We start from the raw sequence: 144,179 nt of genomic DNA on the forward strand, positions 1-144,179 counted from the left end.
TAGTGCATGATCTAATGTAATTCCTAACATCCTATTGAAGATTCGTCCAATAGAAATACTTCTGCAATATTTCCACCATTTTCTTAACCCCGAAATGCTCCACAGCTCGACTGTAGTGTGCTTCCCAAATCATCTTGGCACGCTCGCTTGAAGGAACACAAAGGTGACCCAGGTGGCATAACAAGGCATCCCGGAGGTGAAAATATGGAACGTGATGATCCTCCAAGAGTGTCTAGTATGTGTCGCTGAATTTTGGGTCGCTTTTGTAGAGAAGTGGCCAATCAAAAGTTTCAAGCCCACAAGAGTTGAGCATGGTGGTTAACGCCATGATTAGTGGTCGACTGAGGAAATCTACAACATTATTGGTGCTGCCCTTCTTATACTTGAGCTTCAAATGGAACTGTTGCAGGTATGTGGATGACTTCTGATGGTGATCATTCTGCAACTTCCCCTAGGTCTGTATGAACTATAGGGCTCAGTGGTATGTGTGGATGACTGTTTCCTTCCCCAAAATGTAATGCTTCCATTGTCCACAGGCCTGCACAATGGAATACATCTCTTTGTCATAAGTGGGATACTTTCAGACTGTGTCTGAAAGTGTCTCGCTATGATATGCCACTGGATGCCCGTGTTGATTAAGGATTTCCCCAATAGCATAGTCAGAGGCATTTGTCTCAACCTCAAATGGTTGTTGCAAGTCTGGTAATGTGAGAACTGGTGCCGTGCATAGGCGATTTTTCAACTCCGTGAATGACTTCTGTTGAGATTCAGACCAAAAGAATTTTTCTTTTGCCCCTCCCTTAGTGACTTGACTCAAGGACCAAGTGATATGAGAAAATCCCAACACGAACTTGCGGTAGAAGTTGGCAAGACTTAGAAAGCTGTGGAGCTCTATCAGAGTGGTTGGAGATGGCCAATCTCGAATGACTTGGATCTTGGGTGGATCTACATGCACCCCCTATTCATCAATAACGTATCCCAGATACTAAACCTAGGTCATGCCAAAAGTGCATTTCTCCAAATTAGCACATAAATTGTGTTGCCGCAATGTTTGGAGAACCTGTCAGATATGGTGGAGGTGCTATTCCCAACTCTAGCTGAAGATTAGGATGTCATCCAAGTATACCACTACAAATGAGTTGGCGAATGGCCACAAGATGTCATCCATTAGCCTCATGAAGGTTGCAAGAGAATTCGTCAATCCAAAAGGCATAAGCAACCATTCGAAAAGGCCCTCCTTGGCTTTGAAGGCAGTCTTCCACACATCAGAGGGTTCAATTGGTACCTGGTGATATCCTGACTTCAAATTGATCTTGCTAAAATATTTTCCCCCCTTCAGTTGGTCCAGGAGTTCATCAATCCGTGGGATCAGGTACCTATTATGGACAATGATCTTGTTTAGCACCCAATAGTCAATATAGAGTCTCCAAGTCCCATCCTTCTTCTGTACCAATATGATCGGGCTCCCACAGGGTGATGAACTTGGACATATGTGACCTTTCTGCAGCAGCTCCTAAATCTGCCTCTTGATTTCATTGTTCTTGAGAAGGCAACATCGATAGATTGGTCCATTGGGCGGCGGTGCACCTGGGGTCACATCGATGGAGTGCTTGACCTGATAGTGTAGAGGAACCCCTACAGGGGAGGTGAAGATGTCCTCGTACTCCTCCACGACCTTGTCCATATGTAGTTGTCATGCAGAGGGGCCCTATTTGGAGGTCGTGTCCATCGTCTTCTTCTTTCCTTGAGGTTGTATCATCAGGAAAACAAGTTTCCCGGTTTTGGACATGAGCTTACTACATTGTTTTGTAGTAACCAAAGAGATGGTGGTATGTGGTGCTACCTCCGGTATCCTGTACAACTTATTTCCCAAAGTAACAATAATATCATGGGGCCTTGATTCATACATGGCATGTCGCTTCCACAAGTATGGTTGTCCTAATAATACATCACAAACTTCAAGGGGAGAAATGTCACACAATACCTCATCTGTGAAGGGCTTGATGTTGTATGGAAGGCGACACTGTGGGCTCACGCGAAGATCACGTCCTTGGTGAAGCCACCCTATGGTGTACGGTTTTAGATGTGTTGTGGTCAGTAATCCCAGCCGCTTCACGACCTCTGTCGAAATGAGGTTCTTTTGGCTCCCACTGTCAACAACGAACTGTAGCGGGAAGCCCTTTACCCACATTTGGGAGTGGAAGAGACGCTCCTACTCCTCTATATATTTAGGCTCCTCCTTCTGTATTTTCGTGGTAGAAATGGTGGCGTTGGGCTCCACATTGATAATTTGCTTCCCTTTGTCATTCCCCTTATCGAGTTTTGACTCAGATTCGGAACATGCAACTAATTTTGAAACCTTTAGCTCGGCCACCAGTGACTGCTTGGGCCGACACTCACTTGTGTTGTGAGTGAGCTCTTATGGAACTCACACCACTTTCCCATGTCCTTTTTCGGCTTCATAGTTCTATTCTTTGCTTGCAACTTTGGCGGGTTGTCTTGGGCTGCCCCGCTTTGGCTTTGCCCTTTGTTCTGTGGTTTGGGGGCACCTTTCCCTTGCTTCAGATTCACAGATCCAAAGTCTCACCTCTTCTGTTTAAAATTTTTCTCGACGTTGACAGCATATCGGTATGTCGTGCCGAGCAAGGGGATGTTCAGGAATTCTATTTCTTCTTGGATGTACTTGTGAATGCAGCCACGGTATTTGAGTACCAAATGCTACTCCAAATCCTTGATACCCAGCTTTGTGTGAAGGGTATGGAAAATATTGGTAAAATCCAACACGTCTTGGTCCCTCCCCTGTCGCAGCGTGGTCCACTTTATGTATTGATCCTCATGGCTTCCGATAGGGTAGTACTGCTCCTTGATGGCATCTCAGAATGAATCCCAAGTGGGTGCGGCTGAAAATAGTGAGCCTGTACATTCATCCTGTTGCTCGCAGTAGGTTTCCCACCAGTCCTTGACGTGGGGAGCTGCTTTTTTTTTTGTAAGGTTAGGCATTCTTCATTCCAGATGACAAAACAAAATTATAGCATATTAAAGTTTAGGCGGCGGGTCTACCCGTAGGAAACCAGACTGCCACCTTTCGGCCTTGAAACCTGACCAAAATTTGAAAACGTTTTGTTCCTTTTTCCTGTCATAACCAGGTTTTTGCCTATTACTGACTAAGCTAATGACAAGAGCATGACTTAGCAACCAGACACAGTTCTGTTTTATCAACATCTAAAACAAAAAAGAAAAGACTCAATTCAGCTAGTCCTCGTCCGACGAGTTGACCGGGGCAGGCGTTGAGGCACTGGTGCCAAGCTTCAGCTGCTTCTGATCCATGGCCCATTTTAGGTCCAGCAACATTTGTTCCTTGTTCTTCAGCAGCAAATAGTTCCTTTCTGCCTGGACTTGGACAATCGCGATCTCGTTCAGGAGAGTGTTCTTGATGTTATCCGCTTCTTTCGTCAACTGGCTTTTGAGTTGCTCCTAAGCCTGTTTGCGTTCCTTGTCCTCCTCTTCACGGACGGCCTGATTTACGTCCATAGCCCGGCCAACCACATGTTTCATAATCCAGTACTACTGAAGCGTTTTATTGAACAGGGAATTTCTTCCTCTTGTGGTGCCTGGTTCCGGGATCAGATCCTCCCAGTCTTCACGGGCAATTTCTTTGTTAGCACTGATATCTCTCAGCTCTCACTCCCACCCATTGATTTGGGTGCGGATCTCCAGAGGGATCCCGGCCATGTACGCATTTATCGTGTGCATGGTCTTTTCAAAGTCTGGCTTCCTGCCCCTTTTGCTCGGTTGGCTACTGGTGCCCTCGTCCTGATTCTTTGCTGGTTTAGCCTTCCTCGGTGCCATCTTGCCACGGGCCTGGGACTTTGAAATTGTATGAGCTTGTCTACCTATCACAACAGAAAACCACAAGTCAGTGCTATTGAGGTGAGACTCTGTCATAATCCACTCGCTGGCCAGCCCGACTTCAGCATGGCTGGTGCTCTGCACCCTTAAAACAACTCTTCTAGTGAAGCGACTTAAGGCCCTCCTCCCATTCTCTTTAGCCCAAGGAAAGCCATGAATCACAGCAAATCGAGTCATCTGGTGAGGATAGCTTCCGTGATGAGAGCCATGGGAGAAATCCAGGGAACAGATAAGGCCAGGGCTGCGGTGCCAATCTTGGGGCACGACGAGACCCAACAAATCCCCCCTCGCCTCCCTTCTCTCTGAATATGGGCCATAACTATCTCCATGCATGGCCTCCCCTGCTCTAGAGAGGAAGAGGAGATTCGACCGAGTGTCGGGAAGGCCACTATCAGTTCTCCTACTGATAGTCTGTTCACTGGGACGGATCATTTCTGTTCGAACAATGGTAATGTAATTGCTAGCTAACATAACGCCTGGATGACAGGGATGATAGAAAACATACCACCTTTTCTTTTCGGAGCCGGGGAAGGGGCCAGGTCGCACTGTCACCTTTCCGCTTTTTTTCATGGTTCTTACTTAACTGAATGAACATTCCTTCTGCCCCCTCAGGCATATGTTTGTTATCAACCTGTTGTCCTGCCAACCGGGCCTCCACTTGGCCATTTAATTTTCTGATTAACAGCCCTGGATCCCTACCTCGGGATGGGGCGTGACTTGACTGCCCTGCTTTATTCGTCATTACTCCAATATGCTCCCGGCTGCTCCTGCCATAACTGTTCTGTACTCCTTGTGCCACCTGTCATCCTGCCTCTGTCATTTATCCCGACTTCCCAAGCTAACTCCAGATCCTTCCTTGGTGGTGTATCGTGGCTCGCTTCTCCTCCGTTTCCGCGACCTGTCCTACCTTGCCCCGTCATCTATCTGATTCTATCATTCTGATGACTACTGTCCTTTCCCACGGATGTGCTGTCCATTCCCATCCACTATGATCTTTCCCCACAGCTGCTGCGTGCCTCCTGATCCTGGCCATTCACCTCGGGCTTGCCTTTACCACCTTTCTCGACGTCTAGCAATTGTTGGAGGCGGGCTCGCTCCTCCGAGAGCAGTTGAGATAGCCATTCACTATCGATCTCTTTACCTCGATTCTGACTGCCCCAGTTCGCGAGCCAGTCCACCGGTTTGTTTCCGGAACGTCTAATGTGAGACAAAATTAGGTAATCGATTCTAGGCAGGAGCTTTCCAATTTCTCCCACAAGCCATGCCGTTCTCTAACTCTTACTGATTTTGTCTGCTGGTTGTCGCTGTTGTAGCTTCCTGACCATGTCAACCACCAACTTCGAGTCCCCCTCAATTTGGAGTCTCTTGAAATTAGCCTGTAGGGCAATTTCCAGGCCCCATTTCAAGGCATGCAGTTTGGCATCGTTATTTGAGGCTTCCCCGTAGTCCATCACGAAGGTTCGCAGAGTGTTGCCCCCAGCGTCTCTGAAAATGCCCCCGATGCCAGCCTCTCCCAGGTTATGTTTTGCGGCACCATCGAAATTAAGCTTAATGAATCCCTGCGGGGGGTGGCGATACTGGTTGTTTTCAGCCACTTCCCTGGGCTGGTCTGATCTTTTGACACCCCCATTTAGCATACTCTGGTTTACCTCTAGTCTTTTAAGGATTGCCTCCTCCATTTGTGACGCCTGCCAGTTTTCGTCCTTCCAGCTTTCCATTAGGATTGTTTCCCGTATGTTCTTGGTGGTTTGTTCCCATATGGCTGCTGGGGATCTGGATTTCGTTTTGAATATTGCCCCATTCCATGTTTTCCAGATGTTCCAGAGTAGGAATCCAGCAGAAAGGAGCCAAGCACGATTGACCACCAAATTTTGGCAAGGTTTTCTCAGCCAGTTGGTTGTGGTGTTTACAATGTTCCTATAATTTCTGTGGTGGCGCTCAAACAATCTGAAATGACTTTCCCATAGGGAATTGCTAACGGGGCATCAGTTCATCAGATGTTCCATAGTCTCTTCGTGGGAATTGCAGAGTGCGCAACGGGATGGACGTTGGCACCCTTTCCTCTGCATCTGGTCCCAAGTAAGCGCTCTGCCATGGAGTAAAGTCCAAACAAAGAATGAAACTTTTGGCCAGTGTTTGATTTTTCAAAGATTTTTCTATTGTTTGGTTTCCGACTGGTGATTTTGATTTAAGTTTTGGTAGTAGGCTTCTGTTTGTTATGTACCTAGGGGGGATAATATGGGGTACCAAGGGAGGTACCCAAGGTAATAATGTAATAATGGGATGGGCCATAGTAATAAATAAGGTGGTTAACCCATGTCATGTAAGGGACCACAAGTAGTTAATAATAATGTAAGGGGCCCATGGTATTAGTTGATGGTATGAGGAAACCATGGTAATGATACATGGTATTGTATGTATGAGGCCTATATAAGGGCTAGAGACTCCACATGGAGGATATGAAGAGAAGTATTCTTGTATGAACAGGCATATGGCTTGTGGAGTGCTCTCCTTCCTTACGGAGTGAATGTATGGTGTTGCCCTACCTTAAGGGTTTGATCAATAAAGAATCATTGCATATCATTTCTGGGTTTCTTTGCATTATCTTATATTTTCGTATCTGATCTATAGTATATCTAGGTTAGATCTACAACAATTGGTATCGGAGCTACAACAAGTGGTATCAGAGCACTTTCTTGGGCAAACCGTGGAGAATTTTTTTTCATTTTTGCAGGGTTTCTGGGGCGGCGAATTTGCAGATCAGATCTGTACGTTTTGGTGCCAGATCTACAGAATAGAATTGCAGATCTGTATTCCTTGTGAAAAAATACCCAAATTCAAAAAAAAATCAATTGAATCGGAGTCCGGATGAAGGAGATATCGCTGATCTAAAAATCAGTGGGGTTGCAGAGAATTTTTAGGGCCAGCGAATTTGCGGCGCAGATCTGGACATCCTGGTGCCAGATCTGTAAGATCTAATTGTAGATCTGGAATCCTTGTGACAAAACACCTGATTTCAAAAAAAAATCAGGCGAATCGGAGTCCGGCTGAGGAAGATATCGCTGATTTAAAATCAGCTCTTTTTTCAGAAATTTTGGGTGACGGCGGGAAAGTTGCAGCACAGATCTGGAATTCTAGTGCCTGGATCAAAATTTCTATCACATGGGCAGATGCAGAAGGGTTGTTCCATTTCTAAAAATAGGTTATAATAGAGATTCTGAGAAATATTGACGAAACTATGACCATTTCAAATTTTCGCCAAATTTTGTGATGGCAGGCCGAGATCTGAATTTGAATGACTTATATCCATTTGATGGCTCTCATCCAGCCAAATGGCTAGCACAAATGGAGAAATGTTTTAGATTGAATTACATCATGGATGATGAGACTCAGCTGAATTTGGGAACAATGTACTTGGACAATGAAAGATTGCAATGGTGGCAAGGGCATCAACGTCGCTATCGTTGGCCCTTGACTTGGGACAAATTCACTAAAGCTCTTATGGACCGCTTTGATCGAAAAGCTAATCTTGTGGATAAGCTCACACAGACAGACACACAGCCTAGCAAAGATTTTATTTTTACAGGAAAGAAGGAAACCAAGGAACCTAAAGGGTTATTTTCTGCTGGTATCTCCTTATTGCAGGTTCATGGATTGATTCAGAAGGAGAAAATCATTGTGTCTATAAATCCGAGTTGCAAGAAAAATCTCATAAATGTCAATTTGGCAAAAAAAATTGCAAGTCCCAGCAAAACAAATTGCACATACACAGGATGATGATAAGGATGTTCAAATCTATAAGGATTTGAAGCTTTCTATGGATAAGTATGTGTTTCATGGTGATTTTTATGCTTCAGAGATGGATAATATCGATGTTGTTTTGGGATATCCTTGGATGGAATCTGTGGGTACTATCAATATTAATGTGCAGAAGAAATTCTTGAAGCTATGGTATAAAAAGAAGAAAATTACATTACAGGATATTTCCATCCATAAACAGGTAGAGTCCACGGAGGTTGACGCACAAGATGTTACAGGGATTGACATATCAGATGATGAGCAGTTGATGGTCGACAATCAAACACAAACAGAGGCTGAAGCAGAAAAGGTTACAGGTGTTGATACATCTGAGGACGATTCAGTGGTTGAAGTCATATTGAAAAAGAAGACACCACAAGAGGCACCACAGCAAGGTGAAGTAAAGAAAAAGTCATCGTGGGTTAAAACTTCAACATATCATCACCCACATCACCCAGCAAGACAACAATCAAGATGGCAACCAATTAGCCACATGGACAACAAACCCCGCAGGACAGATCGAGAGGAACAAAGATCCACCTACTACACTTCCACATAGAAGAGCTACCGCAGTCAACTTCCATCTCAAGCGAGCGAGGCACCAGCGAAATCGAGGGTTCACCTTTCTCTTGGATGGCTAGATGCACGTGCATGGTATCAGTGGACTACTCTCTTCAGTAGATCTTATTATTTATGTTCTTCCCATGTTTCGGGGACGAAACATGTTTAGGGGGGTGGAATGTTATGTACCTAGGGGGATAATATGGGATACCAAGGGAGGTACCCAAGGTAATAATGTAATAATGGGATGGGCCATAGTAATAAATAAGGTGGTTAACCCATGTCATGTAAGGGATCACAAGTAGTTAATAATAATGTAAGGGGCCCATGGTATTAGTTGATGGTATGAGGAAACCATGGTAATGATACATGGTATTGTATGTATGAGGCCTATATAAAGGCTAGAGACTCCACATGGAGGATATGAAGAGAAGTATTCTTGTATGAACAGGCATATGGCTTGTGGAGTGCTCTCCTTCCTTAAGGAGTGAATGTATGGTGTTGCCCTACCTTAAGGGTTTGATCAATAAAGAATCATTGCATATCATTTCTGGGTTTCTTTGCATTATCTTATATTTTCGTATCTGATCTATAGTATATCTGGGTTAGATCTACAACAATTGGTATCAGAGCTACAATTGTTGTAGCTCCGATACCAATTGTTGTAGATCTAACCCGGAATATAAGAGAAATAACAAATATACCCAATAATAACAAGATCAAAATATAGATAAATGCTTTTTTATTAATCTCAAGACCCTTAAGGTAGGGAAACACCATACATTCACTCCTTAAGGAAGGAGAACACTCCACAAGCCATATGCCTATTCATACAATAATACTTCACTTCATATCCTCCATGTGGAGTCTCTAGCCTTTATATAGGCCTCATACATACAATACCATGTACCATTACCATGGTTTCCTCATACCATCAACTAATACCATGGGCCCCTTACATTATTATTAACTGCTTGTGGTCCCTTACATGACATGGGTTAACCACCTTATTTATTACTATGGCCCATCCCATTATTACATTATTACCTTGGGTACCTCCCTTGGTACCCCATATTATCCCCCCTAGGTAGATAACACTGTTATTGAGTAATTACCTTGAATTCGTTTACCCCATCTAAGGATGTCATATCCTATTTTCCTTGCTACCTTACGAGATGCCATATCTGTGTGATACTCGCTCCATCTGTCAGTTTCTGGGGCCCCTTCCCAATCCTCTTTCTGTTTCCAATTGCGCCAATATCCTTCTTCGTCTGATTTCCAGAAATTGCCGACGGTTGTTGCCTCAGCCTGGGACGTGAAAGCGTGGATGACGTGGAGGTTGTCCTTTTGGATGAGTCTTTTGTGTTGCTGCCATGATTCCTCCCAGAACCTGGCCTTGTCCCCACCATGAATTTCCCAAAAGTTGTGATTTCTTATCAGGTCTTTGTTGCCCCTCGCCAGGTTCCAGATTGCAGAACCTCTAATCTCTGTCTCACTTCTCAGTCTTCCTTCAGGTTCCCCTGCCGCATCGTATTTTCTTTTCCATATCACCTTCCACAGGTCAGGGCCTCCCTGAGTCCACCTCCACCAGAGCTTTGCACCCATGACTTGGTTGAGGACGAAGGGGTCTCGAAGCCCTAAACTACCATCTTTGGGGAGCCGACTTAGCCACTCCCAAGAAATTAAGGCCCACTTTCTGGACTTGCTGGTGCCCTGCCATAGGAATTTCTTGAACATAGCGACCATCTTTTGGCTTGCTGTCTTTGGGATAGCTTGGCATGAGATCTGGTAAATTGGCATAGCCTGCAGAATAGCTTTCAAGAGGATTAGCTGGCTTGGGGCATTCAATGAGTGAAAGGTCCAGTTTTCCATCTTATTTCGGATTTTTTTGATTAGAAGTTCCGAGTTGGCCATCCTGTATTGATGCTCATGCAACATAATGCCCAGGTATTTAGACGGGAAGGTTCCGATGTTGAAGCCCAGAGTGCGTGCTAAGAATCTTTGGCTTGCCTACGGGGTGTTGAAGAAAAACATTTCTGATTTGTCCTTATTAATCTCCATCCCAGAAGCTTTGCTGAAATCAGATAGAGTTTTGATGACACCTTGGGCCTCTCTCAGCGTGGCTTGACCATAAAGCATCACATCGTCTACGAATTGCTGGTGCGAAACCGGTGTATCATTCCCGCAGATTCGAAGGCCCTTTAGCTGATCCCTAGAGACTTGAGCCTTAACCAACCGACCCAGGCCTTCCGCAGCTAGTATGAAGAGAAAAGGAGACAGGGGGTCTCCCTGCCTGAGCCCGCGGGAGGGAGTGAAGGCCTCGAAGGGGGTACCATTTAACAGAATTGACATCACGGGAGTGCCAACCATGGATAAGATCCAGTTTATCCATCTTTGGTCAAATCCATAGGCTTTTAGAATGCCTTCCAGATATCCCCAGCTAAGGCGATCAAACGCCTTAGCCAAATCAAGTTTAATAAGCATACCTGGGGTGCGGGAGTTTTTCAAGGAGTGAATCACTTCCTGGGCCATGATGATGCCATCTGTGATCTGTCGCCCTTTGACAAAGCCTGTTTGCTCCGGGGCAATGAGATCCGGTAGGATCGGCTTTAGCCTGTTAACCATGATTGTTGCTAAAATTTTATAAACAACATTGCAAAGGGAGATGGGTCTGAAGCCCTGCGGTTCCTCCGAGCAGCCATTCTTCGGGATTAGAGCCAGGAATGTGGCATTCAGGCCCTGGTGCATGCACTTTGAACACCTGGATTCCTCCACTATGTCTAGCAGGTCATTCCCCATAAAACTCGAGGCCACCTAGTAAAACTCAATGGTGAAGCCATCAGGACCCAGGGCCTTATTTTTCGGCATTTTGTTAACTACCTCTTCAATTTATTCCTTGGTGATTACCCTGAGTAGAGCCAAATTTTGCTCTCTAGAGACTTTCTTAGGGATATGTTGGAAAACCTTGTCTATGTCCTCAGATCTGTTGACATTTGGTTTAGTGAGAATGCCTTTGAAGTGATCCACCAAGAGTTGCTCTATTTCTGTCTGTTGCATCACTCTGTTTCCCTGACTGTCTTTCAAGGAGAAGATTCTGTTGTGCTGGCAATGACTCAGCATTGCTTTATGGAAGAATTTGGAGTTTTTTCCCCCTCCTTTAGCCATTGGACCTGAGATTTCTGCTTCCACATAATTTCCTCCTGCTTTCGCCTTTCTTCCATTTGAGTGATTACCCTGCCTTCCTCTTTAGCCAGCTCTTCATTTTGACCTTCCGAGATGATTTGTTGCTGTATTCTTTCCAATCTGGACTGGAGTTTTCCTTGCTCCTACTGAATGTTGCCAAATTCTTCCCTATTCCACTTCTTGATTTTGCTCTTGATTTCTCTGAGTCTGAGCTGAAAAGAGTGCATTTTGTTGCGGCCTTCCTTTCCACTCTTGCTATCCTACCACTATCTCCTTACTTTGTCTATGAAATCAGGGGCTCTAAGCCAGAAGGACTCGAACCGGAAGGGCCTCTTTTTATTTGGATTGTTCAAGGCTATTTCAAGCTTTATTGGCCAATGGTCAGACCCTATTGAGGGTAGGATAGAGGCTTCGTAGAAGATGTCCAGCCCAATTATGTGTTCTGAGATTAAAAATCTGTCCAATCTTGAAGCAATTTGTTTGGTCCCACCTCTTCTATTATTCCAGGTGAATTTCCCATTTATAGTTGGGATGTCAACCACCCTTAGTTATGTTTGAACATCTTTGAATCTTTCCATCTCCGGGTCTTCTCTGTTTATGCCACCTTTTTTCTCTTCTCTAGAAGTGATTAAGTTAAAGTCGCCAGCCAGGATCCATCTCTGCTCCTGGTGCATATTCCTGAGCTTTGCCAACTGGTTGAGAAACAGGCCTCTGTTAGCACGAGTATGGGGCCCGTAGACAGCTGAGCTTTCCACCCATTCGCTTTGCACTAGGAGCCTGAATCTGCCTGTCAGGATTCTTGGCATTCCTATCCACCAGTCGGTTAGGACTTCTGCTAGATTCCAAATAATTGCTATCCCTCCTGCACGCCCTTTGGCATCTATAGTTATGTGTTCATATCTCGGTTTTATTTTGTTGAGAATTTCCTCCATCTTTTGGCCTGAGATTTTAGTTTCTTGGATAAGCATAATTTGGGGTTTGTCCTTCTTCAGTCTTGCCGCCAGATGTCTCTGTTTTCCTTTGTTGTTTAAGCCTCTAATATTCCATGATGTCAAGATCATTGGGAAACTTCGGATAGGTTTTGGAATACCGCTAATAGCGGGACTACTCTTCCTATGTTGACTAGCATTTCTCCCATGAGTTGGATAGAGTCCTTAAGGTTTTTTCGTCCTCTTTTTTTTCCCCCTTTTCCTTGTCCTTGCTGATCAGGTCTGCTTTCCTGTTGGGTCTCTTGGGGTTCTTCGGGGGAGGCTTTGCCTTTTCCAAGTTTTTCTTTGTATTGCTGGAAGGTTTCTGCGTACAACCTCTTTTGTTCTTCCGGGATAAACCTCTCATCCAGGTTCTTCCATTCGTTCAGTAGTTTTCTCAAGACTACTTCCTCTTGGCTTAGTTCTTCTCTGCTATTCTCTTGGTCTGTATCCATCTGTTCGGCTTGTTCTTCTTGTTCTTTACCTTTCTCTGTTGGCTCGCTTGGGGCTTTCCTTTTTGAGTGGTTTCTTTCACTGCTCTCACTACTATCCAACCCCTTATCCTCTTGATTTTCCATGGGTTGGTCTTCCTCTTCATCCTCTACCTGCAGAACTGCAAAGCTGTTTGGTTTCTCTGGGGCTGGTTGTTTTTCCTTCCTTCCTTTCGGGGGGGTTTCCTTGTTTACTCTCCTTTTGTTTTTCACCTCTTGGTATTCCTCCTGATCTGTTGGCTCTCTCTTTTTTTTGCAGGGAGCTTCTACTTTCTTCTTCCTCCCGTGTTATCGGGCATTCCTTTGCCAGATGTCCATGGACATGGCACCTACGGCACCTAAACGGGATGTGTTCGTAGTCTATGTTCTGCTGCCAAACATCTTCATGATATTCAAGTTCTATGGTGTCTGGGATAGGGTTTTCTAGGTTCATATAAACACAGATCCTTGTGTACGAGGTGTATCTTCCTTTTTTCGTGGTTTCTGCTATTTTCACAAAACTTCCTATTGAGTTTCCTATCCCCTCCAAGATTTCCGGGTCCCAGAAATCTATGGGGAGCCCGAATAAGCGAACCCAGACAGGTGCAGCTAGAAAGGTTTCTTTATCAGGGTTGTAACATTCTTCCCAGAAACGCATGAACAAACCAGCATTGTAATAAAAATATGGGCCATTTTCAAAGACCTTTTCCTTATCTTGTAGGTTAAAGAAGATTACCATGAAGAAGCCTTTCGCTCCCAGCTTGAGCTCGATGTGGCCTTGGGGCTACCATTTTTGTTGGATCCACTTGGTAAGATCTCTTTCCGATGGCCAGACTCCTACGAACTTGTAGATAAGGGCATGATCCCTCATGTAGCTTCTGTACTTTTCCAGTTTATTCGTTGGAATCACGAATCTGGGTCTCTCCGCTGCACATGGTAGGCACTTTCCTCTGCGGCCTATTTTCTAGGAAGTTCCTAGCACTGGTCCTGCACTCTTCCATTCCTCTGTCTCCTGGCTACTATGTCCCTCTCCTGCCACTGTATCTCGGTAGGAGGGGATATCTCCCCTCCTAACATCTTCTGTCATACCGTTGTTGCCCGGTTCTCTGCCGATTTCTGCTAGTCCGGGTTGCTGTTGGCCTTCTGGCCCTACCTTTGTGCCGCCCCAAGGGTTTCATCACCTTGCTGCCATTAGGTTTTTTGTTGCAGAGCTCTCAAATTTGATGTGGGGAGATGCTTTGAGAAGAGAAAAAATAATCTTTTCCCGACTGGAAAAATCATGAATAGAAAAATAACCCTCTAGCATATTTAAACATTTATCGACGACATCTGCGTCTATCTAACCCTTGAATATGGGGATTTCAAAATTAACTTTAACTTAAATGGTGTGGCGTTTCCCGAGTAGCTGTTGGAAGCTGATGTGTCGCCCCTAGGTAGCCGCTAAAGGATCTAGGAAAAGCTATCCATCATCGTGTTCCTTTGTCGCTCGGCTTCTTCGAGCAAGATTTTGATAGGATCTCCTGCTCCCTTGTCTTTCTTTTCATTCGCCATGGGAGGCCGCCAGGATTTGCGAGGCTGGTCTTGCAAAGTTTCGACCAGTTCAAGCCCTAACTCCTTATATCCCGACCTCGTCGGGGACATGCAAAGAAAAACAAAGAAAAAGCAGACTACTCTGATACCACTGATCTAGATTTAAACAGGAACGCAAAAAATTACAGTGGTAACCATAAACACAGAGATGCAGCAGAAATAATACTTCATTTCATTAATGTAAAATACTGAAATATGCTTACAAACAACAATGGAAATAAACCAGCTAGGGCAATGGTAGCTTATCTCTGAGAAGAGATGTGGCGGCTACATGCCTCTGAACTATGTTACAATGAGGTTCGAAGGCCTATTTATTGTTGAGAAACAATGGAAAACCCTAAACATCCAAAAACCTAACCCTAGAAGATGAAACGCCAAACTGTGGGTCCCGTTTGGGTAAATTGGTGCATCAACTTCCCCGGGTCGTAACTTTGGCATATGATCTCCGTTTGATGCGCACAATATCTCATTAGAAAGATCTATCTGAGAACTACAACTTTGGGAGAGAAACGTTGATCCATGGACCCATTTTGCTCCCATTTTTCCCAAAAAAACATCGTTTAGGGCCTCAAAACAGATCCGAAAGTTCAAGACCCGAAAAATTGCTAAAAATAGTAAACTTTGCTACAATTAAGGAAACTGAAAAGTTGAAAGAAACAATGGTGGGGGTCCAAGTGGACTTTCCAAATGGTCACCAATATCCACTTGGATCATAGAGGTTGGAAACAGAAGTGCGGGAGCTGCAGCAGCGCTACGACGAAGTTAAAGCGACGACGCACACTATCGCCATCACGCAGAAGCTTGAAAAGCTACAGGAGGCCAAGGCTTTGAAATAGCAAGTAGATGTAGCTCAGAACAAGGAAGAAGTGCTAAAGGCTCAATTAAAGCCTTGGTTGGATGAGGCCTATTTGATCACGGTCACTTTTGAAGGCAAACTGGCTAGTCTGCAGGAGACTCAATAGAAGATTCAGTCAGACGGCGCAAGCCAACAATGGAGTAGTTGGTCGAGGAGATGAAGCAGGTGGCAGCATAGTGTACCATCGAAGTTGCAATAGTCCAAGTTAAGCTAGGAGGTCTTCGTGACAAGATCTCCACACCAGCCAAGTGACTCAACGGCGAGTCACCATGTTTGTGTTGGGGACCTATTGGGAACGGGTCCCCTAGGGTCATTTTTGGGACTAAAATCCTAAGTTTGGGGCAGAAAGCCCGAATTTTGTATAAAGGAATGTAAAGTCTCCACATTTTGTGGCCGCGAAGCGTGAAGATATCAAGAGTCAAAAAGGGTTTCCACCCTTAGTTTAGATACCTTTTTTTGGCTTTAGAGATCTACCCTTGGTCCACGGACCATGGGATTGTATAAAAAGGTAGTCTTAGAAGAGTCTAAGGATAAAAGTAGAGTTCTAAGTAAGTTTTATTTCTTGATGAGTCTGTGAAGAGCTAAGAGCGAGAGTCTTAGCGTAGGAAGAGGCTTTCCAGCTGAGTGCGCAAAGACCTAGGGTATAAGTCCACCATAGAGTGCGCAGACCCCTGTAACTGTGTGCGTGGGGTGGATAGAGTCTGTATTGGAAATCTGAATCATCAATAAAGAGAAGTATTATCTCTATGGATTGCATGCGATTATGTTATGTTAAGTTCTAGATTTATGTTATAAAGCTAATTTGATGCGTGAATATATATATGTTTCTATATGTTATATGAACGCAAATAAGGATATATGTTTACACGAAGATAATATTAATTGCATGGTAGAATTGGCAAACACTTGAGATAATTCAGGAAATTATACGATAACGGTGTAACAAGGGCGTGTAAGTGCCTGAGTCGCTGGTTAGGGTTGCACAAAGGATGATCGTATACCTTTGCAGAGGTTCTAAGAGACAAAAGATAAAGTACATTGATAAGCCCTAAAGGCTTATCGATTTGCGCAAAGGAATGGTTTAAGTTATAAAACCGACATCACAACCATCTCAGGGTGTAGAAACTTGGTTCCTGCATCCCCCAATACTCCTTCGAGTGAGACTTTGGTCCACACTTTGCGCACTGATGCCGAAAGGGTCAGTAGTGTAGGGATTTGCTTGGCTAACTAACGTTGAACTTGGGTCAAGGCCCATAAAGCCAATAGGAACCTACACCGAAAAGCTAAAATTAAATATTGAAATTTCTAGCACAAAATTTCAAATACCCAAAGATAATGATATTATACCCTTCTTCACTTGATTAATAAAGATCAATGAACCAAAAAATATATTCATGGAATAGATCAAAGGACAATAAAATATAGTTAATGAACACCAGAACATGCTAATGCCAAAATCTAACCTAGATAGAGACAATGACAAGAATTGTCATGTTTTTTCATGGTACTTTCATAATGGCTTAGAAAGACCTCACTGTTAAAGGAGATGAACCTAAAGTAGTTCCAATTAAAACCATAAAAGTGTCTTATAAATCTTATTATTCAATATGGAATTTAGGAAGAATTCTAGAAATCGTATTCGAGCCTGAACAAGTAAAGATAGAAAGCCAAGAAAGAACCTAACCTAGCTTCTGTTTGGGTTCATTGAGTACCATAAAAATGACTCAGAAACAACGATCTCAAGTTTGAATTTGAAGACACACCTTTATGAGTGCTAAAGAGCTTGTGTATGGACGGTATCAAGGGAAATCAAAGTAGCATTGTTGAAGAGGAATGCTCAAGCTCTAAATGGAATTCCTGCATTAAATTTTAGGTCATAATTTTTGTCAATTTTGTCAACATATATACTAGCAATTGGCTTGAGCTTGTGTATGTATTGGTCATATCAGTGATAGTAGAAATTGATATCAATTTGCAATAGAAATCTAGAAGATGAGACATGAATTGTGATTACGCAAACAAATTGAATTGTTCTCAAGGTCCTGGTTGGGTTAAAAAAAAATTATATGTAGTAGATTATTTCTCCCAAAGAACTTGAAATATTGATGAAATTGAGCTTCTGTTGTGGCTAGGGTTTCATATAAGAAGCTCTACCACATGGAATTATCACATCCAATATATGCGCAAAGGACAAGTCCAATTACCAAATGGAAATGCAAACCCAAGGACAAATTTAAAAGTAAATGTTGTGAGAGTTTTCAATTATGGAACATATGCTAATTTCTCGCAGTTTTGCTAGGAGATATGTACATCAATGAACACAAAAGGATCCTATGTTTCAAGTAGGAAATATCAAGGTTGGAGATGAATCCATAGAATGTAGTTCACATTTTGTTCTTTAATTTCCACAGGGGTTCCCATTGGAGGTCAACATGACCATAGCTCATTCAATGAGGATGATAGCAACAAATGGTGCAACTAGTGTACACTCTAGATTGAAAATTGTTTTGTTGAAGACAAAAGCCCTGACTATAAGGAAATACTATTAAAATATGGAATGATCGTTATGTTATTTTAATGATTTTGTCCAAGTCATGCAACAGGGATGACTATTAAAACCTTAAAAGTAGGGGACCCAAAATTTTAAAGGCATAGGATGAATATTTTGGGTATTAATTTTGGGTGTTGTTGTAGCAGCTATAATAGAGAAGTTTCAACATCTTCGTGTGCTTGTTGTTGGGCATGATTGATGACCACCTCCTCCACATTAGTTGTGCGTACACTACCTTTGAATGTTGCATAAAGGGATCACAAAATAGGGTTTCACAAAAAATTTACTAGAGGGAGGGGATTTTGTTGGTGTACATGCACCTAGTTAGCCTTAATTAGCTTCAGTTCAACTCTAGTTATTGCATGTGATGTGCACTTGGCTTTAGTTAGTTAACTTGAGTGCTTACATGTGGTGTGCACTTGGCTTTAGTTAGTTAACTCGAGTGCTTACATGTGGTGTGCACTTGGCTTTAGTTAGTTAACTCTAGTGCTTACATGTGGTGCATGTGCACATTAACAGAAAATAAAGCACCCTTAGCTTCAGTTAGCTTTAATTATCCATATTTATTGCATCTAAAACTAAGCTTAACTTAGTTTCCTTATGTATTGATTCTCAAATCAATATTATGTTTATCAAATTCATTCTCGATTCTAATTTTGTTTTTCAATTTCTTGCAAGTTTGTGCAATTATTCTTCAGCTAGATCCGTATTTGTGCTCTAATAATTTTACATGGTATCAAACCTACAGGGGCTTGGAGAAGGTGCATGAAGGATATTTTATAGGTTTGCAAATCAAAAAATTGGAAATTGTTCAAATATTTGATTTATAGATCAAAATATTGGAGAACTACTAAAATATTTGCTACAACTACAAGGTGAAAGAATGAAATTCTCATCTTCAGCTATTCTTACTTTGTATAACTACTTCCAAATGAAGCCATATATTTTTATTCACTTCAGAGGAAAAGACTTGTATCCGATAGTTATGAATATAGAAGCTGAACTAAATTCTGCCATTGAAAAATCCAAATACTTCAACAAGATGGACGAGCCTTTTGGTATTCTATTGTTGTCCATATATCTAGCATTGTGTTTCCATGTGGACACATGAAACACTCTGAATGAGGTTTGGACAATCTTGGAGAACTTATTTGGAAAGCAGGATGAGATGTAGGCTCATATTCTTAAAAATGAGCTAAATTCCTTAGATCCAAATAGCATTGAGAACATTCAAGATTTCTTTATGAAATTCAAATTAGTGCTTCTAAAATTACATGATTGCGGGATCGATAAATCCAAACAAGAAGGTCAATTGATCCTTTCTATTTTTTCTAAATTAGGCCCTAAATATGTTGTTTTCATTTTTACATTTCATATAGTTAGAATTGCAACTGGATATGAATGGAAATTTCCCAAACATGATACATTTATTGACTCTCTCATTAATGAACAGGATAATATCATCAAAATGGGTTCATTAAATCTCCAAATTCACATGAACTTGCTATGCATGAGAAATGAAAGTCCAACTTGAAAACAAATCAACAATCCAAAGGAAAGGAAAGGCAAGAGATCCAGATCCAAGAAAGGGAGGAAATCCAAAACCTTCAAATGATTCTTCCAGCTCTGAGGGAAGGAAGGGAAAGAAAGGAAACTCCAAGTGTCCTTATTGTAATAGAGGTTATCATCCTGAATCCTCTTGCATTAAGAAGACTATTGATATGATGGAAAAGACTCTTCAGAAAAATATTCTTTGTCTTCACATTCCAAAAAGTTCCAAGAAGAAGACAAAGGAGAAAACATCAGAAACAAGGGGTAATGGTCATGATTTGATTGCCCTTCATTCTACACTGCAAGAATGGATCATTGATTCAAGAGCTTCACATCGTATGGCTTCTTCAAAGGAATCAGTTTCTTCTCTACATGCGTACTCGGGGCCTCCTATTCTCATAGGGGGAAAACTGCAGTTGAAGCAATTGGACAAGGAAGAGTGCAATTCGAACATGGAAGTTTTGAGAATGTCTTGCATGTTCCAAGGATTTCTGTGAATCTTCTTTCAATGTATCAGATGAAACACAAAGGCACCAAAAGGAAAGTGGAATTTACCCCTGATTCCGTGATCATTTATGATATGCAAACCAAATTGAAGATTTCATCTAGAAAGGTAAATGATCAATATCATTTGTATACATTTTCTGATTTTGTTCCTCAATCAGATTCTATTTTGCTGCTTACACATGAAAATGAAGAAAGTAGGATTTGGTACAAGAGATTTGGGGACTTTAATTTCAAATATATGCAGCAAATTAGTAAGCAAGGGATGGTTAACAGATTGCTGACCATTAAATTTTCAAATGGTGTTTGTAATGGATGTGCTCTTGGAAAGCATGCACATGACAAGTTCGAGAAGTGGCATGCATGGAGAGCCTCTTAACCTTTGGAGCTTGTACATATTGATATTGTTAGGTCCCTATAAGACTAGTGTATTCCCCCATTATTATTTTCGTTGTATCCCTTATTGTTATTGTTGTGCCCATGTTGTCCCCATATTGTTATTATTGTTCCCATGTTGTCCCCATATTGTTATTATTATGCCCCATAAAATCCCACTATTGTTATTGTTGTGCCCTTACATTATTATTGTTATGTCGGCTCTAATTATATTGTGACCTCTTAGATTCCTATATATAGAAAGGAGGCTTTTTCTTTTGAATCATCCAAGAATTGTTCATTTATGTAATGTAAAGGAGGTTTCCCCCTCGAAGAGGTTAATTTGGAAGTCATTGATCTATCTCTTCTATTTTGTGAGTTGGTTGCATAACAAATCTCATGGGTCCATTTACAGCACTTTCAATGAGAAAAGAAAGATTTGTTATCATTTATAGATGATTACACGAGAGTCACTTGGGTTTACTTCTTGAAAATCAAGTTTGAAGTTTTTCAACATCTAAAGATTTTCAAAGCACATGCAAAAAATAAGTCTCGAAAGCACATCAATATACTTCGCACGGATAATGGGAAGGAATATGTCAAAAAATATATCCAAAATATTTGTAATGAAGCAAGCATGTAGTTCCTTACTCTCCGCGGCAAAATGGGTTGGCAGAAAGGAAGCATAAATATTTCAAAGATATGACCAATTACATGTTGCATGTAATATCTCTTTCATCAAAATTGTGGGTTGAAGATGTCAATTGCGCCTCGTACATCCAAAATAGATCTCCTCATAAATATGTTACTGGAAAAACATCTTCTGAGGCTTGGACTAGCATGCAACCTAAAGTAAGTCATTTCCTCATTTTTCAGATCTCGAGCATGGGACCACATTCCTACAGAGAAGAGAAAGGCTTTGGAGCCTCAAATTAAGGCATGCATTTTTGTTGGATATTATGATGAAGTTAAAGGGTATAGATTGCTTGATATCAACATTGAAGTTTTGTTTATCGAAAGGAGTGTAAAGTTTGAAGAAGATGCTTTGCATGCACCACCAGATGAACTTGTTACAAAGTTTCCCTCACCATTAATTGATTAGAATGAATACGATACTTTAGATCGGAATTTTGATCTAGATAAGCCTTTTCCTGTGACTGTTATGCCCCTATACTACTAGTGTAACCCCTTATTGTTATTAGTATAACCCACTTATTATATTGATGTACCCATGTAGTGCCCATATTGTTACTATTGTGCCCCATAGAAGCCCACTATTGTTATTATTGTGCCCTTACATTATTATTGTTATGTCGGCTCTGATTATGTTATGACCCCTTAGGCTCCTATATATAGAAAGGAGGTCTTTTCATTTGTATCATCCAAGAATTGTTCATTTATGTAATGTAAAGGAGGTTTCCCCCTCGAAGAGAGTGAATTCTAAGGCGTTGATCTATCTTTTCTATCTTTTCTTGAGCTGGTTTCATAACATTTGGTATCAGAGCTTTGGATTCTAGGGTTTCGCTGTTCCAAACAGGTCATCGTGGAATTTTCGCTATAACTTTTTTTTGTGACGTTTCAGAAGTCGCAAAAAAAACCCATTTGAGAAGAAATCGCGCTGAACCTTGGGTCCAAATTTCAGAGCTTTTCACGCGATATTTTCGGAGATATGATCTGAGGAAGTTGGTCTTTTTGCAGACTCCTGAATTACATTCAAAACAGGTGACCTGGGTAAAATCGTTATAACTTTCTCTCTGGGGATCGGATTGAAATTTCGTAAGAAGGTACAGAAAGAGGACAGACTGTAGTTTCTTGTATGCATTTTTCAGATCCAAAGGTCGAAACAGTGACACGTGGCACTTCATACAATTTCGCTCTTCTGGAAAGGTCTATAATTAGGTCATCTTGGGAGATTGTGCATAACTCTTTCTTAGAGAATCCAATTTGGATCAGACTAGTGGCATTGGAAAGAGGACACGGAGGGCTACTATAGGTCACAATTTTAGAACTTAAAGATCCAAAAGTACAGATTTACAGTCATTTCAAGGTCGAGCGCCTAAAATCAAGAAAAAGCAAGATGGGGAAGTTTGATGGCAAGGATCCGGTAAATTGGATACTTCAGATGGAGCAACATTTTTATTTACATGGTGTACAACTGTTACAAAAGGTATGTATTGCATCTTCATATTTAGAACCAGATCAATTTTTATGGTACGAAGGGCTTTGTTCTCATAAACAACTTGTTACATGGTCAATTTTCACGGAGGAAATGATAGCACATTATGAGGATACAAAGAGCAACACCTTCTTTAGAGCAACACCACAACAATTGGAAAGAGTAAAAGGGCTTTGTGACATAGTGGAAAGAAAAATTATGGAAACCAGGAAGCATACCCCTCACAACTATAAAGATGGAAGTGTTGTTTCTCCTAGCCTTCCACAACCTACAAGGGTTACACCACAACAATTGGAAGAAAAAAGAGAAAAAGGGCTTTGTTACAATTGTGATAGCAAATGCTCTATAGGTCATAAGTGTGCTGAGAAGGAATTATTTTACATAGAATATGAAGAGGAGGAAGAAAAGGATCAAGAAACATCAAAAGAAGAAGATATATGCCAGGACCCCACCCCAGAGAAAGAAGAAATGAATTAGACCATATCTTGTAAAGCATTGGCAAGAATTACCACTCCTCAAACTCTCAAGATAGAAGGACATATCAAGAAGAAAAAGGTGCAAGAAGTGAAATATCACATCGAGAAAGAAGAAATGAATCCAACCATATCTTGTAATTCATTGTTCGAAATTACCACTCCTCAAACTATCAAGATAGAAGGATGTATCAAGAAGAAAAATGTTCAAGAAGTGAAAGATCACATCGAGCATCAAGAAATGAATCCGACCATATCTTGTAAAGGATTGGAAGAAATTACCACTCCTCAAACTCTAGAGATAGAAGGACATATCAAGAAGAAAAAGGTTCAAGCAGTGAAAGATCACATCAAGCATCAACAACAAGTTCTCCAACTTTTAAATGATAACTCCACTTCGGTGCAAAATCAAACAAAACAACAGGTAGATCAACATCGTAGTGAAAAATGTTTTGATGTAGGTGATTGGGTATTTTTACTGCTACATCTCAAGCAAGCTATTTATGAGAAGGAAATGTTGGCAATACTACATGCACTTAAAAAAGGGTGACCTTACCGAATGGGAAGACTCTTCAAGGATGAGGATGTGGAAGCATTGTTTTGTGCTATTTATATTATCCAACTAGATTGGATAAACGAAGCAAGGGATGAATGGAAGAAGGATGAAGAAGTATGGCCACTTATTCAAAAGTTGCAAAAGATCCCAATTCAAACAATATTGCCAGAAATTGAAGAGGAAGGAAAAATCATATTGGAACCTGGAGCAGTCACAAAAACAAGAACCCGACAGCTACGAAATAGATCAATTTAAGAGTATCTCATCAAGTGGAAGAACTTCCCCACTGAATATTCCACATGGGAGGACAAGAATTTTATACAGAAGCATCAAGAACTACTCAAGCGTTGAAGACAATGCTTTTTGAAGGAGAGGGGCATGTTATGCCCCTATACTACTAGTGTAACCCCTTATTGTTATTAGTATAACCCACTTATTATATTGATGTACCCATGTAGTGCCCATATTGTTACTATTGTGCCCCATAGAAGCCCACTATTGTTATTATTGTGCCGGCCTTACATTATTATTGTTATGTCGGCTCTGATTATGTTATGACCCCTTAGGCTCCTATATATAGAAAGGAGGTCTTTTCATTTGTATCATCCAAGAATTGTTCATTTATTTAATGTAAAGGAGGTTGCCCCCACGAAGAGGCTGAATTCTAAGGCATTGATCTATCTTTTCTATCTTTTCTTGAGCTGGTTTCATAACAGTGACACCTGTTGGACCACTAGTTGTTGAACATCGAGATCATACTTCCTCATGTAGTTTGGAATATTCTCAACCACTTTCATCACAAAAACGAATCAGCATGACTGATCTCCTAGATGATCCTTCCACTATACCTCAGTCTGGGGAAGATCCACAAGAACTATTAGTTATGCATCCATGCATGCCCATGCGTTCTTATATGATGAATGCATCTGATCCACAGACTTATGAAGAAGCAGTTGGACATCCTGAATGGGAAGCAACTATGGATGAGTAATACAACTATCTCATTGAGAACCAGACTTGGGATATGGTTCCACTACCTTCCAATCGTAAACTTGTGAGGCGCAAGTGGGTTTACTGGACTAAGAAAGCAACAAATAGCCAAGTTAGTCAATATAAGGCATGGTTGGTGGTGAAAGGTTTTCAACAGGTACATGGTATTGACTATGATGAGACTTTTGCTCCAGTGGAAAAATTGGATTCCATTCGGCTAGCTCTCTCCATTTCAGCAGCAAGAGGATGGGAGGTGCATCATATGGATGTGAATAATTCCTTTCTTCACGGTGACCTCGAGGAGGAAACTTACATGGAGCAACCACAGGGATACGTGCAAAATTAATCTTTGGTATTCAAACTAAAGAAGTCTCTCTATGGCCTCAAGCAAGCACCTAGAGCATGGTATGCAAATATGGATTCCTATTTGTTATCTCAAAATTTTGTGCACTGCAAATGTGATTCCAATGTTTATTTTTTGAATAGAATTGACTCCTTGTTGATCATAGTACTCTCTGTAGATGATATTTTAATAACATGTAGTTCAACTTCTGCCATTGCTGATATTAAAACTGCATTGCATAAGTGGTTTTCTATGATAGACATGGGCTTGATAAATTTCTTCCTTGGACTAGAGATCAATCAGAGTGGTTCTGGGATTACCATTTATCAACCAAATTATGTTAGAGATATTTTGGAATGATTTCACATGAGTGACTACAAGCCAACAATCACACCTTTCTTATCAGGGATAAAGCTTGTGAATGGAAAGGACACACCATTGGTTGATTGTACATTGTACCGTCATCTTATGGGAATTATTATTTATCTCACTCACTCTCATCCTGATCTCTCATATGCCGTAGGATAAGTTTCTAGATAGATGCAGGAGCCACATGAGTTACACTAGAAAGCTGCAAAGAACATCCTTCGATATGTTCAGGGGAAAATCACCTATGGGATTCATTATGAATTTTTTTTTCTTTGGATCTCATTGGGTTCATAGATTTAGATTAGGCTAGCGACAACATTGATCACAATTCTAGCTCTGGTTATGTACTTAGTTTGGCATCTGGCCCAATTTGTTGGTGAAGCAAGAAGCAGGTTACCATTCCTTTATCATCAGCAAAGGCTAAGTACATAGGAGGAGTCAATGCCACTATTCAGGCCATTTGGCTACAACATTTCCTATCTGAGTTTGGTATCAGTTTCCATCATCCAACTATCATCGCATGTGATAATCAAAGTATGCTAAAGTTTTGCAGATATCTAGTGCAGCGACAATGGACCAAACATATCGAGATACACATGCACTTCATTAGAGAACTAATTCATGATGGGATCATCAATATTTAGTATTGTCCCAGTTCCTAGCAGACTGTCAATATCTTCACCAAGACTTTCACTGAGAAGAAGTTTCACTTTATACGAGAGCGTCTCAAGGTGAAGGACATGAATGCCTAGCAATTATCTTTTCTCTACTTTTTTCATTATATTTTGAGGGGGGCTTTTCTTCCCACTGGGTTTTCCCTCTTTCCTCTTTTCATGCATTATATATGGGTACCTAAAATGGCCTTGTTGTCGAGACTCATTCATTTTGTATCACACTCACATATGTTTTTCTTAAGGGGGGGTGTTTGTGTACATGCACCTAGAACCTTAATTATCTTCAGTTCAACTCTATTTATTGCATGTGATGTGCACTTGGCTTTAGTTAGTTAACTCGAGTGCGTACATGTGGTGTGAACTTGGCTTTAGTTAGTTAACTCGAGTGCTTACATGTGGTGTGCACTTGGCTTTAGTTAGTTAACTTTAGTGCCTGCATGTAGTGCATGTGCACATTAACAAAACATAAACCACCCTTAGCTGCGGTTAGCTTTAATTATCCATAGTTATTTCATGTAAAACTAAGCTTAACTTAGTTGCTCTATGTATTGATTCTCAAACCAATATTTTGTAATCAAATTCATTCTCGATTCCAATTTTCTTTTTCAATTTCTTGAAATTTTGTGCAATTATTCTTCAAGTAGATCTATATTTGTGCTCTAATAATTTTATAGAATGAAGACATAGATTAACTAGTTTGGACCATAAGAGGGAAAGCAACTGGAAATCGTCAAACGACTAGTGTGGGGCAGGCTAATTATCATCCAAAGGGGGGAGAGGTTCGCTATAGGTCAGGTGCAATGGAAAGATGTTAGAGTTAACCCACCTACCAGGAAATCATAGACACACTTGCACAAAACCACCCAAAAAATAGAGACCATCCATTTTATTGAATTACAAATTAACAATACAAATGGAGGAAGCAAGATTTACCCTTGGTAGGGTGTTTGTTGAAGAATCAGATCTCGATAGATGAAAGGTTGGAGGAAATGCCAATGACCCAACTGTTGAGCCTCAAACCTGCACCTTCCTATACACCCTCTCAGCCTTCTTTTTCCACTTCATCCACCAAGCTGTTAAATCATTGCATTATAGTCTAAAAAGAGCTTCTGACATGGTTTTCTAACTATGCTTATGACTGTTGTTTGGTTTAGATTTTTGTTCAGGAAGCTGCGGAAACTTGTCATTTTCCACAGCCAGCACAGGTTTCCGCAACCATTTTATTAAAGGCTATGCTACAGGTGTCCTATGAAGAAACAAGCCACATGGGCAAGCTACAGGTGACGGGTACATGGAACATGTCCCTTCAGATCAGCCAAATCATCCATAAAAGGTCACGATCAACAAGGGTCAAAGGCAAAGCCAACCAAGGAATTTAGTGGTGGCACGTCTCTGTTTTGAGCACATGAACATTTACGTGGCACAGTCCTCAGCTCACGGAGATATCGGCACACCTGGAGATCAACCCCGTAACCTAAATCCAACAGCTACCACTCCGAAGATTTAATGGACATGATGACCGTTACGCTAGATCTCGGGCTGAGGAGATCTACGTGTCTCTGGCAACACAGTTAACAGCATAGGATTTAGTTAGTTAGTTACAACACTTTTTCATTATAAATAACGTGTTGATAAACGCTGTGTAGAAGCTTTTGGAGATGTAATTTTTGAACTGTTGTTATTATCACCCCACTGCACTCTGTTTTACATATTTTGCTGTTGCTTTAATACATGAGAAGACTACTTTCCTGAGCTTGTTTTTGTGACTGTTCGTTTACTGGCTGAGGTGGCAGAGGGCCCTTGTGCACTAAAGCCCTGTATAGTTTTCATTTGATTTTATTATGTTTCTGCTATCATAATCATTAGCTTGTATATAACATGTTGTTTTGATGTTTTTAATTCACTGCTGTTTACATTTTCATTTATGTTTTCTTATAGCTGTCAGCTGATCAATGCTTTTCTACAGGTTTTCTTAGGCACCCCGGGCAAATTTTCATCTTTTTGATAATTACTGACATATGAGATCATCTTGTCCTTCCTGCTAATTTTCATTTTCTGAAGATTAATTCTAACACTGTCATTTTTCAAATTGTGTTTTGCTTATTTATTTTTCTGCTACTTAGACATCATACTACTCATTTGTTTATGGTCTCTTTCTATAGTCAAGTGACTCTATTAGTAAGAAATCAGAATATTACTTATTTTAGTGTGATTTAGTTATCATATTGCTTAACTTATTCATGATTGCTTCCCATAAGGTAGATTGAGCTGAAGGGTAAAGGATCAGAAGAGTTGAAGTAGTGTGATTAGTTTCCTTTATGCAATTTAATTTAGATATCATATTGCTTAACTTGTTCATGATTGCTTCCCATAAGGTAGATTGAGCTGAAGGGTAAAGGATCAGAAGAGTTGAAGTAGTGTGATTAGTTTCCTTTATGCAATTTAATTTCCTGCAATTTAGATATCATATTGCTTAACTTGTTCATGATTGCTTCCCATAAGGTAGATTGAGCTGAAGGGTAAAGGATCAGAAAAGTTGAAGTAGTGTGAATTAGTTGATTTTGCTTTCAGTTTTTGAGTTGCTTTAAGTTCAGTTTTTACTTTCTTTTTCATACAGCAGCAAAGATACTGGGCCATTGTCATTAGTTCATTGTTTGATACATTTACTTCCTCTTAAGAATTCATTTCATTACAGTTATTTTAAAGATTTCTTTTTTAACACTTTTAAGTTTGGAAAATCACTGTAGAAATCACCATTACCATCCATACTTAACTTTCATTTTCGCCATCACACATTAGGGAAAGATAAATCCAAAAACAAACTAAAAAAACTCAAAAACGACAAAAGACTAAGGAAATGGTTATCTTGTACATATAGTACACTTCACTTCGTTAGTTTACGAATCCCGGATTGACATTTTAATCAGCAATTTAGAACACACTAAATTGACCAAACATTTTGGCGTCGTTGTCGGGGAAGTGAAATTAGGTAGCCAATTTCTTTAAAAAAAAACAAGAAAATTTCAAGGAAGGAAAATTGATAACCTCTCAAAGTATGCTCTCCTCTTGCACTTAGTGTGATCTGGAGGATCAGAAAAGAGAAAGTTATTGGTTTAATAGTTTCTTGAGTATGCTCTCTTCTTGCACCTAGAGTGACCTGGAAGATCAGAAAGAGAATTATTAGCTCGACTTGAAGAAAAATAAAAAATGGCATGCATAGAGCAAGAGATTCTAGGGGAAGGTTTTTAGCTAGAGCCAAGAGTTCGATTTTTACAACTCCTTCTACCTCAAGGAATAGAAAAGAGACACCTCCATCATCTCCAACTTACACTCCTAGCCCTAGGATTCCTGGCATTCAAGAGACAGTAGTTGAGTTAGGAGACTCTTCCTCACCATCCATCGAATCTGAATTAGGAAAAGATCCTTTCTTTTCTTCTACAGGGAGACACATTGTAATTGAAGAAGTAGAATCATCTGAGGAAGAAGAGGGAGAAATTCCTCCTCGTTTGCCATTAGTAGAGGAACCAGAGGACTCTGAAATCTCTGAGAAAACTACCATGACAGAAGAGGGAGTTAACGGATTTGGTAGAGGTAGAGGTAGGGGAGGGGGAGGAGGAAATAATGGAGGAGGTAGAGGTAACAATGGGGGAAATAGGGATGGAGATAACTCATTTGGATTTCCTATAGTCGATGAGGATTCTCGAGAAACAATGAAAAATATTTCACCATCTGTGCTCCCAAACTTTCATGGGTTAAAAAATGAAGATCCTGAAACATTTCTATTTGGGTTTGAGGTCATGTGTCGAACCTATGATTATCTGGAAGACTCTCAAAAACTCAAACTGTTTCCTTCAACATTGAAAGGAGTTGCTTTTAAATGGTTCATGGGATTACTCACTCAATCCATTAGGAATTGGAATGATATGAAACAAACATTTCTGGATAGATACATGGATTATTGTATGCCTACCAACCACAAGGATGAAGTATTTAAAATGGTACAAAGAGAAGATGAAAACTTGGAGGATTTACTTGAAAGATTCCAATACAATCTGAAAAGAGCAAAAATGAGTAACTTAGATGAGGAGACCTTGAAAGCCCTTCTATTAAAAGCCATTAGAGATGAATGGATAGATATTTTGAAGATGATGGGAAAAGGAGACATATCTCAACTTCCACTTCATGACATAGCAGAACTGTGTGTCCATATCTCAAGAGGAAAATCTAAAACTGGAAAAGGGCCTAGAGATCCTTCTCTCATCAGAGCAAACAAATCTACAACTGGATCAGTAAGTAGGGCTGATATTGGCAATATGCTTGATGAATTCAAAACTGATATCTTAGGGAGTCTTAGTGAACAACTAGACACTCTTAAGATCCACAATAAGCAGAAAGCAGAAGCTAAAGCTTTAACCATCTTCTGCCCAAAATGTAGGAAAAAACATGCTCTCAGAGAATGTCCCTTGGATGCAAAAGTTGTAGAAACATGTGCGATTTGTTCAGAGAATCATGAGACCAAGGATTGTCCTTCAATTCCTGGGCTCAAAGCTGTCTTTCAAGAAGATCCAAATACAATTGAGTCTCTCTGTTTTGTTTCAAGGAGACCTTGGCAGGGGCAACAAAATCAAGGGTTTAACAACTCTATGAACTTTCAACCCCCACCAAATTGGAATCCTTGGCAACAACCTTGGTTCCAACCTCAAAATCCTTTTCAATAATTGGTACAAGGTATGCAAAATCCTTATGGGAGATTTTCTCAATTTTATCAGTATCCTCCATCTTTTCAAAACCAACAAGCTCCACAACTTCCAAATCAAAACCCACAACTATCATTGCCATTTCAACAACAACAACCCTCTCAACAAAACCCAAATTCTCAACTCTTGCTTCCATTCCAACAGAAGTCAAATCAACTTCCTTCTCAGCCATTGCCAAACCCCAATAATAAAAACCCTCAAAATGCTTACATGGTAGAAGGTCAACAATTTCCTGCCTATATGATTGTTCCTCTCAATGATGTACAACTCAGATCTGGTAGAGTTCTAGATAAACATTCTATAGATGCCCAAAATCAAAGCATTTCTGAGGAAGAATCTCTTGAAGCCAATAAGGGTTCTGAAGCATTTCTTCAAAACCCAAACACTCAGAAAGAAAAAGAAAAAGAGCTAACCCCCACAACTCCTATAGTTGAACAACCTGCATCTTAAACCACACCTCCTTTTCCTGAAAGATTACAAATTGACAAAGGGGTGGAAAAACAAATCTTGTTGCCTAAATATGATTTTCTAGATGAATTGAAGAATGTCTGTATCAAGATTCCCTTGTTACAAGCCATTAGAGAGATTCCTATTCTAGAAAAAACAATAAAGGAGTTGAGTCTTAAAAGACCAGGAAGGAAACCTAGAGATGCAAGAACAATCAACCTGGTAGGGAAAATTGCAGACATCATGATGGGAAAAATTACTATGCAGAAGTATGTAGATCCCAGTAGTCCAATTGTCAAAACACATATCAATGAGGTTGAAATTCCAAATACTTTGATTGATTTAGAGGCTGCTATCAACATTATGAGTAGACAGACTATGGAATAGCTGAAACTTCCTAATCTTCTATTTACACCTACTTTACTGCAACTTGCAGATCAATCAATTATTAAACCAGATGGTGTATTAGAAGACATTTCAGTCTCCTTAGACTCTTGGGAATATCCAGTAGATTTTATGATTTTAACCCCCAAGAGTAATTTAGGAGGACACCCTCTCATCTTAGGAAGACCTTGGCTAGCCACAACCGATACTTTCATCAGTTGTAGGTCTGGGGATATGTATATTTCTGATGGTAATTCGACAAAGAAATTCAATATGTATCCTCCAGCAAAAACAATTACAGAAATAGGAGATAATGAGTGGATTGATGATGAAGATACTATACAACCTGTCTTTACCATTTCTGAAGTTAGTGAAGATAGTCAAATTCTGAACACATTAGAAAACTTTGAAACATCTTCAGAATATGACCACACACAATTTCAGTTAGATTCTGACATTGAGTATCTATCATCTAGACAAATGTCTCTTTTCTCTATGGAAGAATTTGGTAGTTCCGCCATTGAGATCTTTCTAGGAAAAACATTTAATATCAACAAAAATTTGGAAAGATCACAACAGGAAGAACTAACCAAAATCTTGCAAAAACATTCTACTGCATTTGCATGGGAGTATACTGATATGAAAGCTATTGACCCTAAGACTTGCATTCATCACATCTACATTGAGGAAAACAGTAGACCAATCAGACAACCTCAGAGAAGGATGAATCCAAACCTTAGGGAGATAGTGAAAGAAGAGCTCCAAAAGTTACTTAATGTAAACTTCATTTATCCAATTTCAGATAGCCGATGGGTTTCTCCTTTGGTTATAGTACCTAAAAAGAATGGTAAATGGAGGGTATGAATTGATTACAGAGAATTGAACAAAGAAACTTTGAAGGATCACTTTCCTTTACCCTTTATCGATCAGGTATTAGATACTTTAGCAGGCAAAAAGTATTTTTCATTTTTGGATGGTTTTAGTGGCTATAATCAGATTCAGGTAGCACCTGAAGATCAAGACAAGACCACATTTACCTGTCCATGGGGAACTTTTGCTTACCGAGTACTTCCTTTTGGATTATGTAATGCACCTGCAACATTTCAAAGGGTAGTACTAGGAATCTTTTCCGATCTAATCCATGATTGTGTAGAGGTTTATATGGATGATTTTACAGTTTATGGTAATTCGTTTGAAGAAGCATTAGAGAATTTGGAAAAAGTCCTTATAAGATGTAAAGAAACAAACCTATCATTAAGTCATGAAAAATGCTTTATGATGTTTACTGAAGGGATTGTTTTAGGACATCATATTTCAGGAGATGGGATTAAAGTTGATAGATCCAAAGTTGAAGTCATCTCCAAGTTGCCTATTCCAAATTGCCAAAAAGATGTTAGAAGTTTTCTTGGATTTACTGGATACTATAGAAGATTTATTGAAAACTTCACCAAAATAACATCTCCACTCTTCAAATTACTTACAAAATATTGTGAATTCAAATGGGATCCTGATTGTCAATCTACATTTGAAACTTTGAAAACAAGAATATCTGAAGCACCCATTTTGAGAGGGCCGAATTGGAAACTTCCTTTCCATATTTCCACATATGCTTCAGATACAACTCTAGGAGCTGTGTTGAGACAAAAGGATTTAGTTCCTTATGCCATTTACTAAACCAGTAAAAATTTGACTCCCACTGAGTTAAACTATACTGTGACTGAGAAAGAGTTCTTAGCTGTTGTTCATGCAATCAATAAGTTTAGACACTATATAAATGGCTATGAAACTTTTGTCCATACTGATCATTCTGCAATTAGATATCTCATGAATAAACCTGTTACTAACGGCAGAGTTACAAGATGGCTCTTACTTTTACAAGAATTCAATATTACTGTGTTGGATAGACCAGGGAAACAAAATACAGTAGCTGATTTCTTGTCTAGAATCCAAAATACTAACGAAGATTCTCCTGTAGAGGATAAGTTTCCAGATGAATATTTGTTTGCAGTAACTACTAAGACTCCTTGGTATGCAGATATTGCTAATTATTTGGTTACAGGGAAGCTACCTCCACATCTATTTCCTGGTGAAAAAAGAAAAATTATTCAGGAGAGTTCAAGTAATATATGGATTTCTAATGAATTGTTTAAAACAGGGCTAGATTGTGTGATCAGAATATGTGTTCGGGAAGATGAAATGCCTGACATCCTCAAGGCGTGTCATGATGAACCATGCGGTGGACACTTTGCTGACAAAAGGACAACCTATAAAATCCTTTATTTAGGATATTATTGGCCTTCCCTTTTCAAAGATGCAAAACAATATGTCAGAAGTTGTGACAGCTGCCAAAGAGTTGGGAGACCGAATCTTTCAAATGAAATTCCATTACAACCACAGGTACTCATCGAACCCTTTGAAAAATGGGCTTTAGATTTCATTGGACCCATTAATCCACGATCTAGACAAAAGAAGTATATATTGGTATGCACTGATTATGTCACTAAATGGGTAGAAGCCAAAGCATTGCCTTCTGCCACTGAAAATTCAGTTGTTCAATTTCTTTTTGAGGATATTTTTACTCGTTTTGGTGTCCCAAGAGAAATTGTGACAGATCAGGGAAGTCAATTTACATATATCTTGATGGAGAAGCTGATGGAAGAATACAAAATCAAGCACAGAAAATCTACTCCTTACCATCCGCAAGCAAATGGCCAAGTGGAGTCTACAAGCAAAGTTCTTGAAAGCATCATCACCAAAATTGTTCATCTACACAGAAAAGATTGGGCAGAAAGGCTTCCTGAAGCCTTATGGGCCTACAGAACTACATGGAGGAACACAACAGGACATTCTCCCTATGAACTTGTTTATGGGAAAGAAGTCCTGCTCCCCATTGAGTTTCAAGTCAAGACTTTCAAGATGGCAGTCCAGTTGGGGATGAATCTATCAGAAGCCCAAAAGCACAGAATGGAGCAGCTGAATGAGCTAGATGAGATCAGACAAGATGAAATTTTAAGGACTAATCTAATTCAACATCAAAGAGCTAAGTGGCATGACAGATACATCAAAGACAGAAAGTTTCAAGAGGGAGATTGGGCGTTACTGTTTGATTCCATGTTTAAAGACTTCAAAGGAAAATTTCAGACTCATTGGCTTGGGACATATGAGATTGACAAAGTCTTTAACAATGGAGCAGTAAGAATCAAGACCATTAATGAATTTCGAACTCCTCTCATTGTGAATGGCCATCGATTGAAAATTTATCATAAGCCACTCTCAAAAGAGGAATTTGTCAAAATCTTCCAAGAGAATTCTGCAACAAGGCTAGTGGAGAAGAATCCTTCTTCCCCATCAGCCTAGCCTTTGTTTCTTTCAGTGAAAAAAAAAATTAAAAAAAAAAAAAAAAAAAAAAAACAAATTGTATAAGCCTGAAAACCAATCATAGATTGGCAGTCTTATACAAAAAAATATGGAGTGAAAATCAAGGACACTTGACACTCTATATTTTCTAACAAAAAAAAAAAATCCCCTCTCCTTCTCTTTCCATCTTCACTTCATCTCATTTGCCATTTCACTTCACCTCCATCCCATTCTCATTTCCATTTCACTTCACTCCACTTCATTTTCATTTCATTCCACTCATTCCATTTCATTTCATCAATAAAAAGTCCCTTTCAGGACTATTTTCATTCAGTTAGTTCTTCTCTAACTATCTTTGTTTAGTTAAGTGGGTGCTATCTCAGTTTCCGCAGCTGGAAACCGTTTCCGCAGCCAGAAGCAGTTTCCGCAGCCAGAAACGATTTCCGCAGCCAGCATCACTCTGTTTTCAAATTTACAGTCAACTGTTAGTTCAATAATCATGAAATGCAGGTGTAATTGAGCTAAAGACATGGGGCATCTCCAAGACATCAAGGAAGAGAAATTGGTTAGAAGCCTTGAGCAAAAAATGACGAAGTTTCCAAAGGTATGATCAATTTTTTTTATCAAATAACAATTCAAGTCATAATTACGCATAGTTATCAAACCATAACAAGTTCTACTATGTGCAATGATTTGATACGATGGCTCCATTACCACTCCTATTCCACGATATCACTCCACACACCTTGCATTCATTTCTCCAATGGTCTCATGATTATTTCGAGTTTAAACTCAAGACTGACTGCACTTTCATTTATTACCCGTACTCTTGAGACGTGACCTATTTTGTTACAGTTCTTCTTAGCCGTATTTTCCGCAGCCGTCCATTGAGACATTTAAAAATTTCATACACAGTCATCTGATTCAAAAGAATCCCGACGTTACTCCATTCGTTTACCACTCCATTAATACCATACTCCTTGCATGCACCCGCATTTTATTTTATGAACTTGTTTACTGCTGCTCACCCTCTGTTCCTCCGGTAATTTAGGTACTTCCATTCCCTGTTCTCCATTTTCGATTGCAGCCACTACAGTTATCCTAAAACCCGATTGCAGCCACTACAGTCTATCCTAAACCCTGTAATCGAGCCATTTCTTTCTCTGAACCCTCACATGCAAAAGAGCTCTCAGTTGAAATTTAAAACAGAGGATGGGAAAATTACTAAGAGCAGAGCCAGAAGGACCAAAATACTTGGAAGGTTATCCTCAAACTAAGGAATTGCTGAAGAAAGCCAGATGGTTACGATTTATCCAAAAGTTTAAAGGCCATAACAAGGAGGTGACCAAAGCTTTTGCACGGTCTTTTGATGGAAAAACAGTGGAGATTGGAGACTTGAAGTTCACAGTGACTGAGGCCACAGTAGCAGCTGCCACAGGCCTACCTCAAGAAGGTGAAAGGTGATTTAAAAATAGAAGTGTGGACGATCAAATATGGAGAATCATGCTACAAAACCAAGGTATGGATACCACCGTATTTACAAGAGGCATCCCTGTTCATGCACTAAAAGAGGAATGGTCTAGTCTACTGTTAGTTATCCAGAAATTTATCACGTGTGAAGGTCGTTTTGGTTCTATGTATATGTATCATGCTAGACTGATGATGAATTTCTTAGAGGGTCACACTTTTAATTTGCCTCATTTTCTGCTATGAGTTTGAAAAAGATGAGTATTACAGTTCAAAAACACATAGGCAAGATTGAACCTCATCTCTACCATCATGGACTCATAAAAATTCTTATTGAGGACCAGTTGAAGAAAACTAAAGATACTTGGGAGCAATTCTTGACAAGAAACTACTTCCAAGAGCCATCTGAGGCCTCTGGAAGTAGTCCACCAAAGATTCCAAGGAAAAGTAGGAGGAAAGAAAAGAACATTACAGTCCAAGACTCCCCTACTATAGAAAATCAAGAAACTGTCCAAAAAGAAGAATAAGATAGAGCTAAAAATAAGAAACAGAAGAAAGAAAAAGGAAAAAGAACCATCCAAGAAGTCTATCCATCCCCTGAGCAATCCATAGAGGAGGATTATCAACCACTGTCAGAAAGATTAGTACATCTTCAGGCTGCTGCTATAGCAAGGAAAAAACAAAAAGGAAAACAGAGTACACAAGAAAAGAGTACTAATCCATACTTAAGGAGGAGCACTAGGCTAAAAGGAAAGGTGAGTAGAACCCAAGAAAAACAGCCTCACTTTATTGATTTAGGTGAAGAGACACTTGAGAAATCTCCAGCTCAGCCAAGCATTGAACCAAGTCCTCCACATGATGAAAGCCCTTTTTGGCCGGAAAGAGAGAGCAGTCCTCCTCCTCCACCAGATTTTGAGCTTAGTCCGAGAAAGACACCTGAGGTAGATCCTAATCAACAAGAGGTATATAACTACCTAGAATCCTTATAACAATCAGCTGCAGGACCGAGTACCACTCTGCCACTAGATGCACAAGTTCAGTCCTTGAAACAGGAGGTATTTGAATTAGAAGTCCTAAATAGACATATCAAACGGGAAAATGAAGCACTCAAAGAGCAGAGCAAGGTAGATAAGATTTTCCATGATAACACTATGCTCCATTTAGGAATGTGGCAAAATAAAAACAGGAAACTGAAGAAAAAGTGCAAAAAGTTAAGCAGAGCATTGATTAATCTCAAGTTCAAATTTCTAGTCAGGAAACCCAGGTTGATGTTAGCATCATAGAAGAAGAAAAGAGGGCTAGATGTCCTAGCAGAAGCCTCAGAAAATATGGATTAGAGGGAAATAACTAAATTTTGGTTGCATGGGGACATGCAACACCTTCACAGTGGGGGTATGTTGAGCCTCAAACATGCACCTTCCTATACACCCTCTCAGCCTTCTTTTTCCACTTACTTCATCCACCAAGCTGTTAAATCATTGCATTATAGTCTAAAAAGAGCTTCTGACATGGTTTTCTAACTATGCTTATGACTGTTGTTTGGTTTAGATTTTTTTTCAGGTAGCTGCGGAAACTTGTCATTTTCCGTAGCCAGCACAGGTTTCCGTAGCCAGCACAGGTTTCCGCAGCCAGCACAGGTTTCCGCAACCATTTTATTAAAGGCTATGCTACAGGTGTCCTATGAAGAAACGAGCCACATGGGCAAGCTACAGGTGATGGGTACATGGAACGTGTCCCTTCAGATCAGCCAAATCATCCATAAAAGGTCACGGTCAACAAGGGTCAAAGGCAAAGCCAACCAAGGAATTTAGTGGTGGCACGTCTCTGTTTTGAGCACGTGAGCGTTTACGTGGCACAGTCCTCAGCTCACGGATATATCGGCACACCTAGAGATCAACCCCGTAACCTGAATCCAACAGCTACCACTCCGAAGATTTAATGGACATGATGACCGTTACGCTAGATCTCGAGCTGCGGAGATCTACGTGTCTCTGGCAATGCAGTTAACAGCATAGGATTTAGTTAGTTAGTTACAACACTTTTTCATTATAAATAACGCGTTGATAAACGTTGTGTAGAAGCTTTTGGAGATGTAATTTTTGAACTGTTGTTATTATCACCCCACTGCACTCTGTTTTGCATATTTTGCTGCTGCTTTAATACATGAGAAGACTACTTTCCTGAGCTCGTTTTTGTGACTGTTCGTTGACTGGCTGAGGTGGCAGAGGGCCCTTGCGCACAAAAGCCCTGTATAGTTTTCATTTGATTTTATTATGTTTCTGCTTTCATAATCATTAGCTTGTATATAACATGTTGTTTTGATGTTTTTAATTCACTGTTGTTTACATTTTCATTTATGTTTTCTTATAGTTGTCAGCTGATCAATGCTTTTCTACAGGTTTTCTTAGGCAGCCCGGGCAAATTTTCATCTTTTTGATAACTACTGACATATGAGATCATTTTGTCCTTCCTTCTAATTTTCATTTTCTGAAGATTAATTCTAGCACTGTCATTTTTCAAATTGTGTTTTGCTTATTTGTTTTTCTGCTACTTAGACATCATACTACTCATTTGTTTATGGTTTCTTTCTATAGTCAAGTGACTCTATTAGTAAGAAATCAGAATATTACTTATTGTAGTGTGATTTAGTTATCATATTGTTTAACTTATTCATGATTGCTTCCCATAAGGTAGATTGATCTGAAGGGTAAAGGATCAGAAGAGTTGTAGTGTGATTAGTTTCCTTTATGCAATTTAATTTAGATATCATATTGCTTAACTTGTTCATGATTGCTTCCCATAAGGTAGATTGAGCTGAAGGGTAAAGGATCAGAAGAGTTGAAGTAGTGTGATTAGTTTCCTTTATGCAATTTAATTTCCTGCAATTTAGATATCAAATTGCTTAACTTGTTCATGATTGCTTCCCATAAGGTAGATTGAGCTGAAGGGTAAAGGATCAGAAAAGTTGAAGTAGTGTGAATTAGTTGATTTTTCTTTCAGTTTTTGAGTTGCTTTAAGTTTAGTTTTTACTTTCTTTTTCATACAGCAGCAAGGATACTGAGCCATTGTCATTAGTTCATTGTTTGATACATTTACTTCCTCTTAAGAATTGATTTCATTACAGTTATTCTAAAGCTTTCTTTTTGAACACTTTTAAGTTTGGAAAATCACTGTAGAAATCACCATTACCATCCATACTTAACTTTCATTTTCGCCATCACAAATTAGGGAAAGATAAATCCAAAAACAAACTAAAAAAACTCAAAAACGACAAAAGACTAAGGAAATGGTTATCTTGTACCTATAGTACACTTCACTTCGTTAGTTTACGAATCCCGGATTGACATTTTAATAAGCAATTTAGAACACACTAAATTGACTAGTTTGGAGCATAAGAGGGAAAGCAACTGGAAATCGTCAAACGACTAGTGTGGGTCAGGCTAATTATCATCCAAGGGGGAAGAGGTTCGCTACAGGTCAGGTGCAATGGAAAGATGTTAGATTTAACCCACCTACCAGGAAATCATAGACACACTTGCACAAAACCACCCAAAAAACAAAGACCATCCATTTTATTGAATTACAAATTAACAATACAAATGGAGGAAGCAAGATTTACCCTTGGTAGGGTGTTTTTTGAAGAATCAGATCTCGATAGATGAAAGGTTGGAGGAAATGCCAATGACCCAACATCTCAAAGAGTACTCCATTGCCAACAACCAAATTTTGTAGTGTAACCACCCTCCCAATATTTTCCCAAGCACCTTGTCCTCCATAACACCGAAGTTAGGCTTGCACCCATGCAGACAGAGGATACCACACATCTGAAGACAATTTTCACCAGAATCATACTAGGAAGGTGTTAGCCCTGAGATGCAGTGCTGACTTTTGGAAGGTCAAAGAGGGGCTCGGTCTGATATGATGTTCTCAAAGGGGCCCCACTTGGGTCATTTTTCCCTTTTCTCCACTTACTCGTTCAATTGCTAACCTTCGCGTTTCCTTCATTCACCCTCTAACCCCAACAAAATACTCCCTTTTGGCCTTAGCCCCAAGCACAAATCCAACTACCCATAAAACCCGACCATATGCCCTTGCACGCTCATAAAACACCTCACCGCATCCATGTTGTTGATCTTCTCCCACCAATCCAACGATCCATATTGCTCTCGATAAAGGCAACCTGCTCAATCGGCCTCCACCATCAGATCACCTCTACCAAATCTGACGGTCCTCGCTCATATCGCATGGAAAACTAGCATGGCTGGTACCCGCGTGATATGGGCGGTTTCTCTCTCTCCTCCGCTGCTACATGTCAACGGCTGAATGGAATCGTGTGACTTCAGACAATTACCACTTACCACCCGATGTCCGCGTGATAAAAAAACCATTACCACCCAGAGTAAACCACCCCACCCGTTACCGTCTGTGTAGCTCCACCACCCGATAATCATCTGATATACCTGCTTGAAGATCTGATGGCCCAGACATATCTTACTCCCACCACGATCTTTAGCCTCTGCAAATTGATCTCGGCACACATCTCCTTGATCTGACAGCCACCATCCACGACCATCCTCATCGTTCATCTGCCCATGCACTCCATCCCCACGTCCAGTCTGACCCCAACAACTAAATTAAACAGAGAGCATGGCCAAATGAAGAAAAGGACACGGGACGACTCAGAAACCAAATTTATCAGTCATGGAGCCCTTCTACCACGATTAGTCCAACCACCTATAGGATAGTACAGTACCAGAACTGATGGAGTTTCGTAACAGAGAAAGTAACCTCATCTAGAGACACTATCAGACAGTTAATGGTAGTTGGTAGTCAATTAAGACCCCTCCATCCCTAAACGGCTGAGAACCATTGTAATAATAGAATATAAATAGCCAGAAGAAAGATGTAACCAGGGTTGGCATTTGATGTAAGGTTCAACTTCTGGAGACTATAGACACTCTGTAACTTGCAGCGTCTCATCTTCATTTTCAGCAATGCAAGCTTCTTTTGTTGTTACATGCTCACTATCCATTTCTTCTTTGTTCTAAGCTTGTGCCTGTGGCACTGTATTCGTGATTGCTTCCATACTTAATACTAGATATCTGTCATCTTATCTCTGTATTGAAATATTGAATGTATCAGTGAGTAGGCCACTAAGGTGCCTTCTGTGTCTGATGCAAAACAATTGTCATATTGTCTTTGCATTAATAGATTAGATCTACAAGTTTCTTTACTGGTTGCAGCCAGCCATCACATGGTTGTGTGTATCTGCTGGTGTGGTCAGTATTCCCCACATTCACCTAATTCCTAAACTATTGAGCATTGGTGGTCTAAAGCCTTATAGTCTAAGGGTGTTCATGCATGTCTGGAGTGAAAACAGAGTAGAAGTGGTTATCTAGCTTTAACCAAACCATCATCCCTTCCAATAAACTTCTACAAAAATAATTTAATTTATATGTTACCAAGCATCTCCGAACTACAACCTAGGAGAGTTTCCTGGAGCCCTAACATTATTAGCTCAGTTTCTGAGGAGAGGAGATTGAAGCTCAGCTTCCCTGGGAGAACGACACAGATCCAGTTTTGATGATAGACAAAGTCTAGACACATTTTTTGTTGTAATCATCTATCTGGAGACTCTACTGGAGGCCGAACTTCTTGGTGACTCCACATCACAGTTCTAGCTCAGTTTGTAAGGCATACTCAGAGAAATTCTCAGAAATCACCAGCTGACCCAGTACCTGACCCTGAGAAGATTATCAAGGAAAGAAAGACATGACAAAAGGAGCATCAAGATTAGGTAAACCTAAACATTATTATGCATGTCTACTACAAAGGCTTGTAACAGAGTACATACATGTTGAGAATATAGCCTCTAGTACTAGCAGTGAAGAGAAACTTTCATAGAATCATAAAGCTCCCTATTCTTTAGGTCCTCCTTTGGATCTCAACCCAAAGGAAACCTCCCGTCCTGTCCCTCACATTCCTTTAATCTTGTCAGTCGTTTCTCAACTCCCTACCTTTCAGACTGCCAGCACTCTGTCATCTACCCCAGTCATGGCAGGCCCACAAGCACCCACCAAAATGGAAATAATCATAGCCACTAGGTATGGGCCCTTAGTCTTGCCTATTCCTTTGAATGCCATGCCTGTAGGAGAATATCAGAAGTACATGCCTAAGTTCACTGGGACTGAAGGAGTTACAGCAGAGGAACATCTTGAGTCTTTTTGTAGCTATCCTGATAATCTAGACATTAGTGAAGATGATGTGTGGATGAGGGTATTTGTCCAAAGCCTAGATGGAGAGGCTAGAAAGTGGTTGAAAGAATTAACCCCTTAGGTCTATAACAGACATTGAGGCCTTAGATGATGTGTTCCTAACGCATTGGGGGGATAAGAAACATCTGCTCTATTATCATACTGAGTTTGGCAACCTAAATAGGGAAAATGGGGAGTCATTGTCCGATTTCAATAAAAGGTTCAACCGCATGTATAGCAAGACACCGGCTGAAGTGAAACCTACTCACACCTCTTCCAAGCTCAATTATGCCAATGTCTTTGATTTTGACTTCTACCTGCTATTGAGAGAAAGATGATGTGCTTCTCTGGCTGAGATGCAAGATGCAGCCTTGGAGGTAGAATCTAATATCATGGCTGTAGAAAAACTCAAAGGGCATGTTGACTGAAAAAGACAGAGGGGTGAATCTTCCTCATCTTCAGACCCCAAGATAGACAAAATGACCAAGATGATAGAGTCACTAGCCTCTGAAATCTCCAAATTAAAAGTTGGGAAGCATTCAGGGAAAGGAAAGGCTCCTAACACATCGGCTCCTAGAAACCTGAATCCATATAGGAGAGAAAATGAACAATTGCAGATCATGCAAAGGGTCAAAGAGGCCAGTGAAGAACAGAAACTGAAGACTCCTTTCTAGAATGTAGTCATGGAAGAGGAGCAGTATGATGAAGAGGATGAGATCCACTGCATGGAAGACAAAGGTAGTGCTGCCTTTTTAACATTAGCTGCCTATGAGGAGTCATTACTCCAGGACCAGACCCGCCAAGAGTGGGAAAGAGAAGTTGTTCTGCAAACTGAAGATCAACAGAGATATAACCTGAGGTCAAGGATGAGTAATGTCAAAGAAAGCCGTGTCCAAAGAGTTGTTGTCCCTGCCGAACAGAAAGCTAACAAGCAAAAAGCGACTAGCAGCTGATCCCAACATCCTCAAAGCACCAGCTTAAGAGGTAAGAGGCCCTAACAAGTCCCCTTCCCCTTTCAGTTTTGAATAAGAAGTCAAGAAGTTGAAAATATTTGTACCACTGATAGAAATAGTAAAGAGTGAGGCCTTTAAGAAGCCCATCCTTGATGCCCTCAAGCTCAAAGCCACACAAGTATCAAATGACTGTGTCAATTTGCAAGATGACAAACCTGCAGTTGTGCTTAGCCCAATGACTGAACCTGCTAATGAAAATTCCCCTTCATTTTATGTCTCCTTGACCATTCGTGACAAAATCCTTCACAACTGTCTGCTGGACACGGGTGCTAGTGATAATCCAATGCCCAAGGCTGTCATGGATGAGTTAGGCCTTGATATCACCAGACCTTATCATGACTTGTTCTCTTTTGATTCCAGAAAAGTGAAATGTCTAGGGTTGATCAAAGACTTGGCCATCACCTTATCTCAGCTGCCCATGAAGAGCATGATGGTGGATATTGTAGTAGCAGATGTGTTCCCAAAGTTTGGCATGCTTCCTTCTAGAGAATGGATGAAGAGGTTGGGTGGAACATTGCAAAATTACCTGTCCTATGCCACTGCCCAGTTTTTGGGGGAGAAAGTAGAAGGTTGTATAGGGAAGCTCAGCTGGCATATATCAATAGTGATGAAAAGAATCCCACTAATCATCCCATTTATGCTGTGGACACTGATTTTGGAACATGTATTCTATAAATTGAAGAATCCCAGTTGGCCTCGGTGTAGCTCAAGAAACCAGTATGCCAGGTCATGAGGAAAGAAGGGCCACAAATTTGGGATATGTTCTTTGATGGAGCTTGCTCTAGGGAAGCTGCAGGAGCAGGTGTGGTGCTGGTATCCCCAACACAGGAATGCATACATCTGCCTTTCAAGCTGACTTTTCAAGTCACCAACAATATAGCAGAGTATGAGGCTCTGATATTGGGCATAAACACTGCCAAAGATATGGGAATTAGAGACATAAAGGTGTTTGGAGATGTTGATCTCATCATTCAGCAAGTGAACAAAACATTCCAAGCAAGGCACCCAAGGCTAAAAGCGTACAGAGACAAGGTATGGAGGCTCAAAGATTCTTTCAATAGCTTTTGTATCTCATGTATTCCTAGAGTAAAAAATCAGCTTGTCGATTCACTTGTTGTGTCTGCTAGCATGTTCGTCCCTCCCATGCCCCCTAGATTGGCTTATGAGGTTTAGGTAAAATATAGACCATCTCTACCTAATAATGTCAAATACTGGAAAGTTTTTTAGGATGACGATGAAGTCAATAGGTTTCTGCAAGTCATTGATGAATTCTCTAAAATGAAAATTGATCAAGAGAATGAAGTCGTGGAGGAATGTCCTCAGTCCCAGCTGAGAAACAAAATTGGTCAGGACAGCATTGTGCAATTACCCAATAACTATATACCTAAAGGGTTGGTGCCTTTAGAGAAGTTGTTTGACCATAATGATGTGCCTTACTAGACTACCCAAAAAGAAAATGAGTCTGCAGTCCATAGACATAACATAGGGAGCCCAGATCATCCAAAGTTTGTAAACCTATCCACCCATTTGTCTGCTGCCCAAAGTTCTGAATACTGCACCTTAATGAAGCAATTTGTTGATGTCTTCGCCTGGGAGTACAGTGACCTCAAGACTTATGACAAAAGCATCATTCAACATAAGATCCCACTAGAGAAAGACACCATTCCTTTCAAACAAAAACTGAGACCCATAAGCCCTCTGCTTCTCCCTTTGATTGAAAAGGAAATTAAGAAATTGTTGGCTGCCAAGATCATAGTTCCCCTGAGGTATTCAAAGTGGGTAGCCAACCTGGTAGTTGTGAGGAAGAAGAGTGGGGAAATCAGGCTATGTGTTGATTTCAGAAACTTGAACAAATGCTCTAAAAAGGACAACTATCCCCTGCCCAAAATGGAACATTTGTTGCAGAAGGTTTCAGGGGCTAAAGTTATGTCTTTCCTGGATGGATTTTCAGGGTACAATCAAGTGGTTGTACATCCGGAGGACCAAGAAAAGACTGCCTTCACCACTCCTTGGGGCACTTTTATGTACTCCAAGATGCCCTTTGGACTGATGAAGGCTGGGGCCACCTTTCAGAGGGCCAAGGATATAGCTTTTGTAGGAGAGAAGGAAAACTTTGTCCTTATCTACCTGGATGATATAACAGTTTGCTCCAGTAGCCATCAGGATCATTTGCAGCATTTGAAGAAGGTGTTTCTGAAGTGCAGAAAGTTTGGGATTTCAGTAAATCCTAAGAAGTCATAGTTTGCTCTGGCAGAAGGGAAACTTTTAGGACATATTGTTTCTACTACAAGTGTCAAGATCGACCTAGAAAGAGTTAAAGCAATACAGGCATTGTCTGTCCCAAGGTCAAAAAAAGACATTCAATCCTTTTTAGGCAAGATCAACTTTTGAGGAGGTTTATCCCAAATTTTGCAGAACTAGTAAAACATATCACCTCCATGCTGAAAAAGGGATCTGAGATTAAATGGACTGATGCAGCAAGAAAATATTTTGAAGCCATCAAAATAGCTATTATGGAAGCTCCCACTCTAACCAGCCCAGACTATAACAAGGAGTTCCATATCTTCTCTTTTTCCTCCTATGACACCCTTGCAATAGTCTTGTTGTAGAAGGATGATGAAGGAACAGAGCACCCAGTGGCCTTTTTCAGCAAAAATTTAAGGGCCGCTGAAGTAAGATATGACATTGTTGAAAAACAGGCTTATGCTCTTGTTAAGTCTTTAAAGGCATTCTGAATCTACATTCTGCACTCCAAGGTGATTGCCTATGTACCCTCTACCTTTGTAAAGGATGTCCTAACATAGCCAGATGTTGATGGAAGAATGGCTAAATGGATTGCAAAGCTCATTGAGTTCAACATATAATTGAAGCCCACCAAGCTTGTCAAAGGTCAGGGCCTTGCTCAGCTGATGGTTGAGGAAAATTGCAGTTTGCTGGGCATAAATTGCATAGGTGTAGATTCAGAGGTTGAACAAGCAGAGGAGGCAACAGTGGAACAAGGGTAGAACCAATCTTTAGCCAAGAATTTGGCTTATTGTGATTGGTATTCTAGTATAGCTCACTTCCTATTGAAGCTAGAAGTTCCTCCAACCCTTAGTTCAATCCAAGCCAGGAACATTAAGCTCAAAGCAGCTAATTTTTGCATCAATGAGAACCTACTTTATTGGAGGGATCCAGCTGGATCCTCTTAAGATGTCTAGACAAGGAGAAATCTGTGGAAGTCATGCACCAGTTCCATTCTAGCATCTATAGAGGGCATCATTATTGGAAGACCACAGCCCACAAGATCCTAAGAGATGGGTATTATTGGCCCACTTTATTCTCTGATGTGTTTTCATTTGTCAAATCTTGTGATGAGTGCCAGAGATTTGCAGGTAGACAATAGCTGAAATCTTTGCCCCTGAAGCCAATACATACTAGTGGCCCATTCTAGCAATGGGGTTTGGATTTCATAGGGAAGATTAATCCACATTCCAGTGGCTAGCATAGATGGATTTTAGTAGCCACTGATTATTTTACCAAATGGATTGAATCCATCCCCACTAAGAAAGCTGATCACTAGGTTGTCATCAAATTCTTGACAGAAAACATTTTCACCAAGTATGGCTGCCCGAACAAATTGGTTACAAATAATGCAGCAACTTTCAGGGCAAAAGAGTTGGTGGACATGTGTGATTCAATGGGCATTAAACTAATGCATTCCACCTCATATTATCCTCAAGGAAATGGCCTAGCAGAATCATCCAATAAGAGCCTAGTAAGGATAATCAAAAAGCTACTGGAAGACAATAAAAGGAGCTGGGATTCCAAACTGAAGTTTGCATTATGGGCTGATAGGGTTACCACAAAGAATTCCACAGGGAATTCTCCATTCAAGTTGGTATATGGCACTGAGGCTGTATTCCCAATCCAATTGACCCTCCCTATGGCCAAATTCTTGCAAGAAGAGCAGAATGAGGAAAATGACATGGCAAGGAGGATTAGTGACTTGGTTGAAGTTCATCAGATCAAAGATCAATTGATTGAAAGGTCTGCAATACATCAAAGGAAAATCAAGGAAGCTTTTGACAAAAAAGCAAAGATGGACAATTTTTAGGTTGGTGACTGGGTTCTCAAATGGGATGCACTGAAGGAAAAGCAAGGCAATCATGGTAAATTTGATGCTCTCTGGATAGGACCTTTTGTCATTTCTCAGGTCCAAGGGAACTATACTGTTTTGCTAAAAGGCTTGGAAGAAGAAGCAGTTTTTGATGGCCCAATCAATGGGTGGTTTTTGAAAGTTTATTTTGTTTAAGGCTTTTAGGCCTCAGCATTGTAAATATGTTCTTTTTACAGTTTTTAGTGTAGGCTTATATAGACTCCATGCCCAATGGAATACTAGGCAATGTTTATGATCTTGTTTTCATATAGAAGGCAATGGTCTATGGTTCTTGAAACCTCACAGGGAGGATTTCATCCCCAGAAGGAGCCAGTGTTAGCCCTGAGATGCAGTGCTGACTTTTGGAAGGTCAAAGAGGAGCTCAGTCTAATCTGTTGTTCTCAAAGGGGCCCCACCTGAGTCATTTTTCCCTTTTCTCCACTTACCCGTTCAATTACTAACCTTCCCATTTCCTTCGTTCACCCTCTAACCCCGACAAAATACGCTCTTTTGGCCTTAGCCCCAAGCGTGTAGAAATTTTGAATAATATGACACTTATTCATAGAGATTATCCCGATTATACACTATTGCGGAATACATGCACAATACATAACCTCCTCTATGTTGATCATCAATTTAGCAGCATTAAAAACAATGAAACATCAATCGCATGCGCACATTAACACAGTATGTAACCCGGGGAAAGCATACAGCTGAAAACCCCACACTATCTATATATTATAATGATTGAGAACATGTAACAATACATAGTACAATACTCCTCACAAGTACTCAGTACTATCTCCACCTGTTACAGACAAAACTAGCTCAGATCCGAACAAGTCACGGGTTCAAATCTCCTCCGCTGCTTTGCCTGCCTCTATTGCACAATACCAAGTGAAAATCACGTGAGCATAGGGTATTTCACTGGGCATATACTGCGCAATCCTCATGGGCATACTCAATCCATTGATTGTGCAAGATCTCATGCACAACTATAGTCACAACTAATAGCAATCTCAACCTCTAACACCTGTCTCCACTGAACTGTACATGCACTAAGTTAACTGATGTATTCTTCAGTTGCATTATGAGTTAATAATTAGTGAATTAATTTAATCAATTAATTCACATCACTCATCACTAGTCTATTTGCAGTTAGACAAATTACAACTAGTTTAACCAAGTCAAACTGAACACAACTCCATCAACTTCACATCCAACTCCACAAACTCAACCACATGAGTTCTAACTGAAGTCCTACATGCAATAGCTCAACTAACCCAAAAGAAAAGCATATTTCCTTCTGACAGCTGCATGTGCCACATCTGTAGCTCAAACTGAAGTGCTCCAAGAGGATAAGATAATGTTTATAGTCTAAATATTATTATGAGACAATAATATTTGACTTTTCTATTTTTATCCTGGCAGTCTAAAAATAGACTCTGATCACTCCGCTGTGAACCAAAAATATAAGTCTATCTATTTTTCCCAACATGACCAATCATCCATAAACAGCATCCTGCAACTCATAGACCATGATCCATATGTCTAAAAATAGACTTTGCGCCAAAAATAGCCTGTGGGCCCACTTAGTGAAGGCGACTTCTTCTCACTAAGCTCCATCATCTTGTTGCATTTTCAACAAAGCGCAAAGCCAAAGTACCCATAAAACCTGACCATATGCCCTTGCGTGCTTAAAAACACCTCACCACATCCACGTCATTGATCTTCTCCCGCCAATCCAACAGCCCATATTTCTCTTGATAAAGGCAACTTGCCCGATTGGCCTCCACCGTCAGATCACCTCCACCAGATCTAACGGTCCTCACTCATATCGCATGGAAAACTAGCACGGCTGGTACTCGCGCGATATGGGTGGTTTCTCTCTCTCCTCTGCCACTACGTGTCAACGGCTGAATGGAATCACGTGACTTCGGACAATTACTACTTACCGCCCGATGTCCGCGTAATAAAAAAACCATTACCGCCCAGAGTAAACCACCCCGCTCATTACCATCTACGTAGCTCCACCACCTGATAACCGTCTAAAATACCTGCTTGAGGATCTGACGGCCTCGACATATCCTGCTCCCACCATGATCGTTAGGCTCTGCAAATTGATCTCCACACAAATCTCCTTGATCCAACGACCACCATCCACGACCATCCTCGTCGTTCATCTGCCCATGCACTCCATCCCCACGTCCAGTCTGACCCCAACAACCGAATTAAACAGAGAGCATGGCCAAATGAAGAAAAGGACACAGCACGACTCAGCAACCAAATTTATCAGTCATGGAGCCCCTCTGCCACGATCAGTCCAACCGCCTGTAGGATAGTACAGTACCAAAACTGATGGAGTTTCGTAACGGAGAAAGTAACCTCGTCCAGAGATGCTATCAGATACTTAATGGTATTTGGTAGTCAATTAAGACCCCTCCATCCCTAAACGGCTGAGAACCATTGTAATAATAGAATATAAATAGCCAGAATAAAGATGTAACTAGGGTTGGAATTTGATGTAAGGTTCAACTTCTGGAGACTATAGACACTTTGTAACTTGCAGCGTCTCATATTCATTTTCAGCAATGCAAGCTTCTTTTGTTGTTACATGCTCATTGTCCATTTCTTCTCTGTTCTAAGCTTGTGCCTGTAGCGTTGTATTCATGATTGCTTCCATGTTTAATACTAGATAACTGTCATCTTATCTCTGTATTGAAATATTGAATGTATAAGTGAGTAGGCCACTCAGGTTCCTTCTGTCATCTTGTCTTTGCATTGATAGATTAGATCTACAAGTTTCTTTACTGGTTGCAGCCAGCCATCACATGGTTGTGTGTATCTGCTGATGTGGTCAGTATTCTTCACATTCACCTAATTCCTAAATTATTGAGCATTGGTGGTCTAAAGCCTTGTAGTCTCAGAGTGTTCATGCATGTCTGGAATGAAACAGAGTAGAACTGGTTATCTGGCTTGAACCAAACCATCATCCCTTCCAATAAACTTCTGTAAAAATAATTTAATTTATGTGTTACCAGGCATCTTCGAGATACAAACTAGGAGAGTTTCCTGGAGCCCTAACAGAAGGGACGTGAAAGAATTCGCCAAAATTATCTCCAAACAGAATCGACATGGCTCCGCCTCACTCGCAATTTCCTAGAGCGATCCCCGTGTGATGGGGAAACATGCTTTTTCCTTATGCTTTGGCATTGAGACTAGGTAAGAGAGCTCGAACGAAGAAATAGAAGGCCGCAAGGAATTTTTAACTTTATGATAGGGATTCTCATGATTGTACATGCAAGAGGCTAGCAACACCACCCATCGACGGAGTGGCGGGCTCATCCCCCAACCCTTTGACCTTCACCAATTTTCACCCCATTAGGGAATAAATACTTATAAATTTTATATCAATACTTTATTATTATTTATAAAATTAAACATAATGTTATAACTTTTTTTTTAATGAAAATAGTAGAAAAACGTAGTGGTTCCTCTCATTGTCTTTGTACATAATGTTATACGTAATTTTATTGCTTTTTTAATTTTATAAAATAATCGTTACTTTCTTATTAAATATTTTAATAAATTAATCACTTATAAATAGATATGAATTTTGAATTACCAATAAATATTATTTATAAACTTAAATTTAACGTTATTGAAAAAAGCATGATGGTCATTTAAGTATTTCAACACGGATTATATAAATTTAGATAATAATTTGACAATCAATTAGTAAGAATTTTGACTTTAAAAAGTTACTTATTTAAAAAAAAATCTTAAATACTTACCATTTTAAAAAAATTCCTAAAAGAATTATGCATTTAATAAATAATAATTTGACATTCAATTAGTAGGGATGGCAAGAGTGGGAGAGGTTCTATGTAACTCGGATGGAAAATGGGTAGCAAGATATTCAGGGGATTAGGGCATACGACTAATAACGAAGCATAGATGCATGGTTTATTGCAAGGATTGACCCTGACTAAGGAAATGCATGTGAAAAATACCAACATTCGAAGGGATTCGCTCATAATAATTCCATATTTACATCAACGAACTTGTTTAGAGGATAAATAGCTCAAGCTCTTCCTGTAGTGAATAATAAGATTACTGGAAAGTAACCCACAAAAATCTTTCTTCCATGATCTAAGAAACTAGAATACTAAAGTTGATCATCATGCTAATAAAGAATGCCAACTCAAGGCGGGCCAATTAGAGGTTAATGTAGAATAGGAGTGGAGAAATTTGCCTTAACCCCTCATTCCAACCTTAAAAGAAAAGCTCCATGGACTTGGCACCATATCGAATCCATTTTCACCATTAGATCAAAGTTTATGTAAGGAATCATTTAAAAAGTCTAGGAAGAGGATAGATTGTCAGTATGGCTCCTAGAGAAAAATTGAAGCATGCATGGCCAACTAAGTTAATTTCCTCACATGAAAATATTTAAATGTGGTGGCAGCGGCCTGATCTCAGTGCAGGACCTCCATCTCAATTGTAATTGATATCAGGGAAATTACATTTATGAATCATTGTGATGACATTACGAGCGAAGCATGTAGGAGGATTGTTCAAATGTATAATTCAATGGAGCACCAGAGATACAAAGCTCGAAGAATCTCCCAATTTGAAAAATTTTGGACTCAAAAAAGTCGGTGGCTAAGGAGATTTGTGAGGCCATGCAATTATCTTGTGGAGATTACTCTGGCTCTTATAGGGTGCTATTTAAATCTAGACCTTTACAACGTGGAAATGTATCCTAGTACAAGAAAGGCTGGCTAGCTAATTGTGTCTGGTGATACCAGTCCTTGGCATAGTGGGATTATTAGCTAAAACATCTACTTCTCATGGTTGTGGTTGAATAAGAAGGTTACAATTTAGTGCACTCAAGAATATAAATTGTATGGTCTCCCCTTCCCTGGAATGATAGGAAAGCTCATTCATCAGTAGGTTAGTGTCCCTCCCTTGCCTAGTAATATCCTTCATACTTTGCACTCTTAAATCTAGCAAGAGCATCAATCATCTCGTGTAGCAACAATTAGTATTTCTAGTTGGAACCTTAGGGCCCTTCCTTTTCATTCGAAGATTCTCATATTGGAAAATTTAGTTTTAGAAATTCCCCACAACTAGTACTAGATTTGAGGCTCCCTGAATGAGTATATCACTAGTCAGGTGCTTGGTTTACTCTATTTGTTAAGTTGTTAGTCAACCCACAAGGTCCTCCATGACCCAGTGTACAACCTCTCTAAGGGCTAAAGGCGACAGATCGTACTCACACAGGGTCATCAACTAAGATTTGTTTCAATTCAAGTGTCTAAAGACCCCAGTATAAAACAAGGCAACCACACTACAAAGAAAAGGTGGATTATTCAATGGATACAAAGAAATCATTGGCAAATCATACTCAATAGGGAAAAAATGTGGGTAAGAAAGAGCAAAGAAATTGGATATATTAGTAGGAAAGCATGTAGCAATTGCAAAGAGTTGATGGAAGCTTTACAAAGTGGCATTCTTGAGGCACACACGAAACAACAAGAGAAAATGAGGATCATTATTAACTTCATGGAGGAGATTCAAAATTTGAAGGGTAGATTGACCCATCAATTAGATGAGATTGATGCATTACTATTGGAAATATTGAGAGGGGGTTGAATAAATGTTTCTTTCAATTATTATATTATGTTAGTTAATATTTTTACGACAACTTAAACCAAAACACAAGAAATACAACAACAAAAAATTTTTATTAATGAATATAGTGAGGACTCCAATCTTCTTTTACAAAAACTCAAGCTCCAAGTTGTACAACAAAATCTATGACTACTTCAAGGCTCCAACATTGATCAAATACAAGAACCAAATTGGTAAAAATGAGGACTCAAATCCTCTCAACAAATCTAAGCACCAACTTGGTCAAAATGAGGACTCCAATCCTCTCAACAAACCCAAGCCCCAACTTAGTAAAAATGAGGACTCCAATCCTTGAGGGCTCCAACCTTTGTAAATAAACTTCAAAAACTTCTGTAAGATTTCTCCAAAATAAGTTTCAAACATACTTCAAAAGAGGTCTTCAAAACTTTCTCCAAGGATGCTCCAAGTCTGTTACAACAAGGTTTATGTTGGCTTATTGGGTCCTGACCCAGGTTCGAAGGTGATTTAGCCAAACAAATCCTAATACTACTGGCCCTTTCGACAACAGTCCGTGGAGAATCGACTGAGGTCTCACCCAAAGTAGTATGGGAGGGTGCTAGAACCAAGTTTCCGCACCCTAGAGATGTTTGATGGGTTCAAGTAATCTGTGGTTCGACCCTACGTGCACGTCGCTATGTGCACTTACCCGTTCCTCACAGCTTGAGACATTGCCTTTGCGCAACGCTACTCGGGGGCGGAACAATGTTATTACCCTAGTCCTTACTAGTAATCTAATATTAGTTGATTAACTTAGCTTATCCGTATGCATTCAGTTGTACTTAACAATATTCGCAATTCATACAAGTGCGTGTAGTAAAGAAATAGTATATCCGCCAATGATGTCAAACATGTAATAACTCAGAACAAATACACAGAATTGGTAACAAATCCTTTCTTTATTAATCTCTTCTCGGGTTACAGACTCAACTCTCCTCTGCACAGTCAGCTGCAAGGGTCTGCACACTCAGCTGCGGACTCTACTAGGCCTCTGTGCACTTAACTGCAGAGCCTTTTCCTACTCTACGACCCAAGACACACTTCGACACTTTCTCTTTGCTTCTACTTTGCTATCTCATACTTCAATCTAACTAACTATCTTTTACACTTAAAGCTTCACTCTATTTATACAATCCCATAGTCCGCGGACCATGGGTAGGCCAACATTACATTCAAAACTAAGGCGGACAACCTTATGACTCTAACATACATTTCACGCCCGCAATTCGCGGAGCTTTACAAAAATATCAACTCAAAACTTGGGCTTTGAGCCCCAAAACATGTCGTGGGGGGATTCCATGCCCAATAGGCCCCCAACGCAAACATCGTGACTCACCCTCGAGTCACTCTGTCGGTGCGGCGATCTTGGCGCGGAGTCCCTCCAACTCTTCTCAAACGATACTGACGTCTGCAACGCACTGAGCTGCTACTTGTTGAACCTACTACATCCATTCTTCTAAGACCTCTGTGTCTGCATTGTTTCCCTACATCTATTGCGTATGTTTATAGTCCCATGCCTTTATCCGGCTCCTCGGAGCACAAAGTCTGTGCTTCAGCCGGCTTGTCAGATAGTCGGCCCACCTGTGTAGGGCTTCAAATGGCTGCCATTTACTTTGCCTGGGAAGGGTTATCCATTTAGTTTGACTAGCTAGACCGTGCCTCTGTTTGATGTCGTCGGCAAGTATCCAGCATCAAGCATAAGCTTGCTACATGGTGCTTAACTAATTTGAAGATAGTCCAATCATCCAGATAGACCTCCAAGAATTTGTTGATGTATTCTTTGAACGCGGAAACAACGATGCACGAAAAGATGGCTGGTGCGTTCTTCAATCCAAACAGCATAACAGCATATTGAAAGTAGCCCCATTCCTTTGCGAAGGTTGTTTTGCTCCTGTCTTCCGGCGCGATCTTGATCTAGTGGTACCCCGAGAACCCATCTGTGAACGAGTATGCTTCTTGTCCGCCAACATTTTCCAATACTTCATCTGTGAACGATGTAAGGAATGGGTCGTATACACAGGTTTCGTTCAACTTCCTGAGGTCCACGCATATTCTTATTTCACCCTTCTACTTTTTCTCCTGCACTACCATAGGACTCACCCAATCGGATTCTTCCACTAGCTCAATAATTCCAGCTGCGAGCATTTTGTCTAATTCTACATGAACCTTTTCCTTATATTTTGGATTCAAGTGGTAAGGCCTCTGCTTAACTGGCTTCACGTTGCGTTTTATGGTGATATTCATCATCCCTAAGTCACCGACGATCCCTTTTAAATCCGTAATTTTGGTCGGGAATAATTCTTGGTATTCACGGAGTAACTCAACGACCTTATCCACTGTGGCATCATCCCAATAATCTCCGAGCATGGCATACTTTGGTTCCGCATCTGTCCCAACGTTTACCTGTTTCGTTTTTAGCTTTGCAGTGATGTCGGGATCCTCAATCAATGGTCCTTGAACCTCGCAACATCCTTTCGTTTATGGAATGTTAATATTTCATGGATCCTCGTCATCCTCCTCAGTATTTACATTGTAACATTCCAACACGTAGCTCAGCTGTGTCGCCCATTCTGGCTGAAGCACTTCCATTGGCTCTTGGGGTATTTTGAAGATAGCTACTTTTACTGCTTGTAGCGCATCATCAACTGTATCCCACTAACGATATTCAAACGTGAAAGTTAATAGAAATCCCTCGCGCAAGATATCCCATTCGCTTGTACCATGGAGGAGCTCTGTCTCAGTATACCAATTCATAGGTATGACATCTAGGTATCATAGGACAAATGCACCCATTTAGGCTGTGGCTCTTCCTCGTAGACCTTGGTCCATTTCACGAGGTGTGCATGTGGATCATCATGGCCGTCATATTTGTCTGTTAACCGCATCTACATTTTCCCAAATCATAGGCGCATCATCTTTCTGCATTCACGCCAGTCCTCAAAACTTCTTTGATTCGTACCCCACCATCTTGCGGGCGTAACGCGCAGTTCCCATTTCAAAGCATCAAAATGCTATTGTTTTGGCACTTCTCATTCAAATTTGTTCAGGAATTCATCCACCGTTGTCAACCCATCATACATAGGCAGATCCCTTACCTCTATTGTTACACAACGCAGTGATCTTACCATCATGTTGCAATTGAGCATGGTTACCTCGTGTAACCAGTTCTATCATCGTTCTATGTCCTCATTCGAATCTGATGTGCAGGAGATTTCGCACTGCCACGAAATCCTACCATCAGCTATAGGATTTACCCAATCCTGTTCCTGAGTGGTTATCTTGTAGATACATTCTAGCTCGTCATTGCTCTCATCGTCGTGCACTGGCTCTATGTAGCACAATGCTTCTGTAGGGTCTAAAGGTACCACTATGCACAGTGACTTTTTCTCAAAAATCATTTTGTTCTTCTTTAGATTTATCACTCCATTCATATCAGTGGCCCAATCAATTCCCAGTAACACAGGATAGGGATTGTTGTCATCGACAATCTCTGTCACTTTGAAATCTGCAAGCACTCGCACCCTCGATGTCTACTGTTATTCCCTGCAATCTTCCCATCGATAGGATCTTTTGTTGGTTCGCCATTTTCAATTGAATAGGAGACCATTGCAATGCGGGCCTGCCCATATGCTCCCATGTCTGTTTTGGCAGTACATTCGCATTCGATCCTAGATCTAGAATTACTTGGTCCATTTCATACTCCCCGATTTGTGAAGTCAATCTCATTTCCCTTCCTGTTCGCGATGTGTGCTTCCCGACCTTCTAGACTACGCACAATTCTCCTGACCCAGCACACCTAGTGATGAGTTCCAGCAGTTCCTTCACATCCTTGCTGTCGTTCAGCAACTTCATGCATGTCTCCAGAAAGGTAGTGAGCATTGAAGGATCCATCTCCAGTTCTAGTTGATCCTTACTACCTAAAGTGGAGGCCTTCGTGAAGCTCTTCTTAGCTTCCATGAATGTCTCCTTTGCATGCTCCAAATCGAACTCTGGTTCCTTTGTAGGAGCCTTGCGAACCCAAGCACTTTCTTCGGGTTGCTTGCCCTTGTCATCTCCTATCGTGATATCACTTCGGACCATGATGTTTACATTCGGGTCCTCTTCGCATGGCTCAGACCTCATCATTTGCAAATTCTGAGTCGGGGGAGGCTGGAGTATCCCTTTATCGTGCAGCCTCACTATTAGTGTAGGGCATTCCTCCGTCTCATGATCAAACTGAGTACAATATAAAGATTATGCTCTCATTGGATTTGTACAATCGCAGGCTTAATGCCCTAGCCCTCCGCAATTGTAACAAATCAGTTGTCCGTGACCCCTTCCTAGTCCCATTCCACCTCGACCTCATCCGTGCCCCTGAAATCCAATGTGCAACATATGTGCATTTTGATCGAGGGCTCGCATTTCATTTTGCACTCTGTAGGTAGGAGCCTGATCCATGATCAGCTCATAACTTCTGCAGGTGCGCTCATCATGGCTTACTGATCTGCAGAAATTACAGAACAACTATTGGGACATTTATGTATACTTCTGCAAGAGATGACAATTATTTGTAGCATGTTTTCCTCCTATTTGACAAATCGTGCACCATAATGCAGGCGTCGCACTTGGTCCTGCTTGTGCCTCTAGTCTTAATGGCATCAGCCCTCCTCCTGCCAAGTAGTTCGCGAAGACTGGACAATGGTCCTTGTCATGCCCCTGGCCTTTGCATTTTATGCACCATACCTCCTCACGCACCTCTGGCCAAGTTGTCCTGTCCTGTTTCAAACTCTTCATTTTCAGGCACAAATTTTTCAATTGCGCGTGGATTTGTTGGACTCCCAAGCCAGGATCTTGTATTGGGGTCTCGTGTAGTCTCATTGCAATCTCCAAAGCTTTGCCCTCGGTGGATAACTTCTTTTGTGACAACGCCATCCTTAAATGAGGTGTTAGTGATGCTACAAACCATGCGCGGTGTTGTCCATCCGTCAAGGTCATGTTGACTTCATGAATCATACTCTTCAGTCTCTGATCCAGCTCCCAGGGGGTCTCGCCTGGAAGCATCACAATTTCCTTAAACACAATAATCGATTGTGTCTCCGATTTTGGCATGCTAAATTCCTTGTTCAACGCAGCCTGGATATTTGTGATCCCCACGTTTGGATGGTCATTAGAATGCTTAATGTACCATGTTAGTGCACTATCCTACAACACGCTTACCACTGTTGCCTTCTTTATATTCTCATCCATGACTCCTTGTGCTTCCCATGCAGCTTCTACTACGAACCAAAATTGGTCTCGATCTTCGTTCCCTACTCCTTGGAACATAGGCAATTTTATTGCGCTCGCCATATTGAACTGTGGTGGTGGCAGAGGTGGTGTGGGCAGAGATGCGGGTGAAGATGGTGAAACCAGTGGTGGTGTAGGTGGAGGTGGTATGCGGGGAATTCGTTGCCTTATCAGACTGATTGCACTTCTTGGTGAAACTTTCGCGAGCTCTTCATCACTTTCTCGCCGAGGCAAAATCAAGGGGCTATTTTCTATTTTTGTGCTACCTTCATTTCTATAGAGCCTCCCACTCCGCGTAGCCCCAAACATCAATTTATTCGCATAACCCGCTTTTCACACAATAGAATTTTAATCCAATTGTTCAAAGATTTAATGTACTTACCTCGCGGTCCTTTGAGGAAGCGTCATTCTACCTCACTGTAGCTAATTGAAGTATCTACGGCGAATTTGGTGATAAACCCTCCTATAATTCAATCGATCCAATGGTCCATAGCATGCGCTCTCTTATCTTCTGATGCTTCTAGTCTGCGCACCAATTCTAGGGTCCACACAATCGGTTTGTCGAGCCTACACCTTCCCTGACTGTCTGCTAGCTTTGCGATCCACTCATACAACTCAGAGGGGAAGGATGTGGTGGGCTCCAGTATTGTAGCAATAATGCTACAACTCCTGGGACTCCCTTCTTTAATCTTATCAACCCGGTAGTTCGTAACAAACTTGGAAGCGACGGTGCTGTATGCACAAGTACTAGCTCTTGCCGCAGCGGTCACTTGGTCAGCTGGCACAAGTCTACTAGGGGCTCAAGCCAACTTCTATGAGCTCTTAGAAGAAGCTTTTTAATTGATGGATGAAAGCTAACTCAAAGGAAGCTAATCTACTTGCGGAAATAAACTGAAAGCCAAAAAGAAACGCAAACTCTAGCAAACCCTAATTCTACCAGCTAGTCCTACTGATGCAAAGATGAGAATGCAAACTACTGAAAGAGATGCCATTACTTCTATGTAGGTAAGATACATGTGGCTAGACTGCTTCTACCTGAAGAAAACACCTTTTTGTATTTTTGAACATGTTATTAGAATTATCATGCATGTTCTTTTAACTGGCTTTTTACTGTGCAGAGGTGGATCAAGAGGGAGAAATGCTTGGAAGAGGTCGGGAAGGTTCAGAGAGGGTCTAAGGAGTCCCTAACACCCTTCCAGAGAGTTTCACAAAGTTTGGATATCAAGAAACCTCATTTGTGAGCTTCTACAGGAAGTCTGCAGGGGTTCTACAGGATGTTTCAGAATTTCTACAGGATGTTCTACAATTGGATTTTGGATGATGGGAGAGTGAAAGAGGATGCATGAATGGATAGGGAGGTAGGATAGGGGTTTGTAATGACTTAGTGACAGAGAGATGAGGTGATGAGAGGGTGTGGAAAGGTAGCTTGTCTTAAAGAGGGCAGAGGAAATGGAAGGCCAAGAAACTAGGGTGACGTGGGCAAAAGAGTAGTTGTGAGACAAGGGATCTAACTTGGAGATGAGCAGTTGGCCTGGACGAAGCTTAGATGGACGAGAGAGTGATGGAGATGCACCGCACAGTGTAAACTTAACCAAATCAACCACGTCCTGCACATAATCAAAATATTAACTAATCTATCCTAACTGTTAATGAAACCAATGAACAGCGACGTTATTCCTAAAGAGCACCACGTACAGTACTGAAGAAAAGAAACATTCCAGGAGGTCTGAACGCATGAATAACTCCTACAAATGAAAAAACTTCACCGAAGATTGCATGGGTAAGCAAACTAGCATTTTTGTTGGGCAGCACTGTCTGCAATTCCATCCCCTAGGAAGAGGTGAAAATGAGAGTGCAGGCAACCCTTTTCTGGAGCTTTTATCACTTCTTATCTCATTACTCTATTCTAGACATCCGAAACAACTCTATTCTTCAACAATGACCTACTTAACCACACAACGAAATCTAACTCAACAAACTGCGTTTGAAATGCATACAAAGAAAATCATAATGCTGAAAGGAAAGATATCAATAGAAAGAAGGAGGCCCTAGGCTCTCAGGTTGGGCCCAACCCCGAGAGCTATGGCTCCTCTAGAAACTCAGAGCTGAGATCAAATCTGACTGCTTCTCATTAAAAAATAATAATCATAAGTCAAGAGTTATGCCAATAATGGCTACAAAAGAACAAAACAGAGCTGGCAGCTCGTAGTGCAGAATGTGCAAAAGTTTTTCCAAAAGTCCTTTTCGAAGGCTGAAGCCTTATCATTTATACATCACGAGGCCCAAGCTGGCCTCCTAAATCTATGGGACTTGGCTGACCAAACTGGGAGTGAACAGCTGCTTCCACAAGATCTGTTTGGTTGCCTTCTAGATCCGGTTTTGGTGGCTTTTGGAGCTCGGAGTTGGGGGTGAAGATCCTGAGGAAGGCTATTTAATGTCGTGGACAACCCCCCCTATGAATCTCAACCCCATCTTGGATGTCTCCTAGCCCTTGTCTGCTCTATTTTGCTTCAACATGTGTCAAAAAAACCTGAAATGAGCACGTGTTAGCCACCTAGGAATAGTGACTACCCTTATTCGTACAAATGACATAAACATACTAAAAAATGATGCATAAGTTATGAAAAATGAAGGATTGAGCAAGGGTAGTTAGGCCAAATGAGCCCAAAATGTTACCAAATTTGGGGCTCATCATTGCCCCCCAGCTAAAATGATTGCTCATCCCTGAGCAACTAATCCAGCTCCTCGTCCTTCATTGATTTCACCACCACTCTCACATCCCAGGCTTCTGAAGTAGTATCCTCCTCACTGGCATGGAACCCAGCCTTCCTTTCCACCTCTTCCCACTGCTTATGCTCTTCTTTCTCTGTGCTGCCTTCCATCAATCCTAACAGCAAAGGTGGGCTTAGCTTGAGGCCAATCCAGTTGGCTTGGAGGTTCTGTATGGACTTCTTGTAGAGGGGCACCCGTACTAGAGCTTCCCTCATTCGAGTTGGAGTGTGATATTCCCTGATTTTGAGGTTGTGGGACAATGTGTTCCACCGGCGGGTGCAAGCATGAACACAATTGTCCCCTAATAGTCGCTCCATATCCTCGAAATGTGCTATAGCCTGAGCATGCTGATCCATGTATTTCAATAAAGCTTGAGAGTCGGTTGCTAAGTGTTGGTGGGCTGATATCAATGCAGTGGGGCACCCTGGCTCTGCTCTAATCAGCAGTGGCTCATGTAACTCTCGGTTCATGACCTCTTTGACCTCTGCTGCTCTCTTTTCTTCATGGTTCAACCATGAGGCAAATGCCATCAACTGCATATCTCCTACGACTGTGTTGGGATCCCATGAAGTCACATTAGGAAGGGCCAAATTGTGGAGATAGAACTCCGATAGCTTGGCCTTGTCCTCTGATGAACTGATATTACATAACTCTGTGAACTGCTGGGGGTCTTGGATTTGGGAGATACCCCTCTATGCTAATGCATTAATTTGGAATTGCAGCCACTATTCCCGTAGGTATAGGCCATAAGATTTGGCCGGTTGTCTACATTGTATAGCATCCATGGCCCAACTAGCCATGCAGGCCAGTTGTGCCTCTTTTTGTTGTAACTGCTGTTTGAGAGCTTGTATCTCGATTTGTGCTTGCAATTCCCTTTCCTGTAGGTGTTGGTTTAGCTTCCCAAGACCAACTTGCAGTCCTTCTTTGCCTTGAGGTTCTGCTGTAGTGTCCCCTGATGCTGTGCCCCTTTCTTTCCGCTGTTCCTGTAGCTGTAGTTTGAGTTTCTCATTCTCTTCCTGTACGAATACCCGCTGGCAGTTTCCCACGTGTTTGGCCATAGCTAATTCTCTTCGTGCCTCCTTGAGTTGTTCCTCCATGGGGCCTATAGCTGCCACTCCTTTAGATTTAGCTATCCTCATCCACGTGTGGGTTCTCACTATTTCTTCCTCCAACGCAAAGAAAAGCGGCACTGTGAATTTCTGTGGAATAATTTTTCCAGCCTCCAAAAAGTTATAATACGAGCTCAAGCTTGGCTGGGGACTAGGTTCTGGAATATGCTCTACCTCTTCTTCCCTCGGTGGCTCTACTCCATCTTCCCTTGGTGGTGATGTGGCTGCCTCTCCCTCCATTCTTTCGGTCTCCTTGAGCCTGGCCAATGTTTCCTGTAGAACGGCCTCAGCATCCTGTAGAGGGGTTTTTGAAGTCAACCTTTCCATCCTCTCCTTCCAGGCAGTCGTCTTCGGGCTCCCCCGCTCATAAGTGACTGATATTTTTGAGGGGGACCTCTCCCTTGGTGAGGTAGGGGTGTCTTCTATGGTAATTGGGTCGCTGGATGGAGGTTGGGGCCTGCCTGTTTTGATTCTGACACTTCTCCTTGCTTTGAAATACAGAGGGGTCTCCCTCTTTCGTTTTTCCTTTGGCTTGGGAGGGGTACTTAGGGTGGCCAGCATAGCTGCTGCCTCCCTAGCAAGGATTTCGGCCGTCTTCCCCTTCTGCGTTCCTTTCTCAGGACTTCCTGTAGAAAGCCTTGTAGCGGCTGATTTTTGGCTTCCTGTAGAAGCCGTTTTTGATTTTCCTGTAGAAACAGGTGGCACCGTTTTAGCCTGCTTGGCTGAGGGTGCTTTGTCTTTTGACTTTGCTGAGGCTGCCTTAGAGGTGCCTTGACTGACGTGGACTTGTTCAGTCCTTCCCACCCTGCTTTGTAACCTTTTCTTCTTGGGTGTTAATGTGGGTCCGTCATCCTCTGTTTTGGTAGCCTGGTGTTTCTCTTGTTTCCCCTTGTGTTCTTTCTTTGGTGCTTTGGCCATGGTTTCTTGGCCTTTTCCTTTCTTCTCTGTTTGAATTGGTTCCTTCTCCTCGCTGCTGGAGGAGGTGAGCTCCTCAGCCAAAATTTTGATGTCATCATCCTTAGTCAAGTTTCGAAAGGCTTCCCACGAGAGAGGAACGGTGTATGTGTGGAGTGCATCCTCCACGAGGAGCTTAATGAGCCCATGATGGGCTACCTGGTCTGGTGTTCCCTCTCGTAACTTGGTTGCACATTCAGTCATGGACTGCAGGAGGAAGTAAGGAATACTCAACTTGTTTTCTGAGGGTAGGTCCATTTGGTGCCTAAGTTCTGTGATCAGCCAGAATTGGTATCCATACACGATGCTGAATCGCCCCTTGCACGTGATATACTTCATAATTTGGAGGCTGACCTCACTCCAGAGCAGCTGTAGGCTGGCTCTTCGAACTCCGTTCTTGTCCTCTGAGAATTGCTCCTCCGACAGAAAGAACTCCTTCTTAGCCTTCTGGCCTAGTTTTCTCTCCTCCTTATCCCACGGTACCCCCATCGGGAGATCAGTGACTCTGCTGATGAACTGTGGGGTGAGTCTGAGATTCAAACCTCTGAAATTGACAACGGCCAGCGTTTTTGATTTTGGCTTCAAAGCTCGCAGGAATTCCTCTGCCACCTTGTCATCGTAACCTTGAAGCTTGTCGCAGAACGAAATCCACCGTGCATGAGAAAACAGGTCTACCACCTCAGGGTTTTCCCATAGCCTCTTTGAGTTTGTTGGTTCTTTCCTAATGAACCCACCCGGCATGGTGAAAGCTTGCTGTGTTAGCCGGAGCTGGCTGGCGCGTATAAAAAGATGGACCTTTGGGATTTCCTTAGACAGAGCGCAGAATTACGCCTCTGTCAAGCACACAGTTTGTGAATTCACGAATATCTACAGGTGAGCCTTGACAGTGGCTAAATTATGAACCAAATCCTGTAGAAAACCCCGCATATACACTACGACAATTCTCATGCAGAAGTAAGACGACGCTTGCAAATTCATGCGCAGACTGTAGTTCTACTTTGTTAGGACGTCGACTTCGCCACCCTTCGGGCCAATTGCATGGGAGGACTAGGTTCAGGCTTACCTCATTCCAACCTACCACCTTTGTCGTGAATAGATTAATTTCCTCCGTAGCGGTGAGCTTCCTGTAGCGCAGCTTCCTGTAGAAGTCGTGCACGGGTTCTGGAGAGCGCGTCAGTGGTTTTGGGCCTTCTGTGCAACCACCGGACGTTTGAACAGGCCGAGGACTCGAAGTAACAGTCTTCAAGAAATTTCGGATGCTTACTCGACTGCAAAGCGGTTGAGGATAAATGAGTGGAGTGCCATACGCGATCTAGCCGGTGGATTTGAATCCCTGCGGAACTCGTGGCGCGGGGGTGAGCTGTCCCTGCCAGACCGTTGGACGACGTCACCTGTTATCATTCCACTGTAAGTCCGCCTGACCGCCGAATAATTCCCTGCATATCTACCGCCGCCTTTTCTGTTAGATCGCCGCTTCTCCCCGACTGGACGCTTCCCACGTGTCCATTTCTTGTTTTGTTTGACACAACCAACGCTTTCCGAATTGGACAAGACCATCGGACTGGTCGTGGTGGCCAATTGAATGGCTACCCGACTGGCTCAACCCATTCATTTCCATACTCGCACACATTTTAGAGCATTGTTCATGTAATTTGACGAAAAAGGGTGAGGCACTTGCCTGTGCGGCCGCGACGTTATTTTCATGCTTCAGGACGAGGGTGACGGATCTGCTTGCTGCTGCTTCATGCACAGGCACGGGAGTTCCTTCTTGTCGACTGCTGCTAGTTACGAGACCGGTTACCTGGCTGCGAATGGTGCATGTGCCCGCTCTATGAGTTGTAGGTGCCTTCATGGTGTATGATCTAGTCGGATCAACTGCTACAGGATTCCTGTAGGATATCCTGTAGTCGTTTCTCCTTCTCGGGTGCATGCCGAAACGGTGGAATCACGGTCACGATTGCAGGGTCCTCAGATTGCTTTGATAAGTAGCGCATTGGGCCTCTGCATACTTTATTCCATTTGAGAATTGTTTCTTCTGAGAATCCAACGTTCTGATTTAACTGTGCAGGTATTTCCATTGCATGGCAACAGGGGTGGTAGAAGGAGGCGACAACAGTGGGTGATGGAGAAAAACATTGGTTGCATGCCTCCTTATTGGACTTCGGGCTTCAAATTCTTCCACACAGTCGGTCCTGGGCCGTCCAAAGATTCTACAGGAAGTTTCCTGTAGAAATACAGAACTTCCTGTAGAAAGTCCTGTAGCTTCCTGTAGAAAGCTAAACTGTGATCAAATCGTGCCCAGACCTGGGAAGAGAGGAGTGTTTCTAGAGGGAGTGCTAGTGAGGTCACCTGGTAGCATAGTAGGGACCCTTGTCCTTGAGTTGAGAGACCTCCTTTTCTGCATGGAATACCTGCAACCTGCATGAATTGTCAAATCTTGAGCCTGTTTTCCTGTTTCTGCTTCCTTCTTTTCTGTTTTCCTTTTCTTTGTTTGTTTTTTCTTTCTTCTTTTTTTTTTTTTGAAAGACAGCAGGGGCGCCTCAGTGAGGTTTTCACCCTTACCATCTGCCTTGAGCGCCTCAGAGAGGTTTTCACCCAAGGGTCTTTTTTTATTCAAAAATTTTCAGAAAGATAGCAGGGGTGCCTCAACGAGGTTTTCACCCCTACCATCTGCCTTGGGAGCCTCAGAAAGGTTTTCACCCAAGGATCTTTAATTTTTTTTTTTTTTTGATGTTCAGGGTATGCCCAAAACAGAGGCAGAACCCTTCTCTATGACCAGCACTGATTTTTCCACAGTTTTGATGAATTCTTACCTCGAAAGAGGTTTCTTGTAGATCTTTAGTCGATGCCCATTGACGAGCATGGGGATGGCTTCCTCATCAATGGTCCAAACAAGAACAGACCCATTGTCATTACACTTCTCCACTGCATATGGTCCCAACCATCTTGTTCTCAGCTTCCCCTTAAAATCCTTATGTCTAGAATCGTACAACAGTGCCCAATCTTCCGGCTGGAATTGCTTGTCATTGAGGTGTCGGTCATGCCATACCTTCCTCTGAAGTTGAACCACCTCTGAGTGGAAAAGGGCTTACATTCGGTGTTCATCCAGCCCATTCAACTGCAATAACCTTTCTTGTTGGGCATGGCTGAGATCTAGGTCCAGTTGAGCTGCCATCCTCAAGGTGTTGTACTCGAACTCAATTGACAACAAAGCTCTCTTCCCATAGACCAGCTCATAAGGTGTGAAGCTGGTTGTGGTCTTCCAAGTGGTGTTGTAAGCCCAAGTGGCCTCAACCAGGCGATCTGCCCAATCTTTTCTACTGCTGCTCACCACCTTAGTCAAGATCCCTTCCAATGCTCTATTGGTGACTTCCACCTGCCCATTTGCTTGAGGATGATAGGGGGTGGAAGTCCTATGCTTGATTTTGTGATGAGCGAGTAGGTCTTCAATTAAGTTGGAGGTGAACTGGCTTCCTTGATCGGTGACTAGCTCTCTTGGGTAGCCAAATTTGTAGAAGATGTTTTCTCTTAAGAACTCGGCCACCTTTTCTTCTGTCGCTGCTTTGATTGCCTTGGTTTCTGCCCACTTTGTCAGGTAGTTTGTGCACACAATGATGTAAGACCTTTGCCTCGAAGGAGGATTGATTGGACCCACAAAATCCATACCCCACTTCTCAAATGGCTCAAGAGTCACTTGAGGTTGGAGAGGCATTTCATCCCTTGGAGTCGGTTTCCCCATCCTTTGGCAGCAGTCACATTGGCTGATATATCTTCTGACATCTTGATGAAGCGTGGGCCAATAGTAGCCTACCTGTAGGATTTTGAAGGCAGTTCTTTTGGCTGCAAAATGTCCTCCACAAGGCCCGTCATGATAGGTTAGGAGGATATCAAAGACTTCCTCCTCCCTTACACAACGCCTTAAGATCTGATCGGGGCCAAGCTTGAACAGGTTTCCCCCGATCCAAGTGAATGAGGCACTCTTCCTTACGATTTTGCTCTTCTCTCTTGAGGATAGGTGTGGAGGGAACTATGCTGAGACAAGGTTGTTTGCTATATCAGCAAACCATGGAGAGAGTACTAAGATAGCAAATAGATGTTCATCTGGCATCTGGTCATCCACTGTTCCATCCTCACCTGCAGGTAAATCCAATCTAGACAAGAAGTCAGCAACAACATTTTCTTTACCTGGTTTGTCAACGATAGTCAAATCAAACTGCTGCAACAAAAGTAACCATCTAATAATACGAGCATTCACATCTGGTTTATTCATTAAATATCTAATTGCAGCATGATCAGTATGTACAAATGTTTGATAGCCAGTGATATAATGTCGGAACTTATTCAGTGCATGGACTACGGCCAAGAATTCTTTCTCAATTACAGTATAATTCATTTCTGCCTTGGATAAGTTTTTGCTGACAAAGTATATGGCGTATGGAAGTTTTTGTTCAACTTGTCCTAAGGCTGCCCCTATGGCTTTGTTCGAGGCATTAGTGTGGATGTGGAAAGGTAGGGCCCAATTTGGACCTCTCAAGATTGGGGCAGACACCAATTTATCCTTTAATTCATTTAGAGCCTTCTGACAATCGTCAGTCCATTTAAACTCAACATCTTTTGCTAAGAGGCCAAACAATGGTGAAGCTAGCTTACTAAAGTCTTTAATGAATCTCCTATAATACCCTACTAAACCTAAGAAACTTCGAACATCTCTTACCTTCTGAGGAGGTGGAACCTTTTTGATGAGAGCATTTTTGTTAGGATCCACCTGTAACCCTTGGCGAGAAATGGTATGTCCTAGCACAGTTCCTTCAGTCATCAAGAACTCACATTTTTTAGGACTAAGGGACAGGTTCATCTCAATGCACTTGGTTAGGACTTTTCCCAGATTGGACAATGCTTCCTGGAAGTTGGACCCATAAGGAGTGAAGTCATCCATATAGATTTCCACCGAGTCATGGACCAGCTCAGAAAAGATGCTCAAGACGGCTCTCTGGAAGGTGGCAGGAGCGTTGCATAGTCCAAAGGGAAGAACTCGGTAAGCAAAGGTACCCCAAGGACAAGTGAAGGTGGTCTTATCTTGGTCTTCCGGGCTGATTTGGATCTGATTATACCCGCTAAACCCATCTAGGAAAGAGAAAAACTTCTTTCCCGCCAGTCCATCCAACTCTTGATCTATGAAGGTTAGAGGAAAGTGGTCTTTCTTGGTGGCTTTGTTCAGTTCTCGGTAGTCCACACAGATTTTCCACTTCCCGTTTTTCTTGGGAACCAACACCAGAGGGGACACCCACTCGCTATCCGAGATGGGGTAAATGAATCCTGCATCCAAAAGTTTTTGCAATTCTTCCTTGACGATTTCCTTAAGGGCTGGATTCATTCTCCTTTGGGGTTGCCTGACCGGTTTACAATCTTCTTTGATGTAGATGTGATGGGTATAGACCGAAGGATGGACTCCTTTCATCTCCTTATAGCTCCAAGCAAAAGCATCTAGATGACTGGCCAACAGACTACACAGCTCCTTTTCTTCGAAAGGAGATAGGGAGGAGCTAATCTTTAACGTTCTCTCGGGGCCAAACTCCACATTTTTGACTCTGGGAGTGGTTGTATTGGCCCCACTAAGGTGCTGGCTTGGGTATCCTCCACCAATTTCTCTAAGGACAATGCACAGGAAGGTGGATTTTGAATCAAGGTCTCAATCAAATCATCCTCGGTTTGAGGACCTCCCCTGGTGGTTTCTAAGGTGCACAAGGGTGCAGAGTACACCTCATCCTCTTCCCCTTCTTCCAACCAAAGTGGTAAGTCATGCTCTAGTAGAGGTTGGGCAGGAGGATATAGGACTAGCTGCTTGGACATAGGACCATTTTTTATGGTCATGTTTCCTGCATGGCAGCTTATGTAAGCATCCGCAGTGGCTAACCAAGGCCTTCCCAAAATAAGGGGGTATCCAGTAAGCTTTGCCTTTGGTTGAAGAACCAAGAAGTATGCAGGGTACTCCCAAGAGTCAACAGAGACCAAGACATCCTCTACAATCCCTTCGGGAGTCACGGTGGAGTGATCTGCTAGTTGCAGGATTGTCGAGGTCTTTCTTAAGGAACCCTGAAGGTTGAGTTTGAGCATGGTATCTCTGGTCATCACATTAATGGCAGCCCCTAGATCAATCAAAGTGTGGGGTATGATGGTGCCATTGATGTGGACATCAACTACAGGACTCCCAGGATCCAAATACTTTGGGCAGATTACTTGCCCCAACATAAGGTCAGACAGTTGTCCTATGACGTTGATGGTTGAGGCTTCTCTTTTTCGCCTGACTGGGTGTCTGAAACACTTTTCCTTAACCAGCTTGTTGTATATCGGTACATCTTTGATGGCTTGGAGAAGTGGTATTCTCACACACAACTGTTTGAGTTCTCCCGGAAGCTCATCCTCCTCTGGGTTGGGTTATGTGGTTGCTGTTAGTTTCTCAGGAAAGGGTGGAATGGCTTTTGGTTCACTTTCCTGTTTATCTTCCTCGTCCTCTGGGGGAGGAGGTTGGCGATCCGGAAGAGTCTTCCCAGATCGCAGGTTGATCTCCTGGATCTCCACAGCATAGGTAGGGCATGTTGTTTCCCCGGTATATACTTGCTGGGCCTGTCGGTTGTTGGGATTCGGGTTTGGTTGAGCAGGCATTTGGGGTTGTCTTGGAGGAGCAGGAGGTAATGGTTGTGGTTGAGCTAGTGGTGGAGGCAAAATGGCAGGAGGAGTATTGTACTGGGGCCTCCACCCCGGTCGAGGTGCATTCCACTGAGGTTGTGGCTGGGCATGTGAGTGAAACGAATGAGTAGTGGGTTGAGTATGGTACTGAGGTGGGTAAGACCATGGGGGAGGTACAGACCAGGAAGGATGAGCAGGGGGACCCCAGGAAGGCATAGGAGCAGATTGGTTGGGGCTATAATAAACTTGGGATGTCCCTTGCATCCCCTGCTGGTAAGGTCTTGGTCCATGTGGCCTCCTTTGGTTGAGGAAATAGAGAGGTTCAGTGGGCGCCTCCGTTCCTTGGTACATGGCTTTAAGCCCAGGTAAGGTTGGGCATTGGTTTGTGGGGTGGTCCTCCTCACAAACGAAACATACCTCTACCGAATGTAATGGGCACTCGTTCTTAGGGTGCTTCCTTGTACACCTAGGGCAGAAGATAGCCAAGGCCCTCTCAGCTTCCTCTTTCTTCTGCTAGATTCGGAATGTATCAAGTTGCATGGCAATGGTCTGTCTCACCTCACTCTTGAGGTCCTCTAACTGATTTGCAAACTCATGTTTGGAGAAAGGAATACTAGCTGAGAGGGGGTTTCCTCTACCTCTTTTCCGGGCTGCCCTAGAGTGGTTCCTAAACACAGTCTTTATATCCTCATAAGGTAGGTGGTAAATATCTCCTCCAGCTAGCATGTGAAGGGTATCTAGAAGGTCTTCAGGGACTCCTCGAAGCAGGACCAACTTGAGAGATTCAGGGTCAAGTGTGCATCTGGCCCGTTTATAGCTAAGTTGGAACCTTTCCTCGTAATCTTCTAAAGACTCATCATTCCCCATGGTCATCCAAAAGATTTCTCCCTTGGATTCCTTGGACCTACAGTAGTCCCGGTATTTGGTATTGAAAGCTTGCTGCATCTGAGCCCAAGTGGTGATACTGTTCCCAGTTAAGCCCATGAACCAGCGTAATGCTGCATCCTTAAGGGTAGAGGGGAAGAGTTTCAGTTTTTTCTCATCTTCGGTATAGTCATAGGTTCGACAAAGGATAGCAAACTCAAACAGGAAGGTATCAGGGTCTTCAGTAGTCAGTCCATGGAAGTGAGGTAAAGCGGAGGGGCTTATGTTTTTCATTTTCATGTCTCCATTGGTCTCTCGGATGGGAAAGGCACCTTCTATTCTCTCATCTTCTCTTCTATTTTCAGCCATGGCTTCAGATGGAGTGTTCTCTAACTCTTATTCTGTTATAGGATCTTCGTATATCTCAGGAGGCTCGCCTATAGGTTCTTCTGGATCACTGTCACCAAAGAAGAGAGAAGGGTGACTCAGTGACGTGGTGGGGGTGTTGGGTAAGAATTTGCTTGTTTTATCTCGATTTCTACGAGGCATGAAATGGAAAGACTTTTGATTTCTTTTCTTTTTTTCTGGTACCTGCAAAACTAAAATAGATTGAACTGCAACTAACTATCTTGCTGAAATGGAAATGCAGAATTGAAATGAAAACATGAAATAACTTATCTATTTTGCTCAAATAAAATTGCAGGAATGAAATGCTAGGCTACGATTGCGGAATTGAAATGCTAATCTATGAAAGCAGGAAATGTCTACGCTACTTTTGCAGAAAGGAAATTGCAGAATGGAAATGAAATAAACTACTTAGCAGAAGGCGAGAGTAGGAAAATAGAAGAAAAGCAACAATCACCAATACTCTGACGCTTCCCCGGCAACGGCGCCAAAAAGATGGTGGGCTCCAGTATTGTAGCAATAATGCTACAACTCCTGGGACTCCCTTCTTTAATCTTATCAACCCGGTAGTTCGTAACAAACTTGGAAGCGACGGTGCTGTATGCACAAGTACTAGCTCTTGCCGCAGTTGTCACTTGGCCAACTGGCACAAGTCCGCTAGGGGCTCAAGCCAACTTCTATGAGCTCTTAGAAGAAGCTTTTTAATTGATGGATGAAAGCTAACTCAAAGGAAGCTAATCTACTTGCGGAAAGAAACTGAAAGCCAAAAAGAAACGCAAACTCTAGCAAACCCTAATTCTACCAGCTAGTCCTACTGATGCAAAGATGAGAATGCAAACTACTGAAAGAGATGCCATTACTTCTATGAAGGTAAGATACATGTGGCTAGACTGCTTCTACCTGAAGAAAACACCTTTTTGTATTTTTGAACAAGTTATTAGAATTATCATGCATGTTCTTTTAATTGGCTTTTTACTGTGCAGAGGTGGATCAAGAGGGAGAAATGCTTGGAAGAGGTCAGGAAAGTTCAGAGAGGGTCTAAGGAGTCCCTAACACCCCTCCAGAGAGTTTCACAACCACCATCCAGAGAGTTTCACGACCATCCTCGTCGTTCATCTGCCCATGCACTCCATCCCCACGTCCAGTCTGACCCCAACAATCGAATTAAACAGAGAGCATGACCGAATGAAGAAAAGGACACAGCACGACTCAGCAACCAAATTTATCAGTCATGGAACCCCTCTGCCACAATCAGTCCAACCGCCTGTAGGATAGTACAGTACCAAAACTGATGGATTTTCGTAACGTAGAAAGTAACCTCGTCCAGAGATGCTATCAGATACTTAATAGTAGTTGGTAGTCAATTAAGACCCCTCCATCCCTAAACGGTTGAGAACCATTATAATAATAGAATATAAATAGCCAGAATAAAGATGTAACTAGGGTTGGCATTTGATGTAAGGTTCAACTTCTGGAGACTATAGACACTTTGTAACTTGCAGCGTCTCATATTCATTTTCAACAATGCAAGCTTCTTTTGTTGTTACATGCTCATTGTCCATTTCTTCTCTGTTCTAAGCTTGTGCCTGTAGCGCTGTATTCATGATTGCTTCCATGTTTAATACTAGATAACTGTCATCTTATCTCTGTATTGAAATATTGAATGTATAAGTGAGTAGGCCACTCAGGTTCCTTCTGTCATCTTGTCTTTGCATTGATAGATTAGATCTACAAGTTTCTTTACTGGTTGCAGCCAGCAATCACATGGTTGTGTGTATCTGCTGGTGTGGTCAGTATTCTCCACATTCACCTAATTCCTAAATTATTGAGCATTGGTGGTCTAAAGCCTTGTAGTCTCAGAGTGTTCATGCATGTCTGGAATGAAACAGAGTAGAACTAGTTATCTGGCTTGAACCAAACCATCATCCCTTCCAATAAACTTCTGTAAAAATAATTTAATTTATGTGTTACCAGGCATCTTCGAGCTACAAACTAGGAGAGTTTCCTGGAGCCCTAACAGAAGGGATGTGAAAGAATTCGCCAAAATTATCTCCAAACAGAATCGGCATGGCTCCGCCTCACTCGCAATTTCCTAGAGCGATCCCCGTGTGGTGGGGAAACATGCATGGGGAAACATGCTTTTTCCTTATGCTTTGGCATTGAGACTAGGTAAGAGAGCTCGAACGAAGAAATAGAAGGCCGCAAGGAATTTTTAACTTTATGATAGGGATTCACATGATTGTACATGCAAGAGGCCAGCAACACCACCCATCGACGGAGTGGCGGGCTCATCCCCCAACCCTTTGACCTTCACCAATTTTCACCCCATTAGGGAATAAATACTTATAAATTTTATATCAATACTTTATTATTATTTATAAAATTAAACATAATGTTATAACTTTTTTTTTAATGAAAATAGTAGAAAAACGTAGTGGTTCCTCTCATTGGCTTTGTACATAATGTTATACGTAATTTTATTGCTTTTTTAATTTTATAAAATAATCGTTACTTTCTTATTAAATATTTTAATAAATTAATCACTTATAAATAGATATGAATTTTGAATTCCCAATAAATATTATTTATAAACTTAAATTTAACGTTATTGAAAAAAACATGATGGTCATTTAAGTATTTCAACACGGATTATATAAATTTAGATAATACTTTGACAATCAATTAGTAAGAATTTTGACTTTAAAAAGTTACTTATTTAAAAAAAATCTTAAATACTTACCATTTTAAAAAAATTCCTAAAAGAATTATGCATTTAATAAATAATAATTTGACATTCAATTAGTAGGGATGGCAAGAGTGGGAGAGGTTCTATGTAACTCGGATGGAAAATGGGTAGCAAGATATTGAGGGGATTAGGGCATATGACTAATAATGATGCATAGATGCATGGTTTATTGCAAGGATTGACCCTGACTAAGGAAATGCATGTGAAAAATACCAACATTCGAAGGGATTCACTCATAATAATTCCATATTTACATCAACGAACTTGTTTAGAGGATAAATAGCTCAAGCTCTTCCTGTAGTGAATAACAAGATTACTGGAAAGTAACCCACAAAAATCTTTCTTCCATGATCTAAGAAACTAGAATACTAAAGTTGATCATCATGCTAATAAAGAATGCCAACTCAAGGCGGGCCAATTAGAGGTTAATGTAGAATAGGAGTGGAGAAATTTACCTTAACCCCTCATTCCAACCTTAAAAGAAAAGCTCCATGGACTTGGCACCATATCGAATCCATTTTCACCATTAGATCAAAGTTTATGTAAGGAATCATTTAAAAAGTCTAGGAAGAGGATAGATTGTCAGTATGGCTCCTAGAGAAAAATTGAAGCATGCATGGCCAACTAAGTTAATTTCCTCACATGAACATATTTAAATGTGGTGGAAGCGGCCTGATCTCAGTGCAGGACCTCCATCTCAATTGTAATTGATATCAGGGAAATGAAATTTATGACTCATTGTGATGACATTACGAGCGAAGCATGTAGGAGGATTGTTCAAATGTATAATTCAATGGAGCACCAGTGATACAAAGCTCGAAGAATCTCCCAATTTGAAAAATTTTGGACTCAAAAAAGTCGGTGGCTAAGGAGATTTGTGAGGCCATGCAATTATCTTGTGGAGATTACTCTGGCTCTTATAGGGTGCTATTTAAATCTAGACCTTTACAACGTGGAAATGTATCCTAGTACAAGAAAGGCTGGCTAGCTAATTGTGTTTGGTGATACCAATCCTTGGCATAGTGGGATTATTAGCAAAAACATCTACTTCTCATGGTTGTGGTTGAATAAGAAGGTTACAATTCAGTGCACTCAAGAATATAAATTGTATGGTCTCCCCTTCCCTGGAACGATAGGAAAGCTCATTCATCAGTAGGTTAGTGTCCCTCCCTTTCCTAGTAATATCCTTCATACTTGGCACTCTTAAATCTAGCAAGAGCATCAATCATCTCGTGTAGCAACAATTAGTATTTCTAGTTGGAACCTTAGGGCCCTTCCTTTTCATTCGAAGATTCTCATATTGGAAAATTTATTTTTAGAAATTACCCACAACTCGTACTAGATTTGAGGCTCCCTGAATGAGTATATCACTAGTCAGGTGCTTGGTTTACTCTATTTGTTAAGTTGTTAGTCAACCCACAAGGTCCTCCATGACCCAGTGTACAACCTCTCTAAGGGCTAAAGGCGACAGATCGTACTCACACAGGGTCATCAACTAAGATTTGTTTCAATTCAAGTGTCTAAAGACCCCAATATAAAACAAGGCAACCACACTACAAAGAAAAGGTGGATTATTCAATGGATACAAGGAAATCATTGGCAAATCATACTCAATAGGGAAAAAATGTGGGTAAGAAAGAGCAAAGAAATTGGATATATTAGTAGGAAAGCATGTAGCAATTGCAAAGAGTTGATGGAAGCTTTACAAAGTGGCATTCTTGAGGCACACATGAAACAACAAGAGAAAATGAGGATCATTATTAACTTGATGGAGGAGATTCAAAACTTGAAGGGTAGATTGACCCATCAATTAGATGAGATTGATGCATTACTATTGGAAATATTGAGAGGGGGTTGAATAAATGTTTCTTTCAATTATTATATTATGTTAGTTAATATTTTTACGACAACTTAAACCAAAACACAAGAAATACAACAACAAAAATTTTTATTAATGAATATAGTGAGGACTCCAATCTTCTTTTACAAAAACTCAAGCTCCAAGTTGTACAACAAAATCTATGACTACTTCAAGGCTCCAACATTGATCAAATACAAGAACCAAATTGGTAAAAATGAGGACTCGAATCCTCTCAACAAATCTAAGCACCAACTTGGTCAAAATGAGGACTCTAATCCTCTCAACAAACCCAAGCCCCAACTTAATAAAAATGAGGACTCCAATCCTTGAGGGCTCCAACCTTTGTAAATAAACTTCAAAAACTTCTGTAAGATTTCTCCAAAATAAGCTTCAAACATACTTCAAAAGAGGTCTTCAAAACTTTCTCCAAGGATGCTCCAAGTCTACTACAACAAGGTTTATGTTGGCTTATTGGGTCCTGACCCAGGTTCGAAGGTGATTTAGCCAAACAAATCCTAGTACTACTGGCCCTTTCGACAATGGTCCGTGGAGCATGGACTGAGGTCTCACCCAAAGTAGTATGGGAGGGTGCTAGAACCAGGTTTCCGCACCCTAGAGATGTTTGATGGGTTCAAGTAATCTGCGGTTCGACCCTACGTGCACGTCGCTATGTGCACTTACCCGTTCCTCACAGCTTGAGACATTGCCTTTGCGCAACGCTACTCGGGGGTGGAACAATGTTATTACCCTAGTCCTTACTAGTAATCTAATATTAGTTGATTAACTTAGCTTATCCGTATGCATTCAGTTGTACTTAACAATATTCGCAATTCATACAAGTGCGTGTAGTAAAGAAATAGTATATCTGCCAATGATATCAAACATGTAATAACTCAGAACAAATACACAAAATCGGTAACAAAGCCTTTCTTTATTAATCTATTCTCCGGTTACAGACTCAACTCTACCCTACAAACTCAGCTGCAAGGGTCTGCACACTCAGCTGCGGACTCTACTAGGCCTCTGTGCACTCAGCTGCAGAGCCTTTTCCTACTCTACGACCCAAGACACACTTCGACACTTTCTCTTTGCTCCTACTTTGCTATCTCATACTTCAATCTAACTAACTATCTTTTACACTTAAAGCTTCACTCTATTTATACAATCCCATGGTCCGCGGACCATGGGTAGGCTGACATTACATTCAAAACTAAGGCGGAAAACCCTATGACTCTAACATACATTTCGCACCCGCAATTCGCGGAGCTTTACAAAAATATCAACTCAAAACTTGGGCTTTGAGCCCCAAAACATGTCGTGGGGGGATTTCATGCCCAATAAGCCCCCAACGCAAACATCGTGACTCGCCCTCGAGTCACTCTGTCGGTGCGGCGATCTTGGCGCGGAGTCCCTCCAACTCTTCTCAAATGATAATGACGTCTGCAACGCACTAAGCTGTTACTTGTTGAACCTACTACATCCATTCTTCTAAGACCTCTGTGTCTGCATTGTTTCCCTACATCTGTTGCGTATGTTTATAGTCCCATGCCTTTATCCGGATCCTCAGAGCACAAAGTCTGTGCTTCAGCCGGCTTGTCAGATAGTCGTCCCACCTGTGTAGGGCTTCAAATGGCTGCCATTTACTTTGCCTGGGAAGGGTTATCCATTTAGTTTGACTAGCTAGACCGTGCCTCTGTTTGGTGTCGTCGGTAAGTATCCAGCATCAAGCGTAAGCTTGCTACATGGTGCTTAACTAATTTGAAGATAGTCCAATCATCCAGATAGACCTCCAAGAATTTGTTGATGTATTCTTTGAACGCGGAAACAACAATGCACGAAAAGATGGCTGGTGCGTTCTTCAATCCAAACAGCATAACAGCATATTGAAAGTAGCCCCATTCCTTCGCGAAGGTTGTTTTGCTCCTGTATTCCGGAGCGATCTTGATCTGGTGGTACCCCGAGAACCCATCCGTGAACGAGTATGCTTCTTGTCCGCCAACATTTTCCAATACTTCATCTGTGAACGATGTAAGGAATGGGTCGTATACACAGGTGTCGTTCAACTTCTTGAGGTCCACGCATATTCTTATTTCACCCTTCTACTTTTTCTCCTGCACTACCATAGGACTCACCCAATCGGATTCTTCCACTAGCTCAATAATTCCAGCTGCGAGCATTTTGTCTAATTCTACACGAACCTTTTCCTTATATTTTGGATTCAAGTGGTAAGGCCTCTACTTAACTGGCTTCGCGTCGAGTTTTAGGGTGATATTCATCATCCCTAAGTCACCGACGATCCCTTTTAAATCCGTAATTTTGGTTGGGAATAATTCTTGGTATTCACAGAGTAACTCAATGACCTTATCCACCTTGGCATCATCCCAATAATCTCCGAGCATGGCATACTTTGGTTCCGCATCTGTCCCAACGTTTACCTGTTTCGTTTTTAGCGGTGCAGTGATGTCGGGATCCTCAATCAATGGTCCTTGAACCTCGCAACATCCTTTCGTTTCTGGAATGTTAATATTTCATGGATCCTCATCATCCTCCTCAGTATTTACATTGTAACATTTCAACACGTAGCTCAGCTGTGTCACCCATTCTGGCTGAAGCACTTCCATTAGCTCCTGGGGTATTTTGAAGATAGCTACTTTTACTGCTTGTAGCGCATCATCAACTGTATCCCACCAACGATATTCAAACGTGAAAGTTAATAGAAATCCCTCGCGCAAGATATCCCATTCGCTTGTACCATGGCGGAGCTCCGTCTCAGTATACCAATTCATAGGTATGACATCTAGGTATGATAGAACAAATGCACCCATTTAGGCTGTGGCTCTTCCCCGTAGACCTTGGTCCATTTCACGAGGTGTTCATGTGGATCATCGTGGCCGTCATATTTGTCTGTTAACCGCATCTACATTTTCCCAAATCATAGGTGCATCATCTTTTTGCATTCACGCCAGTCCTCAAAAATTCTTTGATTCATACCCCACCATCTTGCGGGCGTAACGCGCAGTTCCCATTTCAAAGCATCAAAATGCTGTTGTTTTGGCACTTCTCATTCAAATTTGTTCAGGAATTCATCCACCGTTGTCAACCCATCATACATAGGCAGATCCCTTACCTCTATTGTTACACAACGCAGTGATCTTACCATCATGTTGCAATTGAGCATGGTTACCTCGTGTAACCAGTTCTGTCATCGTTTTATGTCCTTATTCGAATCTGATGTGCAGGAGATTTCGCGCTCCCACAAAATCCTACCATCGGCTATAGGATTTACCCAATCCTGTTCCTGAGTGGTTATCTTGTAGATACAGTCTAGCTCGTCATTTCTCTCATCGTCGTGCACTAGCTCTATGTAGCACAATGCTTCTGTAGGGTCTAAAGGTACCACTATGCACAGTGACTTTTTCTCAAAAATCATTTTGTGCTTCTTTAGATTTATCACTCCATTCATATCAGTGGCCCAATCAATTCCCAGTAACGCAGGATAGGGATTGTTGTCATCAAAAATCTCTGTCACTTTGAAATCTGCAAGCAATCGCACCCTCGATGTCTACTGTTATTCCCTGCAATCTTCCCATCGGTAGGATCTTTTGTTGGTTCGCCATTTTCAATTGAATAGGAGACCATTGCAACGTGGGCCTGCCCATACGCTCCCATGTCTGCTTTGGCAGTACATTCGTGTTCGATCCTAGATCCAGAATTACTTGGTCCATTTCATACTCCCCGATTTGTGCAGTCAATCTCATTTCCCTTCCTGTTCGCGATGTGTGCTTCCCGACCTTCTAGACTACTCACAATTCTCCTGACCCAGCACACCTAGTGATGAGTTCCTGGAGTTCCTTCACATCCTTTCTATCGCGCAGCAACTTCATGCATGTCTCCAGAAAGGTAGTGAGCATTGAAGGATCCATCTCCAGTTCTAGTTGATCCTTACTACCTAAAGTGGAGGCCTTCGTGAAGCTCTTCTTAACTTCCATGAATGTCTCCTTCGCATGCTCCAAATTGAACTCTGGTTCCTTTGTAGGAGCCTTGCGAACCCAAGCACTTTCTTCGGGTTGCTTGCCCTTGTCATATCCTGTCGTGATATCACTTAGGACCATGATGTTTACATGCGGGTCCTCTTCGCACGGCTCAGGCCTCATCATTTGCAAATTCTGAGTCGGGGGAGGCTAGAGTATCCCTTTATCGTGCAGCCTCACTATTAGTGTAGGGCATTCCTCCGTCTCATGATCAAACTGAGTACAATATAAACATTATGCTCTCATTGGATTTGTACAATCGCGGGCTTAATGCCCTAGCCCTCCGCAATTGTAACAAATCAGTTGTCCGTGACCCCTTCCTAGTCCCATTCCACCTCGACCTCATCCGTGCCCCTGAAATCCAATGTGCACCATCTATGCATTTTGATCGAGGGCTCGCACTTCATTTTGCACTCTGTAGGTAGGAGCCTGATCCATGATCAGCTCATAACTTCTGCAGGTGCGCTCATCATGGCTTACTGATCTGCAGAAATTACAGATCAACTATTGGGACATTTATGTATACTTCTGCAAGAGATGACAATTATTCGTAGCATGTTTTCCTCCTATTTGACAAATCGTGCGCCATAATGCAGGCGTTGCGCTCGGTCCTGCTTGTGCCTCTAGTCTTAATGGCATCAACCCTCCTCCCGCCAAGTAGTTCGCGAAGACTGGACAATGGTCCTTGTCATGCCCCTGGCCTTTGCATTTTATGCACCATACCTCCTCACGCACCTCTGGCCAAGTTTTCCTATCATGTTTCAAACTCTGCATTTTCAGGCACAAATTTTTCAGTTGCGCGTGGATTTGTTGCACTCCCAAGCCAGGATCTTGTATTGGGGTCTCGTGTAGTCTCATTGCAATCTCCAAAGCTCCATCCTGGGTGGATAACTTCTGTTGTGACAATGCCATCCTTAAATGAGGTGTTAGTGATGCTACAAACCATGCGCGGTGTTTTCCATCCGTCAAGGTCATGTTGGCTTCATGAATCATACTCTTCAGTCTCTGATCCAGCTCCCAGGGGGTCTCGCCTTGAAGCATCACAATTTCCTTAAACACAATAATCAATTGTGTCTCCGATTTTGGCATGCTAAATTCCTTGTTCAACGCAGCCTGGATATCTGTGATCCCCACGTTTGGATGGTCATCAGAATGCTTAATGTACCATGTTAGTGCACTATCCTGCAACACGCTTACCACCGTTGCTTTCTTTATATTGTCATCCATGACTCCTTATGCTTCCCATACAGCTTCTACTACGAACCAAAATTGGTCTCGATCTTCGTTCCCTACTCCTTGCAACATAGGCAATTTTATTGCGCTCGCCATATTGAACTGTGGTGGTGGCAGAGGTGGTGTGGGCGGAGATGGGGGTGAAGATGGTGAAACCAGTGGTGGTGTAGGTGGAGGTGGTATGCGGGGAATTGGCTGCCTTATCAGACTGATTGCACTTCTGGGTGAAACTTTCGCGAGCTCTTCATCACTTTCTCGTCGAGGCAAAATCAAGGGGCTATTTTCTATTTTTGTGCTACCTTCATTTCTATAGAGCCTCCCACTCCGCATAGCCGCAAACATCAATTTATTCGCATAACCCGCTTTTCACACAATAGAATTTTAATCCAATTGTTCAAAGATTTAATGTACTTACCTCGCGGTCCTTTGAGGAAGCGTCATTCTACCTCACTGTAGCTAATTGAAGTATCTACCGCGAATTTGTTGATAAACCCTCCTATAATTCGATCAAGCCAATGGTCCATAGCGCGCTCTCTTATCTTCCGATGCTTCTAGTCTGCGCACCAATTCTAGGGTCCACACAATCGGTTTGTCGAGCCTACACCTTCCCTGACTGTCTGCTAGCTTTGCGATCCACTCATACAACTCAGAGGGGAAGGATGTGGTGGGCTCCAGTATTGTAGCAATAATGCTACAACTCCTGGGACTCCCTTCTTTAATCTTATCAACCCGGTAGTTCGTAACAAACTTGGAAGCGACGGTGCTTATGCACAAGTACTAGCTCTTGCTGCAGCTGTCACTTGGTCAGCTGGTACAAGTCCGCTAGGAGCTCAAGCCAACTTCTATGAGATCTTAGAAGAAGCTTTTTAATTGATGGATGAAAGCTAACTCAAAGGAAGCTAATCTACTTGCGGAAAGAAACTGAAAGCCAAAAAGAAACGCAAACTCTAGCAAACCCTAATTCTACCAGCTAGTCCTACTGATGCAAAGATGAGAATGCAAACTACTGAAAGAGATGCCATTACTTCTATGAAGGTAAGATACATGTGGCTAGACTGCTTCTACCTGAAGAAAACACCTTTTTGTATTTTTGAACAAGTTATTAGAATTATCATGTATGTTCTTTTAACTGGCTTTTTACTGTGCAGAGGTGGATCAAGAGGGAGAAATGATTGGAAGAGGTCGGGAAGGTTCAGAGAGGGTCTAAGGAGTCCCTAACACCCTTCCAGAGAGTTTCACAAAGTTTGATATCAAGAAACCTCATTTGTGAGCTTCTACAGGAAGTCTGCAGGGGTTCTACAGGATGTTTCAGAATTTCTACAGGATGTTCTACAATTGGATTTTGGATGATGGGAGAGTGAAAGAGGATGCATGAATGGATAGGGAGGTAGAATAGGGGTTTGTAATGACTTAGTGACAGAGAGATGAGGTGATGAGAGGGTGTGGAAAGCTAGCTTGTCTTAAAGAGGGCAGAGGAAATGGAAGGCCAAGAAGGTAGGGTGACGTGGACAAAAGAGTAGTTGTGAGACAAGGGATCTAACTTGGAGATGAGCAGTTGGCCTGGACGAAGCTTAGATGGACGAGAGAGTGATGGAGATGCACCGCACAGTGTAAACTTAACCAAATCAACCACGTCCTGCACATAATCAAAATATTAACTAATCTATCCTAACTGTTAATGAAACCAATGAACAACAATGTTATTCCTAAAAAGAACCACGTACAGTACTGAAGCAAAGAAACATTCCAAGAGGTTTGAACGCATGAATAACTCCTACAAATGAAAACACTTCACCGAAGATTGCATGGGTAAGCAAACTAGTGCTTTTGTTGGGCAACACTGTCTGCAATTCCATCCCCTAGGAAGAGGTGAAAATGGGAGTGCAGGCAACCCTTTTCTAGAGCTTTTATCACTTCTTATCTCATTACTCTATTCTAGACATCCGAAACAACTCTATTCTTCAACAATGACCTACTTAACCACACAACAAAATCTAACTCAACAAACTGCGTTTCAAATGCATACAAAGAAAATCATAATGCTGAAAGGAAAGATATCAATAGAAAGAAGGAGGCCCTAGGCTCTCAGGTTGGGCCCAACCCCGAGAGCTATGGCTCCTGTAGAAACTTAGAGCTGAGATCAAATCTGACTGCTTCTCATTAAAAAATAATAATCATAAGTCAAGAGTTATGCCAATAATGGCTACAAAAGAACAAAACAGAGCTGGAAGCTCGTAGTGCAGAATGTGTAAAAGTTTTTCCAAAAGTCCTTTTCGAAGGCTGAAGCCTTATCATTTATACATCATAAGGCCCAAGCTGGCCTCCTAAATCTATGGGACTTGGCTGACCAAACTGGGAGTGAACAGCTGCTTCCACAAAATCTATTTGGCTACCTTCTAGATCCGGTTTTGGTGGCTTTTGGAGCTCAGAGTTGGGGGTGAAGATCCCGAGGAAGGCTATTTAATGCCATGGAAAACCCCCCTACGAATCCTCAACCCCATCTTCGCTGTCTCCTAGCCCTTGTCTGCTCGGTTTTGCTTCAACATGTGTCAAAAAAACTTGAAATGAGCGCGTGTTAGCCACCTAGGAATAGTGACTACCTTTATTCGTACAAATGACATAAACATACTAAAAAATGATGCATAAGTTATGAAAAATGAAGGATTGAGCAAGGGTAGTTAGGGCAAATGAGCCCAAAATGTTACCAAATTTGGGGCTAATCAGGATGCAAAGAAAATTTCATGGATTTCCGTATATAAGTGGCACTCTATCCACTGTTCCTTGGATACTCGTGGATTCCTTTTTTCCTGCACTGCAAACTCATGAATCTTTATGTCCGTCCACCCTTCAATTTCTTTCTTTGTCAAATTCCAGTGACATGACATCAAACATCCCTTATGCAGATCCCGGTCCTGGCAACAGAACCATTTGTTGGCTTGTTGGGGCCTGACCCAGGTTCGGAGGTGATTTAGCCAAACAAATCCTAGTACTACTGTCCCTTTCGGCAACAGTCCATGGATCACAGACTGAGGTCTCACCCGAAGTAGTATGGGAGGGTACTAGAACTAGGTTTCCGCACCCTAGAGATGCCTGATGGGTTCAAGTGGTCTGTAATTCGACCTTGCACGCACGTCGCTATTTCCACTTACCCATTCCTCGCAACCTGAGATACTACCTTTGTGTAGCCCTACTCGGGGGCTGAACAATGTTATTACCCAATTCTTTACTAGTAATCTAATATTAGTTTATTAACTTAGCTCATCCGTATGTGTGCAGTTGTACTTAACAATATTCACAATTCATACAAGTGCGCATAGTAAAGAAACAGTATATTCGCCAATGATATCAAACATGTAATAACTCATAACAGATACACAGAATTGGTAACAAAACCTACCTTTATTAATCTCTTCTCCGGTTACAGACTCAACTCTACCCTGCGCACTCAGCTGCAGACTCTACTAGGCCTTTGTGCACTTAGCTGCAGAGCCTTTTCCTACTCTACGACCCAAGACACACTTCGACACTTGCTCTCTACTTCTACTTTTATATCTCATACTTCGCTCTAAATAACTATATTTTACACTTAGAGCTTCACTCAATTTATACAATCCCATGGTCCGTGGACCATGGGTAGGCAGACATTACATTCAAAACTAGGGCGGACAGCCCTATGACTCTAACATACATTTCACGCCCACAATTCGCGGAGCTTTACAACAATATCAACTCAAAACTTGGGCTTTGAGCCCCAAAATATGTTGTGGGGGAATTCCACGCCCAACAGTTTCCAAGGACTACTCCAACAAAGGCTTCAATTCTACTAAAAATATGTCTCCAAGTCTGCATAGGATGTCTTCAAGAAGGCTTCTCTATAAATATTCTACAACATGTCTTCAAGTGTTGTTCTTAAAGAAAGATGCTCTACAAATGCTCAAAAAATGAGTTCCCTCAAACTAACTTAGGACTACTACAGGTGCTCCAAAATTTTGTTTTAAGCCTACTCCAAATAAGTTTTTTTCAATCTCCAAGTTGATCTAAAACAATGAAACAAAATCCATAAGTTAGAATTGAGGCTTTTAAGCTCAATTTCAGAGATCTGAAATTTCACAGAGATTCCCTAGTCTAGGATCGAGAATTAAATCCATAGACCAAGGTATAGAGGTCTAAGTTTTCTACTCCACAAGTCCAAGTTCTATGCTTGACAAGGGCCTAATGTTCTACTCCAAGAGGCCAAAGGATCTGCTCCTAGTGAAGGGTGGAAATTCTGCTCAGAAGGGCCAAAACATTTTCTCCAAAAGGTATGAGAAGTCTGCTCTAGAAGGAAAAGTACAGGGGTTCATACACTTCTCCATAAGAGGAAACAAAGGAGTTCATATTCCAGCACAAGATGGCTCTAAAAATTAAATAGAAATATAACAATAAACCCTGATCCAAAACAAAGATAATAAGCACAAATTCTTACTTAGTCTTTCCTCTAACTTCATGAGATATGAACTTTGCCTTTCTACCTTAGGTCTAGGCTTCTTGTCTTGTATTCCTTGGACACGATAGATGATAAAATCAAGTATTTTTCATGCCTATTTATACTAATTCAACAATGTATTGAACCAACATATCTTTTGGAGAGGGGTTAACTTATGTTCATGTAGGTTGACTTGAAGAGGGGGACAAAAATTGTTTTCTTCACTTAAAAAAAGAACAATTTCCTCTCATCAGACAAGAGTGAGGAGGAATTATATACATCATTGGAAATGGATTAATATTCTCTTTGAATTTAAGATGACCTTATCTTCATCAAGGCATCCTTTGACATCAATAACAAATTATTATTCCAACAATCTCCCCCTTTTTTATTGATGGCGACAATCTCCTTATATGTTACTCCCCCAATCATTATGTTTCTCCTCCTGCCATCTTGTTGTTCCCCTTGTCATATTTTTCCCATTTGACATTGATAGCCAAGGAATGTTCTAATGGGATGCAAGAGAGATGACCCTCATATTTTGACGAAGATATACAAATGCTTCTTGAGGTAGGGTTTTTGTGAATATATCAATAATTTGCTCCTTAGTGTTGACATAATCCATTTTGATGTTCTTCTCTACAACCTATTCTCTAAGAAAATGGTACTTGATTGGGATATGTTTTGTCTTTGAATGCAAGATTGGATTATTTGTGAGGTTGATTGCACTAGTATTGTCACAACAAATGGTGATAGGATGATTTGTTTCTATATTGACATCCTTCAATGCTTCCTTCATCCATAGGATTTTTGTACAACAATTTGTTGTTGCTATGATCTCGCCTACATCCATGGAGAGGGATATAGATGATTGTTTCTTGCTTAACCAAGATATAAGAAATTATCCTAAGAGGAATGCATTCCCACTGGTACTCTTTCGATCATCAACGCTTCCTACCCAATCTACATTAGTATATGTTATCAAGGTAATAATTGTGCTCTTATGGTACCATAGTACGAAATCAAGAGTTCCTTTTAAGTTTATGAGGATTCTCTTTACAACTAGCATATGATATTCCTTAGGGGTTGTTTGGAATCTTGCAACCATTCCTATTGCTTGCATGATTTCTAGTCATGAACCTACTATATATAAAATACCTCCATTCCTTGATCTGTAAAGGGTTTCATCCACCATAGGAGATTCGTCATCCTTACTTAGGTTGCAACCTTTAGTCATATGTGTGCTCACAACAGCACATTCTTCCATCCCAAATCACTTAAGTGTATCCCTGAGATATTTTATTTGTGATATGAACATACATTCTTTGGTTTGAGTTACTTGAAGCCTAATAAAGTAAGACAACTCACCAATCATCGACATTTCAAATATTTTGGCATATCCTGAGAAACTTTGTGACTCATTTCATCATTGTTGCTTCCAAAAAGTAGATCATCCATGTATACTAGTGTGATTAGCATATTGTCTTTGTCCATCTTCATGTAAATATTGCTTCCTAACTCCTTTCTTGAATCCTTGTTGTTCAACATAGTGATCAAGTCTAGCATACCAAGTTCTTAGAGCTTGCTTTAATCCATACAAGGCCTTCTTTAATTTGCATTGAAACTCTTTATTTTGCAGACAAGCCAAATCATTTTGGTTGTTCTATGTATACTTCTACTTTTAGATATCCATTTAGAAAGGCTAACTTCACATCCATTTGATAGAATTTGAAGCCTTTCGAATAAGAAAATTCTAAAAACATCCTTATACCCTCTAGTATAGCAACATGAGCAAAGTATCTTCAAAGTCAATTCCTTCAATTTGAGCGTATCCCATATAGACTAGTCTTGCCTTATTTTTGATGATTTGTCCATATTCATTCATTTTTTTCTTATACACCCACTTGGTTCCTATTACATTCTTATCTTTTGGGCGGGGCACTATCTCCCATGTTCCATTCTTTTCAATTTGGTTCATCGTTTCTTCCATTGATCATATCCAATGAGGATCCTTGCTTGAGTGAATTTTTTTGGTTTTATTATGGAAAACAAGGCAATACCATTCCTTTTTTGGGTGCTTTTCATCTTTCTTTGATTGTGTATTCCTCCATCCACATATCCAATGATTTGATCTTCTGGATGATATTTTTATACAAAATTTAACTTTCACAGTGTTTGAGATGCTTCCTCTTGATTTTCCAGTTCCTTTTCTTCCTTTGCACCACCTTCCTCTAGATATGAAAAAATATGGTTTTCTTCATTGGTTTGAAATACTTCTTTTTTAGGAAGAGCTTCATCTATCTTTACATTGATGCTTTCAACTAGCTTCCACAATCGATTTTTGTAGCATTTGTAGGCATTTTTTCTTAATGAGTATCCAAGGAAAATTCCTTTGTCGACATGTGAATCAAATTTCCCTAGTGAGTCATCATTAAATTATCCTAAGGTAGATTACCCACCTCTATATATTCCTAAGAATTTTATCTTCAACTCACTTTCATTTCAACCATTGCTTTGAAATTTTTAAAACGATCTAGTGCTTCTGACTTATATCTTATGAAAAATATGCACATCGTTATAGTGTAATCATCTACAAATTAAATAAAGTACTTTTCCCTTGTAGAGTTGGAGTTCTAGTTGGACCGCACAGATATGCATGGATGATTTCCAAAGGATTTGATGTTGAACATTCCTTTGATTTGAAGCTAAACCTGGTTTGCTTTCCATGTTGACATGGCGCACAAATAGCATTTTTTTGCTTTGAAATTTTGAGGATATTTCTTACTGCTTGAGTTTTGTTAATCTTGTTGAGATTGCAACAAGATGATGGAACTTAGTGAAAAGAGTCGCCTTCACTAAGTGGGCCCGCAGGAAAATTATGGCGCAAGTTCTATTTTTGGATCCCAACAGGGATGATCACAGCAGGAGTGACCACAGCAGGGATGATCACAGTAGGAGTGACCACAGTAGGAGTGATCACAGGAGGAGTGACCATAGTAGGAGTGATCACAGCAGGAGTGATCAAAGTATATTTTTAGACTGGCTATCCAAAATAGAAAAGTCAAATATTATTGTCTCATAATAATATTTGGACTATAAACTTGATCTTATTCTCTTGGAGCACTTCAGTTTGAGCTACAGATGTGGCCCATGCAGCTGTCAGAAGAAAGTACGCTTTTCTTATGAGTCAGTTGAGTTGTTGCATGCATGACTTCAGTTAGAACTCAACCAGTTGAGTTTGGTGGAGTTGATTGTGGAGTTGATGGAGTTGTGTTCAGCTTGACTTGGTTAAACTAGTTGTAGTTAGTCTAACTAAAAATAGACTAATGATGAGTTTTTAAACTAATTATTAACTCATAATACAACTATAGAATACATCAGTTAACTTAGTTTCATGTCAGTGCATGTTCAGTTCAACAGGGACAGGTGTTAGAGAATCAAATTGCTATCAGTTGTGACTATAGTTGTGCATCAGATCTTGCACAATCAAGAGATTGAGTATACCAATGAGTTTGCTCATGTATTTTCCTAGTATTATAGCCTCTGCTCACGTCTAACACAGTGTGAGTGATTCTTTGGAGGTGAAATACGAGTTTGGTAAACGATTCTCATTCATTCTTGAGCAAGTATTGAGCAGTGGAGGCAGGCAAGCAGTGGAATAGATTTGGAGATCAGATCTTAGTTGTATTATGTGTAACAGGTGGAGCTGGTACTGGATTTCTTGTGATAAGCATTGTACTTTGTAATGTTACATGGTATCAATCATTAATATACAGATAGTGTGGGGTTTTTAGCGAGATGCTTTCCCCGGGTTACATACTGTGTTAATTTGTGAATGCTCTTGATGTTTTATTGTTATTGATGCTGCTATATTGATGATCAACGTAGAGGAGCTTATGTATTGTGTATGTATTCTGCAATAGTACATGATCGGGATAATCTCTATTGAATATGTGTCATATTATTCAAAATTTCTACATGGTATCAGAGCTGTTGATCATCAGATCTATTATTCAGGAAGTATTTACATTCTATTTCTTTAGGCAGAGTCTGTAATCGGGCCAAGTAGCCTCTGGATTCATCGTTTCTTTGGAAGGTGAGGTATCCAGTGAATGCCCATACAGTCAATCTCTGTACGAGAAATATTGTGTTCTCACGAATCTTAGATCCGAGGCGGTTGAGTTGGTTGCTGGTGGAATTCGAATTTGCAGCAGTGTTTTCTTGGTGACAACGTAACAATGTCTTTCAACGGATTGCGATTGGAGTATGCTCTTGAGGGAAAATCAAACTAGATTGCATGGAAGGACAGGATGGAGGCAGTATTGGATGATAACGGGCTGAAGGAGTTCATAGATACGGATATCTCAAAGCCTACTGATGCTTGGCAAAAGAAGACCGCAAAATGTCGAAGGATTCTGTTGGAGGGCGTGAAGGATCACATTATTTCCAGCCTCCATGGAAAGGCTACTCCATATTTGATGTGGAAATCATTAACGGAATTATTCCAAAGCAAGAGCGATCAGAGGAAGCTGGTGCTCAAAGATAAACTCAAAAACATCAAATGCGAGAAGGGTGACAGTATGCCCAAGTATCTCACGAAGTTCACTCAGTGTCGAGATGAGCTGGGAAGTGTGGGAGTTACTGTCAATGATGAGGACTTGGTGAGCTTGGCTCTCCTTGGTCTTTCGAAGAGTTGGCATTCCTATCAGGACTCTGTCAATGGTTGGGAGAAATTGCCAGGATGGGAAAGACTATGGTCAGATCTTGTGTAGGAGGAGATCAGGCGGAGTACCAGGGATGGATCTTCGTCAAAGGGAGCTGATGAAGATAATTGCGCTTTGGCTGCCAGAGCAAAGAAAGGGAAGAGCAAGAAAGCTTCTCAATCTAGTGCGAAAGGCAAGAAGTAGGATATGTCCAAGGTGAAGTGTTTTCACTGTCACCAGCACGGACACTATGCCACTAATTGTCCGCAGAAGAAGAAGAACAAGCAGGCTGTTGGATCTTCAGCGGGAGAGGCTCTAGCCTCGCAGTTTGAGCTTGATTTTTCATTGATCGCATGCTTGGTTTCAAGTGTGATGGGATCGGTGTGGTTCTTGGATAGTGGTGTGCCTTTTCACATGACGAGAGATAGAGATTTGTTCTCTAATCTGGAGGACAAAGATCTTGGAGTGCACATTGAGATGGGAGATGATGGTAGATACAGTGCAACTGGTATCGGTACCATTTCCTTTGAGAGGGAGTCTGGTAAACCCTTCGTATTGAAGGAAGTCATGCATGTTCCAGGATTGAAGAAGAATCTTATCTCAGTGGCGATGTTAGAAGACAAGTGGTATGATGTTGTTTTCAGCGAGGGAAAGGCTTTCCTGCGCAGCAAGACAACTAGTGAGACCCGGAAGATAGGGGTTCAAGTGAGGAACCTTTATCAGTTGTATGTAGATGGATGCGCAGCAATGGCAAGCAAGGCAGAAGGATTGGTGAGCTGAGATGATGGCGAGTTGTGGCACAGGAGATTGGGTCACCTTCACCATGGAGCCTTGAAGATACTGCAGCAGATCACTACAGGGCTTCCTAAAGGCACACTTGTGTAGTCAGATCAGTGCAAGGGGTGTACTTTGGGGAAGTTTGGGAAAGCCACCTTTCACAAGAAGGATAGTCGTGCCACGACGATCCTTGAGAGAATTCACACAGACGTGTGTGGACCTTTCTCAGTTGCTTCGACAGCAAAACACAGGTATTATGTGATTTTTGTTGATGATTTCTCTCACAAGTGTTGGATCTTCTTCATGCAGAAGAAGAGCAAGACATATTCAAAGTTCTGTGAATTCAAAGCACTGGTTGAGAAGGAGTCGAGGAAGAAGGTGAAGGCTCTTAGGAGCGATAATGGTGGTGAATACATCTCGGATGAGTTCAAGGATTTCTGCAAGGCAGAAGGGATTCGTAGAGAGCTCATAGCTCCCCATAACCCACAACAGAACGGGGTAGCTGAGCGGAAGAACAGAACGATTGTGGGTGCTGCACGGGCAATGTTGCATGATCAGGGCCTACCCCTTCACTTGTGGGCGCAAGCATGCAATACAACAGTTTATGTGCAGAACCGTTGTCCTCATAGGATACTTGGCATGAGTACACCCGAGGAGGCTTATTATGGTAATAAGCCTGATCTTTCTCATTTGAGGATTTTGGGTGATAATGTTTACATGCATGTGACGAAGGATGCCAGGAAGAAGTTGGAGCCGACCGCAGAGGTTGGGATATTTGTGGGGTACATTGATACGTCCCACAACTATCGTGTGTATTTTCTAGACAATGGTAAAACTGTTGTGTGACGAGATATAAAATTTCAGGAGGAGAAAGCCATGAAGTGTTCGCTTGAGAGGGAGCTACACTTGCATGCAGATAAGGAGCTATTAGTTCCTAAGGATGAGCTTCAGGATGTGGATCAGCCACAGGAAGAGGTTCATGGAGTGGAAGAGACCACTCATACAGCGCCAACCATCAGAGGGCGAAAGCGCTTGACAAAAGCTGAGCGACTGGATCAATATGCAGAGAAAGTTGTAGGACCACCTACAGCCCAACGCAGGCAGAGACAGTCACCTGATCGGTAAACTGGATACATGGCTCTTATCAGCAAGTGTGTTGTGACTGAGCCATCCTCTTTCGAGGAAGCTGTGGAGGATCCCGCATAGGTAGACGCCATGGTGGAAGAGTATGATTCTATTGTCAGAAACAGTGCATGGGGGATTGTTCCTAGACCGGAAGGGAAATCAGTGGTGGGTTCGAGATGGATCTACAAAGTTAAGCAGGCAACTGACGAGAGTGTGGAGAAGTACAAGGCAAGATTTGTTGCCCGAGGCTTTTCACAGATAGAGGGGATCGATTATGAGGAGACCTTTGCACCTGTCGCAAGGTATTCTTCCATATGGATGATTCTTGCTCTCTCGACGTAGATGGGATGGCACATTCATCAGATGGATGTGAAGACTGCGTTCCTCAACAGAGTCATTGAGGAGGAGGTGTACATTGAGCAACCAGAAGGCTTTGAGGTCTTCAGCAGTGAGTTGCATGTGTGCAGGCTCAGGAGAGCATTGTATGGGTTGAAGCAAGCACCACGTGCTTGGTACACACGGATAGACAACTATTTCACAGGACTTGGATTCTCCAAGAGCGAGGCGGATCCTAACCTATACCAGGTTGTGGTGGAGGGTAAGTTGCTTATCATTGTACTGTATGTTGATGATTTGATTCTAACGGGTGATGAGCTGTTGATACTTTCATGCAAGAAGGATCTTGCTACAGAGTTTGAGATGAAGGACTTGGGCCTCCTTCACTATTTCCTAGGATTGGAAATATGGCAGCGCAGTGGTGGACTATTTGTTTCTCAGGGCAAGTATGCTCGGGAGATACTGGAGAAGTTCAACATGCATGGCTGCAAGCCTGTTGATACTCCTCTTCCTGGAGGTTGGAGGAAGGAGGATGCCACTTCGGGAGAAGAAGTGGATGCCACTGTTTATCGACAGTTGGTGGGGTCGCTGATGTATTTGGTCAATACGCGACCCGATATATGCTATGCAGTTAACCAGCTTTCACAAGCTATGGTTAAGCCTACCAAGCTCTTCTGGAAGGCGGGCAAGCATGTATTGCGCTACTTGAGAGGCACATCGAGATATGGTTTGTGGTACAGACAGGAGGATGAAGTGAAGCTATGTGGCTTCACGGATGCAGATTGGGTAGGGAGCCCAATGGACAGAAAGAGCACATCAGGAGGGGTCTTCAGTATTGGATCGACAGTAGTTTCTTGGTACAGCAGGAAGCAAAGATCCGTGGCACTCAGTTCAGCGGAGGCTGAGTATATGGCAGCAATTTTGGCAGCATGCGAGGCTATATGGATGAGGAAGATCCTGGTTTGTTTGTTCGGTTCTCATTTGGATCCTACTGTGATTTATTGTGATAACCAGAGTTGCATTAAACTCTCGGCTAATCCTGTATTTCATGATAGATCTAAGCATATTGACATCGGGTACCATCATATCAGAGATTGTGTGTAGCGGAGGATCATGTTGCTTTCATACATTCCAACGGAGGATCAGGATGCTGATATTCTGACGAAGGCTCTCACCAGGAGCAAATTCGAGTACCACCGAGGCAGGATAGGGGTTGCTGATAATCCATATCTTGTCGAGAGGGAGTGTTGAGATTGCAACAAGATGATGGATCTTAGTGAAAAGAGTCACCTTCACTAAGTGGGCTCATAGGCAAATTATGGCGCAAGTTCTATTTTTGGATCCCAGTAGGGATGATCACAGCAGGAGTGATCACAGCAGGAGTGATCAAAGTCTATTTTTAGACTGGTTGTCCAAAATAGAAAAGTCAAATATTATTGTCTCATAATAATATTTGGACTATAAACTTGATCTTATTCTCTTGGAGCACTTCAGTTTGAGCTACAGATGTGGCCCATGTAGCTGTCAGAAGGAAGTACGCTTTTCTTATGAGTCAGTTGAGTTGTTGCATGCATGACTTCAGTTAGAACTCAATCAGTTGAGTTTGGTGGAGTTGATTGTGGAGTTGATGGAGTTGTTTCGGTTTGACTTGGTTAAACTAGTTGTAGTTAGTCTAAATGAAAATATACTAATGATGAGTTGTTAAACTAATTATTAACTCATAATACAACTATAGAATACATGAGTTAACTCAGTTGCATGTCAGTGCATGTTCAGTTCAACAGGGACAGGTGTTAGAGAATCAAATTGCTATCAGTTGTGACTATAGTTGTTCATCAGATCTTGCACAATCAAGGGATTGAGTATGCCAATGAGTTTGCTTATGTATTTGCCCAGTATTATAGCCTCTGCTCACGTCTAACACAGTGTGAGTGATTCTTTGGAGGTGAAATACGAGTTTGGTAAACCATTCTCATTCATTCTTGAGCAGGTATTGAGCAGTGGAGGCAGGGAAGCAGTGGAATAGATTTGGAGATCAGATCTTAGCTGTATTGTGTGTAACAGGTGGAGCTGGTACTTGATTTCTTGTGATAAGCATTGTACTTTGTAATGTTACATGGTCTCAATCATTAATATACAGATAATGTGGGGTTTTTAGCAAGATGCTTTCCCCGGGTTACATATTGTGTTAATGTGTGAATGCTCTTGATGTTTTATTGTTATTGATGTTGCTATATTGATGATCAACGTAGAGGAGCTTATGTATTGTGTATGTATTCCGCAATAGTACATGATCGGGATAATCTCTGTTGAATATGTGTCATATTATTCAAAATTTCTACATCACTAGGTTATCAAAGCTTAAGTGTCCCAAACGCTTGTGCCACAACCAACCTTCATTTACTTGACTCATGTAACATCTATATTCTTAAATAACTGAGAATGTATACATTATCTGTTGTTCTTACTCCTCTTCCTACCAATTTTCTTGAAGATGATCTCCTTATCTCATAGTCCTTGGAATATAGATGAGATCGTCTCTTTGATTGCATATTTGGATGACACTTGGAATATTATGCTTGAGTCCTTCAACTTATAGTTCATTTTGTGCTTGTCCCTTGCCATTGTTGAGACTCATTGTGCCTTTACCAACAATTTTAACAAATCCATTGTCTCCAAAGGTCAAATTTCCATCCTTTTATTTGATTATTGAGATGAAATTTTTGCGGTCACCTATCATGTGCCTAGAATATTCGCAACCTAAAAACCATTAGTTTTCCTTTTTCTAAGCACATAAATATACACTGCAATTTTTAGAAGTAGATTCTCTAATATTCTTTCTCCAAACTTTCTCTCTTTGCTCCAGAGGTGAGTTTTGTGCTATATATCCAAGATTATTGCATTTGCAACATTCCTTTAATGAAAGAGGAGAAAAGGAGTCATAAGTCTTGATTTGGCCCTGCCTCTTTGTATCAAAAATCTTATTTTGATGATTAACCCCATAATCCTTAAATTGTTTTTCCTAATGACCAATTTTTTTACAAAAGAAATAGTAACCAAAGAAAATAGTTTGATATCTACTAGGATGATTTTTCCTTGATTATGTATTCCTTTCAGGAAGGGGCTACTTCTCATTCCTTGGATTTACTTTTTTTCTTGCAAGGTTAGAATGATAAGATCCTTTAAGGACGTCAATAAAACATCTAGGATTTTCTTCATTATGAATATTGGTTTCTTCCTTTTAAATGAAATATTCACTTGTATATACAAGTCTAGATTCATCATTTAGTGGCCTTTGAGAGTTGGGAATGACATCCAAGGTTTGGAAACTCTTCAAATTATTATTGGATTTTTCCAACTCTCATTTTAGAGATACAACTTTAGCTTCCAATTTTTCGCAGATTTCTTCATTTTCCTTCAACTTCTTAACACTTCTTCTATTATTTTTTCTTCTTCCTTCTTAGTTTTGAGAGAGTTTATTTCTGGAGATAACTTTTCATTCTTATTTCTAAGTCTCTAATTTTCTTCTATGGCACTAATCAATAGTTCCTCCACATTTGCTTCTACTTCTTTTGGACTAATTGTTTCATTTGTGAAGGCCATGAAAAATACTTCACTGCTTCCACCATATTCTTCTTCTTCATCAAAGTCACCACTGTCTTGTTTGGAGAAGAAATTCTTTTTTCTTGAGCCTTTCCTCTTAAAGGTTCTTTTCTTAGGTTCATCTTCATCATCATTGTCATCTTTAAAATGGAACTTTGTTGCATAATGTCCTCTGTTAACACATCTAAAGCAAATGAGAAGTAGCTTACCTTCGAGTTTGGATCCTCTATTAAATTTCTTAACAAATTGTGCCATTTAAATATTAGAATCATTGTTAGTGTAGTCATAATTCTTTCACTTTCTTGATGTATTGGATGCCTTGAATGCAACTTCCTTATGAATTGAATTTCCTGACCTCATCTCATATGTTTTGAGAAATCCATGAAGTTCATCCATTGATAGAGAGCCCAAATATTTTAGTTCGTTTATGGCACAAACCTTGGTATCAAAACCATCTGGAAGAGATCTCAATACTTTTTGGAAATCAAATTTTCTTTGAAATATTGACCTAGACCTTTGAGATAGTTAACTACCTCATCTACTCAAAGAAAATAAACAAGAATATCTTCTTCAACATTTATCTTGAGACTTTCACATTGCCTTCTAGAGATTTGAATCTTTGCCTCTTTTACCTTTTAATCTCCTTCATAAATATGGATGAGCTTTTCCCACATCTATTTAGCTATTTTAATGTCCATAACTTTGGTGAATTCTGAATCTGACATAACAATTGCTATAGAATTCAAGGCCTTTGTAATTGCCACATATGCTTTATTCGTGGAAGAGGAGATGGAATGTTGTATCCATCTATGACATATTTCCAAACTTTGACTCCAAGAGACATTAAGAAGTAATCCATTCTGACCTTCCAAAAGACAAAATTTGTTCCATCAAATTGAGGGACCTTACCATATTTATTGGCCATTGTGATTCTAAAATATATCTTCCAGTTGTTAGGTTGATCTTGAAGAAGATGCCTCTGATACGAATTGTTGGAAATACTGAGAGGATGGTGAATAAGTATTTATTTTTACATTATGCCAGTTAAACCATAACACAAATTAAACCATAACACAAGAAATAAATAAATAAATACATATATGTATATATATATATATATATATATATATATATATATATATATTGATGAAGATAGTGAGGACTCAAATCTTCTTTTACAGAAGCTCAAGCTCCAACTTGTACAATAAAATATCTAACTACTTCAAGACTCCAACCTTAATCAAATCCAAGCACCAACTTTCTCAAAATGTGGACTCCAATCCTCTCAACAAACCCAAGCCCCAACTTTGTCAAAATGGGAACTCCAATCCTCCAAGGCTCCAACATTTCCAAACAGACTTCGAAAACTTCTGCAAGATTTCTCCAAACTAATTTTCAAAAATACTTCAAAAGAGGCCTAAAAAACATTATCCAAGTATGCTTCAAGTTTTCTACAACAAGTTTTCCAAGGGATGCTCCAACAAAGGATTTAAGTCTGCTAAAAATATGTCTTCAAGTTTGTACATGATTTCTTCAAGAAGGTTGCTCTAAAAATCTTCTACAACATGTCTGCAAGTGTTGGTCTTCGACAAAATTTCTCTACAAAAGCTCCAAAAATGACTTCCCTAAAACCAACTTAGGTCTACTACAGGTGCTCCAAAAATTTTTGTTAAGCCTGCTCCAAAGAAGACCTTTTCAATCGCCAAGTTGATATAAAATAGTGAAACAAAAACCACAAGTTAGAATTGATGCTTTTAGGCCAAATTTCATAGATCTGAATGCTAATTTTTCTTAGGGATACATTGTTCTTTGCTTTGATAATTACATTTCTTCATAAACACATTAAATTCACCCCATAACATCATAACGCTATTCATATTTACATCATTATTCAAGAGACTATGAAACTATATAGAAAGAACAATATCATCATCATCAATGTAGCGGAACATAAAGGAGCAATAGAAGAAAAGCATTCACATATAGAGACACCGGGATTGGTTGGAGACCAGGGAAAAACCCACTAAGGGGAAAATGTTAGGATATTCCGACACATAGGAAATAGTTAAGTTCAACTTGGTCTAGTATAGAGTTAGGTAAAGTGTGTTTCTTTACCGTTGTACATTTTGTAACTTACAATCCGACGGTCACGATATGTAGTGATCCGACGGTTCATTCTCTCCTCGGTATTACCGACACTTGATCCGTGGCTTGACACCCGATTGGTCCATGAGTTCTATTTAAAGCGCATGGAGGGTCATTGTTCGGGTAATCCGTGCATGAGAGAAGATTATGTAAATTTTCATTCTTTGATTAATAAATTGCCTGTAGTACCCACGTTGGGACAGGCCGTGGACTGTTTCCCTCTTTGAGGGTTTTAACCACGTCAAAAATACTGGTGTATTGATCTGTGATCTGGTTGTGAGCGGTGTCCTTTTGGTATTCTTTCTGAGGAACTTACCCTGTAAATTCCTACATGGTATCAGAGCTATTTGAGGGCCGCGTCCGTTGGTGATCCAAATCTGAAGCCGGTAGAACTGCATGCGGCTGTCGTTTCCTAGATCTGCTGTTTCTGACTGCTTTCGGGCCGAGAGGACTGCTCTGTTGCGTTCGGAGCATCTGTTCCAGTGAGGAACCCCTTTCGTTTCACGCGAAAAGGTTTCTGGTAGCCCTAGCTGCGTCATTTTTCAGATCGGGAGGTATAAAGTGTTTTTTGCAGTTTACTGTTATTTTCTCTCTGCTTATTTCGGTTTCGGTTTATTTAGCGTTTTTTTTTAACCGGATCTATACCTTTCATTTCTGCGTATGCTCTTTGCCCTGCGAATCTGTGCGATCTGGGCAAATCAGAAACAGAAAGGAAGGATTTTTCTCATGCGTATGCTCTTTTTCCTGCACCTTAGTGTGATCTCGGAAAATCAGAAACATTGAGAAAAATATTTAGTTTTTCGGCTAAAGCTAACTTTGAGATTTTTTAAAAAATTTCTAGTTTTTTTGGCTAAAGCTAACTTCGAGCCGCAAGGTTCGTTTTTCTTCGCATATTCGTGTTGGGTTTTGTGTTTTGTGTTTTGTAGGGAAAAAGAGCTTTCTCAAGACAAGCACGCAAACCAAGGCCCCCCCCCCCTTCTCTCTCTCTCTCTCTCTCTCTCAAATTTTTTGTATAGATCAATTGGTTCAAAGCTATTTTAAGAGAGTAGAGGTCTTGGGTTCAAGTCTCCATTTTGTGGGGGCGGATTTTTTCATTCCCGCACATTCGCGCACTTTGCCGGCATCGTCAACAATTTTTTTTTCAAAAAGCCATAACTTCTTCATCCGGAAGCCTTTTTCAGAGCCGTTTTTTTTAAAACCGCCTATTTTTTCGAGATATATCCATTGGAACACTCACTTTCAGCATCTTCAGCTTCAGTTTTTTTTTTTTTTAAATGGAAAGTCCATGCCAAGTCATTCTTGACAGCACTAACTACTTCCAATGGGTAGCCTACATGGAAGATTTACTTAGAAGTAAAGGTCTCTTCAGAACAGCCACAGACCAAGAGAAGAAACCAAAAGATGAAGACAAGGCTGCAAAATGGGAAAATAGACAAGATCAAGCACGTGGTTTGATAGGGATGTCTATTTCTCCTGATCTTAGATTCCACATTGCAGAACTTGAGACTCCTCATGAAGCATTAGAAAAACTCGCTAAAGTTTTTGGGATTAAAAATGAAATTAGAGCCCATCAACTTGAAAATGAGTTGCTTACTTTGGATCCTAATAATTTTTCTTGCATTGAAGATTTCTTGTCCAAATTCAAGACCCTTAGATATCTCTTGGAAGGTGTTAAAGTTAAGAAAGAAGATGGTAACCTTATTTATTCCATCCTTACTAAGTTGGGACCAGCCTACTCTGTATTTGTTTCCACTTTCCATTCTACAAGGGAAGCTTTCATTTGTCAAGGAAAAGACTACAAGGCCCCTTCCTTTGACTCCTTTTGTGATTCCTTAATAAGAGAACAAGAAAAACTCTTACACCTTGGTCTTCTTAATCTTGGAAACTCTTCCAAGAAAGCGTTAGCCGCCCAGCAGCAACCAAATTCAAAGAATACTAAGAAGTCATATCCTCAAAAGAATGGTCCTAAACCAACTCAGCCTCAAAATGAAAGATCATTTCAGCAAAATGATAAGACCAATAAAAACAAATGGAAGAAGACAGATATACATTGTAACTTTTGTAATCGAGATGGCCACTTAGAATCTAAATGTTTTAAGAAGATGGAAGCCTTGGAAGCCGCAATGAAGAAACATAACATCCATGTGGAGCCTACTTCAACTTCAACTTCTGGAATGGCACTTTCTGCATGTCGTTGTCAATCATCTCAGTCTGGTTATGCATTAAATGTATCTTCTTCGTCCTCTCATTCTCATGAGTGGCTCATTGATTCTGGAGCCTCTTATCACATGGCCAAAAACCAAGCCATGTTTTCTTCTTTAAATGATTGTAACACAAAAAATATATATGTTGGTGATGATAGATCTCTTAATGTTGTAGGGACTGGAACTGTTCATCTAGACAATGGTCAGTTTAATGATGTATTATGTGTTCCAACCTTATCCTGCAACCTTCTATCTGTCTATCAGATAACTCATTCAGGTGAAGGTAAAATTGTTGAATTTTCACCTCATGATGTTGTAATCAAGGATCTAAAAGATCCTAAACAGATTCTAGCTACTGGTCTTGCTGATGATTCCACAAGGTTGTATAAGTTTCACAACTTTGGGTCATCAAATCTTCCCTCAGTATTTGTTGCTCATAATGATGAAGTGAGCAAACTTTGGCATGAGCGATTTGGTCACTTAAACTATCGCTCCCTTCAGCATCTATGTAAAGAAAATATGGTGACAGGTCTTCCTATGGTATCTTGCAGAGATGGTGTTTGTTCCGGATGTGTACTCGGAAAACATCATCGGGACAGTTTTGAAAAACGTGCCTCTTGGCACGCCTCAGCCCCTTTACAGCTTGTGCACAGTGATTTATGTGGTCCTCTTCCTGTTGCTTCATTCTCTGGCTGCAAGTACTTCTTAACTTTCATTGATGATTTCTCCAGACGCACTTGGGTATACTTCTTAAAACTCAAGAGCGAAGTATTTAACACATTTTTGGCCTTCAAAGCCTTTGTTGAAAAACAATCTGGACATCAAATTCTTAAGCTAAGAACTGATAATGGTGGAGAATATGTTAAAAACACATTCATCAACTTTTGCACCGAAAATGGAATTCAAATGCAACATACTGTTCCATACACTCCACAACAAAATGGTGTAGCTGAAAGGAAAAATCACACCTTAAAGGAAATGGCTAATTGTATGCTGCAATCTAAAGGACTCAGTCTTAGTTTTTGGGCCGAAGCAATTAATTGTGCAAATTATATAATCAATCGCACTCCTACTAAGGTTCTAGAGAATATCACTCCAGAAGAAGCTTGGAGTTCCATTAAACCAGATGTAAATCACTTTCGTGTGTTTGGAAGTGAAGCATGGGCCCATATTCCAGATGAAAAGCATAAAGCTTTAGAACCTAAGAGTGAGAAATGTACTTTTGTTGGATATTCTGAAGATGTAAAAGGTTATAGACTTATTCCATTTAAGTCCAAAAATGTTATCATTAGAAGAGATGTAAAATTTGATGAAAATAAATCGGCCTGCGAGCCTAGTCCGGCGGATGTGCCACCTCTTCCTATCTCTTCTACTTTTGAAAACATTTCTTCTTCAGATGATGAAAGCGAGGATGATAATCCTCCCCCACCTTCTCAGGATCCTCAACTTCCAAGATGGGTCCGTGCTACTCGGGATGCAGCAGGTGATCTTACCGGTGATCCTACAGATCAGCGACGTACACGTTCTCAGTTTGAAAGAGCCTCTTCTTTACTCGCTCAAGCTCCAGTAAATCGTGATCCTGACACTTTTGCAGAAGCTTCAGGCCATCCACATTGGGAAGCAGCTATGAATGAAGAATATCATTCATTGATGACAAATGATACATGGGATCTTGTTTCTCTACCAAAGGGACGCAAACTTGTTAGATGCAAATGGGTTTACAGAACCAAGTATGGACCAGATGGGAAAGTTGATAAACATAAAGCTCGTCTCGTTGCTAAGGGCTTTTCACAGGTTGAAGGCATTGACTACACTGAAACCTTCTCCCCTGTTGCCAAAATGAACTCTATCCGCCTTGTTCTTTCCCTTGCTGCCTCTTTAAAATGGGAAGTCCATCAGATGGATGTTAAATCTGCCTTCTTGCATGGGGACTTGCAGGAAGAAATCTATATGGAACAACCCATTGGCTTCATACAAACAGACTCCAGCCTTGTTTGTCGACTTAAGAAATCCCTTTATGGCCTCAAGCAAGCTCCTCGGGTTTGGTATGCCAAAATGGATAGCTTTCTTTTAGAATCTGGCTTTTCTAGGTGTCATTCTGACAATACTGTCTACACCAAGAAAGTGGGCAACTCTCTTATCATCCTTGTTCTTTATGTTGATGATCTTATTCTTACTGGTAGTGATCCCAACCTTATAATCCATGTGAAGTCCAGCCTTAAAAAGAAATTTGAAATGACAGACTTAGGACACTTACACTATTTTCTCGGTCTTCAAGTCTTGCAATCCAAGGAGGGTATTTTCCTTTCCCAGTCCAAGTATGCTTGTGATATTCTTCGTCATTTTCACATGGAAGACTATAAGCCAGCCCCTTCTCCCTTTCAGTCTGGAGTCAAACTTTCAGTCTCTTGTACTTCTCCTGAAGTTGATGCTACCTTATACCGTCAACTTGTAGGAAAACTCTTGTATTTAACCCATACTCATCCTGATCTTTCCTTTGTTGTTGGCCTTGTTGCTCGTTTTATGCAAAACCCCCGTGAAAGTCATTGGAAAGCAGCTAAAATAATACTTCGTTATGTTCGAGGTACAGTACAGTTTGGGATTCATTACAGTGCCAAAGCAGCTCCTCTGTTAGTTGGTTTCACTGATTCTGATTGGGCTGGTGACCCTGATGATCGGAAGTCTACTGCCGGTTATGTCTTCACTCTTGGTTCAGGACCTATTACATGGGCTTGTAAGAAACAGGCTGCCATTTCTCTTTCGTCAGCAAAAGCAGAGTATCGTGGTGCCATGGAAGCTAGTAAGGAAGCCTTGTGGCTTCGTCAGATCCTATCAGAGTTTGGCTTTGAGCAGCAGCATCCAACCACACTTTGGTGTGATAATCAAAGTTCCATTCAGCTATGCAAAGATCCAGTCCAGCATCAGCGCAGCAAACACATTGAACTACACATGCACTTCATCAGAAAGCTCATTCATGACCATGTTCTTGATGTGCAATATTGTTCAACAGATGATCAGGTTGCGGACATCTTCACAAAGGCTCTCACAGAGGCGAAGTTCACTAAACTTCGATATATGCTTGGAGTTCAGGAAGTTGTCACTAAGGGGGGATAGGCTCTAGTGCCTCCTTCCTTCTCTTATTGTGTCATATTTGTAAATCCTTCAATCCTATCCCAAGTTGTTCTTAAGGGGGGATGTTAGGATATTCCGACACATAGGAAATAGTTAAGTTCAACTTGGTCTAGTATAGAGTTAGGTAAAGTGTGTTTCTTTACCGTTGTACATTTTGTAACTTACAATCCGACGGTCACGATATGTAGTGATCCGACGGTTCATTCTCTCCTCGGTATTACCGACACTTGATCCGTGGCTTGACACCCGATTGGTCCATGAGTTCTATTTAAAGCGCATGGAGGGTCATTGTTCAGGTAATCCGTGCATGAGAGAAGCTTATGTAAATTTTCATTCTTTGATTAATAAATTGCCTGTAGTACCCACATTGGGACAGGCCGTGGACTGTTTCCCTCTTTGAGGGTTTTAACCACGTCAAAAATACTGGTGTATTGATCTGTGATCTGGTTGTGAGCGGTGTCCTTTTGGTATTCTTTCTGAGGAACTTACCCTGTAAATTCCTACAGAAAACACTTTCAAATTATTCTCCTTATTAGATCGTCATCAAGTGATTCAAAAAAGAGAGTACAATGATCCATATGTTCATATATGCAAATATCCATAAAAAAACAACTACAACATTCATGAAATGAACCCAACAATACTTATACTCAAAATCCTGATTCTGAAGTGGGTAATGAATTATCAATGTCTGCGGTCAATTGCCGAACACTGCAGTCACTGAGTGAAATATTTGGATAACTAAAATTCCACCATTTAGGTCATGCATGTGACTAGGAAGCTTCCAGTCTCTCTTTGGAGCCTACAAGCGAGCGACTGCAATTTGCCACTGTAATTATGAAACCCTAACTCCCATTCGCATGGATGATGAGTTGTACGTGCGACTGGAAGGCTCCATTCGCACAGATGAGCTTTTGTGTGAGTGAATTTTGTTGACTTCATCCTGTGTTGTTCCAGCGACTAAGGCCCAAAACCCTAAAACTAAGATGTGACCTTTGAACCCTGCATTTTCACCTCAAAGTGAACCCATTCCTCTGCAGACCTGCCTCAGACTTGTGTAAGCCAAAACCAAGAAAGAGAATAAAATAATGTCTCGTGATGATGTCTAAATGAGGTAGAGGTCACTTGTATTTATATTCTTCCAAGGGTGTCCACTTTACTTTAGGGTCAACCTTATCAAATATGCACATGCGGGCTTTGCTTCATAAGTACAATTTCCCTTATCCGATTTGAGTGATATTTAGGTCAATTTTGGTCCTCTCGAAAAGAGGAATTCAATGAAATCATTATCTCCATCAAGTGAGTTTTCCAAAGTGGAATTTTACAACATTTGAATATTTTACCAAACCTTCTTCTCCAAACTTCTTTCTCAAATATCGATGAGCTTGCTTCATACAATTCTCTTTGCAATCATAGCACTTTACCAAACCAATAAGTTCATTATTACACAAATCAATATTGTATAATCAAATCAACTAAATCAACTTATCAAAGCTTAGGTGCTAGATCAGAACTAATATCAAAATTGTCAATATCACAGTAATAGATTATTTAGACCAAGTGATAGGTAGAGCTCTCATCAAGTCATGACTTCATCTATTATCATGCAAATAAGTTGATATTTAATTATCAAACCAAGCCTCATCAATTCATCCTCATCTTCATAATATAAGTCACTAAAAGTCACTATAGCATTGTTATCTAGGAAAATCATCAATCGTCAAATCAAATCATTAGTCATCAGGTCAAATCCCAAATTTTTTTATCATAGTGAGATCTATAATCCGGAACATATCTCAATCATCAATTCAAATTTCTAAGTCATTATCATGTCAAAAATCCAAGCACTTCTCATCTATATCAATCAACCAAATCTAGTCAAACTCTTGCAGCATAAACTTCAATTATTAAATCATAATGACATATCTATATGCATATCCCGCTCACCTGCAAACACAAGTTCAATCTAAATATTCATATTATAGTAAACGTTCAAACTTACCTGCTCATAGAACTTTATATTGTCTTCTTCATGTTTGTAGGACTAATATCCTTCAGGTGAACATCTGATTTCATGCTCAAAACTTCATTTTTTTTATCCTATAGGCATAGTTGAACCCATAGGCATTCCTCTGTGTGGTTGGGAGACTACAATCGCACCCTTGACCTTACTTCCATGCGGCTAAGAGGATAGAATGGCACCTATAAGCTTGCTTCCGTGCGACTGAGGCTTGAAGTAATGGAAAACTCTCTCTTCTCGGATCATAACTTTGCTGCAGATCAACAATATTAGATATTTGTCCATTCATATCCATAACTCTTATTTCAATAGTAAATAATATATATATAATGCCAATGGTAATAGGAGTAAGGACCTTATGGAGGTATTCTCCTTCTAAATGGGAATCCACTTTAGTCATCTTTATTCAAGTCACCAATATGTCGATAATATTGTCTTGCATCAGCAGATCTGTTAGATCATAAAGTCAGGCTATATCACATATTCATCATGGTCATATCATGTTAGCATCAACTACTTCATTATTACATCATGACATCAATCTAAGGGTTAGTTTCAAATAGCTAATATCAGTATACTTTAAGAATCATGATCACAACATTACTTCTTTGTCACATAACTCAATCAAGTTAAGGCATTTACTGGCATCATTACTAAACACATAAAAACATAACCATGGTTAACAAAAGATCATGAATATCAATCTCATTGTTATACTTCTATAATCATGGCTACCATGCTTTTCACAAACCACATCAATAGGGTAAAGTTACCATCTACTAGAATCAAGGTGCTACCCTTCTTTATTTTATCAATATATTCAAAATAATAGATATTAGCCAAACATCAAGTATACCAATATATCAAAGATCAATATTAAGTAGCTTCATAGAATCAAGAAATTCAAGATACTTTTTCAATACCAACTGCACCATTTCATTATAAGAACCATAAATCCAAATCACATTCATATGCATGAACCATTTTTGAAGGAGACATTCTCATCATACCTTAGGTCTGACCTTGTCATCACTATTGCAGCTGAAACATAACACCATACATACCTCGTAGTGTTTAGATACATGTGCATCTTTTTAGCAAGTATCACATTGTCACCTTTTCATTAGGTGCCTCTTTCCTTTTCCAACACTAGTTCTTTTCTTCCTGCACTAGCCATGATCCTCAAAAAGGATTTACTCATCAAAACTCATCAGGAGGTTAGAGGCATTCAAATACTCAAATATACATGCAGGAAGTATCGGTAACAATAATCATATCTATAAGTCTAAACAAAAGTAAAGACATAAAGGAGCATCATAAATTGAAAAGTACTTATCTTAAATAGGAGGTGATCATCTCCCTCTTGAACCAACCTTCAAGAGCCATCACTTTCCATAGTCTGTAAAGTTTCCTTCACTATTTCAATCAACTTTATCAACAACTAAACCTAATAGACACTATCCCATTTAGGGCTTCATCAAATTTGACACAAGTGCTTGAACATCTTCATTTTGACCATGCTAGGGTTTCTAGATTTTATATCTCAAATATTTTTCCATAAACCAGGGTTTCTCTCAAACCCTAACCTCATAATATCCATCAAACCCTAATACACAAATTTCCTAGGGTTTTCTTCAAATCCTAGAATTCTTTTAGGTCTCCACCATCCTCTTCTTGCATCCATGAACGTGTCATCATAGGGGTCATCTCCATGAATTTTCTTCAGCCCAGCTTAATACCATGTTAATTTTTCTTAGGACTATATTGTTATTTTATTTGATAATTGCATTTCTTCATTAACACATTACATTCACCCCATAACATCATAACATTATTCAGATTTGCATCATTATTTAGCAGCATATGCAACTATATAGAAATAACAATATCATCATCATCAATGTAGCAAAACATAAAGGAACAATAGAAGAAAAGCATTCACACATAGAGACACCAGGATTGGTCGGAGACCAGGGAAAAACCCACTATGGGGAAACGCTTTCGGATTCGTCTTCTTATTAGATCATCATCAAATGATCCAGAAAAAGCAAGTACAATGATCCATATCTTCATCTATGCAACTATCTATCAAAAACAACTACAACATTCATGAATTGAACCCAACAATGCTTATACTTAAAATCCTGATTCTGAAACCTATAATGAATTATCACTGTCTGTGGTCAACCGCTGAACATTGCGGTCACTGAGTGAAATCTTCAGATCACTGAAATTCTATCATTTAGGTCCTAGTCAAATGGAGGAGGAGTCATGCATGGAGCCTACAAGCAAGTGACTACAACCTACAACTAAAATTCCAAAACCCTAACTCCCAATTGCATGGATGGAGAGTTGTACGTGCGACTGGAAGGCTCTAGTCACACAGATGAGCTTCTATGCGAGCGAATGTGGTCGACTTCATCATGTTTTGTGTCAGCGACTGAGGCCATAAACCCTAAAACTGGGATATTGGTTGAAGGGAAAGTACCCCTAGGGTCCTTTGGGCTAAGACTCTACCAGACTGAAAATTGCTTATTCAAAGAAACACACACACAGCCATCTTTTTTTACTTTTAAGCAAATTCTAATGTTTAGGGTACATACCTAAGGTCCTACGTTCGAGAAGACCGTTAGGGTGCAAACCCTTCTTGGAGTTCCCTTCTTCTTTCTTTGACCTGCAAGACAAACAAATCAAAGAACACAACAGTACATGTATAGAAGTTTATATATAAATCATCTTTATGCTATAAAGTTAGTTATAAAAAATCTTTAAGTAACCACTTTCATAAGAATTCAACACAAGAATCTCATAAGCATAAAGAAAGATTATTCGGGAACAAAGACGTGTTTCTTTATATATAAAGGCAAATAAAGTACATATATCGGAAAGATATAACCTGAACACCTTCAGCAGGCTCCAAGAAAGCTTCCTCCCGGATTCGTTCCAGCCTCAAGCCTCCAACAAGAGCTCCTTCCAAGTCTTACTCAATGATGATGTCAAGGATGAATGATCACCAATACACATGGAAACAAGGGTTTCCTATGCAAAATGGGGGAAGTGCAGAATGCACCAAGGACTTCAGACCTGGTCTAAGGGAAAAATCTCAGCATAATAATCTTGCTCTCCTTTCTCTCTCCCCTTGGCCTTCCCTTTGATGTCTTTTTATACCCTCTCCAAAGTAGTTTTTTAGTTAGGAGTTGGTTGGGAACAGTTGGGCCACGGGCACTAACAGGTGATCCAGCAGGTAAACCCGCGATCACTGCCCGAAAAAGAGGAAATTATATTTTTTTAAGTGTTTTAATAGATACACGCGGGTTGGGTATGACAGACCCGCGTGTACACGCATTTAACACAGGGCAAAGTCGCGTATAGGGAATAAAACACTGTTTTTTAAATTTTTGGACCAGGTCTGGAAGGAGGGGTTGCCCTAGGCCATAAGTGCAGCATCACAAACCATAAGAGTGAGATTTGGAGCTATAACAGATATGAGCTTCGAACCCTGCAATTTCACCTCAGAGTGAACCCATTCCTCTATGGACCTGCCTCAGACCTGTGTGAGCCAAAACCAAGAAAGATAATAGAATGATGGCTCATGATGATGTCCAAATCAGGTAGAGGTCACTTGTATTTATACTATTCCAAGGGTGTCCACTTTTCTTTAGGGCTGACCTTATCAAATATGCACATGTGGGCTTTTCTTCATAAGTACATTGTCCCTTATGCGATTTGAGTGATCTTTAGGTCAATTTTTCTCCTCTTGAAAAGAGGGATTTAATGCAATCATTATCTCCAACAAGTGAGTTGTCCAAAGTGGAATTTGACCGCAGTTGCATATTTTAACACTGAAATGTCACAGAGATTCCCTAGTCTACAGCCGAGAATTTGCTACACAAGCTAAGGTATAGAAGTCTGAGTTTTTTGTTCGATGGGTCCAAGTTTTGTGCTTTAAAAGGGAAGAATTTGGTACTCCAAGAGGTCGAAGGTTCTGCTCCAAGAAGTCGAAGGTTTTGCTCCTAGTGAAGGCCAAAATGTTTGCTTAAAAGGGTTGAGACATATGCTCCAAAAGGGATGAGAAGTTTGCTCAAGAAAGCAAAAGATAGGGGTTCAAAGTCTTCTCTATAAGAGGTATGTAACAACCCTTGGTCGATTTTCTGTGTAAATAAAATATAAGACCAAGGTCATGGGACACATATTCCAAGATGAATGTTGGGCAAAACATAGTGATGGGTATCACATGTGATTAATTAATGGCTATGGAAATTGACAAAGGCATTGGCAATGGAAGAGTCACAATAATTGGATTTTTATTTATGAAAATAAAGGAAAATGAGAGAAAAGGGATGTGAAAGGTCACAAATTTACATGAGAGTGAAATTGAATGAAAAAAACAAAAAAATCAAGAAAATAGAGGCCTCAATAATAAAAAGTTTTCTGAGGATTAGTTCACAACCTTTTGTCAGTTTTAGTTTGGGGCTCTCTTGTATTCTCTCACTCTCTCATACTCTTGCACACTTAGAGTATTCTTGGAGCATTCTTGGAGAACTTTGACATACATTGAATTTGGAAAAAGAAGGCAAAGGAAAGAAGGAAAGCGCAAGGGAATGATTGGACCAATGGTTATAGCTAGATTTTCTTTGCAAGTAATAGGTTTCGTGTATGATTTCCTTGCTAGTTTATGGATGCATGGTATATGCATGCTATTTTATGGTTATGTGTTATAATTGGCATGGAGATTTTCCTGGATTGACAATGGGTTTAGCCTTACCTTCGTGGATAGTCAGGGTATTGTGGTTTTTTTCCACTTGATTGTTTTATGATTGATGCTCATAACTCCTTTTGGTTGTGTGTTGGAACAAACACTCTAGAAGCCCTGGAACAACTTGGGTTGAGTTACTAGTCCTGGAGCCTAGGTTGGGAAAAATGCTCTAGAGCCCTTGGTGGGTTGAGTTGCTAGTCCCTGGAGTCGGGTTGTACAAATTCTCTGGAGCTCTGGAAGGTTGTGGGTTGAGTTACTAGTTCCTAGAGCCTTGGACAACTTGGGTAGATACCGTTCTGGTTGGTATTAGTGATGTTCGACCATGGGGATGGAATCACTATGGTTTAGGGTTGAGGTGGTTTGGCCTCTTGAAGCCCTGGTTTGGTTTTGTTTTGGTTTATTCCATGAGATCCCACATTCATGCTCAGAATATTACGCGGGGGTGATTGGCTAAAAGATAAATTTGGTTCAGCCCAATCTATGGTCAGATGGTATGTGGAAGTCCCTGACTTGGTTGGTATTTTCATATGTTAATATGAGAAATTTCCTTATTGTGATGTATGAGCATTTGTAGTGATTATGTTGGTGATATTGTTGCTAAGTTTCCATGGTCTTTATGTTGGTTATTTTCCATTTATATGCTGGTTATATGATCTGTATTATCTATGGCTCTTGGAATGAATTTGTTTAGTTATTGATTGGTTGATGAATATATGGACTAATAGCGTTGTTGTTGCTACGTTGAGAGGGCATAGGGTATTCTGGATTATTCTCTAGTGAGCTTATTTAATTAGTAAACATATATGTATTTATAACCTACATGTACTATGTGCACAAAGTGATTGTATAAATGAGTATTTTGGACCTCCAACTTCTCGGGGTTGTAACGTTGGGATACGATCTCCATTTGACTATCATAATACCTCGTTTCAAAGATCTACATGAGGAGGCAAAGAAAAAAGCATGTAAACCAAATTTTGGCCTATTTTGGTATCTCCATTTTCCCTGAAAATGACGTTTATGCCTTCAAAACGACCTTAGAAGTTTAGAACCCAAAAGACTGTGAAAAATAGAAAGTTATGTTAAACTTGAGGAAATGAAACTGAAAAGAAATAGTGTTGGGTCATGTTAGGATGATAATAGTGTGATCATGTGTCACTTGGTGTTTGCAGTTAGTTCTAGACATGTGGACCCCATTTTCCATAAGTGCATCTTGGAAATCGGGTCTCGCATAGTAACTCTCATCTCATGTTTACCTTGGGGAGCTTGTGAATTAGGGTAAATGTGGGAGGAGGCATTACAAGGCAACAAAGGAGGTTGTATTGCAACACAAGATGGCTCTCAAAAGTAAACAAAAATCCACCAATAAACGCTAATCCAAAATGGAGATAATAATAACAAATTCTTGCTTTGTCTTACTTCTAAGTTCATGAGATATTAACTTTGTCTTTCTACCTCATGTCTGAGCTTCTTGTTTTGTCTTCCTTGGCCGAGATGAATGAGCAAATGAAGTAGTCGTTGTGTCTATTTACACTAATTCCACCATGTATTAAACCGATAAAAAGCTTAATGTGCTTTTGAATCTATAACATCCTTATCTTTAACAAAACATCCTTTCACATCAATGACATATTATTCTTCCAACAGTTATACTAACCAATAAAAAAACTGCAAAAAAACAATAAAAACTCACATTCCATCCGTACCAACAAGCATGTTGAAAGCTCCCTTCTTGCCCTCAACTGAATTTTAACTTTGAAAATTTTACTATTAAAAAAAAACTTAAATAATTAAAATTAAAAAATTAATTAATTAATTACAATAAAACATAATCCATTTATTAATTAAATTAAATATATTGAAGATAAATGTAAATAAATAATAACAAATTATAATGTTAAAAGCCTATGAAAATGATATCGTCCCGTATATCTTTTTGGTTCAAATTGCTTTTACAAATAACGTTAAATGGTTTCGTAGAGTTTACTTAATGAATAATTTATAATTTGTCACATCTTTGCCTTCGGTGTCGTCTACCGGAGGTGACAATTGTGCTTGGATATACTCTTTGGGTTGGAATTTTGCAAGTTTTGGATTGTAAAATCTTAAAATTTTAGTGTTTTAATTATTATTTTAAAATTATAAATATAGTACAAATGAATCATTTAATAATTTTGTCACATGCTAAATTTTATAATTTTATGTTTAAAAACGTGTTATTAAATTTAACTAAAAATTTGAACAAAGAATTTTTAAGTGAAATTGTTTACTTAACAACTATAACTCGATGTTTTAAAACTCCTCACAGAATTAACTAAAATTTTGATGGAAAAATCAACAATTTTTAAAGAAAATCAGGAGTGAGACTACTTGTTGTTGGAGGTACTAAACACTTAGAACCTTCATTATTGGCACATGGGGACACTTAGTTAGAGTATGAGACTACATGCAAGATCCTTCGTGTATGATTTACTCCCTGATTTGCTCCTCCTTTCACTCCGCAACTGGCTAGTTCTTCTGCATGATTTACTCCCTGATTTGCTCCTCCTTTCACTCTGCAACTGGTTAGTTCTTTTGCATGATTTACTCCCTGATTTGCTCCTCCTTTCACTCTGCAACTAGATAGTTCTCTCCGGAACTTGTTGTAGGTGTTGAGTCCTCTCATTGATCACCACTATGGCACATTACCTTGGGATCTTCACCCAGTGATGCTATATCATGAGCATTGTAACCTATTTTCTGAACCAATCATTCTTTTGTGTTCTTTCAATTCTTTTAGTGTTTTTGCTTTGCAAAACTGTGTGTTCAACCTTTACTAGCTAGATTCATCTATGCAGGTTTTCTAACACATTTACACTTGTAAATCGATTCCAAATACCAAAACTCAAGAGCCCTACTTGTAAATCAATTCTAAACACCAAAACTCCAGAGGCCTACTTGTAAATCAATCGATTTCAAACACCAAAACTCTAGAGGCCTACTTGTAAATCGATTCCAAACACCAAAACTCTAGAAGCCTACTTGTAAATCGATTCCAAACACCAAAACACTCAAGAGGCCTACTTGTAAATCGATTTCAAACACCAAAACTCGAGAGGCCTACTTGTAAATCGATTCCACACCAAAACTCCAGAAGCCTATTTGTAAATAGATTCCAAACACCAAATCGATTCCAAACACCCAAAACTCCAGAGACCTACTTGTAAATCAATACCAAACACCAAAACTCCAGAAGCTAATATTAGTGATAGAAACTTACTTTTTTATTGTTTGTATCCTCTTATACTACTTGCATATAAGTGGTACCCAAAAAATTTGAACATTAATAAAATTACTTACAAATCTATTCCAAATACAAAAACTCCAGATAAAACTTACTTACGAGCGTTTGTCTCACATTCTCACGCTTCCGTATCATACCTCACATCATGCGTCATTTTCGCATATATTATCCCTACACATGGGTGGTTTCACTGTATATGGACAATCAAATAATATAAAATAGTCGTTCGTGCATCGGCACTTGCATTTGGTGGCATGCTAATTATTTCAATTCTGCGTTGTTACCACTACATGTACCTATCCTATGAAAAAGAAAGAGATTTTTGTTGAAAAAGAAGAGACTGCAAAGATATGGCGGGAAATCCGTAACCAAATTATGATGGACAACAACGCCACTTTATAACATGGGCCGGCTGTAAATCGGACAATGCGGATTCTTCGGCGGGCCCGTGACACTGTCAGTCGTTCCATAATTTTCTTCGTGTTCATACCTAGATCTAGATTCTTCGATTATGGAAAGAGAGCCCTCGTGTATAAGAAGAGGCAACTGCCCTTGTGTATAAGAAGAGGCAACTGAGGGTTTCTCTTCTTGTAACTTGTGGTGATCGTTGGTGTTATCGAGAGAGAAGCAACAGAAATTTATTGGCCTTTGGCTATGGCGAACGTGAAGGCAATGGCGATGTTACTGATGGCACTGTGTAGCTCATTCATGTTACAGACTGCTTATGGCGCTGGTGAATGTGGGAAGACTCCCATTAACACGGTGGCTCTCAGTCTGAGCCCCTGCATTGGAGCGGCCAGCAATGCTAAGGCAAGCGTCCCTCCGGCCTGCTGTACCCAAGTCAAGAAAGTCCTTACAATGCCCGCCTGCATGTGCGCAGTCTTCCTTTCTCCCATAGCGAAGCAGGCTGGAATCAACCCTGCTGTCGCCATTGGCATTCCTAAGCGCTGCAATATTGCCAATCGCTACGCTGGCAAGAAATGCGGGAGTACGTTTCTTTATTCCATTTTCTTCTTCCTCACCCAAACTTTCAGAACGCTGATTAGGAAAGTGTGCATTGAATCGTCTAATCTGTTTGTGTGTGGGTGTTGTGCAGAGTACATAGTTCCATGAACAGAACCAGAAAGGACAGCCACTTTGATGTCACCCTTGCTACAACAGCTACTATACTGCTATTAATATTAATATATGCATCTATGTATTTCTCTTATAGTTTTTAAATAATGGACTCCAATAAACATATTGAATGTATTCATGGTTTTGTATCTATGTATTTCTCTTATAGCTTTTTAATAATGGACTCCAATGAACATATTGAAGGTATTCATGGTTTTTGAGTCTTCTTCTTTTATATGTGTGGTGTTCAAATATCATATGGTTGAGTATTAAAATTTCCTATAGTTATAGAACTAAAATCTAACATTTCCCATTGACTTATACATTTGATCTTCCTCTGAAATTGCATGATTTGGGAATTGGAATTTCCCATAGTTATAGAACTAAAATATAACATTTCCCATGGACATATATTTCATCTTCGACTTAAATTGTATGATTGGGAACCAATTCATTAAGGGTTTGTGTTACGCATAGGACACTTTTGATTAATGAATAAAAAACTTGAGGCCTTTTATGATATATTTCGGTATTGATTATAAACTGGTGTTGTATTGTTTTCTTAAGGCTCTCCTCAATTGTACTCTGATGTTAGCTAATGGGTAAAGAGATGAAGCCTATCGTTCGGTTTAATAAGGCTTTGCGCTTAAAACAGTGCATTTATTTGTTTTTATTGTGGACAAACCAAGGCTCTGGGTTCAAGAGAATTTGTTTACTTGTATTTGTGGACAAAGAATCAAGCGCAAGTTTCGTTTCGTTTTGGTCTCAACCTTTGAGGAAATCCCTTCCCATAAAAACTAATGTATGTAAGATAACCGAGATGTAAGAAAGGTTACAGTAAACGCATTATGGTTTTAGCAAAAATCTGTGTAAATTTTTTAATAAAATTAAAGTTTGAGTAGAAGTATTGATGTAGTTATGTACCATTGTTAGTATTATTAATATTATAATAAACAAAGTATTATTTGTACTTATATGAAATGTTAAGAAAAAATGTTATTATTTAAGAATATGCATTTAGATATTGGAAATATAAGTTGTGATTATTATGTTTATGTAATTTAAATTATCATTTTGGTATAAATAAATATTGAAATTAAAGTTTGTAGTTTATGTAGAAGTTGATTACTAAAATTTTGAATAATATAAACATATGTATGTAGTTAATTGAATTGTTTATAGTCTTTGATGTTAATTTAATTGGTTGGACCACTTTCCCATGATATGTAGTTAATAGAGAAGCTAAAAGTCAATAAACTCCCTTATGGCTAATTGCTATTTTGACTAGTAGATGAACTCCTCTATATCCAAATATTCCAAGAAGAGAAGTGGATTTTTTGTTGATGTATAAAACTTTGATTGATGTGTTAAATCATAATTTCTTATTGTGTTTTCATTTGATAAGTATATAAAAAACTATCTTCTTCCTCCTAACCCACCCCACCTCACCACCGCACCACCACTACCCTTCTTGGTGGTGATTAGGAGTCTAAATAAATTTTTAATTTTAAAGAAATAATCACACTAATGCACTTAGAAAAGACAAATACTTAAGTGGTAAACTCATGATAGCATATTAAGGAAACATCGCTTGAATAAGGTAATCCGTATCATATTTTATTGCTCAAGAATAAGATTACAATATTTTTATATCGTGCTTACAACATTACATTCTATCTTTCATGATACATACATATATGTTTAAGTTGGCACTCATACTTTCATGAATTTCCACCCATTATACAAACTATCAAAAAAAATTACTTGAAGTAAATTTTAGTATTAAAAATTTTCCTTGATTCACTAATCTCCTCCTTGACATGAATTTACCTAGTACCCTTCCCAAATCTATTCATCACCTTTTTCTAGGTTGAGAGTATCCAAACACAAATAAACCAAATATTATATAAATATGCATGTAGAGTTTTTTGGAGTATGGACTATGTTAAGAGCTACTCCACCTCCATCAACAACTTGTCTTACAAAATGGTATTTAATATCAATATCCATAGTCTTACTATGATATACTAGATTGATAGCTAAATGAATAGGGCTTTGACTATCATAGAATACATTCACATTTTCCTTCATTCATCCAAACTCATTACAAAGACCCTTTAATCGAATTTCCTTCTTGCATGCATGTGAAATAATAATATATTTTGCATCAAAAGTGGAAAATATTATTGTATCTTGAAGTTGTATAACTAACTATAGATTCTCCTACAAGAGTAACGAAGTATCATGAACTATATCTCCCCTTGTCCAAATCGAGATTTCATCTTGCCCAAATCATGTGCAAGATCCTAGTCAACAAAACCATAGAAAAAATACAATTATCAAATGTGACAAAATAGTCACTTGTGCCTCTAATATACCGAAACAACCATTTTGCTACTTCCATATTCTCTCTTTATGGATTTTCCATGTATCTACTAATAATTCCAAATTCATTTGAAATATATTATATAGTACAGATGATTAGATACATTAAAATTCCTATTATATTAGTATATGTTATACAAGAAATATAATCATTTTCTTCTTCACTATTAGGACATAAAATTGAAGAAATCTTAAAACATGAGCTAAAGGGATATTTTAGATTATTCATATCAAATTTTGTGAGTATTTTATCCACATACTTTTGAAGTACAATAACACGACCTTACCATTTTTCCTATCTCTATGTTTTCTATGCCAAAGACTTTTTTGTTGTTGCTCCTAGATCCTTCATATCAAGTAATATCCACTTAAGCATTTAATCTCAACCATGTTTTTCTTGCAACAAGCATATCATCAACATATAGCACCAACACCAAGATAATGATTATACCATTCAAACTCTTAAAGTAAACACAATGGTCATACGTACTTTTAGTATAACTCTACTCCACCTCCATGAACAACTTGTCTTACAAAATGGTATTTAATATCAATATGCATAGTCTTACTAGGATATACTAGATTAGTAGCCAAAGGAATATCACTTTGACTATTTGTTCTTCCAAACTCGTCAAAAAGACCCTTTAACCAAATTTCTTTCTTGCATGCATGTGAAATCATAAGTGGATCTTTTTATTGTATCTTGAAGTTTTATAACCAAGTAATAGGTTCTCCTACAAGGGTAAAGAAGTATCATGAACTAGATATCCCCTTGTCCAAATCAAGATCTCCTCTTGTCCAAATCACGTGCAAGATCTGGGTTAGCAAAGCCAGAGGAAAAATACAATTATCAAACGTGATGAAATAATCACTAACACCTCTATTATGCCAAAACAACAATTTCACTACTTTCAAATTCACTTTTCATGGATTTTCCATGTATCTACCGATATTACTAATACATATTACTGGATACATTAAAATTCATATTGTATTAGTATATTTTATACGAGACACACAATCCTTTTCTTATTCACTATTGGGACATAAAATTGAAGAAATCTTAAAATGTGAAGCTAAAGGGATATCCATAGGTTTCAAATTATTCATATTGAATTTTGTGAGTATTTTAATGGGTTAGCCAAGCCAGAGGAAAAATAAAATTATAAAACATGATGAAATAATCACTAGCGCCTCTAATATTCCAAAATAACTATTTCACTACTTTCAAATTCATTTTTCATGGATTTTCCATGTATCTACTAATAATACTAGATTCATGTGAAATATCTTGTCTAGTACATATTTACTGGATATATTAAAATTCATATTGTATTATTATATTTTATACGAGACACACAATCCTTTTTTATTCACTATTGGGACATAAAATTGAAGAAATCTTAAAATGTGAAGCTAAAGGGATATCCACATGTTTCAAATTATTCATATTGAATTTTGTGAGTATTTTATCCACATACTTCTGTTGCAATAACATGAACTTAACATTTTCCTTATCTCTGTATATTTTTATGACAAAGATTTGTTTTGTTGCTCCTAGACCCCTCATATCAAGTAATATCCACTTGAGCATTTAATCTCAACCATATTTTTTCTTGCAATAAGAATATTGTCAACATATAACATTAACACCAATATAATGAATATACAATTCAAACTCTTAAAGTAAACACAATGGTGATACTTACTTTTAGTATAATTCTAGCTCACTATGAAAGAATCAAACTTCTTGTACCATTTCTTAGGAGCTTTAGGCCATATAATGACTTCTTACACCTCCAAACAAAACCTCTTTTGTGATGTTAAACAAATCTTTCTGGCTATTCCATGTGTATTTCGTTGCCCACATCTCGGTGTAAACATGTTGTTTTAACATCTAAAAAATGTTCTAATTCAAGATCAAGTGTCCAAGTGTCCAAAGATATTTTTAAAGCGTGTATAGGGATCAAATCGCTCTAGGTGCAAACCCCTTTTAAAGATTTGCACTCTAAAAGAGATTTTCATGTCAAATGATTTAATCCCTCTGGGTGCTTACTAAATTCATGATTAAAATGGATCTGTAAAGGTTCATAATAAAATGAACCCTAAAATGAACCCTTAATTGCATGTAATTGTCTTAACAACTTTTGGCACTAATCCTTCATATACTAAGAACCATTGATACCATTTTCCCCACTTCTTTTCATACAAATAATACTTAATCTGAAAATATATATATATATATATATATCTTCAATAATCAAAAAATGGTTAGTCAAAACTAAAATTAAACAAATAACAAATATAATTATTTAAAAGATATATTCAAATAATTTAATAGTTTTTTAATATTCATTATATTTCTATAATTTATTTTATATTATTTTTTTCCTATTTAAAAAATATTTATCAATATCTTACAAATTATATTAATAAAGTAACAACTTTTAAATATCTATGAATTTAATATTATTATAAATTTTTTTTTTTATCTCTATAAATATAAATAGTAAGACAGTAGGAGTAGGAATACATCACGCTCAGTTAATTTGTATTTTAGTTTAATTTCAACATTTACTTTTATATTAAAATTAATGAATAAGTTTATTTTAAGTAGTTTTTTTATTTACTAGTTTGTTTATAATTTGTGGGACTAATCCATGGTTTAAGAAACCATGACCCACATATATCTAATCCATGAAAATCACTCAAAAATTCGACCAAACCACCCTTATTATTGTTGGATTTGTTGGTGTCCCCTCCTATCAATCATGAGTTTCTATCATATTGCCCATCTTACAAAACTAAATCCTCAAAAGCCATTATAAAAAAAACTTTTAAAATGTTCCCATTTAAAAAATCAATAATTAAAAATAAATAAATAAACATAATAAAACACAAACTTTATTTATTTATTATTTTTTAAACTAAAAAAGTAAATATAGAATAGTTATCACTATCACCCTAGCCACCATCATCATTCGTGTCATCATTCACTTTAATGGTTCTTATTATCATTCTCATCTACATTCCCTTACTTTATATAATCATCATTATCCACTTTGTCTTATAGGCATATTTTTTATAGCAATTTCATCATTTTTATAATCATTATCATTATTATTATCATTATCATTATCATTATTTCATCTTACTTTATATTATAATTATATTTATTGATTATTTGATTTTATTATTTTTTATTTTAAAAAATAATAATTAATTTTTTTTAATAAATTAGTTATTTATAAATATTTATGAATGTCATACTTAATAAATTTTATAAATTTATATTCTGTTTAAAAAATTCTATAAATATAAATGGGAGGTTAGTAAAAATACATAATGCCCTCTTAATTTTGTTTAAAAACAAATTCCAATTTGAGCATTTATGATATAATAAATATAACTAAAGTTTTTAAATTAAAATAATTTAATTAATGAGAAATTCATTTTATTTATTTAAAAAAAACAAAAAATTAATGTAAAATAAATCAAACTTAAAAAAAAAACAAATTTCTTAATTTCTTAATATTTATTAATGTTCTAAATTTTAAAGAAAATATAAATAATAAAAAATTAATATTACTCGTCGGTGAAAACTTATTTTCATCTTTCTGTTAGTGGATTAATTGAAATATAACAAATAAATATTAATTATAGGTGAAAATTAATTTTCACCCTTCTTTTAGTGGATCAATTGAAAAAAGAGCGATATCCAATTTACTATTATTTTAAAACATTTTAATACATAGATCATCTAAAAGGTATCAAAGGTCCTACAACACTTGACTTGCATATACTAAATATCACTACACATAAGAGACAAACACTATAAAGTTATTAATTGAAGGAAACCTTTGCTCATTGTAACTCAGGTTGATGATCATCTTCATTATTATTTTGTGCTCTATGAGCATCTCCATTGTAGAGGTCAAGCTTGAGACCATATGATTGTGTCTTAATTGCAACTAAGGGATCTTAACTTGTAATTGGTGAATCATGTCTTCTCACTCATATTATGCTTCTTCTCTAATGCTTTTGTGATTTTTCATCTAGGTTCCTATGCTCTCACGAGATTGAATCTATAGGCACACCTTTGAGTGCCTCATGTAATATACACAACAAATATCTCCACTACCAAACTATATCCCCCATGTAACAAGCCAAGTCTCTTTCTTGATCGGGTCAACCACCCACAACAATGTTGTAACAAGAAACATCAAACTAGCCAAACTTTGTAGGATCTATTGGAATCACGATTATTGTTACACCAAAACCTACAATTGTTAGTAAATAAACACATCACTAGAATTAACGAATGCTTGAGAGGATGTTAGGCATGTGTCACGAAGCACATGGGGGGCCACTAACTTTCATTCGTCCAACAATCTCCCCCCATCTTGACCTGGGTGTGTTTCGAACTCAAGAGCTTTCCCTATAATACCACTTGTTGGAATCATGATTTCCATTACACCAAAACCCAGAGGTTTTAGTAAATAGACACATCACAAGGGCTAACGGATCCTCGAGAGGATGTTAAGCACATGTTGTGAAACACACAATGAGCGTTGAATTTCATTCGTCCAACAAGAGCATCCCAATTTTTAGATTTCCTTCACCTGCCATTATAGACATTATTTTCAAGTCTTCCCCATAACCTTTAGGCTTAGTTAGAATATCAAATTTCACACATATTCCTTGAAGAATCACCATGAACCTGAACTTGTCGTCAGCTCTCTCGACAATACTCTTCATGATCCATATGGAGGCAAAGACAAAATGAACAACTGTCAAAATCTCCCCTCTTACTCTTGAATGCATTGCTTCTTATAAAACCCCATGTCTGATTCATCCCTCTAAAGGGAATTAGAGTACAAATTGTTCCATTAATATTCCACCATTCGAAAGGGGATGACATATTGCAGGTACCCAAACCCTTTGCAATTTAGAGTACAACCAAGGGAGATACATTTCATCCACATTTCCTGATTTTCCTTAGTTCTATTCAATGTAATGGTCTATTGTACATATGACCTGAAAATATATAACAATGGAAAATATTCCCATGAACTAAGACAATAGATGATAGAACTTTAGATATTTATTAATATCAAAACCCTTGAGGTAGGGAAACACCATACATCTACTCTTTAAGGAAGGAGATCACTCTACAAGCCATATGCTTGTCAATACAATAATCCTTGACATCCCTCAATGGAGATTTTCTAGCCTCTATATAAGCTTCATAGAAGTAGTTTCATATTTGTGGGCTCATAACGCACTACATCACCTCCTTTGTATTGTTTTCTGGTTTCCATTCTTATCAACACGTCGGGATTTGCTTCCTCTTCATCTGCAAACAAATTTGTGAACACCTAGACCTCACTCAGACCACGGCTAAACTTGTTTTGACAGCGCAAACCCTATTCAACGACAACACTTGTGAACTTTTTGATAGTAGAAGATGGTATAAAGGGGAAAAGGAGAGGTAAGGGTGAATGAAAAGGAGTGGAGGACATGAGAATAAAGGTGTATAATGACTCAGTACAACTCTGACATCACTAACAATCATTTAAAATAAAACCGTTACATAGCAACATACTTTCGTAGCGAGACAAGTGTCAGGATGGATCGTTTTGCTACGGAACTGTCAGGGACTTTCATAGCGAATTTTGGGTTTGCTGAACTGGAGTTGTTGTGAAAGTTTGTAAAACTGTCAGACAAGTCTATTATGAAATGATAACCTCAAAACAAATGGAATTATGACCTTTTATTTTTATGATGACCCTATCAAACACTAAATGTACCCTATGACAGGTTTCACATGAACCTAAACATAAAAACCCTATCTAAGATGACTAATCAAACTAAAAATTATTTCTAGGAGTTATCATGGATAACACAATGCTCTCTAAAATCATAACAATCTACCAAAATAATATTTTCAGTATTACACAAATCAATATTGTATAATCAAATCAACTAAGTTATCTTATCAAAGCTTAGATGCCATATCAGAACTAATACCAAAATTGTCAATATCACAGTAATAGATTATTTAGACCAGGTGATAGGTAGCACTCTCATCAATTCATGACTTCATTTATTATCATGCCAATAAGTTGATATTTAATTATCAAACCAAGCTTCATCAATTCATCCTCATGTTCATAATATAATTCATTGAAAGTCACTATAGCATTGTTATCTAGGAAAATAATCAGTCTTCAAATCAAATGATTAGTCATCAGGTCAAATCCCAAATTTGCTATCATAGTTAGATCTATAATCTAGAACTATATGAATCATCAATTAAAAGTTCTCAGTCAGTATCATGTCAAAACTCCAAGCACTACTCATCTATATTAATAATCCAAATCTAGTCAAACTCTTGCAACATAAACTTCAATTGTTAAATCATAATTACATATCTATATGCATATCCTGGTCACCTGCAAACACAAGTTCATTCTACATATTCGTATTATAGTAAACATTAAAAATTCCCTGCTCATAGAACTTTATGTCTTCTGCTTCATGTATGTAGGACTAATATCCTTCAAGTGAACATCTAGTTCCATGAACAACTCTTCAATATTTTTTTTTCCTATAGGCATAGTCGCACCCATAGGCCTTCCTTTGTGCAGTTGGGAGACTACAGTCGCACCCTTGACCTTACTTCCATGTGGCTGAGAGGATACATTCACACCTATAAGCTTGCTTCCGTGTGACTGAGGCTTGAAGTAATGGAAAAGTCTCTCTTCTCAGATCATAACTTTGTTGCAGATCAATAATATCAAATATTTGTCCATTTATATCCATAACTCTTATTTCAATAGTAAATAATATATATATCCGTAACTCTTATGGAGAGATTCTCCCTTTGAATGGGAATCCACTTCAGTCATCTTTATTCAAGTCATCAATGTTGAGAAATGGCAACAAGAAATTCCAATTTAATTTGTCCTTGAATTAAACTGAGAATTAAAATGGAATTATTTTCTCATACCAACTTGTAAATAGTTAATTAAGTTTAATTAACTTAATTATCTTAGGAATTTTGAGTTGGATGTCTTTCTGTAGTCATGTATATGTTCTCCCTAAGTTTTAGGGGTCCAGTATGAGTTTAAATTGAGTTGGAAACTAGATCACTCGGTTTATTGAGTTAAGTTAAGTTGAATTAGTTCCAAACTATTTTTGGAACTAATAGAGGACTAACAGTCAGTGGCTGCACTAGTGTATCCACTTGTGCTACTCCAGTTAACCAAAGATTCCCTCATGAGAAACTCTTGCATGTCGATTATGAGAAATACCCAGTTGAGACTAGAGTGCAGGGACAATGTACTATCAATGGTATTATTTACTGGAGTGTAAATATCATGCATGCATCATTTATTGATCCTATGTTTGAATTGCGCAGTTTTGGAAGCATGAATTCCCTTTAATACAAGCTATTCATCCTAGGAATTTCGCAAGAGATTAGGGGCTTGGAGAGCTGCAGAATTGGCTAAGTGTTGTCCAAGAGCTAGATTGTGAGCTGAGAGAATTGAGCATACTTGTGAGGAATTGTTCTAGTGAGAACAAGCTTTGTATCTTCACTCATATTTATGATATATGCAATACAGATAACAGGATTTTGAGCAGTGGCTTTCCCCAGATACATTTTGTGTTATGTGTCATTGACTTTTCTTCTTATTGTTCATATTGTTTTCATCGATCTATTGGCTTCTGCTAGTTTAAAGTAGAAGTAGATTCTTGTCCCGTGCTTTAGTACATTACACAAGCTTATGAATCTACATGATTTTCTACAACAATATGTCTATAATATTGTCTTGCATCAACAAATCTGTTAGATCATAAAGTCAAGCTATATCACATATTCTTCATGGTCATATCATGTTAGCATCAACTAATTCATTATTACATCATGAAATCAATCGAAGGGTTAGTGTCAAATAGCTAATATGAGTATACTTTAAGAATCATGATCACAACATTACTTCTTTGTCACATAACTCAATCAAGTCAAGGCATTCAATGCCATGATTAATAAACACATCAAAACATAATTATGGTCAAAAAAAGATCATGAGTATCAATCTCATTGTTATACTTCTATTAGCATGGCTACCATGCTTTTCACAAACCATATCAATAGTGTCAAGTTACCATCTACTGGAATCAAGTTGCTACCCTTCTTTATTTGATCAAGATATTCAAAATGATAGATATTAGCCAAACATCAAGTATACCAATATATCAAAGATCAATATTAAGTATCTTCATAGAATCAAGAAGTTCAAGATACATGTTCAGTACCAAGTGCACCATTTCATTATAAGAACCATGGATCCAAATCACTTTCATATGCATGAACCATTTGTGACGGAGACATTCTCATCATACCTTAGGTCTGACCTTGTCATCACTATTGTAGCTAAAACATAACACCATACATACCTTCTAGTGTTTAGATACTTGTGCACCTTCTTAGCAAGTAGCACTTTGTCACCTTTTCATTAGGTGCCTCTTTCCTTTTTCAACGCTAGTTATTTTCTTCCTGCACTAGCCATGATCCTCAAAAAGGATTTACTCATCACAACTCATCAGGAGGTTAGAGGAATCCAAATACTCAAATATACATGTATAATGTATAGGTAACAATAATCATATCTATAAGTCTAAACAAAAGTAAAGACACAAAGGAGCATCATAAATCGAAAAGTACTTATCTTCAATGAGAGGTGATCATCTCCCTCTTTAACCAACCTTCAAGAGCCACCACTTTCCATTGTCCGTAATGTTTCCTTCACTATTTCAATCAACGTTATCAACAACTAGGCCTAATAGAGACTATCCCATCTAGGGTTTCATCAAATTTGACACAAGTTCTTGAACATCTTCACTTACAGAAGTGCTTGAACATATTCATTTTGACCATGCTAGGGTTTCTAGATTTCATATCTCAAATGTTTTTCCATAAACTAGGGTTTCTCTCAAACCATAACCTCATAATTTCCATCAAACCCTAATGCAAAAGTTGCCTAGGGTTTTCTTCAAATCCTAGAATTATTTTAGGTCTCCACCATCCTCTTCTTGCATCCATGAACGATGTCATCATAGGGGTCATCTCCATGACTTTTCTTTAGCCCAGCTGTTATACCATGTTAATTTTTCTAGGACTATATTGTTCTTTGCTTTGATAAACACATTTCTTCATTAACAAGTTACATTCACCCCTTAACATCATAATATTATTCAAATTGACATCATTATTCAACAGCATATGCAAACTATATAGAAATAAAAATATCATCATCTTCAATGTAGCGGAACATAAAGGAACAATAGAAGAAAATCATTCACACATAGAGACAACAGGATTGGTAGGAGACCAGGGAAAAACCCACTATGGGGAAAACCCTTTCAAATCCTTCTTCTTATTAGATCGTCATCAAATGATTCAGCAAAAGAGAGTACAATGATACATATCTTCATATATCCAATTATCCACTATCTGTGGTCAACTACCGAACATTGCGGTCACTGAGCGAAATCTTTAGATAACTAAAATTCCATCATTTAGGTCCCGGTTGAATGGAGGGTTGATCCAGGTCCAGGTGTGACAAAGGACCATTCCAAGACCTTTTACTTTCGTGATGTGTTAAATTGAATTTTTAAAAGAACATAAGTGAATACATCTGCATGGTGTAAAGAAGAGGAACATGTCAATCATCAACACATGAAAACATAAGCCGTTAATAACGGATTTTGTCCAGGAGGGACTACGTCTCCGGGCCCCAGTGTCAAGATGGTGTAGGCCGCTGCATTAAGTGATGTCAATAGTGATGATGTACATAGAGGTGATGTCGCTATCATACAAGGAAAATGCCCTCACGTAGGAGTGGCTCCAAGAGATGTTCCACTACAGGACCTCTCAGTCAAAATACTCCTATCAGTTGGACATAAACTCATGCATGATGAGCATCCCGCCAACATGGAATAAAAAGGAACTCAATGCAAACATGCATGCAGACAACATGAGTATCCCATCAACATACAACAAAGGGATCTCAAAACATAACATGACGAATCATGACAACATGTACATCAAATAGATGATTCCACGTCACATCAAGCAGGAACCATGAAAATAAGTAATAAACAAGATCCTTCATCAACATCAAACAGGGATTTGTGCAGCACAACGCATAGCAAAAGAAGTACATGAACACACTACATATACCTCACAACCAAGGGCCAGCGGATGTCAAATTGCTAAACCTTTTGTTCCATTGATCTCACGGCATCAATCGCATGGAAATGGCTGCTCGCACATAAATGCTGACACTTGCATTCCACTTAGAAAAGTGGCTAAAAAATAGAATGAGAAAATGAACAATCTAAATGCACTATTAGATTTGTGACGTCGAATAGTGCAAAATCTACTGTCCACTTTTTGAATTCTGAGAAATTGAGAATCTGGGGCTCAAGGAATCTTTTAAATCCCCCTAGATTCCTTAAAGATTCCCTCCTCCGAGTCCTTTGAAAATTGGCTGCTCAGATGAAGAAACTTACTATGCCATTGGGTTCGTGTCGCTGAGAGGTGTAAGATCAACATAAAATTTGTCCAATTTGGACACTACAAAAAATTCACCCTCTTGAAAATTTTGCTTAGTGATGGTTCCACCTGCATTAAAAATTAATTAAAAAAATATTCATCTTGATTTACGTGCCCGTTCCTGGTTCCTCCATGCTGCCTAGGCACACTGGTGAAATTAAGGTTTATATAAATTTTTGTGGCGGATTAAACAAGAAATCCTGTTTGGGCGGATTGGTATGAGATTCGAATTATAAGGAGGAGGTCGGGTGGTCAAATCCCTACCCCTCCATATTAATACATTTATTGTTTAAAAACCCACATTATAGTTTTTGGTGGGGGTTGAGTCCGCATTGGGCGGCCCGCCACATAACCCCCGCAGCAAATGTCGTGCGTTGTTTTGTGGCATTAATGGTGGTGTGTGTTGTTTGTTTGGAGGTTTATGTGTGGTAACATGGGGCCGTCGCATGGTGGCGGGCTAGCCCACATGGCTGACGTGGGCTCGATACCCACCAGCCTCCTTATTACAATGACTAATGTATGGAGAGGCGTGGGGTGGTGGGGGTGGTGTTCCACCACCTCCCTTTATATATATTTTTTAATTTTTTAATAATAATAAGCCCTTTTCGAAAATTCCAAAATTTGACCGAAGGAGTCAAATTAACAAGGCGACAATTTCACCTAGAATCTGGCCGGAGTCGGCCGGATTTCGTCTGCTGGAAAATTCGAAATTGTGTCTTTGTTAAGCCTGCCTAGTCATCAAAATTTCAACCCAACTTTGACTGCCTCTATCTCCTCTATCTGGACTCAGATTGACGAACTGTTTACACCACCATGATCATGACGATGAGATCTTTAACATGAACCTAGTTCAAACATAATCCAAACACTTTGATTTTTGACCCTTCCTGAGTCCTCTTTGTCCTGTGTGTGTCTCTGGAGCCACCTGGATCAATCCTCCCCACTGAGGAGCTTTTGGTCCTCTAAAAGCATGAAAAATAATCTGCAACTTCTTTGTACCTTGTCTAAATCACAAGCGTCCTGAAAGGTCTTGCTTCCATCTCCTTCACCTTTGTTCTTCGGAGCCTTAAGCGATGAACCAATACCTGCAACCTCGTAACCTGTAGTACATTGTTTTGCAAATTACATGCTTTACTTTCATGACCAACTAATGACCCAAGTGTCCCACACTTGCCACGAGTTTATAACACATACTCGGTGGTCAAGTTTATGACAGGATGGACGCAACACCCTAGCTACTAAAACAAGACCAACATATCATTGTTGCTTTAACAAGTGATGGAAAATTCATCATTACTGCAACACGTGATTTACAGACATAAGGCCAAACACTATTGTTTTGACAAGTGATGGAAACACGACATCACTTTCACAGTTTATCATGCTACTCAAAATAGACCAGACATCATTGTTGTTGAACAAGTGATTGAAAACACATCATCACTTTTACATTTTAAAATGCAACAAATGACTTACAAAAGTACGACCATGAAACACTAACATATCTAGAAACCATTTTTCACTTATCAAGGTGAACGGGTCATCACCCTGTGATGTTTTTTCTTGTCAAACAACTGTTTCGTTTGGTTCAGGCACCGACGCTTTGTCTTTAAGGCGCTGCTCTGGATGGAGCCTACAACATGTGGCTCTTTGATGGCCATTTCTGTCGTAATGACTATAATACATCTTCTTCCTCCAGATTTGTTTAACCTATTTCTTTACATGCTGCTGAGAGGGTCTTTCATGCCTCATCTTTGTTTGTGCTACTATTCTTGTCCAACACTTAGAAAATGTATGGTTATGTAATCCACAAAAGGTACATGTCTTTTGTTTCCATGTTCTACGTTCATCATTAACAACATGATCATAATCAAAATGAACATTCGAATGTCGAAAGTGGTTATACCTTTCCTTACTGTTTCTAGTGTAATTATGGCGATGAGAGCTTGCCTTAGCTATTTCCTTGCCGTCTTTGGTGTAAGTATGGAGATGAGAGATTTCCTCAGCTCTTTCCCTGCAATGGGCACTGCCATGGGATGAGGAGGATGTGTTCCCATAATTCTCTTTCCTCGACGATTTCGACGATGTCTCGGAACAATCTGACACCTTCGAGCATTCTCCCTCGGTGTATCTCAAGCCTACAAATTGAGGTCTCTGTACAACCTCTAATGGTTGAGTTATGCCTTGGTTATTAACACCAAGTTCGTTTTCCTCCTCGTGCCTCGTCCTGGTAAGGAGCCTCATGTTTGTGCCTGTAATTGGGATCTCCAAATCTCTAATAGAAATCATACTATGTGATGATGAAACTGAAAGTAAATTAACATCTTTTACCTCCTCTGTCAACTTGGAAAGAACTGATGAGGGCTTCTCATCATCTGTTGTTGGTGGTTCACTAGCTGTCTCGGCACATTCCCAACTTCCTTTCTAACATACCCAAGTCCTATCTGACGAGGTAATTCTTCTACTTTGATGGGGTTGACGATGCCTTTGCCTTTAACAACCAAACCTTTTCCTTCATACCCCATTTTCTTCAACAGTTTGAAGCCAATTCTTGTGGTATGATTTTCGAAAACAGCGAAATCATCATCAGGACACATACATGAATTTAGAGAATCACTTTTTACCTCACATGGGTCATGCTGCAGCTTTTCCAAGGCCTCGTCCTTTGCTTGTAGTTGTCGTACCAAAATATGTTTTTCCTCTTTCTCTTCATGTAGACGCATCTTCCATTCAGCGTTCTCTCTTTGAAGATTCTAGTTGCTGTGCTTCAGTTCTTCCAGGGCCTCTTCCGTGGCTTGCAACTAAAGCTGCAATCGCTCCTTTTCCTCTATCTCTTTTTGTAGAGTTTCATACATTATTTCCAGTGACCCTTTTGGAAATTTTGAGCATGGTCTCGTACATCGCTTTTTCACCCTCTGTCGTTGCATGTTCCATTGTTCACGCTTGCAATTCACGTCCACGTAAAGACTGCTTTGATACCACTTGATCCAAGTCCGAGTGTGACAAAGGACCCTTTCAAGACCTTTTACTTTCGTGATGTGTTAAATTGCATTTTTAATAGAACATAAGTGAATACATTTGCATGCTGTAAAGAAGAGGAACATGTCAATCATCAACACATGAAAACATAAGCTGTTGATAATGGAGTTCGTCCAGGAGGGACTACGTCTCCAGGCCCCGGTGTCAAGATGGTGTAGGCTGCTGCATTAAGCGATGTCAATAGTGATGATGTAAATAGAGGTGATATTGCTATTATACAAGGAAAATGCCCTCACGTAGGAGTGGCTCCAAGAGATGTTCCACTACAGGAAATCTTAGTCAAAATACTCCTATTAGTATGACACAAACTCATGCATGACGAGCATCCCGCCAACATGGCATAAAACGGATCTCAATGCAAACATGCATGCCCACAACATGAGTATCCCATCAACATACAACAAAGGGATCTCAAAACATAACATGACTAATCATGACAACAAGTACATCACATAGACAATTCCGCGTCACATCAAGCAAGAATCATGAAAACAAGTAATAAACAAGATCCCTCATCAACATCAAACATGGATCTGTGCAACACAATGCATAGCAAAAGAAGTACATGAACGCACTACATATACCTCACAACCAAGGGCCAGCGGATGTCAAATTGCTGAAGCTTTTCATGCCATTGATCTCACGATATCAATCGCATGGAAATGGCTGCTTGCACATAAATGCTGACACATGCATTCCACTTAGAAAAGTGTCTGAAAAATAGGATGAGAAAATGAACAATTTGAATGCACCATCATATTTTTGACATCGAATAGTGCAAAATTGACTGTACAATTTTTGAATTTTGAGAAATTGAGAATCTGGGGCTCAAGGAATCTTTTAAATCCCCCTAGATTCCTTAAAGATTCCCTCCTCTAGGTCCTCTACAAATCGGCTACTCAGATTAGGAAACTTACTGTGCCATTGGGTTCGTGTTGCTGAGAGGTGTAAGATTGACATAAAATTTGTCCAATTTGGACACTGCAAAAATTTCACCCTCCTAGAAGTTTTGCTCAGTCATGCTTCCCCCTGCATTAAAAATTAATTTAAAAAATATCCATCTCGATTTCTGTGCCCACTCCTGGTTCCTCCATGCTGCCTGGGCACACTAGTGAAATGAAGGTTTATATAAACTTTTGTGGAGGATTAAATAAGAAAGCCCGTTTGGGCGGATTGGTATGAGATTCAAATTATAAGGAGGAGGTCAGGTGGTCAAATCTCGACCCCTCCATATTAATAAATTTATTGTTTAAAAACCCGCATTAAAGTTTTTGGTGGGGGTCGGGTCCGCATTGGGCGGCCCGCCCCATAACCCCCGCAACAAATGTCGTGCGTTGTTTTGTGGCATTAATGATGGTGTGCGTTGTTTGTTTGGAGGTTTATGTGTGGTAACATGGGGCCGCCGCATGGTGGCGGGCCAACGCACGTGGCTAGCACAGGCTCGATACCTGCCGGCCTCCTCATTACAATGACTAACGTACGGAGAGGCGTGGGGTGGTGGGGGTGGTGGCCCACCACCTCCCTTTATATATATATTTTTAATTTTTTTAATAATAATAAGCCCTTTTCGAAAATTCCAAAATTTGGACGAAGGAGTCAAATTAATAAGGCAAAAATTTCGCCTGGAATTTGGCCAAAGTTGGCCAGATTCCGTACGCTGGAAAAGTCAAAATTGTGTCTTTGTTAAGCCTACCTAGACATCAAAAAGTCAACCCAACTTTGACTCCATCTATCTCCTTCATCCAAACTCGGATTGACGAACCGTTTGCACCACCGCGATCACGACGACGAGATCTTTAACATGAACCTAGTTCAAGCATAATCCAAACACTTTGATTTTTGACCCTTCTTGAGTCCTCTTTGTCCTGTGTGTGTCTCTAGAGCCACCTGGATCAAGGAGTCACATGTGTGAATGGTAAGCTTCCATTCACTCTATGGAGCCTACAAGTGAGTGATTGCAGTCTGCAACTGAAATTACAAAACCCTAACTCTCAATCACATGGATGAAGAGTTGTGCATGCGACTGGAAGGATCCTGTCACATGGATGAACTTCTATGCGAGTGACTGTGGTTGACTTCATCGTGTGTCGTGTCAGCGACTGAGGTCGTAAACCCTAAAACTGAGATATGAGCTGAACTCTGCAATTTCACCTCAGAGCGAACCCATTCCTCTACAGACCTGTGTGAGCCAAAACCAAGAAAGAGAATAGAATAATGTCTCATGATGATGTCCAAATGAGGTAGAGGTCACTTGTATTTATAGTCATTTTTAGGTCCCTATACTACTAGTGTAACCCCTTATTGTTATTAGTGCAACCCCCTTATAGTATTATTGTGCCCATGTAGTCCCCATGTTATTATTATTGTGCCCCATAGAAGCCCACTATTTTTATTGTTGTGCCCCTACAATATTATTTTTATGTAGGCTCTAATTGTATTGGGACGCCTTAGACTCCTCTATATAGAAAGGAGGTCTTGTCATTTGTATCATCTAATAATTGTTCATTCGTGTAATGTAAAGGAGTTTTCCCCCTCGAAGAGGATGATTTTGAAGTTGTTGATCTATATTTTCTTCTATTTTGTGAGCTGGTTGCATAACATTTGGTATTAGAGCTTTGGATTCTAGGGTTTCACTACTTGAAACAGGTCATCATGGCATTTTCGCTATACCTTTTTTCTACAAAGTTTTAGAAGCTGAAATTAAAACCCGTTTGAGCTGAAATCTTGATGAACCTCGAGTCCGAATTGCAGATCTTATCTTGCTACATTTTTGGATATATGATAGTGTCTTCCCTTTGATGTTTCTTTTGTTCTCATCATGAGTTTCCTCTACTACGTTTTCGCCATTAGGAAGCATTTCTTGAAGAAAATTTTCCAAACCTCCTTTCAAACCTTCCATGTCTTTCTTAAAATCTTCAATGTTTACTTCTAAACCATCCATCTTAGATTCTAAGCCATCCATCTTAGCTTCCATGCCATTCATCTTAGCTTCCATGCCTTTCTTTAAACCATCCATCTTAGCTTCTGTTACTTTTTGGGAGAGTGAAATTTGTTGCACTTGGTCTTGTAATTTTGATATATCATGTTGCATTTATTCCTCTTCTTCATGAGTCATGGTAGAGCTTTCAGGTTTCTTACTAGGTGTCTCCATTTTCTTTCTTCAGGGCATCAATTAATGATAATTATGCTTCACTATTCCCTTTGAATTAATTCAAAATAATTTTTCAAACGAAACTTATGCAAATTTTTAAAAGGATTACACACTTTTTGTTTCTCGCTTTGTAGGAGCTCGATATTGAATCTATTGTATTTCTGTAATTTTGGATCTCCCAGGTCTAAAATTTTTTCCTGTGGTAGCCCTCTGAGTCCTATTTCCAGCCCCATCAGTCTGATCAATTTCAGATTCTTCAAGAAAGAGTTATTCCAAATATCCCACGATGACCGGATTATAGACTAATTCCGTAGAGTGAAATTGTACGAAGTGCCACGTGTCATTGTTTTGACCTTCAGACCTGGAAACGATACACATAAAACTATAGCTCGTCCTCTTTCTGTAAAATTTTATGAAATTTCAATCTGATGCTCAGAGACAAAGTTATGACGATTTTCCCAAGGTCACCTGTTTGAGATATAATTTGGGAGCCTGCAAAAACCTTAACTTTCTTGGTATCACATCTTTGAAAATATAGCGAGACAAGATCTGAAATTCAGACCCGAGGTTCCCGTAACATGGATACTACAAATGGAGCAATATTTTGATCTCCATAATGTGCAAAACACACAAAAGGTAGGCATTGCAACTTTATATTTAGAACCCAATCAGTTTGTATGGTATCGATGACTTTTCTCTCGTAAAAAAACTGTCACTTGGTCAATTTTTATGGAGGAAATGATAAAACATTATGAGGATACAAAAAGAAACACCTTTTTTAGCCAATTGATAAATCTCAAACAAAAGGGTTCAATGGTGGAGCACATTCAGGAATTCCAAAAAATGAATATAAGGGTAAAACATATTATAGAGGAGCATAGAATTTATGTGTTCATAGGGACTTTAAAGGATAACATCCAACATGAAGTTCACCTTTGGGACCTTGATTCATTGGAGAAGGCATTCAGGTTGGGAAGAAAAATTGAAAGCAAAATTATGGAAACAAGGAAGCCTACGACTCACAACTATAAAGATGGAAGTGTTGCTACCCCTAGCTTTCCACAACCTAAAAGGTTGATACCACGATAATTGGAAGAAAAAAGAGAAAAAGGGCTTTGTTACAGTTGTGATAGAAAATACACTAAAGGTCATAAGTGTGCTGAGAAAAAATTATTTTACATAGATTGTGAATAGGAGGAAGAAAAGGAACAAAAAATGTCAAAAGAAGAGGATATACACCAGGAACCAACCCCAGAGAAAGAAGAAATGAATTTGACCATATGTTGCAATGCATTGGTAGGAATTACCACTCCTCAAACTCTCAAGATAGAAGGACATATCAAGAAGAAAAAGGTAATAATGTTGATTGATTCGAGTAGTACCCATAATTTTATTCATTGTAAGATAGCCAAGGAATTGAATTGCTTCCTATATCTAGCACCAGAGTGTCAAGTGATAGTTGCAAATGGAGGAACCATAAATTGCTCTAGAAAGTGACACAATATCAAGCTATCCATGGGAGAATATGTAATGAATAGTTCAATGATTTCCATTCCAATGTGTGGTGTTGGTGGTGTACTAGGAGTCCAATGACTACAATATTTGGGTATGATAGATTTTAATTTTCAAGAACGTTTCTTGAAATTTTTTGGGAATGAAATGAAGTTGAATTAAGGGTTATAGAAGGGAAACTAGGAAAGATAATTAGCTCTAACAACATGATAGATATTCTAAAGAAATAACAATGGGGCATAATTGCACAATTATGTTCACTAGAGGTTCCCACATCGAAATCATCTATTTCTCCAGATCTCCAAAAATATTTGGACAATCATTCCAAGGTATTTGAGACTCCCAAAGGCCTGCCACCTATTCGTGATCATGATCATGCTATTCATTTGATTCCAGGAAGTTTTCCCCCAAACATCAGGCCTTACAGATATTCATATGCCCAAAATAGTGAAATTGAACATATGGTCACATAAATGCTAGAGGCTAGTATAATTCAACCTAGTCAAAGTTCTTTCTTTGCTCCAACAGTACTGGTACACAAGAAGGATGGATCATGCTGCATGTGTCCGGATTATAGGGAGCTCAACAAGCCCACTATTAAAGATAAATTTCCCATTCCCGTCATTGATGAATTATTAGATGAATTACATGGAGGAATTTACTTCACCAAGTTGGATCTTCATTCAAGATATCATCAAATCAAAATGAAGACTTAAGACATTCCAAAAACAACATTTAGAACTCATGAGGGTCATTATGAATTTTTGGTCATGCCTTTTGGCCTTACCAATGCACCTTCTACATTTCAAGGTTTGATGAATTCCATTTTCAAACCTTTCCTTATAAAATTTGTGTTAGTATTTTTTGATGATATACTAATCTACAACAAGTCTTGGAAGGATCATATTCAACATGTTTACAGGGTGCTCAAACTATTGGAGGAGAAACAATTATATGAAAAAACCTCCAAATGTTTCTTTGGAGTGCAAGAGGTGGAATATCTGGGTCATATTGTATCTCATGAAGGTGTTAAGGTAGACCCTACAAAAATTAAAGCCATTAAGGAATGGAAAATCCCCACATCCATAAAGCATCTGCGAGGATTTCTCAGGTTGATAGGGTATTATCGCAACTTTGTTAAGAATTATGGGAGAATAGCAACACCTCTGACAACATTGCTAAATAAAGATGCATTTTCTTGGACTCTAGAAGCAACGAAGGCCTTTGAACATCTTAAAGAGGCAATGTGCCAAGCACCGGTCTTAGCTACGCCAGACTTCACAAAAACCTTTATTATGGAATGTGATGTCTCAGGAAATGGAATTGGTGTTGTTTTAATGCAAGAAGAAAGAATCATTGCTTTAGAAAGTTGTCCAATCAAAGGAAATTATTTACACAAAGCTATTTAGAGAAGGAAATGTTGGCAGTACTACATGCACTTAAGAAATGATGACCTTACCTAATGGGAAGACACTTCAAGGTAAAAACGGATCATGATAGTCTTAAATACTTTTTACAACAAAGATTATATTCAGAAGAGCAGCAAAAATGGGTCACAAAGATATTGGGTTACGACTTTGAAATCATCTACAAAAAAGGGAAGAAAAATGTTGTTGCAGATGCACTCTCAAGAAAGGATGAGGATGTGGAAGCATTGTTTTGTATCATTTCTATTATCTAACCAGATTGGATACATGAAGCAAGGGATGAATGGAAGAATGACGAACAAGTGTGGGCACTCATTCAAAAGTTGCAGCAAGATCCCAATATATTTGATACTTTTAGCTTGAAAAATGATTCGTTATGGTACATAGATCGCTTATACCTCTGTAAGAATTCCCAACTCAAACAAAAGATTCTTCTGGAACTGCACACCTCTCCCTTAGGAGGCCATTCAAGATCTTTAAAAACTTACCACAGGGTTAAGAAATTTTTTTTTTTGGGATGGCCTTAAATATTATATTAAAAAGTTTGGGATGAAATGTTTGGTTTGCCAACAAAATAAAGTTGAGACAATTAAGACCCCAGGTCTATTACAACCTTTATCCATTCCAAGTCAACGTTGGGAGGAGGTTTCAATGGATTTTAGCACAACTTTACCCTAGTCTGAAGGGAAGAGTGTCATCATGGTGGTAATTGATAGACTTACCAAGTATGCACACTTTTGTGCATTATCTCATCCATTTAAATCCAGTACAATTTCTACTGCATTTAAGGAAACAATTCAAAATCTACATGGAAACCCAAATATTATTGTAAGTGACACAGATCCCATTTTCACTAAAAAATTTTGGACAAAATTATTTTCTTGTATGGGTACTCAATTAGCTCATAGCTCATCTTATCATTGTCAATCTGATGGGAAAACTGAGATAGTGAAAAAATGCTTGGAAGGATATCTTTGTTGCTTTTGTTGGGCTGTGTTATATTCTTTCCACGACTAGCCCATGTACTTAATCAGGGGGTTAGAAGGGGGGCGGAGCCCCCTCTTCGTTGCGCCAATTGCATAGCGAGGGGAGTCACAGGGGGTTTGAGGGGTATAGGTAACCCCACTTTATGGTGTCCAGGGCAGTGCCCTGGAAAATTTTGGTTTTGGACCCTATGTTAGGTTGGGCGGACCGACCTATGGTTTTGTGCATGATTTTCGCACATGGTTTTGGACGCGATGGTTTTCGGTCCATGGTTTTGGACGAGATGGTTTTTCGGTCCATGGTATTGGATGCTTCAGCATGTATAAATATGTATTATAACATTGAAAGAAATATAATGAAAAAAAAACTAGTAGTCTCGGTTTTGGGATCCAGAGGAAAATCTCTGTGTATATTTGTTATTCTCTCGCATTTTTTATTTTCTGTGGTTTAGAAATCGTATGCAGGTAATTTATATACGGGGTTAAAACCTACATTTGGTATAAGAGCTATTTTGGCTTCAAGGGGACGCCTTTGTTGCTGAAGGGTTTTGCTTGGGCCTGTAGTAGACCCTCTTCAGTGGGAGATCTGCGAGATTGATTCTAGTGGTGAAAGAAGATGGTGAGAAGTGGAAAGATAGAGATCAAGAAATTTAATGGTCAGAGTTTTGAGTTGTGGAAACTCAAGATGGAGGATCTTTTGGTGGATAAATATCAGTGGATTGCGGTAGATCTGGGTACTAAACCAACGGGAGTGTCCAATGAAGAATGGAAGAAGTTGGATCGGAAGGCAAAGAGCACAATACGATTGTGTGTCTCAGATTCAGTATTGCTGAATGTATCAGGGGAAGCTATGATGAAGGCTTTGTGGGACAAGATAGGGACTTTGTACCAATCTAAGTCTCTAGTGAATAAAATGTTCCTGTGGAAGAAGCTGTATACCCTGAGGATGAAAGATGGAGACTCGGTGACAGAGCATCTGAATGCATTTAATACTCTGGTAAGTCAGTTATCATCTGTTGATATCAAAATTTCAGATGAAGATAAGTGCATTAGTTTTTTGTGTTCCCTACTAGATTCGTGGGATAGTCTGGTTATTGCAATAGGTAGCAATGCAACTGCCTTGCAGTTTGATGAAATAGTCTCATCCTTGCTGACGGAGGAGATGAGATGGAAAAATATGGAGAGCCGGAATGGTGATGCCTTGTTTGTATGAGGATGGTCCCAGAACAGAAACAAAAATAAGTCATCGAGTGGGAGATCTAAATCTAGAGGGAGATCTAAATCTCCAGGAAAACCTGTAAGGGTGGTGTGCTGGAAATGTGCAAAGGAAGGGCACTACAAAAGGGACTGTAAATCTAAAGCTCCTGACAAAGGAAAGGGATCTGATGATGCTCCTTCTGCAGAGGCGAAAACCACCTAAGATGAAGGTGGGGATGTGTACTTGGCTTCTTCAAGTACACATGTAGATCATGAGGCATGGTTGATTGACTCAGGTGCATCCTTTCACTTCACTCCCCATAGAGAGATGTTCTAGCAAGTATGAGAAATATGATGGTGGTGATGTCTTCTTGGGGGATGACAGGAAGGCTAGAATCGTTGGTCACGGAAAAGTAAAGTTGAATTTTCAAGGTGGAAGGGTTAGAACACTTCCAGGTGTTCTACATATTCCTGCATTGGCCAGAAATCTGATTTCTGTAAGAAAGATGGATGATGCAGGTGTAAAAACAGTGTGCGAGAAGGATACTTGCAAGATGGTTCGAGGATCACTAGTATTTATGCGGGGAGTTCGGACTGGAACTCTGTATAAGCTGCAAGGTAGCATTGTTGTTGATGGGTGCAACAATTTTGTGGTTCCTGAAAGTGGAGCAGAAAATCTAGTGGTCTATGGAGAAAAGACCATGTTGTGGCATCAAAGGCTTGGACATATTGGAGAGAAGGGCCTTCGAATACTTCATGGTAAAGGTATGGTAGAAGGTATGAGTAATATCTCTTTGGATTTTGATTTCTGTGAAAATTGTGTATATGGGAAGCAGAATCGGGTGAGTTTTCCCTCTGGTGGTAAGAGGGCGAAACAAATATTAGAGCTTGTGCACAGTGATGTGTTTGGACCTGTGAAGGTTCCATCACTGGGTAAGTCTGTGTACTATGTATCATTTATAGATGACTTCTCAAGGAATACATGGATATATTTCCTTAAGAAGAAATCTGAAGTCTTTGATAGGTTTAAAGAATTTAAGGCTCTGGTGGAAAACCAGACAGAGAAGAAGATAAAGGTGCTGAGGACAGATAATGGTGGAGAGTTTTGTAGTAAGGAATTTGAAGAATTCTGTAAGAAGTGTGGTATAGCATGGCAGAAGACTACTCCATATACACCTCAGCAAAATGGAGTTGCAGAAAGAATGAACAAGACGTTGATGGAAAGGGCAAGAAGCATGCTCAGTGGTGTCGGGTTAGGATAGGAATTCTGGGCAGAGGCAGTGGAGACAACATGTTACCTGGTCAATAGATCACCTTCATCAGCGTTGGAGGATAAGATTCCACAAGAGGTATGGACTGGTAAGAAACCCTCTCTTTCACATTTTAGGGTATTTGGATGTGATGCATATGTACATGTTCCAAAGGAGAAACAAACCAAGTTGGATAGTAAATCTGAAAAGTGCATCTTTATTGGGTATAAGGATGGTTTAAAGGGTTATAAGCTTTGGAACTGTTGGGTTGTGTTATATTCTTTCCACGTAGTTAATAGGGGGTTTGAAGGGCACCCGTAACCCCACTTTATGGGGTCCGGGGCAGCGCCCCGGAAAATTTTGGTTTTGGACCATATGTTAGGTTGGGCGGACCCATCTATGGTTTTGTGCATGATTTTCGCACATGTTTTTTGGATGCGATGGTTTTTGGTCCATGGTATTGGATGCGATGGTTTTCGGTCCATGGTATTGGATGCTTCGGCATGTATAAATATGTATTGTAACATTGAAAGGAACATAATGAAAAATCAAGCTGGTAGTCCCGGTTTTGGGATCCAGGGAAAAATCTCTGTGCATATGTGTTTTATGGGTTATGCTCTCGCATTGTTTATTTTCTTTGTTTAAGAATTCGTATGTAGGTAATTTCTGTACAGGGTTAAAACCTACATTTGGTATCAGAGCTGTTTTGGCTTCAAGGGGACACCTTTGTTGCTGAGGGGTTTCGCTCGGGCCTGTGGTAGACCCTGTTCAGTGGGAGATCTGCGAGATCGATTTTGGTGGTGAAAGAAGATGGCGAGCAGTGGAAAGATAGAGATTGAGAAGTTCAATGGTCAGAATTTTGAGTTGTGGAAACTCAAGATGGAGGATCTGTTGGTGGATAAAGATCAGTGGATCGCGGTAGATCCGGGTACTAAACCATCGGGAGTGACCGATGAAGAATGGAAGAAGTTGGATCGGAAGGCAAAGAGCACAATACGATTGTGTGTCTCGGATTCAGTATTGCTGAATGTATCAGGGGAAGCTACGGCAAAGGCTTTGTGGGTCAAGTTAGGGACTTTGTACCAATCTAAGTCTCTGGTGAATAAACTGTTCCTGCGGAAAAAGCTGTATAACCTGAGGATGAAAGATGGAGACTCCGTGACAGAGCATCTGAATGCGTTTAATACTGTGGTAAGTCAGTTATTATCTGTTGATATTAAAATTTCAGATGAAGATAAGTGCATCAGTCTGTTGTGTTCTCTACCAGATTCGTGGGATAGTCTGGTTATTGCAATAGGTAGCAATGCAACTGCTTTGTAGTTTGATGAAATAGTCTCAGCCTTGCTAACGGAGGAGATGAGATGGAAAAATATGGACAACCAGAATGGTGATGCCTTGTCTGTATGAGGACGGTCCTAGAACAGAAACAAAAATAAGTCATCAAGTGGGAGATCTAAATCTAGAGGGAGATCTAAATCTCCAAGAAAACCTACAAAGGTGGTGTGCTGGAAATGCGGAAAGGAAGGGCACTTCAGAAGGGATTGTAAATCTAAAGCTCCTGATAAAGGAAAGGGATCTGATGATGCTCCTTCTGCAGAGGCGAAAACCACCTCAGATGAAGGTGGGGATGTGTACCTAGCTTCTTCAAGTACACATGTAGATCATGAGGCATGGTTGATTGACTCAGGTGCATCCTTTCACTTCACTCCCCATAGAGAGTGGTTCTGCGAGTATGAGAAATACGATGGTGGTGATGTCTTCTTAGGAGATGATAGGAGGGCTAGAATCATTGGTCGGGGAAAAGTAAAGTTGAAGTTGCAAGGTGGGAGGGTTAGAAAACTTCCGGGTGTTCTACATATTCCTGCATTGGCCAGAAATCTGATTTCTGTAAGCAAGTTGGATGATGCAGGTGTAAAGAGGGTGTTCGAGAAAGATACCTGCAAGATGGTTCGAGGAGCACTGATATTAATGCGGGGAGTTTAGATTGGAACTCTGTACAAGCTGCAAGGTAGCACTGTTGTTGATGGGTGCAATAGTTCTATGGTTCCTGAAAATGGAGTAGAGAATCTAGTGGTCTCTGGAGAGAAGACCATGTTGTGGCATCAAAGGCTTGGACATATTGGAGAGAAGGGCGTTCGAATACTTCATGGTAAAGGTATGGTAGAAGGTATGAATAATAGCTCTCTGGATTTTGATTTCTGTGAAAATTGTGTATATGGGAAGCAAAATCGGGTGACTTTCCCCTCTGGTGGTAAGAGGATGAAACAGATATTAGAGCTTGTGCACAGTGATGTGTTTGGACCTGTGAAGGTTCCATCAATGGGTAAGTCTGTGTACTATGTATCATTCATAGATGACTTCTCAAGGAATACATGGATATATTTTCTTAAGAAGAAATCTGAAGTCTTTGACAGGTTTAAAGAATTTAAGGCTCTGGTGGAAAATCAGACAGAGAAGAAGATAAAGGTGCTGAGGACAGATAATGGTGGAGAATTTTGCAGCAAGGAATTTGAAGAATTTTGTAAGAAGTGTGGTATAGCACAACAGAAGACTAATCCATATACACCTCAGCAAACTGGAGTCGCAGAAAGAATGAACAAGACATTGATGGAAAGGGCAAGAGGCATGCTTAGTGGTGCCGAGTTAGGAAAGGAATTCTGGGCAGAGGCGGTGGATACTGCATGTTACCTGATCAACAGATCACCTTCATCAACGTTGGAGGATAAGACTCCACAAGAAGTATGGACTGGTAAGAAACCCTCTCTTTCACATCTAAGGGTATTTGGATGTGATGCATATGTACATGTTCCAAAGGAGAAACGAACCAAGTTGGATAGTAAATCTGAAAAGTGCATCTTTATTGGGTATAAGGATGGTTTAAAGGGTTATAAGCTTTGGAACCCAGTCACACGGAAGGTTGTGTACAACCAAGATGTGTTGTTCAGAGAGGTAAAAGATGTTATTCAACATGAAGTCCAACCAAAGGAACCTGAGAAGATAGAGTTTGAGCCAAAGGAGGAAGAATCAGACTCTGCAGTAGAGGAGGAATTAGAAGATGAAGAGCCACAAACTCCGGCTGTGAGAAGATCAGTTCGAGAAAGAAGGCAGCTAGAAAGGTATAGTCCATCTACTTTCAGTTCAAATTTTGCTTTGTCTGTTACTGATAATGATCCCAGAACTGTGAAGGAAGCAGTGGATTCAGAGGATGGAAAACTCTGGAAAGAGGCCATGGTCGATGAAATGGCATCTTTGCATAAAAATGAGGCTTGGGATCTGGTGGAGTTGCCGGCTGGAAGGAAACCCATTGGCAGCAAATGGGTGTTCAAGAAGAAGACAAATGCAGAAGGAAAGGTGGAGAAATACAAAGCTCGGTTGGTAGCAAAATGTTATTCCCAGGTGCCAGGAATTGATTTTGGTGATATTTTTTCTCCTGTTGCCAAGGTAACTTCTATTAGATTACTTTTATCTATTGCTGCTGCTTTTGATTTTGAGGTAGAACAGATGGATGTGAAGACAACATTTCTTCATGGGGATTTGGAAGAGGAAATCTACATGAAGCAACCTGAAGGCTTTGCGGTGAAGGGTAAGAAAGAACTGGTATGAAAGTTAAA

General features: G+C 39.8%; 1 protein-coding gene across 1 annotated transcript; it reads left to right on the top strand.

Moving 5' to 3' along the window:
* Positions 1–114,435: 114,435 nt before the first annotated feature.
* On the top strand, positions 114,436–115,207 carry LOC149234209 (non-specific lipid-transfer protein 4.1-like). Its single transcript, XM_089461127.1, has 2 exons — positions 114,436–114,872; positions 114,981–115,207. Exons 1-2 carry the CDS (start codon positions 114,539–114,541, stop codon positions 114,995–114,997), a joined length of 351 nt encoding a protein of 116 aa, XP_089317253.1. The 5' UTR covers positions 114,436–114,538; the 3' UTR covers positions 114,998–115,207.
* Positions 115,208–144,179: the final 28,972 nt, after the last annotated feature.

The sequence above is a fragment of the Pinus tabuliformis genome, chromosome 8, assembly GCF_031772625.1.
Source record: "Pinus tabuliformis cultivar Carrire ecotype Pingquan chromosome 8, CPIR1, whole genome shotgun sequence".
Taxonomy (NCBI): domain Eukaryota; kingdom Viridiplantae; phylum Streptophyta; class Pinopsida; order Pinales; family Pinaceae; genus Pinus; species Pinus tabuliformis.

Coding starts and splice junctions, on each gene's coding strand:
- LOC149234209 (XM_089461127.1), top strand. CDS start 114,539: ATGGCGAACGTGAAGGCAATGGCGATGTTACTGATGGCACTGTGTAGC.